Source organism: Trichosurus vulpecula, chromosome 1 (assembly GCF_011100635.1).
Source record: "Trichosurus vulpecula isolate mTriVul1 chromosome 1, mTriVul1.pri, whole genome shotgun sequence".
Classification (NCBI taxonomy): Eukaryota; Metazoa; Chordata; class Mammalia; order Diprotodontia; family Phalangeridae; genus Trichosurus; species Trichosurus vulpecula.
The window spans coordinates 291129887-291274065 of NC_050573.1; the positions used below are offsets into that span (position 1 = coordinate 291129887).

The 144179-nt window shown below is 37.7% G+C and overlaps 1 protein-coding gene across 5 annotated transcripts; it reads right to left on the minus strand.

The window, feature by feature from the left end:
• Positions 1-4228: 4228 nt before the first annotated feature.
• On the minus strand, positions 4229-116578 carry JPH1 (junctophilin 1). Of its 5 annotated transcripts, none has more exons than XM_036741137.1 (6): positions 115851-116578; positions 106786-107542; positions 37925-38043; positions 20501-21147; positions 6856-6951; positions 4229-6678 (listed from the first exon to the last, which is right to left on the minus strand). In XM_036741137.1, exons 1-5 carry the CDS (start codon positions 116227-116229, stop codon positions 6871-6873), a joined length of 1983 nt encoding a protein of 660 aa, XP_036597032.1. In that variant the 5' UTR covers positions 116230-116578; the 3' UTR covers positions 4229-6678; positions 6856-6870. The 5 variants fall into 5 exon arrangements, with proteins under 5 accessions (XP_036597032.1, XP_036597033.1, XP_036597035.1 ...); XM_036741138.1 differs by having other exon boundaries at positions 4229-6372; positions 115851-116563; XM_036741140.1 differs by having other exon boundaries at positions 4229-4907; positions 115851-116561.
• Between the last annotated feature and the right edge of the window lie 27601 nt (positions 116579-144179).

Genomic DNA, 144179 nt, shown 5'->3' on the forward strand with positions numbered 1-144179 from the left:
TCATCTGTTAACCAGAACACTGAACACACTAGCAGCCTACACAGATGGACAGAGGGAGTTCTGTGTAGGCTTGCAAATGTGGGAATTTGAGAACAGCCTGATAAAAATAAGATCATTATTAAAGGGTGCATACTTAAAGAAGAATATGGTCAGACTTGAAAGGAAAGGTCTGTTAGACAAACTCTCTTAAATTAGTGCATAACTTGGGCCCAATAACATCACAGAAAGCATATTGTCTCCCTTCACGTGGCTGTCTCATTGACTCCTGGGAGGTAATGTTCATTTTTTGGCTTACCTAATTCATGGGAGACACAACGGTTCAGTCTCTAACGCTGGGTATATGTTATGGTCTTGATGCTTTCTTGCTGATTTTTTTTCCCCAGACCTGTGATTTCATTGGTGGGGAACTCCAGATGAGGAAGCTCCCTCTATCAAGGTAGCCAGATGATACCTGTTCTGCAACTTACAGTCAGAGAGAGTTGGCCAGGCATTGAAAGGTTAGATTGCTTGGGATCAGTCAGTGTCAGAAGGACTAGACTCTGGGTCTTGCTGATTCCAAGACCAGATCTTTATCCATTACAGAATAGTGCTTCTGTACCAAGTACTTGCTTGATAAGTAGGATATTCTGGTGGGGGTGGGGGGAGAGTGAAGAAAAAGGAACAAGGTTTGGTAAATGCAGGTTTTCTGGTACCTGAATCTCCATGTTTGCTATGGGGAAAGTGGGGGGGGCAGTGTTTTGGGATTCTATGGCTCCTCATTCTCCCTAACTAGCATGACACAGCAGATACAATGCTGAACTTGGATTCAGGAAGACTTAGGTTCAAGTCCTGCCTCAGATAGTTACCAACTTTTTTTTAAAATTTTTTTTGAGGGGGGAAGGCAGGGCAACTGGGGTTAAGTCACTTGCCCAAGGTCACACAGCTAGTAAATGTGTCAAGTATCTGAGGCCGGATTTGAACTCAGGTCCTCCTTACTCCAGGGCTGGTGCTCTACTTACTGTGCCGCCTAGATGCCCCAGTAACCAACTTTTTGACATTTGGCATGTCATTTTTTCCTCCCTCACCCCTAGTTTTCTCCTCTGTAACAGAGGGATAATAACAGCACCTATTTCGTATGGTTGTTGTGAGAAGAGAGAAAAACAATGTACGGAAAATGTTTTGTAAACCTTAAAGCAATACATAAATGTGAGTTATTTTTATAATAACCAAACACCCCTTAAAATAGCTAATGAAATATAGAGTTAAATTTAAAAAGCTTCTTCTGCCTGTTACTTGTTAGGGAAAAGCCCACAAGTTTAGGATGCTGCAGAATTTGTAGAGAACCATTCAGCTGTTCATATGGCACCTCAGGAAATAACCTTATTTCTCAGCATTCCTGCACCAACCACAGACCTTCGAGCCTTCATTAGTGAGACTGTATCCTCAGTTCTTGGAACATCTTTGGACATTGTGCTACCCTGGTGTGCCTTCATTTTCTCATTAGACATGTTTTCATTTATCTAAAGTCAGAGCCATTTATCTGCTTCATAATCCCTCTGATTAAACACAATGGCTGAGTAAGCCTATTAATACGTTTCTCTGTACTAGTGTTTATCTTTCTAGGTTGTACACTTATTGGTAATCCAGTTCTTGTCGCTAAGGGTACAATGTGGCAGACCTTTGTCAGACTCATTTCTCTTATTTCCTAATTGTATCTTTCTATCATGTGTTTTGGTAACAGCCATTAATGCTTATGCTTAGTATATGTAAGGAATGGTCTAGATTCCTGAATATTTCTGAACCAACTATGACAGCTGCACCAGCGAGAACATGTACCTTTTGATATGCTCTAAGGAACTTTGAAAATTCTTTGTGCTTTGCTTAATGTTTTTTTGGGTAAACTACCCTGCATTAAAGCTCTACTAAAATCCAGTGCTTCATCATGACATGGAAGTGTCTCTGGGTTCTTGAAGGCAATAAATTACAGGGAAGTGCAAGTTCTGACAGTTTCTACACTTCTGGGAAAGCTTGTGTGCTTGTCATCTGAGAACCAGCTACTTAGTAGAGATGCTTTTCATCAGAAGTTTGGACAGTTGGAGATTTCATACATATACTCTCTTCTTCTTTCTCTATATACATACTATATTACACTATACATGTATGTATATATATATAGTATACTATAGATAGCGTGTATGTGTATATGTATGTATATATAGTACATACAGAAACTTTTAAAATGATTTAATAAGTCATGAGAAGGGCTGCAACCTGGATCAATTGGAGAGGTCCCACAATGATGACAATGATTTTAAAAATACTTTTTATCGATACCCTTTTTCTTTATATCACATTCTCCCTATTCACTCTGCTCTCCTCTCTTCCAATCTAGTACATTCCTTAGCGTAGAGAAGGAATGATAAGATTAAAAAAAAAAAGGGGATGCTGTGTTGAAACACTTGTACGTATTCCTTCTTATGTAACCATTTGGATGGATTATTGATTCAATTGGATATTATTGAAATATGATTGATTTAAGAGGTTGGGGAGGGAGTACTTTATAGACTGACAGATTGGGACTGTCCAGCAGGCCTTCCACTTCAAGTTCAGAGCGCTTTTCACATATTACACTAGCTGAAAGTTGCAGACAATCATATTACTGGGTCAGGTCAGGATGGAGATGTCAAATTTTGTGATTCCTGGTGAATTGCCACAGTGTTGGAGACTCACTTCATTACAGTAAAAGAAGGCGAGAGAGCTACTTTTCATCATTTTGTTCATGGCATGAGAGGAGAGGTATGGGAGCAGAAGTGGTAATGAGTAGATTTTTAGGATAAGAAAGCCTATGCCAGAAATGCAGTAAGAGTACTGACACAATGGTTCGAGTACTGGACTTGAAGTCAGGTAATAATAGTAAACAACAGTAATTAGTAAATTAGTAAATAATAATAATAATAATATTAAATAACAATAGCTCACATTTATGTAGCACTTTAAATTTTGCAAACCACTTTATAACAACTGTGGGAGGTACAGATGAGGTATCTGAAGTAGGTAGAAGTTAAGCAACTTGCCCAGAGTCACAGAACTGGCAAGTACTTGAACTCAGATCTTCCCAATCCCAGGTCTAGCAATCTATTCAATGCACCACCTAGCTACCTCCTAGGCTCAAATCTTGCCAGGGACACTTAACTAGCTGCGTGACCATGGGCAAGTCAGTAGTCCAACTTGCTTCACACCATCGGAGATGATTTACTAGAAATGCAGTGTGAGGAATCTTCCAGATTCTCCAAAGTCATGCCTGCTAGTATATTCTGGCAGCTGGCTCAGCGGGGGCCAGTTATGACGTGGGATAAAGCCATTCGCCTTATCTTCTGGGTCCGGGCTTCCACAGGTCTTTATGTTGCCCTCAGTTTCTCCAAGTCCCCTCTTCCACAATGGTAATCATGTCTATAAGCAGTTTTCCTTTCCATATTATGAGTCTTTGCCTCCTTCCATGAAAAGTTAAACTTTTTGTTTATTTTTTTAAAAATTAATTAGCCTGCTAAGTACCTAAAGATGATCATCTTCACTTAGCTGTGATAATGACTCAAACATCTTAATAGGGACCTTTAATCCTTTCACCCAAAGGAGTAACTAATAGGGAAATTGTAGGTAGTTATTTTGGAAAAGAAAATGGAGGAGCTATTTGGTGGCAGAGGGAACTTTTAGCTGCTTAGTATGTTTCCATGTCAGGTTAATCTTAACCCAGCAACATTCTGGGCTCAAAAGGGAGCTGAAGGAGACTCAGTAACCTGAGAGTTAATAGGGCTTCCAAAGGTGTCTAAATTGCCACTTATCAGCTTAGGCACTAGGAGACTATGGTAACATACTAATTTATTCTGGGTATTAAGAAAAGGAGCAAAATAGCTGAATCAACTTTAATTAACTGAAAGGTTATTATGTAGGAGAGAAGTTTATACTAACTTAGAGAGTTCTTTAAATGTAAAAGTAAATTCCCTTGATAAGGCAGTAATCCAATTTTTGAAAGTGTTAAATGAAATTTTATATTTAACATTTAAAATGATTGTGTTTTTTTGAAGGGGGAAGGTGGCAGAAATGAAGTAATAAATAATGTGATGGAAACTTGACATTGGCCCTCTTTGATCCATTTTAACTTCTACTGTTAAATTTCCATTGGCAATGTCAACCACGAAAAAGTACATGCTGCACAAGACTAATTTAAACACAAATGAAACCCACCTACAACTTTATTAATAACCAACTTTTTTATTAGAGCAAATACAGTTGTGAAAACTGTACATTATACATTTTGGGGTCAAGGACTATAAATAAAGGAACTCATAGGTAAAGAGTTCTTTCACAGCAAGAAACTTTAAATAAACAAAGTGACATATTAAGTACATTGGCAGACTTCATGTGCTGTCCAAAATGTAGTGTACAGTATAACAACCCATTATAAATAGCCTTTCATGTAAAATACAGCTTGTGCACATTTTAGAAAAATACCAACAATTTCTGTTTGAGCTTTGTTTTTAAAAAAGCTTAGAAATCATACATATATTTATAAATGGAACCACCATGCTTACTTTATAAACATTTTCTGAAGTTATCTGTTACTCATTATTTCCAAAGCATTAAGTACTTTAAATAAACATTTAATAAGAATTAAATATTTCAGTTAAAAAATCAGCTTTCCCAGTAAGGAGACATGGAGTGGGACAGGAAGGAGCAGTGACCTCTAGTACCAAGATCTATATAGAGACAAACATTTTTTACTTTAAAAATGTTGCTTCCTAAATATCAAAGTAAAAGTGTGATTTTTTTTAAAAAAATAAATACACAGGTTGCAATTTTCATTTGCTCTCTTTCTGCTTTCTTCTTGATTCCATACTGGTCACACACAGGATTCTCAACATACTGTACTTCTGCAAAAAACACCACTGGGTTACTACCCTGCAGTTAGCTGGCTCAGGAGACAAAGCATTAAGTCCTCACCTATGTTACTGTAAGTGCTGCCCTGAAAAGACAGCATACAAGTTGGAAATAATTCTTGTTATATCGTGCACGAAATGAAAAGCGTTTACAAAAAGTTTCCCAAACTGCAAACGATGAAATATTTGAAATAAAGAGACAGAAGTCTCTTCCTTCCTCCAATTTATTTTTTAAATAACAAAAATGTTTACTTTGAGGACAAGCATCCTACATACAATTTCTGCAAGTAAATATGCATGCTTTTAATAGTAAAGGATATAGTAATTACAGTTTAACATCACAAAATAAATGCAGGTCATATAATAATAAATACCACAAAAAACAAATACCCCAAATGAAAATTTCTAAGGCTTTTAAACTTGAAACAAAATTACATATGGTCTTTAAAAAAACACAAAAGGCATAAATTTGATAAGCAGTGATTTTAAAAACAAATTTATATGCTCTACCTGAATGTATTCAACACAAAATTAGTCTATCTCTGCTGAATAATAGTTATTATTAGCATCTTAGCTTCATTTTCAGTGGAACTGGCCTCTAACAAGATTATTCACTTATAGGGTACATCAGTGACGAAACTGAATCCTTTGAACACTTTTCACTATTAACACAATGGCATTAAAAAAAAAAGATAAAACAACTCCCCAAACCATGCAAAGCCTTGATTCTATTTCTCAGAATCCTTTTGTAGTCTAGCTACCCATTTAAGAATATCACCCCAAAGAGCCTCCATGTTCCATAAGTAATTCAGTGTGGTACTGACACAAGCATGTTGAGCCTAATGACTACTTAGGAAGGCATCATAGTGCTTCCAGACTGCCCAATCAACATGAAAGGGAAACAGAGTTTTACCAGTTTAGGAAAATGAATGTCATGAAGAGTCCTGCCTTTCTATCAAAATACACATGTATACTAATTTCTGTTTTGCATTTACCTCAAGATGCAACAATTACATTTTCACTAGCCAGGACTTCACACCATTAATTATCATGGCTATACATCAAATTTAAATCAACAGCAAAATGAACAGTCATGCACAAGCAAAAGAAAATGTAATCTCCCAGAACACCACAGGAGAAGTTAAAAGCAGCAGGTAATGGCATAAGACTGGTGAGTGATGCTGCTAACTATTTCTTCTAATGAGAAAGGAGTGAATGTTGGAGTCACTTCCACAGCAACAGTATCCTCTGACCGCATTCCTCTGGCAGTCCTTTCCCCAGCTCCCTACTAAAAACGTCAGATGGTAAAACAGTAAGGCAGCTGTTAGCTTCCATCAACAAAAAGTGCAGCTCCATACATTTCCAGTTTAGTCACACTCTGCTAGGACAGATGGAGTAGCCAATGCACTTCACCGGTTGGGGGCTGCAGCAGCAGATTTGGTGTTTTGTTTGGCTTTTGCTTTTTAAATAAAAAAACATTATTAAGTTTTGCTCTCCAACATAGCTGCTTGCTTCAGCCTTCAGAGGACCCCAAAGCCACAAACCATCCCCAAGGGAACTGAACAGGTCCTCTGGCTGAATTTTCCAAGTCTCAGATATCTCTCTTGCGATCCCATCCTAATTCCATGCCTCCTTCCCTGTGTCTGAGCATGACTGGTGTGTTGCCATTTAAAAGGCTGATGACACTACTGCAGAGAACTGTGGGCTAATTCCACTAGTTGTCATGACTTCACTGAAGGGTCAAAACAGTGATATCAGTAAGTAACTACGTTGAATCACATTCAGGCATAGCCAAAATTAAAATAAAGGACATTACAGAAATATTAAAAAACAAAAACAAAAACAAAACAAAAAACAAAAAAAAATTGTGATTATAAATTTGAATAAGGGAATTGAAACTATTATGTCTTGTGAGTTTACATGAAAATGATACTAGTCTTACCTTTCCTAATTCCAATCAAGTTAGAAAGTGAACAAAAAGAATGGCTAACCCAATATTCAACAGCATGACCAGGACAATCATGACTGAATTAGGACCCTGAAAATAAAACAAAATAAGTATTACTTTATAATGTTAAAAAAAATCCCTCAAGGATAAAGTTAGCCCATTAAGTGAATTACCAATTAACTCAATTCTATAGCTTAAAACACAACCACTCATCAAAGTTGTAAAAAAGAAAAAAAAATTAAAAGTGACAATGATATATCTCAACTGAGTACATTCTAATGTTAGAGATTGTTTATAAGTGATTACACAACTTTATTTAGCTAGCTCCTAACATCTGAGTATCAGTCCTTATAAAGATAGAACCTTTACCTGAGATGGGATCCATCATCCCTGTGGATTTCAGCTACTGGGAATTCAGTTTAGGAAGATTCATTTTATCATGAATGTAATTAGGTTAAGTAAAACCTTTTTTACAACAAAGGTTCTTAACTTTCTTTAAAAAAATACTTGTATAATTATTTCAATATTATTGGTCTTCTTTGCAATCCTATGAAATGTTTTATGCATTTAAAAACACGTTGAGAAGGAGTGTACAGGCTTTGCCAGACTGTTAAAGGGGTCCATGACACAAAAAAAGTTAAGAACCTCTGGTCTATACAGAAATATTTAAATAACAAAATTTAGAGAAAGCTAAAATGAAATTCTTTTTCTCTTACCTTTTTCTGTTTACCTTTTTGGATACCACCCCCTTTTAAAAGTAAATATACATACATACACAAACACATATATATGGGAAATAATACTTTTTACATACATTTTCTCAAGTCCATTTCCCCCAGGCTAGTTTGACAGGCAGTATACTTAAAAAATACATGACAGAAAACTAGAACAACATGGAACATGTTACCTATTAAACTTATGGATAGAAGAAGAATTTATGAATAAACAAGAAATAGAGAGCATTGTGAGATGGAAAATGGATAATTCTGATTACATTTAATTAAAAAGTTTTTGTTCAAATAAAATCAAGGTAGTCAAGATTAGAAAGAAAGCAGAAAATTTGGGGAAAAAATTTTTGTAGAAAGTTTCTCAAATAAAAATTTCATATCTCAAATATATATTTGTCAAATATTTGTCAAATTTGTAAGACTATGAGTCATTCCCCAATTGATAAGTGGTCAAGGGACATGAACAGGCAGTTTTTCAATGATGCAATCAAAGCTGTAGTCATATAAAAATGCTCTAAATCATCACTGATTAGAGAAACGCAAATTAAAACAACTTTGAGATATCATCTTACATCTATCAGATTGCCTAAAATGACAGAAAGGGAAAATGATAAATGCTGGAGGGGGTGTGGAAAAACTGGGACATTAATATATTGTTGGTGGAAGTATGAATTGATCCAACCATTGTGGAGAGCAATCTGGAATTATGCCCAAGGGGATATTAAACTGTGTATACTCTTTGACCCAGCAATACCACTAACAGGTTTGTTTTCCAAGGTATTCTAAAATATTTACAGCAGTTCTTTTTGTGGTAGCAAAGAACTGGAAATTGAGGGGATGCCCATCAGTTGGGGAATGGCTGAACAAGGTGTGGCATATGATTGTGATAGAATACTACTGTGCTGTAAGAAATAATGAGCAAACTGATTTTAGAAAAACATGAAAAGAATTGTATTAAATAATGAATGAAATGAGTAGAACCAAGAGAACATCGTATACAGTAACAGCAATATTGTTCGAAGAATAATTGTGAACAACCGAGTTATTCTAAGTACTACAAATACTCAAATCAAGGGAGCTGCTATCTACTTCCAGAGAAAGAACTGATAAATAGAAGTACACATGCTATAATTTTAGATATATTTATAAATCTGTATTAAATGGTGGCCTGCCTTCTCTAGTGCAGGGTGAGAAGGAAAGGAGGGAGACATTTCAGAACTTAAAATGTAACAAAATAAATAAACTAAATTAAAAAGAATTCCTGACAATTTTGTAATAGTGGATCAGATTTAAATTACTCACCTTTAGAATTAACTTCACAGCAGCAAATTTTCATTTCCTATACTAATATCCAAAACACACCCTAAAACCCAGTATCATCATGCTCAATGATGATTTTTCAAGGCAGGTTCCCCTTTTAACATACACCCACCCTCACCAGCATCTATTCTCACCTAACAAGGCTGTTGACATGGCCTGTCCTAATTACTTTGCCGATTTGATTTTTGTTGTTCTTCAGTCCTGACTCTTCATGACCCCATTTAGGATTTTCTTGGCAAAGATACTGGAGTGGTTTGTCATTTCTTTTTCCAGCTCAATTTGCAGATGTGCAAACTGAGCCAATCAGGGTTAAATGATTTGCCCAGGGTCACAAAGCTAGTAAGTGTCTTAGGCCAGATTTGAACTCATAAAGATGAGTCTTCCTGACTCCAGGCCCTGGCATTCTATTACTGTGCTGCTTATCTGCCCCGCTGATTTGATTACAAGTTCTATTTAATAAAAAGTCTCACATAATCAATCTCTTCACCAGATCTGGTCCAGTTAGGAATCAATCTTTTGTACTGGCTATACTTTCATTCCTATTCCTGTTTCTTCCCACATACTGGTCCTCACATATTGGTCTTGGAAGGCTGGTTGGAATACTCCTTGCTCCTCACTGTTATTTCTAGACTCTCCCACCATTACTCAGCAACCTCTCCTCCTTTACATCAAAGTTTTTCTTTGTATCAAAATTTTCTACCCCCTGCAAATCATGGTATATGTTGTGTACTGGCCCCCAGGTCATTTCCTTCTTCTTTCTTAAAGAAATTATTGCTTGGTTCACTATCTTCCTGTCCTCTACAACTACTCTTATGTTAGAGGCTTCAATATCCATGTTGATGCTCCCTCAAACTTCCTAACCTCCTAATCTTTCAATTTCAAACTCTACAGCCTACTCAACTGCACCTTAGCCATACACACGGATAGTCATATCCTGGATTTATCATTACCCACAAGTGTTCCACTTCTGTAATTAAAAAGTCTGACATTCCCATCATTCCATCGGTCCCACCCAAACCTTTTCCTTGAGCTCACTGTGAATATCAATCCTTCTCCTCTCAGTACTCTCATTTTTCTTTCCTTCCTTCTCAATCTTCACCCTATGGTTAAGCAATTCAATTCTATACACTGTCATCAATTTGAATCCTTTGCTCCCTTGTTCTTGATAAACTCAAGCCTTGGATTACTCCTACCATGCTATCCTCCCTTGCACCTAACCCATGCACTGAACAGAGTTGGGGGAAATCAAAGAACCACGCTGACTGGGTATAAGTTCATTTCTCCCAAATTAATTCCCTGTCTCACTTCTTTCAGAAGCTATTCCCAAGTGTCCCATACCCACCCCCTTTCTCCCACTTTCTCAGTTGAGGAGTTTACTTCTTACTTGATTGAGAAAATCGAGACCATTCAACATGCACTCCCTCTTGTATAGTTCTCAACAATTCAGGGGTGTTAAACTCAGAAACAGAACCCTGGAGACTACGTAGTGGCTTAGAAAACAACAAATCAACATTATGCTATATTGTATTTTTATTTATTTTGTTAAGCATTTCCCAATTACGTTTTAATCTGGTTTGGACCATACTTGATAGTTTTACTACAGCTGTGAGTTTGACACCTTTGCCTATACCTCAAAATCCCTTGACTCATCTTTCCTTTTCTCTTCTTTTCTCACTTTATGTGAGTCTGATAATAAGGTAGCTCTTCTCCTTGCCAAGGCAACCCCCTACACATGTCCTTGATCTCATGCTCTCTTGTCTTCTCCAGCAGATTGTATCCCCTTTTAATCTTCATTTTCTCCCAATCTAGTAAATCTTTTCCTATTGCCTTCAACTATTCCCAAGTCTGCCCCATCCTTAAAAAAAAAACCAATAACTTTACTAGATCCTGTTCCCCTCAAATTGTCATTCAATATCTTGCCTCACTTTCTCAGAACTAGAAAAAGCTATCTAGGCTTGTTGCTACCATTTTTTCCCTTTCCATCAACTCTTTGCAATGTTACTTCCACTCTCACTCAACTGAAACTACTCTCTCTAAATTACCAATGATTTCTTAGTTTCCAGATCACATGTTCTTTTTCCAGTCCTCAACCTAATTGACTTTTCTGCTGCATTTGACGATCTTGACTGTCCTGTCCTTCTGGATACTCCCTCCTCTCTGGGTACTTGTGACGCTACTTTCTCTAGATTCTCCTCTTAACTATCTGACTACTCCCTCTTAGTTTCCTTTCCTGGCTCATTATTGATATCACACCTTCTAACACTGAGTGTTCCCTCAGACTGTCCTGGGTCCTTTTCTCTGGTCATCTAATCAGTTCTTATGAGTTCAATTATCTTCGCTATCCAGATGACTTTCACATCTAAATATCCAGTCCCACTCTCTCCTTCGAGATCCAGTTCCACATCATCAACAGCCAATTAGATATTTCAAACTGGAAAGATAAGACATCTCAAATTCAACATATCACAAAGAGAACTTATTTGGGTCTCCCCAGCCCCCCCCATCCAATAGTCATCATTTCTATAGAAGGCATTACTATTCTTGTAGCTTCTCAGGCTCATCATCTCTGTGTTATCCTCATCTCCTCACTCTGTCTCATCCCACATAGTCAATCACTGTTGCCAAACCTTGCTGATTCTAGGACCACAACTTCTCTTGTAGATGACCCTTTTTCTCTATTCATGCAGCTACCATCTTAATTCAAGACTTCATTATTTTTCACCCAGATAACTGCAAGTTTCCTAATTATGTCCCTACCTCAAGTCTCTTCCCACTACAATCCATTTTCCACCCAGCAGCCAAAGTGATTCTCCTTAACTGAGTCTCCCCAGCTCAATCAATCCCAGTGGCTTTGATTGTTTCTAGAATAAAAGAGAAACTTCTCTGTTTGGCTTCTAATGCTCTTCTCAACCTAGTTCCTACCTTTCCAGCCTCTCTGTACATTAATCCCCCTCTCCTACTCTGCAATCTAGTCAAACTAGCCTTCTCTTTGTTCCTCTCACATAATATTTCATTTTTCATCTCTTTTTCTTTATATTGGCTCTTCTTCATGCATGGAATACCATCCTTTCTTAACTCTGGCTCATAGAATTGTTCTTTTTCTCCAAGACACAGCTCAAACATCATCCTCTACGTATACATATACATATACATACACACACACACACACACACACACACACACACACACACACACACACATTTATATATATATATATATATATTTCAGATTCCTGCCCCACGTCCCCTAACCGCTACTGCCTTCCTTCCCAAATGCCCTTGTCTTTAACTATTTTGTAATTATTCTTCAGATACTTATATATGTACCTAATGCTTACTCATTATAGAATGCAAATTCCTTGTGAATAGGGATTATTCATTCTTTGTATTTCTATTTCTATTGTCTAGCATTGTTCCTGGTCTGTGGTAGGTGCTTAATAAATGTCTGTTGATTAAATGGTTAATAATCATATCTTGTATTTACATGGAGCTTTACATTTAAATTTTGTTTTAAAATTATGTCTCATATCTTCACATCAGTCATTTCCCACCCCTTTCTTAAAGTGAACCCTTTCTTGGGGTTCTTGGGGAGAAATAATTAAGTACAAATATGTGATGCAGAAATCTTGTCTGACCATAGGTATGCCATTTTGGAAGCCCTCCACTTGGGCACTGTGAGGGAGGAGGTGGGTTTCATGACTTCATCTTCATGATCTTTATTGTTTTTTCCATTTCTCAAACTTCAATTTCCTTTTCAGTGTTGGCATCACTGTGTATATTATTCTCTACGTACTGCCAACGATGCTTCTCTATCAGTTCATACAAATTTTTTAATGCTTTTTTTCAAGGATGTTTCATACCCCTTTGTGCTCAATTTGACCCTCACAACAGGATGGAAATAATCTTCCTTCTCTTACAGATGAAGAAACTAGTTGAAGTAGAACAGTATTTGAATAGAATGTAAATTAACACTAACTAAACAACAGATTTTATCAGGAGAATTTTTCCAAGGTGTCCCCACCCCCTAAGGAAGTGTTGATGAAGAGAAATTCTTTCAGGCTAAGGAGAATAGACAATTATAAGATAGAAAATGGGTTTGGCAAAATCAGGAAGAAGAAATGGAAACGGGGCAGGTCCTGAGCTGGCATCTAGTAGAAAGAACAAAGATACTTATAGATGATGATGCTGTAGGGATAGATCTTAATTTACATAAAATTAGACTTCAACAAAGCAATTTTAGTATGCTGCCAAGTTCTTTAAAATCCACACTGTATCTGCATAATGTAGTCTCCTTAGTACCATGGGAAAAATAAGATGTGTTGATAATAACTAATTAACTCTTCTCACATAGAATTTCAAAGGTGGTTTCCAACTAGTACAAAAAGAGGCCTGACTTATATTAATGCTAATTATATGTTCCATGTTATTAATAAATGAACAAATGAAATCTTCAGGTGATCTTAGTTTGGACTCTGCCATCATTCACTATGGAGACTAATTAGATGCTGTATTTCAATTGACTCCAATTAGCAGTCTGTCAGTGAGTATGGGATGTTGCAAGGCATTTCAATCCTTTCAGGACATTGGAATTCATACATTACTTCTGAAGTGAAATACATGACACCTCATCCTATACCAACAGCAGTGGGGAAGGACAACAACCATACCAACAGCAGTGGGTAAAACATACCACATTCCATGCACCACGGTGGCACTAGGGACTATACTAGAGTATGCTAAGTATCCTCTATATAAGAAGAGCTCCCGTTGCTGTAGCCTTTTAAGGCTTGCAAAGCACTTCACATACGATACTTCATTTGATTCTCACAATCACCCCTTGTGAGGGGCTGCAGGTACCACCCCTATTTTATGAGGAAACTGAGGTTGAATGACACGCTTATGATCAAACACCTAGTTACGTGGCAGACGTAGGACTTCAAGCCAGGTCCCTCCTTAGTTAAGTACTCCAGCATGTTTCCCACTATACCATACCGGCTCTATGGTGTCTACACTAAAATCCCAAATCCTTTCTCCTTTCTCTTGTGGAATTACCCAAGAATTTGTCGAAAATGTATTCATTTGAATAGTCTCTAGCGTATAAATTATGCTTACTAGGTAGTGTGAGGCCTCATAGATTACAGGGGGAGATCAAAGGAAATTAGATATAGGAGATCTGGATTCTGATGATGTAATGTTGGATGAATCTTTTAATAACCACTTTTAATAACCATTATCTCCTATCTGTAAAATGGGGATAATAATCACTTATCTTCACTGCTCCACAGGACTGGCCTAAGTTCCAATGATAAAACATATACATAGGCTCTTAAAACCCTAAAATCCTAGAAAAAAAACATGAGGTGTTGTTACTTTTGGGACACACTGTAATGGCATCCCACTGTTCTGGTTTCTAGATTTAGTGAGCAAGTCTGCAAACTGTCTTCTGAATCTTTCCTTAAGTTATGAAATATACCACTGGTTAAGCTACTTTTTGGAATATTCTCTGTAACTCTTTTTAAAGAAGCCTCAGTAAAGTTATGTTGTTAAGCTCAAGTAGCAGCAAGATGAAGAAAAAAGGCTATTTTGTCACTTTTAGCTCTAGGCCACAGTGTTTTATAGACAGGTGCCAGTGGGTGACCCTTTCATTCTTCAAATATCTATGTTATGTGCAGAAATACGACTGTCGTGCCCGGTAGGAGCTTAACATAGCAAAATGAAAAAATCAGTCTCTGCTTTTCAAGACTGATCAGGGCAGGTGCAATGAAAGAAGAGGGAGCAGCATGAAGATTCAGTCTTGATTAGAACCAACATAATATCTTATATAACAAAATGTGCGCCAGTCAAAATATGGAATTAAATTTTAACTTTAAGGAAATATAGTTTTATTCCTGAGTATTGTTGCTCCTATTAGGAAGAATTTTCTTTTGGAAAGAAATTCTGAATCTGACATGATATTAAAGACAAGTGAATCAAAGATAATTAGAAATACATCTGGAGAAAACACATATCCAAATTCCTCTTTGATATTCTAGTGTTAGTTAAGTGAGCCTGGTCATTATCCTTCAAATAAAATGGAATTATTTTGAACCAAAACAAAATGTATAAAACAGTCTCCTTTATTGCCTGAAATAAACCTGAAGCTTCTCTCTAAAAATAATTATTAACAGATTATTCCAAGTTCAAGCCTGATTTGATCTGGGGATTATTTAGGGCTTACTTCAATTCAAAAGAAACTATGTATGACCTGAGGAAGAATTCTATTCAGGTAATGCTCAAAAGTGTTCTGGAAGAAGATCAGAGTAATGGCTGGAAGAAACCAAGAAAAATCATAGGTAATTTTCAAAAATAATTGGTTAGGATCCTCTACTGGAAAACGTCTCAGCTTGTTCTGAGACAGTATCTTAAATCTGTTTCTACTGGCCCATAAACAAAGTCATCATGTTGAAAAATCTCATGAATTTGTGTATCAAATGGAAATGCACACTTATGGAATAAGGTTACACATGTGCAGTCACATATTCATATAATACACAATTCTCATGGGTAATCCCCAATTTCTCCCCGCTTTCCCCAACACATACATTGCCCTAATAAACTGTGCTAATAATCAACCTGTGTTCCAGGTTTTCTGTGTCTAAAATATGACAATTGTCTAGGATATTTAGAGGGGACCTAGGATCACCTTCCATATGGATCAAGTGTTTCTGTAGAACTTAGGTATGGGGCAGCTAGGTGGTGCAATGAGGAGAACACTGGCCCTGGAATCAGGAGGACCTGAGCTCAAATCCAGACTCAGACACTTGACACACTTACTAGCTGTGTGACCTTGGGCAAGTCACTTAACCCCAATTGCCTTGCCTTCTCCCCTCCAAGAAAAAAAAAAAAGAAGTCAGGTATTCCTTAGGATTTTTCTGCAGCACTGGTACACTTACTGAAAATTACTGCCAACTTCCACTTCAGTTTGCTTTAGTCTTTGTGTCTGGAAGTAGTATTTTCAGTAGGCCCACCAAAAACACTAACTTCCTGGTTTATAAGTTTTGGTTTTTATTCTATCCATTTTCCCAGTTTCTGGAGGAAGATGGATTAATGAACTTGTTTGCTATGAATTTGAAATCTTTATGTAGAGAGAACTGTAGCAAAGATACATAGGGTTTTTCTGTCTCAAATTGACGGTGAATATTGTGCTATGCTGTCCAAGTACTCTCTAAATATGCTAGATAATTCTCATATCTCAGACACAGAATATCTGAGAGCAGGTTGATTGTTAGCACAGATTATTAGGGGGACTGTCTAAGTTGGTATTAAAACACACCAAGTAGTAGATACAGGTATTGAATGACTACTAAGGAGCAAAAAATAGTTACTGAGGATGTGACTAGCAGCTCTAATTTTCAAAGAGGACAACATATAGCACTCACAAAAAAATCTTTATAGATAAAATATACCTCATCAATGATTATTGCCAATTGCTATTGGAATCAGGGAGCCTTATGGTGAGGAGAATTCTGTAGCCAAGGGTTTGGCATCAGGAATCCAAAACACAACCCTGAAATCTACGCATTGAGTAATATGATGATTCGGAGCAAGGAATGTGTTATGATATTGAGGGACAATCTTTCAAAGTCAACTAGACCTTTTCTTCATCTAAGATAGGTGTGCCTCCACCTTCTGCAACTAACAAAGTCATTTTACAGAAAGGATACTATGGACAGCAGGAATATAATTTACTCTAAACTCACAGTAAATTATGGTAACAACAGAATTAGAATGCTTTCTCTCCTCACTCATCTGAACTCATCTTCCTGACTCTGAGCCTTAGTCCTCCACTTACTATATTATGTTGACTAAAATATATAGCCCATACTTATTTTTTTTTTGAGAGGGGAAGGCAGGGCAATTGGGGTTAAGTGACTTGCCCAAGGTCACACAGCTAGTAAGTGTCTGAGGCTGGATTTGAATTCAGGCCCTCTTGACTCTAGGGCCAGTGGTCTACTCACCGGGCCACCTAGCTGCCCCTCAGCCCATACTTATAATCATTTATCCTATTCCCCTATTTGATATTATAAATTCCCTCTATAATACTCTCAAAAAATGTTCATCCAACTTCTGCTTGATTTCGGCCACTGATAAGGAGCTCATCATTTAAGGGGCGCAGCCCTACTAACCTATTCCATTTTAAGACAACTATTGTGTTGAAATCTCCCCTCTCTAACCATTACTCTCTTTGATCTTGGTTCTCTGTTAAAACACACAGCTGAATTAAAATCCAATACCATTTTTTAAAGAGAGCTAAGGAATAGGAATGACTTTCACCCATATACATACAAAGAAAAGGTACGTGCACAACACTAGTTCTAATTTTTTTATGTGTACATTATTTATTACTCATTACCCTTGAAGAATAACCTGTATATGGATAATAAATGATGAAAAATAAATGATAGGTAAATTATGTTCAACAAATTCAAAGACATTGTCAATGTATACCATCCTACTGATGCCTCATGAAACACTCAGTGTTCTAGCAAATCATTTACTCTATTGCAGAATGACAGTTTTGGGGATGATACAGTTCATCTGGTTAATTTATTTTTGGTAATTTTAAAAAACACCTAGAGAAAATAAACTAGATTTAAAACAACTGTAACTAATATGTCATAAATATTTGTAATACTCTTGGAACAAATTAGACCCAATGGGATAGACTTCAAATATATTTTAATTTCAACTAATGAACTTCAATTATTTTACCATCGTATCAAGGTCATAGTCAGACTCTCCTTTTTGTCAGTTAAACTATTCCAAATCTGAATTAAAAATGTCATTTTGAAATTGTTAGTCTCTTTCTTTAGCTAAGTCTGAAATTCAGTTATTCCACCCACAAGCATTTGGGCTGCTTTGTAATTGCTGGACAGATTTTGATTAGTCACTAACTGTAGCTGCAGAGTCTATAAGTACTACTGAGTCTGGGAACACACTTTCTTCATTGTCACTGTGTACCAGATATCAAAGACAAGCTCCACAAGTCAGGTAGGAGGATCAGTCACATGTAGATGAGAATTTAGAATTTGCCAGCAACATATTCATAGGGAATAACAACAGACTTTGTGTTGACAAATATTAAGTTAGAAGCAATGATAATAAATAAAATAGAAACAATAGGTAACAAAATCATCCACTGTCTAAGAACATTCTAGTACAACATTTTTCTTGCATGGACAAAGTTCTTTAGTAAAATACTGGAATTTTTTAGTCAGTACTTAGGAAGCTGGTAGTGAGGAAAGGTGTTCTGGTTGCAAAGCTTTACTCAAATTAAATTCAAAGAAGTATACATGAAGGCAACATTATACACAGGATAACACTAGCCGTGTAAAATGTCTTCAGTTAAATGCCTGGTTCTAAAATTCATGTAATATTGAAGTAACCCTTCCACCCCCTCATATTTTGGTTTTGGGGAGTAGGGGTGGGGGATTTGGACTAGTGATTGTATTGGCATGAAGAATTCTTATGGGTTGATGTAGCCCTGATGGAGCCCATCTGTAACTTAGAGACCTGTTTGGAGATACTGAGGTGAATTGCCTATATTCACACAGATAATGTTGCATCTTCCTGACTATACAGATAACCTTCTAGCCAATAGGCTAGGATAGGGGCAGCTAGGTGGCACAGTGAGTACAGCACCAGTCCTGGAGTCAGGAGGACCTGAGTTCAAATCCGGCCTCAGACACGTGACACACTTACTAGCTGTGTGACCTTGGGCAAGTCACCTAACCCCAATTGCCCAGCCTTGACCCCTCAAAAAAAATTAGGCTAGGATAACTCTCATTTTAGAAACGAAGAAACTGAGGACTAAAGAGGTCTTACATGTGTCTATTTGTGTCAGGATGCTGATTAGCTCTAGTACCAAAGGAAGGTCTAGGAGCATTGTCCTGACCTAGATCCATTAATTACCCCTTGGCAATCTGGCTTCTACCCTTGCCATTCTTCTGACAGTGTTCTCTTCAAGGCAATGGCTTCCTTAATGCCAATCTATGGTTCTCCGTGCTCATTATCCTTGACTGATCTAACACATTTGACACTGTTGATCACCCTCCTACTTCTTGACCCTTTTCCTCTTAATTGGTTTTGTGATACAATCATCCCATACATCCCTTCCTACCGTTCTTCAACATGGAGGTGGGGAGGTGGAAGGAGGAGGAGCTTCTGTCATGGGTCCTTTTCTCTTCCTAGCTGAGCTCATTAACTTCCAAAGGTTTAAATGATCACATTTATACTTATGACCCCTAAATATTTGCCTTCACTGGCAAGGTTTCCCCACAGATCAATATTCATCTTTCCATTTGCCTGCTGGATATTTCTCCCTACATGAATTGATGGCACTGCAAACTCAATATGCCCCAAACTGAACTCATTATCTTCTCCCCCAAACCTGCCCTTCTTCCAACTTCTATATTTCTATCAATATCACATCCCACTCATGCATCCTGGTAACCTCATAGTCATCTTTAACTTTTCCTTCTCTCCCTTGGTTTCCACATCCAATCAATTATCGAGTTCTGTTGATTCTATCTCCCCCGTCTCTCTCACAATCATCTCTTTCTTCTTACTACCACTGAAATGATCCTAGTTCAGGCAGGCCTTCATCCCTTTTCCACTGCACCAGTCTCCTAATTGATCTTCACACCACTTACTCCATAATCTTCCTCATCACTGATCATATTAGTTCTCTAGTTGAAAAACAAAAACAAAATTAAAAAAAATCCTTCAGTGGCTCCCCATTGCCCAGAGAATAAAGTATAAACTGATCCTAGAATGTATAGCCTTCTACAGCTGATTTCCAATCTGCCTTTTCAATACTTTCTTCTTGTACTTTCCAGGAAAACCAGCAAAAGCTCAGGGATGATTGCCATCTTGCTTTTTCCCTCCTCAGTCATTTTTTTTTCACTGTCCTTTAGAATGAATCCCTTACAAATCCCCTATCTATCTGTCTGAAGTTCCCTTTTTTTCAAGGCCAAATCTAGACAACATTTTCTTCTTGAAGATTTTCCTGGGAACCCCAGAAGAAAGTCATGTCTCCCTCCTCAAATTTCTCAAAACATACATACTGCTCTTTTGTGCTTACCGGATTCTCTCTAGTATCAGAGTTTTTAGTGCACATGCCTTTTACTCCCAACTAGATTTTAAGCCTCTGGAAAGCAACTTATGTATTATCATCTCTTTTTCCCTCTAGGCCCATCACAGTGTTTTGCTAACAGCAGCTATGGAGCCAGAGCTACAATTCCTTCCTAGCACTTAAAAGTTGCTCCTATTTCTGGAAAACAATAAAGGTTAAAAAAAGCAGGCAGGTGATCATTAGTTTTCTGGGTCATTTTAATGTGATTGGAAAAGAATATTAGAAGATTTCTGAGTTGAAAATCCATGGTTTCAAACTAACATGCTAAACTTTAGAAGCAATTCTGTGCGATATTTATACCTTGGCTCATGTAATTCAATAACCTCTTGGCTAATAATTATCCCACATTGCTAGTAGAAAGGAAAATCCCCTAAGAGTATGTACTAGGAAAGAGGGAGAAGTTTCCTATAAAAACTCACCGAATTATCTTCTTTTCCCAAAGAAGAACATGAATCATTGTTTGCTGGATTCTTTGGTGTGGCAAGTTCAGACTTCTTCATTTTTGGCTCAGATTTGCTTTCTTTGGCAGCTAGTTTTGTCGTGGACTTAGGGGGACTTGACTTCTGATGTGGTTGCTTGGGCACCAGTGCCAAAGAAGACTGGCTCATACCTCCATCTTCCTCCTTGTCTTCTGGTGGTTGCTGTGGTGCATTCAGTTTCACATAATAGCCATGATACTGTGAATGCAACTCCCCATTGCCAGGGTGGAAGGAGGTATTGTGGCGGCCAGAGTACTTGGACTGAGGCAATGCTGTTACCTCCTCCTTTGGGGGTACCTTTGAAAGTAGGGGCTTGTTGACAACTGCTGTTACATGCTCATCGACTAAACCCTTGTTTTCTTGATTGAGTCTTGCCCCTGAGCCGGGGTTTTGCTTTTTCACTGGGGAGGAAGGCTGAGGAGAGTGGCTTGATTTTGGGCTTGGCTCAGGGGACCTAGGGGGAGTTGTGCCTTTCCGATAAAAATGAGGAGATTCCTTTGGTGAAGGTGGCTTTTCCGGGACTTTTTCTTCTGGGTTTTCTTTAGTTTCTATGCCTTCCTGAAATCTCTGTTTGATATAATCAGGACCTGCAAGAGATGACAATGGAAAAATGTGACTAAAATAGGATGTGATGTCTTATTAATTCTGATGACAGTTTCTGCTGGATTAAATTCACTTGTTCTACCTTTAGATGTGAAACAGAGATATATTTAGACAAGCTACACATTTTAATCTGAAGGTGGCTACATATTTGGTGTCCTGGTATAGTAGATAGAAAGTTGGTTTTGGAGTTAGGAAGACCTGGGTTCGAGTCCTGCATCTACTATTTCTGAGTATAAGGAAGGAAGGAAACAACTATCATTAAGCACCTACTATGTGTCAGAAATTGTGCTAAGAGCTTTACAAATATTATCTCATTTGATCCTGTGAGGTACTATTATCTCTATTTTATAGTTTTGGAAATGGAGGCAAAAAGGCGTTAAGTGACTCACCCAGGTCACACAGCTAACAAATGTGAGGCTGGATTTGAACTCAGGTCTTCCTAACTCTAGGCCCAGCATTCTATCCATTGTACCACTAGGTGTCTGGGTACCACTTAGTGCTGCAGGCAACTTTCTAAGATTTTCAGTTACTCACAAGTTGCAGACCTGCATTACTGGAAGAAGTTCCTATACTCACAATTTCAAGTTCTTTGCTTTGATGATGATAGGTCTAGAACCCCTTCTTAATACTTCCCCCACCCTTGTCCTTCATACAAAGGTAAATACAGAAATAAAAAGCTTGAGAAGACTCAGATGACTTCTCATATTCACCAGAGGGACATTGGTAACAAAATTGTTATTAACACCAAATTAATCTATCCAATTATGATCTATATGATCCAAACCATATAAGGTATGGAATTCTTTATTTAAACACGGGACTATGCAAGACACTCATTGTGTGATTTTAAATAATAATGTCAGAGAATCACAAGGCTGAAAGAAACATGACAGATGGTTTTTAAAGATACTGGGACAGGAGAGTCTTAAAATCTCTCTAATTAATCCGTTTCAATATTTACTATCAGAAAAACTTTTACCTAACCAGATGTCCTATGCCAAAATTTACTTCCCCTCCCCCAAATCAACAAAAACAATATGCACGTAATAAGACACAAACAGAGCCTGTTTTTGGACTCACAATCTCATTAAGTTGAATTAGAAAGTTGGTAACACCATAACAAACTACCTGTGGCACACTGTTCTCAGCAGTTGGAGAGTAATTTGGAGTCATATCTCTTTTGTGGGTCTCTCTTAGAGTGGCAAGTTAGGAAATAGGTTGAGCAAAGGGATGAATGTGGGCAATGAAAGTCTGGAGAATTATTCCTGTAGTCTAGAACAGGGGTGAGGAACCTGTGACCTTGAGGCCACACAAGTGGCCTTCCAGGTTCTTGGGTGCAGCCTTTTGATTGAGTCCAAATTTTACAGAACAAATACTTTTATTAAGGGGATTTGTTCTGTGAAGTTTGGTCAAAAGGTTGCACTTGAGGACCTAGAGGGCCGCATGTGGCCTGAAGGCCGCAGGTTCCCTACCCCAGAAGTATGAAATCTCCAGTAATAAGAATGAACACTTATATAGTTAGTGGGTTAAGATTTACAAGGTACTTTACATACATTCTTTCTTTTGATCCTCAAGATAATCCTATGAAGCAGGTGCCACAGGTATAGAAATATTAAGTGACTTACTTATAGTTACATGGTTATTTGTAGTCCACCACTGTTTCCACTATACCACAATGCTTCAAAAGGAAAGTGCTAGTGGTCATTGTAGACCTGTAAGATAACCTTTTTACTCTAAAATCTAACCAAGGGATGTTCATGGCCCCTCTGTGTCTACCACAATCCTGTCTCAGGCGCTTACTACCTCGGTGAGTAATTTAACTTCTTAGACTCAGTTTCCTTATCTGTAAAATGAGGGGGCCTAGGCTCAAAGGTCTCTAAAGCCCCTGCCATCTCTAAATCTATACCAGTATAAGAACTATTTTACATCCTCCCTTCTCACCTGGACATAATTTTCTCCCAGGAGTCGCCCCTTCTCATAGGTGCACATTCCCTCTGGTCACTACAGCTCAATCCAGTAAGAAAGGTCAAACATCTGGGAAGAAGGTGATGTTTGCCTTTCCTGGGCACACAAAGTTAACTGTTTCCATCCAATTTCTTTCTAAGTCACTTTTGTCTCTTTCAGTGATGTGCCCACTGGCACCACTCACCTCTAGATATGTGCACTAAAGGTTCCACACAGAGGCTTTACAGTGATTGTTTTCATTCCACAGAATCATGTGCTTGCCATATGCCATCCCAGTGGTGCTCAAAGGAATGTGGCTCTGGAGCTGGGCACATGTGCAATCCCAGATACAGCCATACAACTCCTGTAGGCCCTATACAGTATAGGATAATATTCTATCTCAGAGATTAGATATCTTTAAAACCTGTCAAAGAACTTTTTCCTTACATTTGTTGAGATAGCATCACTAAGGCTATCCTACTCTCAGTTCTTCGGATTTGGGGACCAGATGGCTCAGCAATTTTCACAACATGCTAGGAACTTATTTTACCATTTAAAATGTATTATGAACTGGAATTATTGTCAAAACTTGATGAGCAATGGTTAAAAAAAACACCCTGGTATTTGTGTCTGAGATCCTTCAGCAGGAATAGGCATAAATATTCATGAGACAAAAGTGGGGGCACATCAGTATGGAAATTTAATGAGGCAGCAGAAATCATAGAAGACATCAAGCATTTCTATTTCTAAATTATTCCCACAGGATTGCATCATATAGAAGTGATTCAAAGCACAGAACAAATAAACATTTAACCTACTAATAGAGATTGTGTTCCCCAATGGGTAGGAGTTGAAGATGGCATTAATATATTAGAGAATACTATTCCTCCATAAACAGCCTTCTAATATAACTTGATTCATGGATGAATCTTATTCTTTATGGTGAAGTATGCTATCATTCTGGATTGAGAGGTCAGTTAATTAATGAGCACTTTTATTCTCACACTTATCAAGCTCTTATTATGTTGAAGGCAGAGTGTGAAGCACTGGGTAGATCAAGTTAAAAATAAAATTGTCCTTGCATTCAAGGAGCTCTTTCTATACCACCAGAAGGTTTACAAAGAACTCTAGAATACATTATCTCATTTAAGCCTCATACTGCAGATGAAGAAACTGAGGCTAAGAAAAACTAGGTGACTTGCCCAAGGTCATGGAGATAACATGGGGCATAGTCAGGAATTAAATCTAGGCCTTGATTCCAAGTCTGGTTAGCTATCAACTGGGCCACATCACCTCTTTTATGTATTTCAACAAAACACAATACTGGGAATGGAGTAGAAGAGTATGGAGGAAAAAACTGCATATTCATAGATGCAGATGCAAATTTATTTGCTCTTACAACCCCCACCCTCCACCCCAACGGCTCAAAACCATTGGCTTTTTAAAAAGCATCCACCTAGATGTGGTATGTAGATGATGTATAAAGAAGACAATCAAATCATATTCTGTGTCCTCAAGGAGCTTATCATCTAGGACAAATAACGCTGTTCTATATGGTTATACGTAAAAAAACAAGAAGGAAACTAAACACCAAACACATACATTATTTGGAGTTTACACTGTGCACAAAGTGTCTAACTTACAAGATACTGCTATGTAAAAATGGCCAATATCTACGTGGGCAAGGAGGCCTTGAGACAACCTGACTTTTAGGTAAAACCTGACTTTAACATTTTAAAATCACACCACCCCCCAAACAGTATAAAAGAGTCATGCTTGACTAAATTTAGCAACTAGATTTTTGACCATCTGAATCATCCTGAAAAGAACCAACTGGAAATGAAAAGCCTCTGAGTAGTGAGGGAAAAGTCTATTACAAAGCCCATGCCCTTTACTTTGCAAGAGACATAGGAAGACCCTCTTAGGCTGTGGTCTGCTTATTGACTAAGACGTGTAGAAAAGTAAAGGTTCTTGATATAACAAGCTTTGCTATTTAAGGGAAGTGAAGATGAGAAACTGGTAGAAGATACTTGAAACAGATCTAGTGATTGCAGCAAGTCAGAGAAGACCCAATTAGGAAACCAGGAAACCCCATCAACTAGAAAAATACAGCAAAAAAAACAAACAACCAAACAAAACAACAGGGAAAAATTGCCTACATACTTGATAACTCTGTCAGTATGTGTCAGAAGATGGGGACAATTAGGCCAAAGGGAGAAGAAAGACAGCTATGCCTTAGAGGCTTCAAGGGGAGGGAGGAAACTGTAATCTTGAGGGCTTACTTAATTAAGAGCATCAGGAAATTACCTTGGGGCTGGTGTTTGGTCAAGTGAATGGATGGAGATAGTCTTGGGAATAAGGAAGGAGTGAGTGTGGCTTTTGACAGAATGATAACGTTTGAGGTGAAAGTTTTGAGCAGTGATCAGAGAGTGTGCAAAGAGGGAGAATGCTGGAAAGTTGATTCAGTGGACATATGGGGGACTATTTGTTACTTGGCAATAAAACATGCATTCATAATGAAAACAACTTAAGTAAAGTTAAATATATGGGGGGGGTGTGTGTGTGTGAATCAGATTGTGACTGCAGGGAATATCTTTGAGGGTGAGAGTGAATGAACTTGCATGTACCAGTGCAAGTGCAGAGCTGAGGTTAATATCATATTTAGCGGTGAAAGGGACTTCAGATTATCTAGTTAAACATCCCTCATTTTGTTCAGTCATTTTTCAGTCATGTCTGACTCTTTGTGACCCCATTTGGGGTTTTCTTGGCAAAGACACTGAAGTGGTTTGCCATTTCCTTCTCCAGTTCATTTTATAGATGAGGAAATGGAGGCAAACGTCATTGAGTGACACGCCCAGGGTCACACAATAAGTAAGTAAATAAGTAAACAGTAAGTTTCTGAGGCCAGATTTGAACACACAAAGACTCATCTTCTTGAGTAAAGGCTGCCCAATCTCTCATTTTATGGATGAGGAAACTCACCTACAGAGATGAAGTGTCTTTGCCAAGGTTAGACAGGGAATCAATAGCAGGGATTAGAATTGAACTCAGTCTGTGCATTAACACGTATACACGTCTACTGGTACAGACAGCAGCAGGGTGTGGAAGGGGGAGGAATGGGATTGTTGGCCCAGAGGATAACCTAAGACACAGTAGCATATAGCAGCAGCAGGACAGCATCATCAGCTAAATAGCACAGTGGCCAGAGTGTAAGACCTGGAGTCAGAAAGACCTGGGTTCAAATACTGCCTCAGACACTAGCTATGTGAGCCTAGGTGAATCACTTAACCTTTGTCTACCTCAGTTTACTGATCTATAAAATGGGAATGATAATAATAGCTAGTATTTAAGGTTTATAAAGCACTTTAAAAATATTATCTCACTTTATCCTCACATTAACTTTACACCTTCCTATACCTAAAGCGTTATGTCAATGCTAGCTATTGTATAGATATATTTTTATAATATGTAGTATATATAGCTATGCTCAAAATGATTACTGAGTCATAAAAATGAGATTATCTTTATAATACCATTAACTAAATAGCAGGAAAGAAATTTAGAAAAGATTTCCATAAAATGATTAAAATAAAAATTTTCAATTTTTTATTTATATTGTATTTATTTTATATTATATTTATTACATAGAATATACATATATATATACACCAGAAGTCTTATACCACATACAGACAATATATAAAATATACAAATAAAATATAAATACATTACATCTATATTATATATTAATATATGTTTATTTTATTTATATTACACTTTAAAATTGCAAAGGGTTTTAGGTATTTTATTTCATTTGGACCTTACAACAAGGTTATAAGGTAGGTACTACAGGTATTATCTCCATTTCAAAGATGAAGAAACTGAGGCACAGCAGAATTAAGCAACTCATTCATGGTCATGTAGCAGTAAAATCAGTCAGGATTTTAGCCCAGGTTTTTTCAATTCCAAGTCTAGGACTCAGTCAACTATATCATGCTCTTTCTCAAAATACTCACTTAAAGAGTACATTCATTATGTGGGAAAGGTACTCATTCAGGAGGCCTCATTTCTCAGCGAAATATTAAAACAATATTTGAACAATCAGAACATTTAAAAACTAATTGCTTTTAAAATAGATTTTCATCCAGCTTGGGAACTATTTGGCAGCCGCTGGTGATATTAGTTTCAAGGTATAACAACAAAACAGAATTATGGAAAGTGTATCTATAAAGATATTTTGGATTCAGTTCATTTTTTTTTTAAAAAACTAGGATTGTATATTTTGACAGCTAAGTAATAGATTTAATGCTACTTAGTAACTTTCAGTAAGCCTGGTGCAATTGGTCCCAAACTCTACTAACTTGTCTTCCCAAAATGCCATTTTGATATCTGGTCTAAAAGTGATAGCAGAAACAAGGGACAGTTTTAAGTTGAAATGTTTTGAGATGGAAAAACAGGAACCTTCTTCAAGTTCATTACAAATCTATGTCCCTGTCCATAAGCTCTTATATTAACCCAATACAATACTTAAACTGTTAGGACAACTCTCAGTTCATTTGTTGTACTGTAACAAAAAACATTTGCACATGCAAAAACATTTGCATGTCCCAAGACAAAAGCAAAACTTGTATGTTCATTTGCAATGAATAATGATTCTTAAATCTTTTTTGCTCCAAAATTTCTATAACTTGTTGAACTGGAATCAAAGTAATTAAAGAATATTCTACTACTGGATTTCAAGTTTGCTGCTGAATATTAAAGCATGCATAAAACATGATGAATAAGACAGTACTTAACAGATGCCTTGAAAAAATCCCTTTTAACAGAGAATAGCAACAATGTGGTACCATGACTTTCATCTGATGGTTTATCATGAAATCATGAAATAGCCTTCAAATGTGGACTAGCTGACTGGGTATTCATACTTAAAAGTTACTTGCTTAAAGGACTATTGATGTCATTAAATACTTCACACACACACACACACACACACACGCACACACGGTAGAGATATTGTTCTGTTTCTTGGAACTTTTCCTGTTTCTTCTGCATTTCAAAGATCAGTCATTACTTTCTTAGCAATGTATGGCACCATTTTGATAGCGAAAGCACTGAGTTAATGACATTAAAGAGAAGCCAGTTAGAAAGACTCTTCAGAACCTTGCCAGAGATGGAAAGAAAGAAATTCTGATAATGATGGTAGCCATCATTTTTATATTTCTTTTTGAAAGACAGCAGCAATATCTATGAATCTGAGGTGATTTTACTTAGTGTTCCAAGACAAAGAAGGACCTAGGTGGATACCACTTGCCTCACCTAACATGTTATCTTTTGGCAAAACAGGTTTGTTAGAAGTCTTACTTAGAGCAGAGCTGGCACAACAATACTGATATGCTGGTTAAAGCTGCCAACTCTATTTGTCCGAAGGGCAAGGTGGACGGCAATTCCTAAAAGCTCTTACAGTAGCAAGCCAAAGTACCTTGGTTTCAGGCATACATAATGTCAAAAAACACCTTAAAGAATAAAAGCCTACTGGTGTGGTATAGACATGAGTACTTGGAAGTAACAGTAGCAGTAAAGATTTTCTTATGAGATTACTGTGATATCCTGAAAAGAAATGGCTCATGATGGGACAAATTTATATATGCACTTAGTATGGAAAGAAACTCTAGTCTTCTGACTTATTATGCTTATAATTATGTAAAAATGTCTTTATTTTTACCTTAGGCCCGAAGGCTATACAATTAGTGAATACAAGTACCTTATCAAAGAAACCCCAAAATTGGGGTAGCCTAAATGCACTAAAACCTGCTTTTCGAGGAATCTAATATAAACTAGTATTTTTTTTTTGCAGGGGGAAGGCAGGGTAGTTGGGGTTAAGTGACTTGCCCAAGGTCACTCAGCTAGTAAATGTGTCAAGTGTCTGAGGCCATATTTGAACTCAGGTCCTCCTGACTCCAGGGCCGGTGCTCTACTCAATGTGCCACCTAGCTGCCCCTAATATAAACTAGTATTAAGAAGAAGGGTTTGCTTTTCTAATTTGACTATATTTTTTATTCCTTCAAAGGTTATTGCTGCTATTGGCCTGGGTGCACCCCTGTAAACTAAGGACCAGGAGAGCTGAACTTGCATATTCTTGTTAGTTTATTTTTAGTGAAAAGGCTTAAAAATTATTCACCTCAGTGATTCAGTCTCTTCAGATCATGAACTTGTATCTGGGGTCTGTATATGTCTGGTGCAAGACTTCTGGCATGGTCTGAAGGATTTGGTGGGATTGACAATGGGGTCCTAGCTTGTCAGGGGGCGGCACAGCAATGGTGAAGGCTGGGTTGCTCCAATCTTGGGTGGCTTGACATTGGTCCCTACTCTTTGGTGGCACAGGAATTAAGGAATTTATTGAAAAGATTCGAAAAGCTCATTGCAGAATTAGTAGAAGTGAAATTAAATGAAGTCAAGTTAGTTTGGGGTATGCAGAAGACAGAGAGCCAAGTGATGGACTTTCTATAGTTCAGATGAAGGCAGTAGAAGTCCTCTTACCTCGGGAAGGTTTGAATGGTTAGGGTGGAGATTGATGTGGATGGCAACTACTCGGAGGCTTTGCAGATCCCAGAACCACAAGAGTTAGAAGGGGCTACAGAGGTCATCCAGTCTAACTTGAGGAAGTGGACATTCCCACTAAGTGGCCATCTAGCCTTTGTCTGCATGTCTTCTACTAGTCCTAAATGCTCTTTGCAATTCCCACTCACAGTGTATAGACTGAAAACAGATCAAGTCTGCTTCCAACTTCATATGATAGCCCTTAAAATTCTTTAACACAAATAGTCTCTGAAGGTTGTTATGGCTAAAAATTTATCACTGGTGATGAGCCCTCAATGATGTGCTTAGTCTGGTCCTTGGAAGGCAAATATGTCAGTCACTAGGCCTTATACTTGAAGTCTGTTTAGTTTGGTAGGAAATATAAGAACTAATGCTCTTCTGGCATATCAGCTGAAGTGTCAGAGAAGGACTTTTGTGGTGTTCCTAAGTCTATAAATATAAATAGTGAAAATTTAACAGGGGCACCCCTCCTCCTTCTGTTCCCCCACCCCCAATTTCCCAATGTAATTCAACAGACGGCTTATTTTTTGATTATTATTTAAAATAAACTTGTGATTTTGTTTATATGGTCAACTTCCAGTGAGGTCACTTCCTCTACCAGTGTCAGCACCTGCTATATAACCATAAGAGTTGCCTGAAGTGCCATGAGGTTAAGTAACTTGAAAAAAAAGCCACCCAGCCAGTTCATGTCAAAGGTGGCTGAGAGACAGTTCTTCCTGGCTTTAAGGTCAGCTGCCTCTTTTCTGTCACATTTGTTATATTGTGAACACAAATGAGAATTTAAAGAAAAGAAACTACTATGCTTAGAAATATTCCATTATGAATCATTTCTCTAATTCACAGAGTGACTTAATGCAATCCCTGATTACAACAAAATATGAAGGAAAGAAAAACAATGACCTAACAACTTCAAACCAAAAAACACGCAATGAAATAGCATTGCTTTACAAAATGCTAAGAGAACCAAAACCCCTTGATAGGGCACGTGAGACTTTCAACATTTAGGAGCTAATGATTTTGTTGGGAAATGGTAATAATGGGCCAAGACACTTTTCCAGTATTGTAATAGACTTGACTGGTTATGATTTCAGAACTTTTCCATATTCAAGTTCTAAAAAAGTTTTGTTTTTCTTTAAAAACTGCATGGGTGTTTCATTCACGAAAAAACAAAAAGGATAAATACTACAGACATGCTTGGAGATGGGAGTAATCTGGACAAATCTTACAGTCAGAGAAAGAGTTTTAGAAGGAGAGTCAAGAAATGTTTGGCAGAGGGGGATGATGGCCATCATTCTAGAAGACATCTTGGGAAATGGCATGTAATGGTTTAGAGGCTGAAAAGAACCAACTATATTGGGTGGAGGTGGGATTAAGGGGAGTGAAAAAATAGGCTTTCTTGGCTAGAACAAAGACTGTGAACTGGATCTATTAGAAATAAAGGTCCTCCCTTAAATAAGGGTTGGTATTAAGTTTAGAATAACTGGATCACAGGATCATGGAAGGAATGTTAGAGACCATATACTCCATTACCTCATTTTGCAGATGAGGAAACTGAGGGCCAGGACAGGAGAAGTGACTTGTGCAAAGTCATGCAGGTAGCAAGTCTCTGAGGCAGAATTTGAACTCAGATCCTCTGATTCTAAAGTTAGTGCTCTTTCCGCTGCACCACATTGGAAAAATAATTTCTTTGATGGTATACTTCATCCCTCTGCTTGCAGACTGCCAATGAGGGGATAATTTACTACTTTTTTTGGGTGGGGGGCAGCTCATTCTTCTTTTTAAATCTGGAATCATTAGGAATTTTTTAAAAACGTTAAGTCTGAATCTGCCAGTTCCTTCCAATGTTTCAACAAGAACAAGTCTGATCCCTCTTCCATGTGACAGCTTTTGATATACTTGACAACAGCTACTGGAGCATTTGAGACTTGGAAGGATTCTTAGCAGCCATCCAGTTCAACTGATACACCAAAGGAAACACCACTAGAACATAACTAAGAAATGGTCATCCAACCTCTGTTTGAAAACCTCCAGGAGGGGAAAATCTACAACGTTTTCAGGCAGCTTATTCCATTTTTGGCTAATTGTCAGGAAATTGTTTTTCTGCTGTCAAACCTAAATAGGTTCCTTTTCAACTTCTACCCCTTGCTCCCAATTCTGGCCTCTGTGACCAAACAGAACAAGCCTCAATTTTCTTCCATGTGGCAGCCATTCAAATACTCGAAGATAATTACTATGACCTCCCTAAGAGTCTTCTTCAGAATAAGCATTCCCAGTTCCTTTAAATGATCCTTATATGACATGAACTTATGGTCCTTCACCATTCTGATAACCACCTGCTAGACACCTTCCAGCTTATCAGTGGATAAGCTATAATGCGCAGAAATGAACACAGTACTTCAAATGATGCAGTTACAGTGGGACTGACCATCATCTGAGTATTCCTGGAAGGTATATCACCCTAAAGGCAGGTTTTTTGGCTGCCACATTACATCACTCACTCATATGCAGCTTGTAAGTTCACTAAAATCCTCAGATCTTTTTCAGAATAAATGCTATTTAACCATGCTTCTCACATCTTACACTTGGCAAGTTGATTTTTTTTTAAATATCCAAAAGACTTTACTAATGAATTAAATCTTATTAGATCAGCCCAGTGTTCTAGCCTGTCAAGATCTAGCATCACCTAGTTATGAATCCTTCTAACTGTATTATGATCTATTCCCCATCTTCTTCAGAATAATAGCATGAGATATTTTACCAAACACTCTGCTAAAACCTAGGTAATAATAACTAGCATTTATGTAGCACTTTTAAGCTTGCAAAGCCATCTACAAATAGTATATCATTTAATTTTTTTTACAGTTAAAGAAACTGAGGTAGAAAGAAGTTAAGTGACTTGCTCAGGATCATATAGTGTCAGAGATAAATCATATCCCAGGATTCCTCTCTACTATTTGTTTAGCATGACTTTTTCTTGATGAAGTCATGCTGGCTCTTTGTAACAGACTCTTCCCTTTCTAGCACTTCTCTAATTATCACCTCAATGATCTTTTATGAAATTTCCTGAGAAATGGAGTCAAGCTTATGGACTTAGAATTTGTAGACTCTGCTCCCTTTAAAAAAAAAGGGATATTTGCCTTTCTATGATTTTGTGGTACCTCTTCCATTTTTCATGATCTTTCAAATATCACTCTCAATGGCTTAGCAATCACATCTCCTCCATGAGGGAGATCAGCCTACACTTGGAATAGTTGTATAGATAACACAGCTGTGGCAGAAGTACAAGCATTACACACTCAATGCCAGTCGCTGCACAGTTTTCCCTCCTCTCTTCATATATCATATAAATGCTGGACTTTTTATTCTGTTTTAAAAATTACTTGTGTTTATAACTCAACTATAAGCATCTAGTTAAAACTTTTACAAAACTCGACTAAGCATCTTTTCCTTAGTCTCCACAATTCCAACCTTTTTTTTATAGCCTTGCACCAACCTTCCATTTTTTTCACCAATTTTTCCCACCTACCAAACAACTCTATCAATTTACCATACTCTACTTGTCTTTCCTTCCTTACCTTACCTTCCCAACTACTTTCTGCTTATCCTTCTTGACTACCTCTTCAGGTTCTGCTCCCTAGTCTCCTTTTATTATCGTTAAATCTCTTATATTCCCTCTTATTGTCCTTCTGTTCGTTTTCAACTTGGAAGTAGAATTTGTACCAGTTTTCAAATTTTCTTCAGCATTTCCCAAATTTCTCCTCAAATTCAACCTCTGCTCTACCTCAACAGTCCAAAATCATCCTTCCACTTTTTATTTACTTATTTATCTTTCCTCTCAGAAGCCAGAATAGAACACCTGATATTTTCATTTCACTTAAGGTATAATATTCCTTTGGAAAAAGAAGGCCGAACCTGGATCACAGTACTCAAATTCAAATCCTAAACTCCACCTCTTATTAATTGGGACACTTTTGGTATGTCACTAAACATCTCTGAGCCATCTATAAAATGAGGGGGTTGGACAATATGAACTCTGAGGTCATTTCCTGCTCTAGGTTCATGATCTCATGTCATGCATTACTCAACTCTACTGACAGTTGGCTCTTGAGGTTTCCTCAGTTTAGCAGCATGAGGATGAAAAATTATAAGGATTTTTCTCATCTGTAATGATACTGCTTTCCATATTTATGGACTTAAGTATGTAACTTAAGATGCTTCTCCTTTTCTTCAGCTGCTGGAAAACTTAAAACAAAATACACTGTATTATTGTTATAACAACAAGTCCAATTCAGGTCCCTGAAAATAAAATTTTATTTCTAATACCCTCTAGACAATCTCTGTTCAGTTTTATTCTTTAAAATGTCATACCTTATGCTATACTTTAACCTATGAGATGCCCCAAGTCTCCTAAGAGGTGGAGAGACTACAAAACATAGTCAATTCATAGTTTATAAAAATCCAACTATAAGTACGCACATTTACATACACCCAGGATACTGTCAAAGAATGTATGACAAAAAGAAGGGCTGGTCACATGGTGAGAGTGAGCAATGGACAACCTGCACACTCCATTGGCATCTTCTAGTAGAATATAAACTCCTTGAGGACACCAATTCTATCATTTCTGCCTTTGTATCATTCATGCCTAGCACACAGTAGGTATTTAATAAATGTTTGCTGAATAAATGTGTGAATCTTTATGATATCAAGAGAAAGAGAGGAGGGCCCTCAGCACATCGATCCCCACTCCCCCCACCATGTTGAAATTATTGGGAAGACATGATGGGCAGAAATGGATAGGCTGTGATTTGTACTGTAGAGAACATCTACACTGAAGAAATGATAACCATTTGAGATAATAGGTTCATTTGAGTATTTGAGTCCTGATTATAGTAAACTTCAAAATTTTCAATGCTGAAACATGCATTCTTTTTTGAGTCATGTTCAGCTTTGGACTCAAGGTCAAAATACATAATTCATAAGCAGACATGACTTGTGATAAGTTTGCCAGTGTGCGTCAACTGTTTGATGGTATGGGTACTAGATGAGTAAAGTGCTATGTGTGTGCCTATGTGTGAGTGTGTGCGTGTACACATAGGCTATATCTTTCCTTGGCTTTTTCTGAAACAGAACAATTCAGTTATTCCTTTTAAACTGCCACCATCACTGAAAATATATTATATAAATGCTGGAAGCCTCTGCAACAAATAGCCAACACATGTAATGTTGTAGGACTGGGTGCGTTTTACGGTGTTCTTAGAGATTATACAACAATTATTCTCCCAGAGCAAAATAAAATCATCCTGTTGTGTACCTAGGTAAAACTAATGTGCTTAGACAAAAGAATATAAAAGAAAATAGTATAAAGAATTTACTTATTCTAATTTTGAAAGCTGTGAAAGATAAAATAAGCTATGAGTGAAGTCCCTCCTTTCCTCTGCCCAGGGTTAACAACTTTTCTATGAAAGATAATAACTTGAAATAACAGAATTTTACATCTGAAATATGTAAATTAGCTCAGCAGTGTAACTTAGAAATAACTATTCAAAGTGCCATTAGAAAATGTCTATCTTGTTTGATCATCCTGTAAATGAAGGGTAGAAAGCATGAGCTATTCCCTCAGGGACATCAATAATGCCTCAGCAAACGAAAAGCCTTCTATATAGTTTGATAGAAGTGTTGGCTGTGGGTCAAATGGGATTGAGGCCTCCACCCTTACTTCTTTCCTTAATAGCCCTGTTGTCATTTCATGCTTCTGTGATGTATTCATTACAAGAAAGACAATTTACTTATATGTGGCTGTTTTAGCTAAGAAAAGGGTGGAATTACATTTTCCCACAATATTTTTTTCCAAACACTTTTTGCACTATAAAGGGCCTTTTAAGAGGCCCTTTAAAAGACTAGTCAGGGAAATTGAGATGACTCTACGTATCATTTACTTCTCAGTAGCACCTAGTAGAAATCTATAGGGACACTATGCACCAACAGACTATAAAAACAGAAATGATAAATTACCATCAAGGGACAACAATAGTAAGTTTGTTTCTTTTCAAATGTGGCACAAACCAAGTGCTGTTTCTCAAAAATACATTGTTTTATGGTTGAAAAGATTCTCTACAGTGACCTGTTCCTCCGGTGAGCCAACCCTGGGAGGAAAGATAGAAGTGTCACTGGGATAAGTAAAACTCCTTCAGAAGATCCAGGTTCTACTTGGTATACTAGGATAGGTAGTGTGACAGTTGAACTCTGGTACTGCAGAAGAATTAATTGGTTGATTTATTTTAAATGTATGAGCATAGCTGCATTAAAAATGGAAATTTCAGGTTTCATAAGCAGACTGATTCACATTTTCCACAAGAAGTGAAAAATAAGGAATACAGGTGAAAAACAACACCTCTTTATCACTGGTTGAATCCTGAAATGGAGACACTAGAAAAAAAAAAGTCATTGTATACTAACAGTATAGCTTTCATATCCAGCCCCTGTGATCCCCACCCTAACCCCTATTTCCGTCAGCAAAGTTTGGTCTTCTCCAGCATAGTCCTTCATTTCCTATTTTCTTTGTGAGCAAACAGAGAACACCCAGAGGTATTCATCTCACATCTTTTTAATCTCTACAATGGCCAACCCTCCCATTTTGGGGCTCGATCCTTCCATTATTTCCACCATGGTTTGTCTTCCTTGTTTCAGCCTCAATGGTTAAGTCTTATGCGTTCTAAGTTTATACTCTCATAGGGATATGAGATATGAGACAAAACAAAAAGACAAAAGAGGGTGATTGAGGAATATTTTAAAAAACTTAAAAAAAACAGAAGGAAGGCAGAAAGAAGTACAAATAAACAGGATAACTTTGAAGGCTACAGTTTGTGCTTATATATTTAAAAAGAAAAGCAACTTATAAGAGACTTAAGAGCTTCACGTACTTCATTTTTTTTTGTTTCTACTATGTATATAGAAGAACTTATTTTATTGGTATCTAAGTTCAGACTAAAAAAAAATCATCATGATCATGAACCATAAACATTTATTAAAGCTGTAATAGATTGAACTGAGTACTTCAGAAGTTGATAATGAATCCTATCAGGCAACTCAAATGCATAACACTCAGACCTATCAATGCAGAAAATCTTTGTGAAGTGTCATTGTTCAAAAGGTTTCTTCGAACTCCCTTTAAATGTTAAAAGTTAGGAGAATCTGATTTAATGTGTCCTCTCAACCTACACACCTGAAAGTTTATGACACTGGACAAAGCAGCTTTATGTAAACAGATGGGAAAAGCTAGGGGGGTTGTTTTATACAACAGAGAAAAAAACTAAAAAGATAACTATGCTATAGAGATGAAAACACATTTCAAGTTCTTTATCAGGAAGAAGCTGTTTATCCTGCTACAGATTTTAATCTATTGCTTTATGACATTTGAAATGCTGTCTATAGACAAACTCATGATACTTTTCCTACAAAGTCAGATAGGCAGTTCAGCCTTACAAATACATTAGTAAATATATCAGGTACAAAATTTTTACTGGCTTTTCCCACAGAGCCAGAGCATTCACAGATACAGAGTGTTGAATTTGGAGTCAGGAAAATTTGAGTTCAAATGTGGCCTCAGACACTTAATAGCTGTGTGACCTAGGGCAAGTAATTTATTTTCACTATCTCAGTTTCCTCATCTGTAAAGTGAATATAATAATAGCAACTATTTCCCAGAGTTGTTGTGAAGATTAAATGATATGCTATTTGTAAAGCACTTTGCAAGCTTTAAAACATTATGCAGATGTTGGCTGCCATTAATATTACTATTACTCACTGATATCATTTTGACGGACATTTACAAGCACCTGAGGAGCATCATCATCTTCTCAATTTTTACTTAAGTTTACTAGCGTTATCATCCTAATTTCTTTTAGGTTCTGGTCTCTTACCAGTTTGAGTCGCTTAGTACTAAAGTGTGATGGTTATTTGTTGCCAAGGCAAAACCAAAAAAACAAAAAACAAAACCCCACAATGGAAAGAAATCTCAAATCCCCAAAGTCAATACTCAGACAATTCTGTTCCTGTTCTCTCTCACTTGTTTTGTGTTATTGCTGGGATTCAAAAGGCAGGAATATTTAGTATAACAAAGAGCACTCTCTATGGAAAGTAAAATGAAATCAAATAAACTGAAAGGCCAATGTCTGTTTCCCACACTTCTTTCATGAAAGGAGAACAAATGGCTTTTACCTGGTTGATAGAAATTTGGTGAAAGCTCTCTTGCGACAGCCCTTGCAATGTCACATTCTTGGCGAGCAGACAGGGCAGCCTGGTCAGCAGCATCCGCTTTAGCTCTTGCATGTGCAGTCCTAAGCAGGGCACAAAAGTCAGGAGTCAGCAAAGGTGCCATCTTATTATTAACTCACTCAGTTTGCACAATCAAATCCTTTATAATCCTATGAAAAGGAACATCTAGCATTATACCAAACACCCACAGAGCCTATCCTTACATTCTACCCACTTTCCTTCTCTAGTCCTGTTAAGGAAGTGAAAGTAAGAATACAACATGCAAAGAGAGAGATTGTGGACCTGCTTTTTAGTCCTTTCTTGTCAAAATTTAAGATTATTTTTGCTGTCAACATTCCTGTGTGAGGGAAGATAGAATATGACCCAAGTGGAAGGGCCTGCCTTCGAAGGTAGTGGGTTACTCCTTACTAGAAGTCATCAAGCTAAGGCTAGGTAACAATTCAGTATTATTCATTGAAGGATAATTTTGTAAGAGCCTACTACATACCGAGTAATGTGCTAGACACTGCAGATATAATTTTTATTCAAAAATGAAATAGCCTCTGCCTCAAGGTACCTACATTCTATTTGGGGGAAACAATACATATACAGCTTAATATGTAGAGCATAAATACAAAGCAAATGCAAAATAATTTCCCATGGCAGGGTTCCTAACAGCTTAAGGCCTTAGGATAGGCCTGATGTGGAAAGTGATATATGAATTAAACCTTGAAGCAAGCTGAAGCTTTTACAAGGGGAAGAATGGAGGGAGGGTGTTCCAAGCATGAAAGACAGCCTGTGTAAAAGGTATGGAGATAAGACAGCAAGTTGGCTTTTTTGGTTAGTATATAAAGAGGGAATTGTGTCAAGAAAGTCAAGAAAGATGGGCTAGCTTTGAAGGGTTTTAAAATTATGAATGGCTTTAAATGCCCAAACAGTATAGTTTGCATATTATCCTAGAATCAGTCAACAAGGATAAGCTTACTATGTGCCAGGCACTGTGTTAAGCGCTAGGTATGAAAAGAAAGGCAACAAAATCCTAAACAAAGAACTCCAATTCCACCTCTCATATTCACAATGTAAAGGGGGAGACAACATGCAAATAGCTACATATAAACAAGATATATACAGGATAAATTGGAGATAATTTTAGGCACTTAGATATTTAACTTAATATTTATATTTAATATTTAATTAATATTTATTTAATTTAAAGCACTTAGAATAAATATGGCCAGGAAAGGCTTCTTGCAGCAGGAGGAAGCCCATGGAGAAATAACATTCTTAGATTTGTGCTTTAGGGAAATCAATGTGACAACTATTTGGAGGATGGGGTGGAGATGAAGACTACTGCACAGTCCATGGGAAAGATGATGAAGGTCTTAACTGTGATGGTGGCTGTGAGGGTATAAACAAGGCGAGAGACTTGAGAACAATTTTATATTGATGTAGAGGTAGGAAAAACAAGACTTGGTAACTGATTGCATGGATAAGATGGAGAAAAAGGAGAGGAAGGAAGACTTTGTGGTTATGAACTTAAATGAGTAGAAGAATAGTGATGCCCTCAACAGAAATACAGAAGTTGGGAAGATGGATGGATTTTGAAGGAGTGGTGGGAAAATGAGTTTTGTTTTAAACATGTTGATTTTGAAATGTCTATGGGGCATCGAGTTGGAAATGCCCAATTTTCAAGTCCAAAATGTCCATCCCAGTTGTTGATGCCTGACAAGAGTTTAGGAGGGAGCCTAGAGATAGATATATAGATCTGGGAGGCATCTGCATCCAGATGATAGCTGAACCCATGAGAGGTGTTAGAATGTTAGTGAAAGAAGAGAAGAAGGCCCAAACCAAAGCCCTGGTGTCCACCCATAAAAGGGTATGATGACCCAGAGCAAAGGAGATTGATGAGAAATGGCCAGTTAGGTAGAAGAATCATTGATTTGGAGCTGGAAAGGACCTTAGAGATTATTTAGTCCAATCCTCTGATTTTGTGGTGAGGAAACTGAGGCTCAGAGAATATAAATAACCTGTACAAAGTCATCTAGGTAGTAAATGAGAACTAGGAGAGAGCAGTGACATGAAAACGAAGTAAATTTACCAGGAGGTAAATAGCATCAGACCAGATAGCTCAATGAGTAAGAATGAGAAAAGTATGATGGGCTAGGGATTCCTGTTTAGATATGGATAAGATAAGAAGTCCACTAAAATACCTTCTAACTCAGAAATTCTCTGATTCTATGATCCAGAAGGAATCTATCCACAGTTTTCATTCCTTATGTGAGAATTTGTATTTATACCAAACCTTACTTGAGGCAATTATCGAGGTATAGATTCTTTTCTGTGTTCCCTCACCCTTCTTTTCAGTGTTTTCCAGTTTCTTTTTGGTGACTTACCCACAGTTAGTGCACTTAAGTTATCCCCTCCCAGAACAGGTTTTGCATTCTGATGCCTCTACCCAGCCTAGACAGAGTGATTTCTTCCTCATCAATATTTATGTCCTTTCCCAGGGACTTCATTACAGTGGGTTTTCTTTGTTGCCTATATAGTTAAACAGGAGAGGAAGGAGAAAAAGATTCAGCTCTTGTATCACTATGACTACCGCTGGTGGCAACTTGACCAGATGTTTAGAAACAAAGATGTCAATAATACACAAACACTCTAATGATCCTAAGATCAGATGCTTAGCCCTTAGGGGCTGGATCTCAGGTTCTGGGGAGCATGTCTTACAAAACTGGGAGGTAAAGAGTTAATGGTAAATCGTAGCAACCTACTAAGTGAGCAAAGAGAATGTAGACAGAATGAAGCAGAGAACAATTGGGGCTGGAAAACAGATCAAGTGTGCTAAAATTTGCATGGACATGGGGAAAGCAGATAAGGTGATGCACAAAACTATGACCTGAACAGTTCACTGTAAAATCATAATGTCGACTGGTGCCCAGAATGTTTGGATTTCTCCTGGGTTGGTTAACCTTATGGTATGTGTAGTTCTTGTGAATTAAGATGAGTTTTCAACTTGGATATGAATGAATTAGCATTATTCTATTCCTATCCATGATCATGTGATAGGATTATAATCAGTCAACTTGCAAATGTTGCTATTGGTAACAATTGGGGCCAACAGAAAAGTAGGATGGATCAATAAAAATCTATCACCACTAGCGGAAAACCTCTTAAAGTTAATGTCCTACTTACTTACAAAATGATGAATCAAATAGACATCTCTGAAGGCCTGTAAGGTCATGCTACAGGGAGCCAGTTTTTCTATATTTAAGAATTCAAATACTTAATGTTTTTCCTAAATTACTGAAATTTTAGAAGGTGTGAGAAAAATCATTTTTGTGGCTGAAATGCTGTCTCACAAGCCAATCACTGAGCCTTCTCATTCCACAGCAAATTGCCTGATGATGTCAGCTACTGTGTATAATGTGTGGTCTTGCATTTCTAGTCTTGTAAACGAATATGGAATGTTCTTGCTAACATTTTAATGAATTTAAGGTGGCATCTAATTAGAGATAAATTCTAATAAAAATTCATTGTAGTTCCATTGTCTCATAGATGTAGGACTAGAAGAGACTTCAGAAATCATTTCTTCATTTAAGGACTTGCCTATAAGATACTGACATAACTGAGAAGGTCCTTTTTCTTCAAGCCTATAACTTTCTCCATTGTTCACACTGACCCGCTGGAGGTTAAGTGCTTCTGTTTTTATTTAATATACCCCCTACAATTCAGTGATACTTCAAATATGCTGTTTCAAACCACCATTTGCATTTCAATACTCTCTTGTTATCTTTTGCATCACTTTAGGTTTTTTTTTTTTTGAGTGTAAAAACAGTCCACTGTGTGTAACATATGTAAAGCTCTTAGAGTACAGGGCCTGATACAGAAGAGGTACTATATAAATGCTTATTCCCTTCCCTGTCTCCAGTGCCCTCACTGAAGATTATAATTTGGCTGATCTAGCTATCAAAACCTAGTTAATTGAGTTTGCCATAAAATCCCTTTCTGTTTCAATCCTAATTCAAATCTTCCTAAAATTTTTAAGTATACTCTTCTAAATAACACAAATAAATCTTTCTCTGATGATTCAGGATCTTGCTGTGACATGGTGCCATCATCTGAACAAACACTGTGATTGTGTGGCATGCTAGATTTATATGCAAAAGCTATAGACAATTCTATTTAAGACAGACACATATACAATGAAGGAATTGAATTAAATGTCTTCTAATATCCCTTCAGGCTCATTCATATATATGTCAAAAAGAAGTGTAGGAAAGAGAGGGCATAGAATGAATCTTTTGACTCCAAATTCATTGTCATTCACACTATTACTTAATTACTTACCTACACTTTAAAAACAATTCTGCTGCAAAATTTACTCATCATTATTCTTTTACTTTCATGTTACATTCATGTTTTTCCTGCCAAGTAAAATTGTCTTTCTTTAATGTCAAAGGTGGTTTTTTTTTTGGGTCTCAAAGTATTACTTTCCTATGCATCTTCCACCTTCACGCACATTTTCTTTTCATGGACTTTTTTTTTCTAACTGCTCTATAATTCCACAGTTTTCATTCCCCTGTTGCTCACATATTTTTACATTAATTTTTGGCTGTATATTGCAGCTTTGAAATGTCACAGAAGATTATTCTTCTTTGAGATGGAAAAAAGAGGTCATTTTTAAGTTGTTTTGAACTCCCATTGATTTGAGCTGACACAGCTCTATCATCTTTAACTGCAAACTTCCAATGATCATTGTTTTTTCATATTTTCTAAATTCACAAAATTGTCGCTGAAAATTTCTAAATTATTTTTCATTTCTGAGATTCTTAACATTCTCTATTTTGATTCTGCCAGGTTCTAGAATATCCTCTAATGAGGTAGGAGAAGTGGAGGCAAAGACACAAACTGGTTTAGCAGTTTGTCCAACAACATCAAGGCAACCAAGGCAGAACTATGAGTATAGGGCATCCCAAAAAAAAACTTCCATGACCTGTTTGACCGATACTTTTCATTATTGTCTAAACTGGTTCCCCATGCAAGAGTACAAATCAAGATTCAGACACTAATTAGCTGTGTGACCCTGGGCAAGTCACTTAAACTTCTGTTTGCCTTACTTAATCAAACGGGATATTTGTAAAGCTTTTGCATAGTGCTTGGCACATAGTAGGTGCATAATAAATGTTGGTTCCCTCAATTCTTCCCCTCCCCATCTTGCCCACTAAATCCAACCTATGGGGGGCTTCTCTGTTATACAGACATTTCCATACTTCAAGAATCTATGGTTTCTTTGGTGTGGGTGTTTCCTCTATCATAAATTTTGCAACTTCTCTATGCCTTCTTAGAGGGCAGTCTTCCTAAGCTGCTTTGACCAAAGAATTCATCAGCCTGTGGCCAATTTACTGATGAACTTCTGTGAACTTGGTTAGGGTGGCCCCTGGGCAAAAGACATGCAGGCCTTCATCGAGCCATATTGTAGGATCTCTAGCCACCCTTCTTCGGCTTAACACACAGGAATAGGAGAATGGGCCTTAGGACATGGTTTCAGATTTACAGTGAACCTAGTACTTACAAATTCAAATGCTACTGAGATAACAACTAGCTTGACCAATAAATGCATAGTAAGTCCAGACTGCTGGACTTAAAAGTCAGAAAAGACATGGGCTCAACTCCTACTTATATAGTTAAAAGGTATATAAGTTTAGGTAATCCACTTAACTTTTCTCAGCTTCAGTTTCCTTACCTTTAAAGGGGAATAACAATGGTACCTATCTCACAGGGTGGCTGTTAGGATGAGTAGGGTGCTTTGCGAATCTTAAACACTATATAAAGTTAGCTGTTATTATTGCTGCTGTTGCAACAATTTATTATTCTTGGAGCTACTAGAGAAAAGTCTTCCTTTGCTGAAATTCAGAGCCCCGTAACTGAGAGGGTAGCATGCATTATCACCTAAGTACTACTACTGTAGAATCTGAAATGGAAAAAGAAGCAACAGTTAGTACTGTGAGACTGCAAACTCGTCTCAAGATTGCATGTTCCTTCACAGCAGAGACTGTTCCTTATTTCATCTTGGTATCTTTAAGCCTCAGCACAATACCTTATACAGAATAAAATCTTAACAAAATGCTTGTTGACTTGAATTAGATTCTACCCCCTTTATCCTCTATTAGTAACATCAGGAAAACATGTTTAGGGGGAAAAAAAATCTAACCTGTCAGAACACCCAGGATGGCCACCTACCTCAATTGATGATATTTCTGCCTCGATTTTAAGAAAACTGTTCATTTAATCATTAAAAACTCTTCTGTACAAGATTTCTTATTGCTGAAGATTTTACTTGCCCTTTCTTTGACATATATCAATCTATGATGATTTTTTCTAAGACCAATCTATGGCTGTATTTGGAGTGTAAACACCATTATTTACCTATGTATTTTCCCTCCCTGTGCCACACCCCTCTTCCAGTCTTCATGATGAAACAAAAAGGTAGTTTTTTTCCCCTTGTAATTTCCACCTGGCCCGCTTCCATGGTGAGTGACTGACAAAAGTAAATCTGAAGTTTCTCTTTTATGTTCTTCTGAGACTAGACCAGAACAGCAGCAGAAAATGGTCTTGCCTGGCAGAGTAAATATCTGAAAATCATGTATTTTATCCTAGAAGTGAGGGGGAAACCATGGAAGTTTCCTATTCATGGGGAGCGGGATTCAATTGTTTATTCAATATACAAGAATCAAAATGGTGTGAGGAAGATTAATATGGGCAATGCAGGTTGATGGAGGCAAAGAGAGAGGAAGCTGTTAAAGTAGTCTATCTAGGCAGGAGGTCAAAGGGCCACAAGTGGGATAGTGACTGTGGAATCAGATAGGAAAAGAACAAAAGTCAGAGGCACCGCCAAGAAAGGATCAAAAAAGCACTGAAAGATATGATGTTAGGTGGAGGCAAACATTTTTTAGCAGAAATCGGGAAGGGAGAATATATTGATATGGTAAATTATGATGGAGACATGCAGATTGTAGGAGCCACTCCTAGATGAGAGGTCAAACAAGGACATTAACACATTACCCCCTATTTGGAAGTTGACTAGATGCCTGCCAAAAGATAGAAAAAAGTGTCCAGTTTTTATTGGTCCTTTGGTTGCCATCTGGGCTTGGTTAATACTGAAGAACTAACACTGGGCCTCCCTGGAAGCACAGATGAGAAGGAAAAGGTAAAGATGAAAGAGACATTTTTTTCTCCATCAATAAATGAACTAGTCAAAAGATCTGGGTGGGAGACTGTACTTTAGGGTACTAACCAAAAGAGAGGGGGGCACGCGTCAATAAAACAAATGAAAGGCATCACGGCGTGATGGAGAGAGCACTGGATTCAAATCTCAGCTCTGCCACTCAGCACTTAGAGGCCCTGAGCAAGTCAAGGCTTCCATGGGCCTGAGTTGGCTCATCTGAGGGTATTGAAGCAGATGACTATGGTGGTCCCTTTCACCTCTAAATCTGTGATTGATTCTAGGATTCCAAGAAATAAGAATATTTTGCAAAAATTCCTACAGAAGACTTTCTTGGGAGTTAGGCTGAAAGAAAAGGCAGTTATATTTTGAGTTGTGGCTAAGTGGAATATGTGCTACCTTTCATAATAATTATCTCTTCTTTCATGGTAGAGTTTTTCCAAGGGGGAAGCAATGGCCAGATGTATTTAATATTTTCTAGTACAGCTTCTTCATAAATTAACTTTTTTTTCCCAATAAAAACAAAGTTCAAATCAAAGTCTAACAAAAGTGAAACTTATACAGTGAAATCATTCCAAATGCCAGGAAACAAATGCAGTAAGGCAATTAATTAATATGATATCACTAAATGAAGTCAAATGAGTTGGCAACAGTGGAGCGATCTGCCACCATCACTGTAAGATTTCATGACACAGCTGCCTGCTGCATTTGAATGTGAAGTGTGTAAACTTGAAATTAAAAACAATTTTTGTGTGGAAGTACCAAAACAGTTATTTCTCATTATTGTTCATTTTGTTAAGTATAGTTTAATGAGCTGGTTTCCAAAAAGCTTTTCTAAAGCTTGGAGGCTACTGCTAAATTTGTGGACAGTCTTTTTCCCTTTATTTCAGCAGACCTCTGGGGAACAGCAAGCTACTTTTTTTTTTTATTTAATATATTTAGTTTTCAGCATTGATTTTCACACGAGTATGAATTACAAATTTTCTCCCCATTTCTACCCTCCCCCCACACTCCAAGATGATGTATATTCTGGTTGCCCTGTTCCCCAGTCAGCCCTCCCATCTGTCACCCCACTCCCCTCCCATCCCCTTTTCCATTCCTTTCTTGTAGGGCAAGATAAATTTCTACACCCCATTGCCTGTGTATAGTATTTTCTAGTTGCATGCAAAACCTTTTGTTTCTTTTTGAACATCTATTTTTAAAACTTGGAGTTCCAAATTCTCTCTCCTCTTCCCTTCCTACCTACTCTCCCTAAGAAGTCAAGCAATTCAACATAGACCACATGCGTATCATTATGTATAACCCTTCCACAAAACTCATGTTGTGAAAGACTAACTATATTTTGCTCCTTCCCAACCCATACCCCTTTATTGAATTTTCTCCCTTGGCCCTGTCCCCTTTTGAAAGTCTTTGTTTTTGATTACCTCCTCCCCCCGTCTGCCCTCCCTTCTATCATCCCCCCCCCCCTTTTTATCTTCTTCCTCCTTTTTTCCTGTGGGTAAAGATACCCAGTTGAGAATGTATGGTATTCCCTCCTCACATCAAATCTGATGAGAGCAAGATTCACTCATTCCCCCTCATCTGACTTGACTTCTCTTCCTACAGAACTTCTTTTTCTTGCCACTTTTATGTGATATAATTTACCCCATTCTATCTCTCCCTATCTCCCTCTCTCAATATATTCCTCTCTCATCCCTTAATTTGATTTTAATTATTTTAGATATCTTACCTTCATCTTCAACTCATCCTGTGCCCTCTCTCTCTCTCTCTCACTTTCTCTATACACATACATACACACTCACATATACATATATACATAAACATATATATGTTATATGTTATATATATATATGCATACTCCCTTCAGCTACCCTAATACTGAGGTCTCATGAATCATACATATCATCTTTCTATGTAGGAATGTAAACAAAACAGTTCAACTTCAGTAAGTCCCTTGCAATTTCTTTTTCTTGTTCTTTTTCTTGATTACCTTTTCATGCTTCTCTTGATTCTTGTGTTTGAAAGTCAGATTTTCTATTCAGCTCTGGTCTTTTCACTGAGAAAGATTGAAAGTCCTCTATTTTATTGAAAATCCATATTTTGCCTTGGAACATGATACTCAGTTTTGCTGGGTAGGTGATTCTTGGTTTTAATCCTAGCTCCATTGACCTCCGGAATATCATATTCCAAGCCCTTCGGTCCCTTAATGTGGAAGCTGCCAGATCCTGTGTTATCCTGATTGTTATCCTGATAGTTTTTCCACAATATTCAAATTGTTTCTTTCTGACTGCTTGCAGTATTTTCTCCTTGATCTGGGAGCTCTGGAATTTGGCGACAATGTTCCTAGGAGTTTTCTTTTTGGGATCTATTTGAGGAGGCGATCTGTGGATTCTTTCAATTTCTATTTTTCCCTCTGGCTCTAGAATATCAGGGCAGTTCTCCTTGATAATTTCTTGAAAGATGATATCTAGGCTCTTTTTTTGATCATGGCTTTCAGGTAGTCCAATAATTTTTAAATTATCTCTCCTGGATCTATTTTCCAGGTCAGTGGTTTTTCCAATGAGATATTTTACATTGTCTTCCATTTTTTCATTCCTTTGGTTCTGTTTTATAATATCCTGATTTCTCATAAAGTCACTAGCTTCCCCTTGCTCCAATCTCATTTTTAAGGTAGTATTTTCTTCAGTGGTCTTTTGGACCTCCTTTTCCATTTGGCTAATTCTGCCTTTCAAGGCATTCTTCTCCTCATTGGCTTTTTGGAGCTCTTTTGCCATTTGAGTTAGTCTATTTTTTAAGGTATTGTTTTCTTCAGTGTATTTTTCAGTATTTTTTTGGGTCTCCTTTAGCAAGTCATTGACTTGTTTTTCATGGTTTTCTCGCATGCTTCTCATTTCTCTTCCCAATTTTTCCTCTACTTCTCTAACTTGCTTTTCCAACTCCTTTTTGAGCTCTTCCATGGCCCAAGACCAGTTCATGTTTTTCTTGGAGGCTTTTGGTGTAGGCTCTTTGACTTTGTTGACTTCTTCTGGCTGTATGTTTTGGTCTTCTTTGTCACCAAAGAAAGATTCCAAAGTCTGAGACTGAATCTGGGTGTGTTTTCGCTGCCTGGCCATGTTCCCAGCCAACTTACTTGACCCTTGAGTTTTTCATCGGGGTATGACTGCTTGTTGAGTTAAGGGAACTATGTTCCAAGCTTGGGGGGATGCGCCAGCTCTGCCACACCAGCACTCCTCCTTCCCCAAGAACCCCCAACCCAGACTGGACTTTAGATCTTCATCAGGCTCTTCACTCCTGCTCTGATCTGCCACTTAATTCCTCCCACCAGGTGGGCCTGGGGCCAAAAGCAACTGCAGCTGTAGTTCTGTAGCTGCCCCACCTCTGCTGCCCCTGGGGCGGTCGCCGAACCTTGAACTCCTTCGACTTCCGCAACTTTTCCCACTAACCTTCTCTGTTGTCTTTGGTGTTTGTGGGTTGAAAAGTCTGGTAACTGCTGCAGCTCACTGATTCAGGGTGCTAGGGCACGCTCCGCCCGACTGCTGGTCTGGTTGGTCCACACTGCCCATGTTGCGCTCTGCTCCCAGCTCCGTGCGGGATAGACCTCACCCAGAGACCATCCAGGTTGTCCTGGGCTGGAGCCCTGCTTCCCTGTGCTGTTTTGTGGGTTCTGTAGTTCTAGAACTGGTTCGGAGCCATTTTTTATAGGTTTTCGGAGGGACTTGGTGGGGAGCTCATGCTAGTCCCTGCTTTCCAGCTGCCATCTTGGCTCCGCCCCACCCCCCTCATTCCAGCAAGCTACTTTTATTTAACACTTCAAAGTCTATTGCTGCAGTATACATTTCCCGTGGCATTTTGAAAGCATGAATGAGGACTGACTAAGGATTGAGAAATTTGTTTTGGAGTCTTATCTTTTATTTTACACAGACATTACCCTAGAACCTAGGTGATAAAGTCCCTTTAGCCATTCAAAAAATGATTGTAGAATACTCATTCTTTGGATTTTAGTCTTAAGGTGAATATTTGTGAGATTTTGTATAAATATTCATATGCTCATAAATTGTAACTGCTATTTGGATTTTGTTATTTCCCAAATCTGACCCATACTGTCTGTGTGACCCCTGCAAGTCATGTTAAAAGATAGCATTTAATAATAGCTAGCATTTATATTGGGGCAGCTGATAGAGTGCTGGGCCTGGAGTCAGGAAAACCTGAGTTCAAATCTGACCTCAGATACTCACTAGCTGTGTGACTCTGGGCAAATCACTTAACCCTGTTTGCCTCAGTTTCCTCATCTATAAAATGAGCTGGAGAAGGAAATGGCAAACCACTCTAGTATCTCTGTCAAGAAAACCCCAGATTGACATCTAGGGGTGGAGCCAAGATGGTGGCTGGAAAGCAGGGACTTGTATGAGCTCCCGACCACATCCCTCCACAAACCTATAAAAAATGGCTCTGAACAAATTCTAGAACTGCAGAACCCACAAAATAGCAGAGGGAAGCAGGGATCCAGCCCAGGACAGCCTGGATGGTCACTGGATGAGGTCTATCGTGCACGGGGTGGAGGGGAGCAGAGCTCAGCGTGGGAGGCAGCAGGACCAGCCAGACCAGGAGCCAGGCAGGACAGGCCCTAGCACCCTGAATCAGTGAGCTGTGGCAGTTACCAGACTTCTCAATCCACAAACACCAAAGACAACAGAGAAGGTTAGTGGGAAAAGCTGCAGGGTACAGAGTTTGCAGTTAAGCCACCGCCCCAGGGGCAGCGGGGGAGGTGCAGCTACAGAACTACAGCTGCAGTTACTTCCGGCCCCAGGCCCACGTGGTGGTAGGAATTAAGTGGCGGATCAGAGCAGGAGTGAAGAGCCTGCTAAAGATTTGCATCAGGTCCAGGTTGGTGATTCTTGAGGAAGAAGGAGTGCTGGTGTGGCAGAGCTGGCTGAATAGAAATAGCTCTGAAATCAACGGTGCATCCCCTCAAGCTTGGAACAAAGTACTCTTTGCTCTACAAGCAGTCATACCCCGATGAAAAACTCAAGGGTCAAGTAAGTTGGCTGGGAACATGGCCAGGCAGCGAAAACACACCCAGATTCAGTCTAAAACATTGGAATCCTTCTTTGGTGACAAAGAAGACCAAAACATATGGCCTGAAGAAGTCAACAAAATGCAAGAGCCTACACCAAAAGCCTCCAAGAAAAACATGAACTGGTCTCGGGCCATGGAAGAGCTCAAAAAGGAGTTGAAGAAGCAAGTTAGAGAAGTAGAGGAAAAATTGGGAAGAGAAATGAGAAGGATGCAAGAAAACCATGAAAAACAAGTCAATGACTTGCTAAAGGAGACCCAAAAAAATACTGAAAAATACACTGAAGAAAACAATACCTTAAAAAATAGACTAACTCAAATGGCAAAAGAGCTCCAAAAAGCCAATGAGGAGAAGAATGCCTTGAAAGGCAGAATTAGCCAAATGGAAAAGGAGGTCCAAAAGACCACTGAAGAAAATACTACCTTAAAAATGAGACTGGAGCAAGGGGAAGCTAGTGACTTTATGAGAAATCAGGATATTATAAAACAGAACCAAAGGAATGAAAAAATGGAAGACAATGTAAAATATCTCATTGGAAAAACTACTGACCTGGAAAATAGATCCAGGAGAGATAATTTAAAAATTATTGGACTACCTGAAAGCCATGATCAAAAAAAGAGCCTAGATATCATCTTTCAAGAAATTATCAAGGAGAACTGCCCTGATATTCTAGAGCCAGAGGGAAAAATAGAAATTGAAAGAATCCACAGATCGCCTCCTCAAATAGATCCCAAAAAGAAAACTCCTAGGAACATTGTCGCCAAATTCCAGAGCTCCCAGATCAAGGAGAAAATACTGCAAGCAGTCAGAAAGAAACAATTTGAATATTGTGGAAAAACTATCAGGATAACAATCAGGATAACACAGGATCTGGCAGCTTCCACATTAAGGGACCGAAGGGCTTGGAATATGATATTCCGGAGGTCAATGGAGCTAGGATTAAAACCAAGAATCACCTACCCAGCAAAACTGAGTATCATGTTCCAAGGCAAAATATGGATTTTCAATAAAATAGAGGACTTTCAATCTTTCTCAGTGAAAAGACCAGAGCTGAATAGAAAATCTGACTTTCAAACACAAGAATCAAGAGAAGCATGAAAAGGTAATCAAGAAAAAGAAACTGCAAGGGACTTACTGAAGTTGAACTGTTTTGTTTACATTCCTACATAGAAAGATGATGTGTATGATTCATGAGACCTCAATATCATAGTAGCTTAAAGGAATATGCATACATATATATATATATGTGTGTGTATACATATATATACATATGTGTGTGTCTATGTATGTAGATGTGTAGATATATGTATATATATGTATATACACACACACACACAGACACACATACAAAGGACAAAGGGTGAGTTGAATATGAAGGGATGATATCTAAAAAAATAAAATCAATTTAAGGGATAAGAGAGGAATATATTGAGAGAGGGAGAAAGAGAGAGATAGAATGGGGTAAATTATCTCACATAAAAGTGGCAAGAAAAAGTGGTTCTGTAGGAAGGGAAGAGGTGAGGAGGAATGAGTAAATCTTGCTCTCATCGGATTTGACCTGAGGAGGGCATACCATACATACTCAGTTGGGTATCTTATCCCACAGGAAGAAAGGAGGGAGAAGATAAAAAAGGGGGGATGATAGAAGGGAGGGCAGACGGGGGGAGGAGGTAATCAAAAACAAACATTTTTGAAAAGGGATAGGGTCAAGGGAGAAAATTCAACAAAGGGGGATAGGTTAGGAAGGAGCAAAACATAGTTAATCTTTCACAACATGAGTATTGTGGAAGGGTTTTACATAATGATACACATGTGGGCTATGTTGAATTGCTTGCCTTCTTAGGGAGGGTGGGTGGGGAGGGAAGAGGGGAGAGAATTTGGAACTCAAAGTTTTAAAAACAGACGTTCAAAAACAATAACAACAACAAAAAGTTTTTTCATGCAACTAGGAAATAAGATACACAGGCAATGGGGCATAGAAATTTGTCTTGCCCTACAAGAGAAGAATGGAAAGGGGGATGGGAAGGGAGTGGGGTGACAGATGGGAGGGCTAATTGGGGAACAGGGCAACCAGAATATATGCCATCTTGGAGTGGGGGGAGGGTAGAAACGGGGAAAAAATTTGTAATTCAAACTTTTGTGAAAATCAGTGCTGAAAACTAAATATATTAAATAAATTCAGACTATGAAAAAAACAAACAAACAAAAAAAACAAAACCCCAAATAGGGTCTTGAAGAGTCAGACACTACAGAAATGACTGGTCAACAGCAAACATTTACATGGAGCTTTAAAGTTTGTAAAGCATCTTACAAATATTATCTCATTTTCATTATCTCATGCTCTTCTTATCCCTATTTTATAGGTAAAGCTGAGGCAGACAGAGGTTGAGTGACTTGCCCAGGGTTGGCCAGTTAGTAAGTGTCTGAATCTGGACTCAGGTCTTCCTTACTTTAGGTTTTAACCTCTCTGTGTCCCAGGAAATTTTCTGAGCCTCTTAAATTGCATAATATTTGTCAATCTACATTGTAAGAAGGCATTTCCTTACTGAGAATTCTCTGAACAGGTGAAACTACAGATTTGGACACTTCTCACACCCTGAAGAAAGAAAATTAGCATTCCTAGATTTCTGAAGTCTTGAAGACTGAATTATTATTCCTTTTTGGTAAAGTGGGATCCTATTGAAGATGATACATACTAGCAGGGCTAGGGAACCTGTGGCCTCGAGGCTGCATTTGGCCCTCTAGGTTCTCAAGTGCTGCCCTTTGACTGAATCCAAACTTCACAGTACAAACCCTCTAACCCTAAATCCTTTTATTAAGCAGATTTGTTCAGTGAAGTTTGGATTCAGTCTAAGGGCTGCACTTGAGGACCTAGAGGGCCACATGTGGCCTCAAGGCTGCAGGTTCTCCACCCCTGTAAACAAACGAAAGGAAAAAACCTTGGTGAAAAAAGTCCTTCAGGAATTAATGGGTTAAGAAGAACTCTAGGCCAAAATCTCAAAGTTTCTTTGGGAAAATTTGTCAATAATCTTGTCTCATTTTAAAAAAGCTCTGTGGTAGAACTACATTATTCTATGAAGCACTTCACCAATTCATGAATTGTTACATTTCTCTCCCATGTCCTTATTAATATATATCAAGATATAATGCCATTGATAGATAATGCTTTTTCCAATACAACAAAGCAGTCTCTAATAAATATGTATTCTTGATTTTTGATGTCAGGATAACATCTGAATGTATTTTAACTCAATTTGCCTTAGTACCTTCACACAGGCTGCACACATACCTGACATTCACTCTCTCTTTTCCTCCCTCTTCCTTCGTTAGAGGCTCAACTCAGGTACTACCTCTTACATGAAACTTTTCCTAATTCTCTTGTTTTCTCTTATTTGTCAAACTGTTTTGCATTTCCTTAGTTGTTCATATTTTTTTAAACTCCCTTCAACAGAATATAAACTCCTTGAAGACTGGGTCTGTTTTTCTTTTCTTTTATTCTTTTGTATCCCTAGAACCCTGCTCAGTGTCTGGCACATAGTAGGTGCTGAATAAATGTTTGTTGAATTTAACTCAAAAATTGAACAATTTATTCAACTTCTGGCTATTAACTCTTGACTAATATTTCCATTCCTCTCTGTCTTGTGCTCTGGGACTTTATGTTGACTTACAGATTTTACTATGTGGCAAGAACCCAGGATGTCCTACCTACTATCATTTTTTTCCAGCCTTTAACATCTACCTCAAAGCTATCTTTTCCCATCTGTTAGCTGTCCTTTGGCAATGAGTCTGTCTCACTGCCATTTGTTGTAACTTCATTCTCGGCTATTTTTATTCTGGGCAAGTTGTGGTAGTAGGCTATATTTAAACCGGACTGCTCTGTGAAGAGAAACATGGCAAATGGAGGTGGCACCTTTTTTACATAATCCAATTGTACTTTGGCCTAAGAGCAAGCTTTGTGTATATTTATACCATATTTACTGGCATAATGATCCTGCTGCCCTTCCCCTCCTTGTACTTATTTTACTGCTAAAATGGGAGAGGTAGGATCACCCTCATGAATTCTCTCCCTCTAGAATCATGTAGTGATTACCACTGCTCTGGCAGTAGTAAGCTGGCAGGGATGAATCTAACTTGCCCCTGTGGACTATTAGCAACAGTCATGTTCTGTCAATATGAGCCTATAAAAGCAGCCAGGGAACCATGAACTATGGGAAAAGAAAACCGCTAAGGCTTCTGTGGTTTCTAACTCTAGGTTCTAGGAACATGTGTAGAGCATCGTAGTTCAATAATACTTGTGGGACAATTCATGTCCTTCAATTTTCCTAACAGCCAACAGCAACTTTATAAGATGTCCCCAAAACATAAAAAAGTCATCTCCATCTTAGACACTGGAAGCAGATGTTTTCAGAAATAGTTTTCTTTCCTCAAGACCACTTTCATCGTGAATGTTTGTACTTCCCTTTTCAACAATTTTCTTTTTCCTGTTTTCAACACTTCCAGTGTTTTTCTGTTTGATAAGAAGCCCAAGTTTTTAGCTGGAGAAGCAATATGGCCGAAGAGAAAGGGGAGGGCAGGGAAGGAAGGTGAGCTAAATCAACAATGTAACTAAATTAATAAAGTTAAAATACTAATTTCCAGATGACATTTCATTAACTCTCAGACCATATCAATTATAAATATTAACACACTATGAAGAAGATTGAATATGTACTAAATTTTGAATTTTAACAAAGTGCTTTAAAAACAAATAGTACTTTTATATAAAGACCTCAAATTGCCTTATAGATAATTATCTCAGTTGATGTTGGTGACAGGCATTAGGCTCCTCATTCTGCCTGTGGGAAGATTAAAGTATGGACATAGTTGCTCAGTCATTTGGGAGGCTGACTTTGGCAACTAGAATTAAACAAAACTGGAATTTCTTGCTTTTTTTGTGACCTGAGTTACCCACTCTTATTATTTATGTTGTCTGAATTCATTACAATGCTGCTTGGTCTCTATTTTATTTTGCTACATAGACTTGACCTCTGAGTATCCAAAAAACATACAATTGTTTGTATTTTCAGAATTAGTAGGGAAAAGTTATATGGAATTTGCTCATGAAAACTTATGAAGATACTGCAACTTTTCTCCTTAACTAATTTGACTTATTAAAAAAATGCTTGAAAAATCTTCTTTTTACAAGGTAAAGAACAGTTTCTTGTTTTTGTTTTTAGTAGAAAGATCCCCTGACAGAGAACTGGTAAAACAGAAAAGAATGTGTGTCTCCTTCAAATCTGATGTTGTTCAGATACTAATTCTAATTTGAATACATGTTATGATGTGTTCAAACTTGAGACATAATGCCAAATTCACTGCTACTGTGCCAGATTTTGCCTCTCGAATTTATTTAGCTCGCCTGGACACAGACGAAGTGAAGAAATAGAGACTAACTTAACTGGCTATAGAAAGTCAATTTCCTATTACTTTTTCATCAACAAGGTGCCAGATTCTTGTCTGAATGAACTATTTGGGATCTTCGCTATTATTCAAAGGATTGCAGAATTTTAGAGTTGGAACGGACCTCAGTGGTCATCTTTTCTAAATCACACACAAAAGGAATCCCTACTATAACATGCCTGATAGATGAGCAGTCATTCAGTCTCTGCTCAAAGATCTTCAAGGAGAGGACACTCACTGTTTCTTTAGAAGCCATTTTTGGACAGCTAACATTAAGCTTAAATTCTACTTCTGGGGCCAAACAGAACAAATCTAATAGTCCAATTTCTTCCCACTCTAATACTTGGAGAAAGCCATCACTCTGCCCCTTAGCCTCCTCCAGATTAAACACCCTTGTTCCTTCAATTGATCCTACAATATGGATGCTAGGCCATTCCACTATTCTCATTGCCCTCCTCTGGACATTTTCCAGAACTTATCAATGTCTTTCTTTAAATGTGGCACCCATAACTGACCACCACACTCTAGAAGAGGTCTAGTGAGGGCAGAGTACAATAGGATTGTCTCTTATATTCTCATTCCTGGGATCGTTGTGCAGCCCAAAATCTTGTTAGCTTTTTAGTTTACTGAAAAATTTACTGTCAGGTAAGAAAATGATTACTGTTCTTAATCCATCTTTAAGATTTATTCAGTCTAATCTGCAAAGTCATTGGGAAATGTCTTCCTCACAATGATAGTTTATCTTTAATAAGAGTTGGTTAAACATTTACAAATATGGGTCAAGAAACTGTCATAAGACTAATGCCAGTGTGAGAATAATATCAGATGGATTGCATAAAGGGGTAAATATGCTAACAGTACTTGGTAAGGATAATCCTGAGTGTTCAGCAAGGAGCTCAAAATATTTTATGAAAATGAATTCTCAAAAAAAAAAAACTTCATTAAAAAAAGACATAATAGCCACTTTTTCCTTCCTCAGGCTGTGCTGGCTATAGCAATTCAATTAACATTTCCTAGGCACCTGTGGCTTTTCTTTAAATTAAGGGGCTAAGAACTGTGGTTTTGCTTCCAAAATTCAACCCACAATAATAGTGCAAAACCAATGGTAGTGCCATGCTATTGTTGCATCCTACCCTCTTTCTAGGCCAGGTGAACCTGTGGCCTTGACACCACATGTAGTCTCTAGTTCCTTGGGTGTGGCCTTTTGACTGAGTCCAAGTTTTATAGAACAAATCCTTTTATTAAAGGGGTATGTTCTGTGAAGTTTGGATTCAGTCAAAGGGCTGCACTTAAGGGCCTAGAGGGCCACATGTGGCCTCGAGGCTGCAGGTTCCCCACCCCGGTCCGGGCTGGGCCTTGAAATGCCACTGAGGTTTCTATGCAATCTGTGGAGATGGATAACAACTCAACAAATTCTGTCTGGTTATGTCTGGACCTTTGAGGATCCCCTTCTGCCTCAGAAGTGGCATATAATCCATAAAGAAGATGCTAGTATTCTTCTGTCTAGTCTCCCCAACTCAAGTCTCTCCCCTCTCCTCTGTGGAGGTGATTTTTCTAAAGCATAAGTCTGACCACATCAACCACCTCACCTCCCTTGTTGCCTTTGCCTTCTCAATGAGGTCCAGTGGCTTCCTATTCCCTCCTAGATGAAATATACACTCCCTTATTTGGCATTTAAAGTACTTCATAGTCTGCTCCCTCCAGATGTTTCTTGCATAAGACATTCACTCTCCCAATGAGACATTTTCACTGGCTGTCCCTTTCCCTCACACCCCCAAAGATGTAGGCAACTCTCAGTAACTGTTTCCTCATTAGCTCTGAATCTACAGAGATCCAATTGAGTCCTAGAATAACTGGTTTTGGGTGTGGACTGTGGGGTGTTATTGCCAGGCAACTTGAATTCCTGGATATGGATGTTTTGGTCATGTAGCATCCCTTTTCTGCAACTATCTCACCTGAATGCTTCTGAGTGAGATGTTTTTAAGTCCCACCCAAGAAGTGCTTGATAAATATTTGTTAAATTGATATGGCTGGTGCCTATATGTAATAGCATCATTGTGCAAATGAGTAAAACAAACAGTCCTTAAACTATTAGTGTTTACAATCTGAACTAGCTCAGAGATAGAGAAACTGGGGCATATGGACAGCATTAAGTAAATTCAATGAGTAAACATTCCAAATGGGAATACATTGAGGTGAACAAGCATATTCATATTTTAAGCCACCCTATTTTTAAAATAATAATAATATATACACACATATACATATACACATATGTATACATATACACACACAAATATATATGTATTCAACTATGAATGGTTAATACCTTTAAAAAATCTTGACATTTCTGAATTAAATATGGCTTAAATGACTTGCCAAGGGGTTCATACTAATGTCCAGAGAAGGTCTGATATTCCCAATACACTAATCTTTAGCCCATGTTTCTTCTGTGTTTTTAACATGTTATGGATTACTAGGCTAGCTATGTTTTCAACTCCAAATAATTAAAATACCTCCAAAATGTGTTTCACATAACTCATTGGAAAAAAAAATATTTTCCTGCTAGGTACTGCTTCAACGTGTTGCTGAGAAGAGAATTTTTCTTTCAACTATCAATTGCAAGTTGTCTTTAAATATTTTTATTTTAAATATATTCAAATAGAGCTTGGGGTGGGGATCAGATGCCAGAAATGGGACTGACTTTCATTATGCCACTTGTGAATAGGTATCAGCAAGGGCCAGTTAGGGGATAAAATGGAGAGAAAGTGAAGGGTTCCAGAAGGGGAGAGAATAGAAGCCACTCTCAGGAGGGAGCCAAATGAGACTCTGGGTTGGCTGGCCAGAAAGGAGCAGGATGGTTTCGTGTGCCACACTCTAGCATGCATACCAAGGGTTGCTAGCCTCCCGATATGGAAATTTTGGTTTCTGCCACCTAGCTAAGTTTTTAATGAAACAGAACAGCGAGCAAAATGTCCATGTACTATGATAGGAGAAACATAGAAAATGATTCCCTTTAAATTCTTCACATCAGAGATGAGTACTTTGATAAGCTCAATGTAACAAATGTAGTCTTTTATGCTAATGTGTTACTACATTTATTCTAAGCTCTCTTGCGTTAAATTCTAAAAGACTACATGTAAAAAAAAAACCCGATAGCTTAAAATGAGAATGTTTATAAGTATCATAAAGAAATAACAAATGTGAATAAAATTCAGACCATTTTTGTCTTAGAGCAATACAACTGGTGGGGAAAACCAGATTATAGTTCATGAGAGGGAGATATCACCATAGCAACAATCTACCATTTAAATCGAAAAGGGAAGGGCATGCCATTCTTCCACCTTTATTATTTACCTATTAAGCAATTCAGTCATAAAGCCACAGTCTTTAGAAATTGACCAGGAAGATAACATCCAAATAGGCTGTCTTCTGTATTTTTTTTACTTTCTAAGAAGCAAAAGTCTAACTGGGGTGTGGTAGACACAATAGGGCAAAGGCTGGGCGAAGACAGAAGCAGAAGTCACTGGAACAAAGAAGCAATGGTGACAAACTGAGTAGAAAGCTTTCAGTCATTGTGACCACTGATTTCTACTCACAAAAACATGACAGTGAATGTAAGGGGTTTACCAGTGCCCTATCTACTTAAGGTTAAGGCAGTATGAAGCTACTAGCATTTTTAAATCCGCACTGAGCATATTTAAAGGTGGAGGGTGGTAACTTCAGGGATAGCTTGGCCATTCTGGAAACTAAAAACAGACCTGGGTGTAGTGAAAGCAGGTTGTGGTTGCAGTTGTGGTTTGTCCTTCATTCTTGAATAGGACCATGATATCAGAGAGATGATGCCATGACTTGCGATTGACTCTGATTTGAAAGAAGGAGGGCTATACAAAGTCGCCTCACTTTCTCCTCCAGAGTGGCCAGATATTCATCAAGATGACTGGAGATGGTCCAGAATGCAATGGGAGACCCTGGCCCTTTTTAGCTAAGGTCTTTTCAGGTTCTCATTTTGAGTGAGGCAACATCCATTCAGTGAATAGGCCCTCATTAAGAAGTGAGTCAAGGGGGCGGAGCCAAGATGGCAGCTGGTAAGCAGGGACTGGAGTGAGCTCTGTACCGAGCCCCTCCAAAAACCTATAAAAAATGGCTCTGAACCAATTCTAGAACGGCAGAACCCACAGAACAGCAGAGGGAAGCAGGGCTCCAGCCCAGGACAGCCTGGATGGTCTCTGGGTGAGGTCTATTCCACACGGAGCTGGGAGCTGGGAACGGAGTGGAGCAGAGCCCAGCCTGAGCGGCGTGGACGATCCAGACCAGAAGCCGGGCGGAGGAGGCCCTAGCGCCCTGAATATGTGAGCTGCGGCAGTTACCAGACCCCTCGACCCACAAACACCAAAGGCTGCGGAGAAGGTTAGTGGGAAAAGCTGCGGGAGTGGAAGGAGTTTGCGGTTCGGCTTCCAACCCCGGGGGCAGCGGAGGTGGGGCAGCTACAGCTGTTGTTACTTCCGGCTCCAGGCCCACCTGGTGGGAGGAATTAAGTGGCGGATCAGAGCAGGGGTGCACAGCCTGCCGAAGATCTAGGCCCAGTTCGGGTTGGGGGTTGGGGAAGGAGCAGTGCTGGTGTGGCAGAGCTGGCACCTCCCCCCCCAAACGTGGAACATAGAACTCTGTAGTCTACAAGCAGTCATACCCCACTGAAAAACTCAAAGGTCAAGTTAGTTGGCTGGGAATATGGCCAGGCAGCGAAAACGCACCCAGAGTCAGTCTCAGACTTTGCATTCCTTCTTTGCTGACAAAGAACACCAAAACATACAGCCTAAAGAAGTCAATAAAGTGCAAGAGCCTACACCAAAAGCCTCCAAGAAAAACATGAACTGGTCCCAGGCCATGGAAGAGCTCAAAAAGGATTTGGAAAAGCAAGTTAGAGAAGTAGAGGAAAAATTGGGAAGAGAAATGAGAAGGATGCAAGAAAACCATGAAAAACAAGTCAATGACTTGCTAAAGGAGATCCAAAAAAATACTGAAAAGTACACTGAAGAAAACAACACCTTAAAAAACAGACTAACTCAAATGGCAAAAGAGCTCCAAAAAGCCAATGAGGAGAAGAATGCCTTGAAAGGCAGAATTAGCCAAATGGAAAAGGAGGTCCAAAAGACCACTAAAGAAAATACTACTTTAAAAATTAGATTGGAGCAAGTGGAAGCTAGTGACTTTATGAGAAATCAAGATATTATAAAACAGAACCAAAGGAATGAAAAAATGGAAGACAATGTGAAATATCATCCTTGGAAAAACCACTGACTTGGAAAATAGATCCAGGAGAGATAATTTAAAAATTATTGGACTACCTGAAAGCCATGATCAAAAAAAGAGCCTAGATACCATCTTTCAAGAAATTATCAAGGAGAATTGCCCTGATATTCTAGAGCCACAGGGCAAAATAGAAATTGAAAGAATCCATCGATCGCCTCCTCAAATAGATCCCAAAAAGAAATCTCCTAGGAATATTGTTGCCAAATTCCAGAGCTCCCAGATCAAGGAGAAAATACTGCAAGCAGCCAGAAAGAAACAATTTGAGTATTGTGGAAACCCAATCAGAATAACCCAAGATCTGGCAGCTTCTACATTAAGAGATCGAAGGGCTTGGAATGCGATATTCCGGAGGTCAATGGAGCTAGGATTAAAACCTAGAATCACCTACCCAGCAAAACTGAGTATCATGTTCCAAGGCAAAATATGGACTTTCAATAAAATAGAGGACTTTCAAGCTTTCTCAGTGAAAAGACCAGAACTGAATAGAAAATTTGACTTTCAAACACAAGAATCAAGAGAAGCATGAAAAGGTAATCAAGAAAAAGAAACTGCAAGGGACTTACTGAAGTTGAACTGTTTTGTTTACATTCCTACATGGAAAGATGATGTGTATGATTCATGAGACCTCAGTATTAGGGTAGTTGAAGGGAATATGCATATATATGTTTATGTGTATATATATAAGTGAATGTGTATGTATGTATATGTATATATATGTGTGTGTGTGTGTGTGTGTATATATATATATATATATATGTATGTAAAAGAGAGAGAGTAGACACAGGGTGAGTTGAAGATGAAGGGAAGATATCTAAAAGAAATAAAATGAAATTAAGGGATGAGAGAGCAACATACTGAGAGAGGGAGATAGGGAAAGATAGAATGGGGTGGATTATCTCGCATAAAGGTGGCAAGAGGAAGCAGTTCTGTGGGAGGAGGGGAGAGGGCAGGTGAGGGGGGAATGAGTGAACCTTGCTCTCATCAGATTTGGCCTGAAGAGGGAATACCATACATACTCAGTTGGGTATCTTACCCCACAGGAAAGAAGAGGGAGGAAGCTAAAAAATAAATAAATAAATAAAGGGGGGGGGGATGATGGAGTGGAGGGCAGATGGGGGTGGAGGTAATCAAAACAAACACTTTGGAAAGGGGACAGGGTCAAGGGAGAAAATTCAATAAAGTGGGATGGGTTGGGAAGGAGCAAAATGTAGTTAGCATTTCACAACATGAGTATTGTGGAAGCGTTATACATAATGATACACGTGTGGCCTAGGTTGAATTGCTCGACTTCTTAAGGAGGGTGGGTGGGAAGGGAAGAGGGGAGAGAATTTGGAACTCAAAGTTTTAAAAACAGATGTTCAAAAAAAAAAAAAAGTTTTTGCATGCAACTAAAAAATAAGATACACAAGCAATGGGGCGTAGAAATTTATCTTGCCCTACAAGAAAGGAAGGGTAAAGGGGATGAGAGGGGAGGGGGGTGATAGAGGGGAGGGCTGACTGGGGAATAGGGCAACCAGAATATATGCCATCTTGGAGTGGGGGGGAGGGTAGAAATGGGGAGAAAATTTGTAATCCAAATTATTGTGAAAATCAATGTTGAAAACCAAATATGTTAAATAAATAAATTTAAATTAAAAAAAAAAGAAGTGAGTCAAGGGATGGCCCCTTTAATTAAAAAAACAAAACAAAGCTGAAAGGGGAAGACTCCCAGCTTTGCTGGCCAAAAGAGAAGCAGGAACTTAGCTTAGGGGAAAGGGCAGGCCTGTGTAGGGGAAGAATGAGAACCGGAGTTGAAATTTCACTTATCTCTTTGAGTTTAGATAAGCCATTTTTACCTCTCCAGGCTTCAGTTTCCTTATCTCTAAAATAAGCTGGAAGAGGCTAAGCTAGATAGCTTCTAAGGCTAGCTCCAGCTCTAGGTCTATATTCTTATAAACCTATGATTTGTATAGGACTTTGGAGGTCACCTAGCTCAATCAATACAGAATTCATTCTACAATATCTCTGGGAGGTTATTATTCAGCCTCTGCTTGAACGCTTTCAATGACGGGGAGCTTGTTACCTCATAAGATACCCTATTCTATTTTTAAGCAGTTCTAATATGAAGAATATTCTAATAAATTGAAACCTGCCTTCCTGTAACTGGTTCCCAGTGCTACGAAGCATGAGTTGTCTTCCTCTTCTACATGGTAAAAATATTTAAAGACAATATTTAATATTAATTAGTAATTATAAATAATAATTAATAATCAATATTAATAAATACAATATTTAAAGACAAATAATATTTAAAGACAACAATAAACCCTTCTAAATCTTTTCTTTCCCAGTCTAAACGCCACGACCCCTTCAACTTGTACGATTTAGTTTTCTGATTGTACATCATCCTAGTCAATCTCCCTTACACATGTACCAGTTAATCAATGTTCCTTTTAAACTGTAACAGCACCAATATGATAACAAAAGATAGAGTCAATGCTGGAGGGACTGCAAGAAGAGAGGCATCCCATTACACCATAAGCAAATTAAGAGAGTGTGGAATAGTTTATCTGCCAGATTTATGGATAAGGGAAGAATTTAGGACCAAAGAAACTATAAAGAAAATTACAAAATGTAAAATTGATAATTTTGATTACATAAAATTAAAGTTTTACACAAACAAAACCAATGCAACTAAAGTTATAAGGAAAGCAGAAAACTGGGAAAAAATATTTTGTAACAAGTATCTCTGATAAAGGCCTCATTTCTGAAATACATAGAGAACTGAGTCAACGTTATAAAAATACAAGCCATTTCCCAATTGATAAATGGTTAAAGAATATGAAGAGGCAGTTTTCAGACAAAGAAATCAAAGGTATCTATAATGATGTGAAAAAATGCTCCAAATCACTATTCATTCAAGAAACGCAAATTAAAACAACTCTGAGGTACCACCTCACACTTATCATATTGGCTAATATGACAAAAATGGAAAATATTGGATGATAGAGGGGATGCGGGAAAACTGGTATATTAATGCACTATAGGTGGAGTTGGGAACTGATCCAACCATTCTGGAGGACAATTTGGAACTATGCCCAAAGGGCTATAAAACTGTGCAGACCCTTTGATCTAGCAATACCACTGCTAGGTGTATATTTCAAAGACATCCAAAAAAGGGAAAAGGACCCTATATAAAAATATTTATAGCGGCTTTTTTTGTGGTGGGTTAAGAATTGGAAAATGAAGGGATGCCCATCAATTGGGGAATGGCTAAACAAGCTGCAATATATGATTGTAATGGAATATTATTGTGCTATAAGAAATGACAAGCAGGATGATTTCAGAAAAACCTGGAAAGACTTACATGACCTGATGCATAGTGAAGTGAACAGAACCAGGAGAACTTTGTACACAGTAAAAGCAAGACTGTTTGATGAACTGTGAATGACTTAGCTATTCTCAGCAACACCATGATCCAAAACAATACTAAAGGACTAATGATGAAGCATACTATCTGCATCCAGATGAAGAACTGACATTGTTTGAATACAGACTAAAGCATGCTATTTTTTGCTTTCTTTCATTTTTTTTGTTCAAGTCTTCTTGTACAAAATTATTAATATGGAAATGTTTTCATAATCGCACATGTAGAACCTATATCTGATTGCTTACCATCTCAGGGAGGGGGGCAGGGGAGAGGAAGGATAAAATTTAGAACTCAAAACTTTAAAACAAAATGTTAAAGAATTGAAAAAAAGAGAGGTACTCCAATAAATTGTTGGTGGAGCTGTCAAATGGTGAAAAGAATCTGGAAATATGCAAGAAATGTCACTGAACTGTTCATAATGTAGTGGAGCCACTACTGGGCGTATACCCTAAGGAGATCAAAGGCAGAAAGACTGCACATATACCACAATATTAACAGGGCACTATTTTGGGTGTGTGGTGAAGAACCTAGAAACATGAATATTTATCAATTATAGAATATCTGAAGAAATTATGATATATGAACATAATAGAATAATGTAAGAAACAATTAATATGAGAAATCCAGAGATATGTGAGCAGACTTCTGTGAATGAATATAGAGCAAGAAAGTAGAACCAAGGAATGATACACAATGACTACAATAATAAAAAAAAATAAAACTTATAACACCTGAATTTAGATTAATTGTAATGACAATTCTTGGTCTTGGGCTATAGGTGATGAGACTTACTTCCCCCTTCTACCTAGAAATTTTGGGGATTTCAGGTGTGGAATGTTGTTCACTATAAGATTTGGCTGCTGGGTCATCTTTGTTTAACTGCTTTTCTTCCTGAAAAAGAAGAATTAATTGTGGTTGTTGTACATATCAGAACGAAATGTGATGTAAAAAGAGGAATTAATAAAATACACACACACAGACATATATATATGTGTGTGTGTGTACATATATATATGTATGTGTGTGTGTGTGTGTATTTATGCATACATACAGAGAGAGGGGGATGAAGAGGAGGAGGAGGAGGAGGGCATATTTAAATGAAAAGGTAATGAATTCAGTTTTGGAAATACTAAGATCCTTGAGGGAGAGTCAGATGGAAACACAGGTCTATAGTTCAAAAAAGATAACAGCTTTGGTGTTTCTTTGCACAAAGATGGTAATTGAAGCCACAGAAATGAATGTGATTTTCAAGGAAAAGAGCAGAAAAAGCATAGCAAGAAAAAGGGTCAAATACAGATCAATGGAGGAAATCTACATCAAGAGGTTAAAAAGAAAATGAAGAGTAAGGAAAACAATATATTATGTATAATGTGTGAATACATCTGTTACTTAGGCTTAACTCTGGCTTATATGAATCTTAACATTTGAGAGAAATTATTTCATGAAAGTAAGAACTATGAGGATTACAAACTAGATAATTCAATAGGTATTTATTAAATGTGTACTATAACTATAGCTGAGTTAGTCATAGGGAATACAGACACAAAAGTAGTAGTGCCTTTGTTCAGGGAGCTTACATCTACTAGGTGAAATACACTATCTCCACAGATAAGTAAATGAAGGGCAAGGACATAAGCACACTTTTTCTCAGGGGAAGATTTCATCTGTATAGAAATGCCCCTTTCCCTAACAAAACAGATCAGCCCTTATTCTGCAATCTAAAACCACAGATTTGCCTGGAACCCTGAGAGGCTGTGCTTGAATGTGATGGAGGTTAAGTGGGTAGGTGAGGAAAGCACTAAGACTGTTTAGTTACACATTTGTTCATGGACCTGACTACTTTTAAATTTTAATGTACTCAATATTTAATAATGTATCTATCATAGAAAACTTTACCCTCAATTAGAACCAACTAACGAACTAATTGTTCACTTTATAATGAACAATCCATTTAAAGATATGTCTACACAAGGCAAATGTTCCTTAATTGTACTTTGTGGTCCAGAATAGTTTTCTCCTCTTCAGTACTCAGGAAAGGTTAAAGACAAGGTTGTGTCATCATTCAACCAACTGTGACTCAATGAGAATATCAGGAAGATCCTTTAGGAAAGGCTTCTCTCAATATAGGAGAAAGTCAAATTGATTAAGATAACAGAAAGTGTAAGAGAGGGATGGAAGGGGAGAGAAGGGGAGTGTGGGAGGGAGATGAAGAGAGAGAGAAGGGAAGAGAAAAAGAAAGAGAGGAGGGAGAGGTATAAGGGAGGGAAGCAAATATCTGGGGGTAACTTGCTGGACTTAGTCTGATGGGACTATACTATTTTATATAAGAGTTTGTAAAAGATGCTAAATGTTTTGCTCACATCTACACTAACCAGATGTGAAAGGGTTGTTTGTGATTTTATCAGTTTAAGTAGTACCTGTAATGATGAAAGCACAGTTGTTTTGAAGTCCTGAAGAAGAGACTAGAGAAAGGGCAGTAGAAATGTCCTCCAATACTCAGCATTAGCCAGAATACATCTGGAGTTCTATGTTCAGTTATCTATATCACATTTTAGAAGAGATAGTGATAAACTGGAGCCCATCCAAGGGAAGACAATTAGGATAGTGAGAGAGACTGGAAGCTATAACACGAGGATAGGTTGAAAGAAATAAAGATATTTCACTTGGAGGGGACAAGATTTAGGGAAGATGGAATACTGTCTTCAAATATCTGAAAGGCTGCAACACAGAAGACAGATTTGTTTCCCCTAGAATCACAGAGAAGAACTTGGACTAAGATGTGCCAGGTTACAAAGAAGCAGATTTCAACTCAACAAAAAGAAACATTACTTAGCAATTATAAGTGTACAAAAATGGAATGGACTGCCTTAGATAAAGAGAGCTCCTTGCCATTGGAAGTCTTTAAATAGGAAGTGGATGAATAAATTCTTGATGCCTGTCACTGAAGAGAAAAGTTGTGCTTTGGGCATGTCTGTATTAGACTAGATGGCCTTTAAATTCCCCCCAATTCTTCAGTTCTGTGAGATCATATTTTTAATAGTTCCAATTTCAATTTTAAAATCTGTTATTTCCACCTTTGTGTCATCCTATCATGTCATCTTTATCTCTCTCCAAATATTTTCTGAATCCTACCCCATTTTTGCCTATGCTATCCTCTAAGCCTTTTTACAAAGTCAATCCACAGTTCTTACTTTTTCCAGTACTAGTTTCTTGAAACCTTTCTACTATGCCCCTGGTTCACGGGAAAAAAATGAAACCAAAACAACAAATACACAGACAAATAAGCCAAAAAACAAAACAACAACAACAAAACCCCTGTAAGCTGATCATTCTAAGGTATGTTTGAATTTTCTCCCTAATTCTAATTTGCCAATTGACCAATCTCACAACTAGTATTTTTCAATTCTATTAGACAAACATATAATAAATTCCTACTATGTAGAAGGCATTGTATTAGACACTAACTATGATTATGAGTGAAACAATTTTTGCTCTCAAGGAGCTTACTTTAACACATAATTCATCTTAGTACTAGGGAGTTGACTGAGACCCAGAGGTTAAGTGACTTGCCCAGAAACACAGAACCAGTAATTGTTAAAGACAGGGTTTGGACCCAGGTCTCCAACTCCAAGCCCAGTACCCTATCTACTATGCTACATTTTTGCTTATAGTAGTATTGTACAGTTTTTGAAACTATCATCTCCTCCTTTTTTTCTAGGAAGAGAATAAGAAGAGAACACTAACAGTAATCCTTCATCAATCTTCTACTTTATCCTGAGCATGTACTAGGCATATGGCACAATATTAAAATGCTCTCTGGGATTGATGGTGTTAAAAAGGAGTTATGGTCTTCCACAAGGACTTAATGGTTTAAATTTTCCTCCCACTGTTGTGTTGGTATCAAAGACATGACATATCATTAGGGGAGAAGTGAGAATTTCATTTTAAAAGGATACACTAAACTTACTGCAGCCATGGCGACTGTTTATTACCAGAGAGCTTGCCCAATAATGTCTCTCTAGCAAGATAAGACATTCTTTATCAGTCATTTCATTTTTCCCTGTTTTTCTATGCCATTAGTCCAGAGGATAAGAGAATCGGGATGGTCTGATGGAAACTATCAACACTATAAATGGCTTGAGCTGTGTTAAGGAAAATAAATTACAAATGGCATTTAAAACTTTATGAAATCTATCAGGAACACATGAGTAAAATCAGTTGCTTTTTAATTAAGTGAATCTTGGTATTTTAAAATCTTTTAAGATTAAGGTGAACAAATTCAAGTTCAGATGAAAGCTTTTTTTTCTGAGATCTCATTTTAATTCTTTGATTTGATCTAATACAAGAAAGTATTAGAGTAGTAAACTAGGAATGAAATTGCCAAGTTTTTTTAAGCTTTAGAGTCTCTTTCTTTAAAAAAAAAAAAGGCCAATTCTAATCTGACTGAAAATGACAGTTGGTGCTATGTTCATTATGAGAGTCAAACTCTTGGATTTCCTTTCTTTTAAACACCTTTCTTTAAAGGATTAAATTGAAGTTCCTAGAAAGTGAAATAATTTTCATACATATGGAACAGCAACAGTGTATGCGTAGAGAGGCCAAGGAACTGGCAGGAAAAAGGGTTATGTATGTGGATCTCTGAGTTCTGAATTCAGCTTTCTCTCTCAACACCCTGCACACAGAACCGAAAGAGAGAACCACTGGAGAGCAGCTCCATCTGTTCATTGCCAGGACTTTGAACCAAAGGCCTCTGGCAGTCAGTTTCTTGATCATTCAATCTGGGGCAGAGCCATTGGTGAATTGGAAAAAGGAAAAGAAGTACTGAGATAGTGGTAGTAGATAAATGCCTAACTTTCTTCTGAAAAGTATATTACTTTAGGAGTGATAAGATAAGCTCTTTATGTCATCCCCATTGAATCTAGCATTATATTTTAATTGGGATTTTACTAATAAATGAGATACACAAATAAAGTAAAAACCTAGAAAGCTAAAATAAATGATAAATATGAAATGATAAACAGATATGTGAGGAAGTTGATGATAATAGAGAAAAGATGGGCTTCTGTGTATCAGCTGTCAGACTATATTCCTGTCAAATGTTGATAAGGACAACTCGTGTGTTGCCTTATTTAGTCAGACTCCTCTGCTGAAACACCAGCCACAGTAACATGTGCATATGCTGTCTTAAGCCTGTCTCCTTTTCTCAGTAGTACACGCACACATTAAATTAAAATTTATCTGTGTCCATTTATATGGCCTTATTGCTTTTATTTTCAAATTCTCTGTGAAGCATTATCTTAAAAAAAATCTGAGCATGGTAATTTAGCAAAAGTGTTACTTACAAGAACAAATAAAGTATGGCAAACTACTTTCTGCAACTTTTTTTTTACTTTGACAATAGATCATAGTTTATATATTTAGAGCTAGAAGGAGTCTCATTTAGTCCAATCCCTTTACTGTACAGATGAGACTAGGACTCAGAGATGAAATAACTTGCCCAAGATCACATAGATAGTAAGTGGGAGAACTGAGATTTGAACCCAGGACATCTGGTCCAGATCCAGTGTCTTTTCCAATGCGCCACCTTGCTTTGAATTTATTAGATCAGTGGTTTATTAATTCAGCTATTCTCAGTATTTTCCATAGGCTAATATTATTTCTGAATATTCCTATCCAGTGAGGATATCTATTGATTTTTAACAAAGGAAGTAAGATCAAATGAAAGAAGATTGATTTAGAAGTCTAGAAATCTGGATTCTAGACTCTGCTCTATCATAAAGGTGCTGAGTTAGTCACAACCTCTTTATGGATTGGACTATTAGAAGTATTAAGGTGAAGTCAAAATATATAATTAACTACTGAGTACCAAGTAAGGCACTGTACTAGAATTCTCTAAAATTCTGCAAAAAATATGGAACAATTCAGTTCCATCACAATGACATATAGGAATATATATGAATCATAGATTCTTTTTGGTTTCCCCCCCCAATGTCTAGTTCTTGGGCCAATCTTATTTGAAAAAGAATGTACTACTTATAGAGCATATGGTACCAGTCAGATCTATTTTAAAAATAGATTTTTTAAAAAAGATGTCTTCAATCTGTAACTTGGTTCATAGCTACTTCCAAAGGAATAACTAAAGAGAGCTAAAAAGAATTGCTATGGTCTATCACTAGAGAATATTTTATCTATATGAATTCTTACTATTTTCTACCAGCATAGACTTCTTACTTCCCTCTTTGTCTTTTGCTTTTAAATGTCTCCTGGTACCTTAATCTTCTCCTTCCTTCTCCAAGACAATTCACCTTCTCTAAACCCTCTTCCATCTTAACCCTTCCTGGGCACCAGCCACCTCCCAATATCACCTTAGAACTGATACACACAGTGTAATCAGGGTCATAAATTTAGCTCTGGAAGGGACTTTAGAACTTAAAGCTGGAAAGAGATATTTATTTACATATTTCTGTTATTGTTTTTAATATAGTAATTTGTATTTGTCGCATTTCCTTCATTTGACTTGAAACTCACTGAGAGCTGGGACAGGGTCTTTTACTTCCTTTGCAGCTCCTCATAGTTCTCTGAGCACTGTGGGTGCATAATAAATGGTGACTGAATGGCATGAGCCTGATGCTGCATTATGAAAGCTATTTCTACGGCAAAGGCCTTATTTTTAAATATTAATGACCTACTTTTTCATTCTCATTGGTAAGAAGCTCAAAGTTTGTGCATTCTATGTACAGAGGGAAAATAGGTCTTTGGAGATATATTCTAGCACTGAAAATTGACAGCAAGAAACATCTATTAAACTCTTATTATATAGAAGGCATGGTGCTAGAGCCTGGGAATATAAAGATAAAAAAGAAACAGCTATACTACTATCAAAAAGCTTATCATCCACTGGAGAAATACAATGAATACATAGAGAAGTAAATATAAGATAAATTGAGGACAGAGAGAGGGTAACAATTGCCTTGTAGTTATTTATACAAGTTAAAGTATATTATGTTTTGTTTGTTACAACTACAACCTTCCTAATGGACTATCCATGTTTTCGAGTCTTTGCCAGTGTCTACACTAGCATACTTCCCACATACAGAATAGATGCTTATCAGTGCAAACCTGTGGATTATTATCATCACATAGGTTGTCATTGTCAACTTGATCAATTTTCTGCCTTTTAAAGGCCACAAAAAGTTACTAAAACAGAAAATTATCTAGATAAGAAAGGATAAAAAAAACTTTGATTTCAGTTATATAGATATGTTAGATGAAAATGAACTTTCTTTTGGAGGAATAATGTAGGGGGGTTAGAATTACAGCATTATTGAACTTTAAGGCTGAAAAGAACTTAATCATATAGTTTAACTTTTTTTATTCTATAGACGAGGAAACTGAGACCCAAGGAGATTCAATGATTTATCCTGTAGCATTAGAACCCAGGTCTCCTGACTACTAAGTTAGCTTTCTCCACATCCAATAAACAAATATTTAACATCTACCATAGGTCACTGTGCTAGGCACTATGGTAGAATAAAATTTAGATAAACATCATCCCTGATCTTATGTATATATTCTAACAGTTATTTCTATACAAAAATTATAATATAAAATAATGCATAAGTGCAAATCAAGTACTAACAGATCTGGGGGGGAAGGTCATAATACCATAATACCTTTGTATAGGAAGCTGAATTTCATTTGGTCTTTAAGGGATTAATAGCAATTAAATATATGGGGAATAGAGTGGTGAAGGGAGAAGGGCATCCTAGGCAGATAGACCAGGATAAGAAAAGGCATGGCAGTAAGAGAGCATCAGTAGAAACTCTGATTCAATTTAGTTGGAACAGAATGTGCTGAGGGGGTGGGTAGCATGAAGCAAATCAAGAAAGGTAGGGTGGAAGGGCTGGAATGTCAACTAAAGAGAAATCTAAATAATAAACAATAGCTAGCATTTATCCAGTGCTTTAAAATTTGCAAAGTGCCATAGGTAAATGGTTTCACTTAATCTTCCCAACAACTCTGTTGTAAGGTAAGTACTATCATTATATTCCATAGGAATGATATGACCTGATCTATGCATAAGACACATCTAAAAGCAGCATGAAGAATGGATGTGAGAATATAGTAGAGGCAAGAATGTCTATTAGAAAGCAGTTGCAAAAAAGAAAAAAGGCAATTTTAATATTAACATTAGTTAATATTAGGCAGTAATGAGGGCCTGAACTAGCCTTGGGTAATGGCCTTGGAAATCCACAGTTAAAACTGATGGGTAGAATTTGGAAACTAATCCGACATGAGAGTTGAGTGAAGAGGAGTGAAAAAAAAAACCCACCATCTAACTGGTCAGTGTAGAAAACTGAATAATGGTATGACAGAATGGTGACAGAAACACTGATGTCAAAAGGAAGAAAGAACAGATTCTTCCAAGAAAGAGAAGCTTGGTTTTAAACATACTGAATTTGAACTATTTATAGGAATTCCAGGTAGAGGTATCCATTAGACAAATGAAACGTGAATGAAAATGTATGACTAGAGGTTATAAGAGAGGTCAAGGTTAGAAATAGAAATTTGGTTATAATTTGGTTGGGGATAAGCTAAATCCATTTCCAATAAGACCAGGGGTGAAACAAGGATGTCGATTATCACTTCTATTATTCAATTTGGTACTAGAAATGTTAGCTTTAGCAATAAGAGAAGAAAAAAAATTGAAGGAATTAGAACAGGCAGAGAAAAAACTAAATTATTACTCTTTGCAGAAGATATGATGATATGATCCTAGAGAATCAAGTAAAAAACTAACTGAAATAATAAAATACTTTAGCAAAGTTGCAGGATATTAAAATAAACTCACATAAATCCTCAGCATTCCTATATATTACTAACAAAGTCCAACAGCAAGAGATAGAAAGAGAAATTCCATTCAAAGTTACTATAGACACTATAAAATATTTGGGAATATACTTGCCAAGACAAACCCAAGGCCTATATGAACATAATTATGAAACACTTTTCACACAAATAAAGTCAGATCTAAATAAATGGAAAAACATCAGTTGCTCATGGTTAGGCCAAGCTAATATAATAGAAATGACAATTTTACGTAAATTAATTTTCTTATTGAGTGCCATACCAATCAAACTACAAAAAATTATTTTACAGAGCTGGACCAAATAATAACAAAATTCATCTGGAAGAACAAGAGGTCCAGAATATCAAGGGAATTAATGAAAAGAAATGCTAGGGAAGGTAGCCTAGCCATACCAGAGATTAAACTATACTATAAAGCAGCAGCCATCAAAACTACCTGGTACTGGCTAAGAAACAGAGTAGTGGATCAGTGGAATAGGTTAGGTACACAAGACCCAGTAGTCAACGACTATAGCAATCTACTCTTTGATAAACCCAAAGAATCCAGCTTCTGGGTTGAGAATTCACTATTTCACAAAAACTGCTGGGAAAATTGGAAAATGGTAGGGCAGAAACTGGGCATAGACCAATATATACACCATATACCAAAATAAAGTCAAAATGGGTTCATGATTTAGGAATAAAGGCTAATACTATAAGCAATTTGGGAGAACAAGGAATAGTTTACCTGTCAGATTTATGGGAAAGGGAAGAATTCATGACACAACAAGAGATACAAAATGCAAAATGGATAATTTTGATTATGTTAAATTGAAAAGTTTTTGTATAAACAAAGCCAATGCAACAAAGATTATGAGGGAAGCAGAAAATTGGGAGAAAATCTTTACAACCAGTGTCTCTGATAAAGGGCACATCTCTAAAATACACAGGGAACTGAGCCAAATTTATAGGAATACAAGTCATTCCCCAACTGAGAAATGATCAAAGAATATGAACAGGCAGTTTTCAGATTAAAGACATCTATAATCATATGAAAAAATGCTCTAAATCACCACTGATTAGAGAAATGCCAAATCCAAACAACTCTTAGGTACCACATCTCTCCTGTCAGATTGGCTAACATTGACAAAACAGGAAAATGATAAATGCTGGAAAGGATGTGGGAAATTTGGAGCACTGTTACATTGTTGGTGGAGTTGTGAATGGATCCAGCCATTCTTGAGAGCAATTTGGAACTATGCCCAAAGGGCTATAAAAATGTGCATACCTTTGACCAAGCAATACCACTTTTAGGGCTGTATCCCAAAGGGATCACACAAGTGGGAAAGGAACTGTATGTACAAAAATATTTGTGGTGGCAAAGAATTGGAAATCAAGGAGATGCCCATCAATTGGGTAATGGCTAAACAAGTTGTGGTATATGAATGTAATTGAATACCATTGTGCTGCAAGAAATGGGGAACATATGGACTTCATAATGACTTGGAAAGCCCTACATGATGTGATGCTGAGTGAGGGGAGCAGAACCAGGAGAACATTGTACTCAAGCACAGACATGTTGCTTCTGTGATGACTAACTTTGATAGACTTGGCTCTTCTCAGCAAGACAACGTTCAAAGACAGCTCCAAAGGACCCATGATGGAAAGAGCTATCTATATCCAGAGAAAGAATTACAGAGTCTGAATACAGAATGAGGCAAACTATTTGCTCTCTCTCTTTTTTCTCTTCTTTTTTGGTTTTGTTTCTTCTTTCTCATGATACATTCTATTTGTCATAATTCTTCTTTACAACTTGACTATTGTATAAATGAGTTTAATGTGAAGGTATATGTATGTTTATAGGATTCCATGCCATCTTGGGAGGGAGAGTTGAGAGGAGGGAGGGGGAGAAAATTTGGAACTCAAAAACTTGTGGAACTGAGTGCTGTAAACTAAAAATAAAAAAATGTATTAAAAAAAAAGAAATAGAAATTTGGGAGTCATCTACATAAAAGTGATTGTTGAAATCATAGGAGTGTTGAGAAAGAAAGCAAAAGGCAGCAAAAAAACAAAAACCAGAAGCACAAAAACCCCAGAGAAACCCCACTCTCTGTTTAGAAGTCAGGAAAAAGAAAAGTCACTAAGGCAGATGGAGATTGTGAAAGAGTAGTCGTTCTCAGAAGAACCAGGAGAGTACAGTGTCTCAGTGTGCCAAGGGAAGACTGAGTGTCCAGAAGAAGGCTTGGGCCCTGAGTTCTCTCTGTTTATAATCTTCCCTCTCCCACCTCCAACTTTTCATATATAGCCTATGGGGGGGAGGGTGGGGGCGGTGGCCTCAGAATATGTGGAAAAATGTAATGAGATTGAACCTGATCGATGACTTCATTATTGCTTCTTTAGATTCATATTGCTTTGTGGGAGGACACGAAGATTTCATATGTAGCCTTTTGAGTCTCCTTGTACATGCAAGGCATTCCTATATGAACACTGGGTCTAGGATTTACTCTTCAAGCTTGGCAGGTCAAATCTCTCACCTTTACTATAGACCTCCTTTATTCACTTTTAGTTTACTTTAGATTCTCCTGATAAACTGTCCTAGGGCATACTGGACCCAAGGATTCATCTTGAAAACTTTCTAAATTGAGGCAGGGTAGAGGTGAGGGAAATAATTAGTAGCTTCTGGGTAGCTTGCTGAGAATAATCTTTAGCCACAGAAATAAAAAAAAAACTACACACAATTTACAATTAGCAATAATTTAAAAAAAATCCTCACAAACATAACCTGCTCTTTCTTAAGGAGGGTATACCATGTAGTAAAAGGCATACAATTGGCATCATTTTCTACTTCTCTAGAACAAACTGCTTCTGGACCCTGGTTGAGTGGCTATTTTCAAGGATGAATCTATATGTGTATGATAAAACAGCATTTGCACCATTCATAAGAGAATACACTAGCTGTACCTTTGAATTCTTAATTCTAAATTCTCTCTTTTAAAGTTTCTGAAAGTGTTCTCATATTCTCCACTGATTATATAACCCAAATGAGATGCAAATGAGTACTTATCCATAAAAAATAGAGATTTAGATACTTCAGTTCTTACTGAAAGCTACAGTTTTACTCATTTCTCTCACTGTAGATATTTTGAATAACAAATTATTTGGAAAATGATTTATAATTTTTTCTTTAAATTAGCTTAGTTTGATAAAAACAAGAATATGAAGCCTTAAGAAATTCCAGTTACAAATCAGCCCTTTTCCTCACAGTCCTGTCCCCAAACCCTTAGGTATGTACTTTTTCCCATTAAAGTTCTATTCCAATGCTGCAGACCATAGCACAAACCTTTGTCAGATCCTATGAGGCTGGAAGGACTTTAAATATACGTGTGTCTATGGGTCATGGGCCAGCTAGCTAGGTTACACACACTTACTTACTTACACACACACACACACACTCACTCATTAAACAATCTATCTTTTGCCCAACATAGACAAAACCAAGGATCCTTAAAAAAAATGAATCATATTTTTGGATATCTCATCAGGCAATTCTATTTCCTGACTTCAGTTTACCAACTTTGTTTAAAAAAAATTGAATGATTCTTTTCCAAAGGTAAACTCAGTAATATACTAAACATGCTGGAGAATATGGTTTATTCAGTCAAAAGAATAAAAAGGAGATAGATATTTTATCCATAAGAGCAAAATTGTACTAGTTATCAAAGTTCTCATTTAGTAGTCAAAGCAGGTTTTTCTTTTACAAGTAGAAATTAAAGTGAGTGATCTAGTTACAATGAGTTAGCTAACTTATACAATGGATAGAACTCAGGGCCTGGAGTCAGGAAGATCTGAGTTCAAATTCTGCATCATATATTTACTAGTTGCGTGACTTTGGACAAGTCACTTAACCTCTACCTTAGTTTCTTCATCTGTAACGTGGGAGTAATAATAGCACCTCCTTCACAGAGTATGGTAAGGATCAAATGAGGTAACATATGAAAAGAATTTTGCAAATGTTAGCTATTATTATAAAAATCATCCCATGTAGCTAAAGGAGCATGGGAAGGGAAGTAAAGAAACAAGGGAGGTAGAGGATGGGCAGAGATAAGGACTGAACTAGAAAGCATAAGGAAGTGAACATTGGGAAAAGTATCACCAACTAAATCACATATCCCTCAACACAACTTTTTCCTCACTCAGATCTACCAGGGGTGGGGACCTGCTGCCTTGAGACCACATGTGGCCTTCTAGGTCCTTGGGTGTGGCCTTTTGGCTGAGTCCAAGTTTTATAGAACAAATTCTTTTATTAAGGGGATTTGTTCTATGAAGTTTGGATTCAGTCAAAGGGCTACACTTAAGGACCTAGAGGGCCTCGGGGCCACAGGTTCCCTACCCCAAGTAGATTTTTTCTTTCATCATCTGCTTCATTTCCCTCTTTGTTGCTTTCTCCTCTACTCAACAAGAAACTTTCTTTTGTTGAAAATCGTAGGTTTGAAAGTTGTTGAACTGGAGCTTAAGACGAAGTTATTGAAGCTTGTGAAGCATCTATGCTAATGGATCTAGTAGTAAGAACAACATTGGCCACCAATCAGTCAACAAGCATTTATTAAGCAGAAACTGTTTGCCACTGTGCTAGGCACTGGGATACAAAAAAAAAAGTCTCTGCTTTTAAGGCACCTGCATTTTATCAGGGAAGGGAACATGTGCATCCTAACAATACTTCATAGTTTTATTTCATAAAAATACTGCTAGTAGAAGATTTTATAATTTGTCAATTTTGTATAGGAAGGCAGTAGATAGATGAATAGAAATGAAGTTGTGTATACATTCTAATAGCTGGTTGAAATGTAAAAAAAATGCAACCAATACAAGACTTTTTAATAAAATCTTAATATACATATATTTAAGCAATATTAAATTATAAGGGAAATGTTTCTCTTTGTGGAAGCATGGCAATAATCCAATTAATACAAGTATTCAGTTCTTTAAAGAAAGAAAATCAAAGGATTGCCGTTGGCTTTAAAGGTTCTTCACAAGTTAGTCAACAGGCATTTGATTAAGTGTTTATTATGAGTCTGTCACTGTGTAAGGCATATCCATTTTATACAGACAGCACTGTGCTATATAATATGGTTCTTTTCAGGGAAGAGAGAACACATCTGATTAGCCAAAAGTTTTAGTCTCCTAACATGTTTAGTAATAAAATAACATCACGCTCTTGTATAGCATTTTACAATTTTAAAAGCACTTTCCATAAGCATCATTTGATTTTCACAACAATTCTCTGAATTAGGCAAGAGAGATAACTTCTCACTTTTCAAATAAGGAATTCAAAGCAAAGAGTTTAGGAACTTGCTCAAGGCTACATGGCTGGTAAGTGGAAACATTGTTTTAGAGCAGAAAAGGACCTTAAAGGCCACATACAGCAGCACCATCATTTTACAGATGAGGAAAATAGAGCCCAAGGAGGGTGACTTGCCTAAGATCACACAGGCAGTATGATTCAGAAGTGGGATTTGAACTGATTCCAAAACCAGTGGGGACTACTAGAATCCTGGCCTTTCCCCCCCACTATACCATGAAGTCTCTTTGTTTCTATTAATTACATTTTTCACTAAAATGAAATTTTAAGTACACATTACAACAAAAACTTTTGAAGGGAATGATTTTATTCTTTCTATTATTATGCTGGTTTTCACACATCTATTATACCAGTAGTTGACTTTTTCTGTAAAAATTGCTATCTATATTTTGGGCCAATAAAATAATGATCCTGCTGCCATCATGCAAGGAGAAATGAAGGAAGGCTTAAAAGATAGATTAAGGTAGCCCAGAAAGCTGTGTGTGGGTAGTGAAACAAACCCTGACATAGAGCATTCATGTATGCTCCATACTCATCAGGTTACGTCCTTTTGTCTTTCCATTGTTATTTGCTAATTTGTTCTTTTTCACAAGAGTATAATGTGAAATTTGGTTTAGTTCCTTCCCTAAGTGAATTTTGGGAGAAAAAAGTAGAAAGAGGATACATAAATACTTCTGAATCACCAAGAAACCTCTCAGTTTTTACACTCATTTGGTTTTCATGACATTGTAAAAGAAAAAAGCAGCAGAACGAGAATTTCCTACTTTTCTATTTATTTTTTTTCCAGTATTTTAAGTGGACTAGCTGTTTCATCAGAACAGGTTAACTGAGGCAAAACAAGGCATAGCAAGCCTGAGAGGCAAAATGAGGTGGGAAACTGCTGAAAAGGGAAGTGTAATCAGGTTCTATTCATCAATTTGAGGACTGCAACAAAGAAACAGATGTTTAAGCATAAAGCTATTTAAACTTCCACAGCAGACCACATATATCATGTTATTGTCACCACCTAAAGGAAGGTAATATGGGTATAAAAATCTGACCAGAAAACTACCCCCAATTTAGTTGTCTTTGTCTATATCCACAGTTTACTAGAATGCTGGAGAAATTTGGGGGAATTATAGGCAGAAGTGTTAATTTATTCACCATAAATTCAGTTTTTTTCCAAGATATGTACTTATCTGAAATCCTGTATCCTATCCCACTTGAAGCATGGGTTGGTATTTCCAGCTATCTCAAGACTCAAGAAATGATTAATTGCTACAGGCACTTCACAGACTCAGAATTTTTGAATTAGAATGGATTCTTTGATGGAATATTACTAACCATATCAATATCATATAACATTAGAAAGCCTTAAATGGCTGAGAGATATGTAATATCAGTTACCAAGAATTTATAAAGCTTGTAACACATGCTACATACCGTGGAAGGTGCTAGGGATAGAAAGATGAAAATTAAATAGTCCATGCCCTCAAGAAATTTATTCTATCAGAAGAGATATATACAAAATAAATAAAAGGTGTTCTTGAAGAGGGTGTTACTAGCAGCTATAGGGATCAGGAAAAGCTTTATGTGGGCTGAAACTTGAAGGAAGCCAGAAATTCTAAGAGGCAGAGGGGAGGGGAGGATATGCTCCCAGAATGGGGGACAACATGTGCAAAGGACCTGGGAAGGAGATGAAGTGTTACATTTGAGGAACAGCAAGAAGGCTGGCCTAAGATAAGATGACTGCAATAAGTCAGTGTGAAGGGGACTAAAAGTTAGAAAGGTAGGTTGGAGGCAGGATGTGAAGGGTTTTAAAGGTCAAATGGACGAGTTTCATTTGAGCCTGGAGTTAATAGGAGCCAATGGCATTTGCTAAGCTGAAGTGACATGGTAAGACCTGTACTTTAGAAATATCACTCTGGAAGCTTTGGGGTTGAACTTGAGATAGGAGGTAGGAAATTAGGATCTTAGTGCTACAGTCTAGGTGAGAGGCAATGACGATTTGATATAGAGTGGTGGCCATATAAATGGATGCCATGCTACCTCTCAAGGTAGTGTGGGTAGACTTACTTTCTTTGTGACTTCACCTTTCTGAACTTCAGATATATCACCCATTAAACAAGGAGGTTGCACTAGATGATCTCTATGGCTCCTTCTAGTTCTAAATCCTATGATCACTGAATGAGATCCAGAGAAATGAACTGCTCAAGATCACCCCGGAAGTCAATGACCAAGATAGGATTAAAACTCTGGAGGCCTGACTCCAAATCCAATACTCTGTCCAAAGCAGATGCTTAATAAATGCTTGCTTCCATACTATTAGGTTTTACTACACAAGTAGATTTTCAATATGTGCAATAGACATATAGCAATTATATTTTATATAGTTGCACTAAATTTTTTTGCACTATATTTTCTATATCACTAAAAAAATAAAAGCCAGAGAACTTTGTCTAAATAAGAAATAATTACTTAACACCTACTCTGTGCTTAACACTGGCTAAATGTGACAAGAAGTGGAAAAAACCCACTTATTGCTCACAAGTGAGCATTTTCTTCTAAAGTGTTGGTCTTTTGAATTCTAGGAATAATTCTAGTTTTTAATCTGTGCTTTCAGTGAATCTCAATCTTTACATAGTTGACAGGTACAGTAATATTAAAAATCAATTTGTGGACCTTGGTATGCAGAAAGTTATATGAATCCTCAATTTGATCTGCAACTAGTTAAACCTAGAATTGCAAAGGCCAGCGTAAAGTGGGAGAAAAGCAAAACAGAAAAATCTGAAGAAAAAAAAAGTTCTCTTCAGATTTTTATGTTTGCTTTCCTTTGGGCCTTCAACTCTGAAATATAACAGACTTGTTAATTCTGTGAGCAAAACAAATTACATAACGCCTTTTTCGGGTTAACAAACTATAGCAAGCTTTAAATCTACAAAGGGTAATGAAAAATAAACACTGTCAGTTTCGTTTAAACCCAAATTTCCAGCTTTCTTTAAAAAAAAAGGTGTTTTCATATGGCTTTGAAATGTCTGGAAGTTTTACTTCTCTAGTTTATACCAAATACATATGTGGACATACATAATTACAAAGAATGATTAATGAAAGCTACAAGATTTTGTAGTGTTGCCAGAATAATTAAGTTTTTGAAGAAAATGTTCCTATATTTTTCATTACATTTGATTTAACATCCAGTGTAATATTTTCTTTAATTTTAAAAATAATAAACACAAAGCTTAAAGATTCACCTACATAAAGAACATACAGGTGTATGTAATATTTTTCCAACAAAAAAGTTGGTGGGTCCAGCATGACACTTCATTCAATGTACTGTCAGAATTAAGTTTATTCACTAGCAGGAAGAGGAGATTTCCAAGGATGATTCATTATTTTCAGATGCTGGAAACACTGAACATCAGGGAAACTCAATTGTTTCTGACATGCAAACAAGGCTTGTCTATGGTTCCTTGGAAAATACAGTTTTGTCAGTTCATACAGATACTCAATTGGAGTAAGAGGGAATCATGAGAAGGTTATTTCAAAGGACTGAATGAACCTGAAAAATGTCAGAACTGAGTGCAGAAAGGAAGACTGTAGAAAGCACTGAAAATAACAATCACAATGAATCACTTTGCCTGGATCCTCCGTTCTTTTTGGTATTTTTTTTCCTTTGAGGAACAAGATACTATGCCCGATGTCTTACACTTTCATTCCTCTCCATTTTGAATATCATATTCACTTTTTTGAAGAGAAAATTGCAGTTCAGAATTTAAGTGCCTTACTTAAACTTTGATACTAAAAAGTTATATGAATCCTCAGTTTGATCTGCAAGCAAGGATTCCTATCTTAGAGGCCAGCTCTCTGAACACTATACCATACTGTCTCAAATGGTACATAGTAAATGCTTGATAAATGCTTTTTCATATAATCTACATATTAGGCTCCTTTAATATCCTCTAAGGAAAACTGGGACATTATCCTGGTACTTATATACTTTAAAATCTGATCTGTGACATTTTTTTCTGAACCAACAATTCATCCTATTTGTGACCAATTTCCTCAAATGGTCTTTTCATCCTGTTTCTCATGATTTTCACATTCTTGATCCTCTTTGATATCTTTCTAACTTTGATTTCAGGATGCTGGAATATTTCCCCTGGTTCTCCTTACACCTTTGGTCATACTTTCCTCTTTTCTTCTCTAACACCCTCTGCCCTCACTTTGTCCATCATTAATTGTTGGGGAGGAGAAGGGAAAGGGAAAATTTCGATAGAAAATAATCTAAAGCTTCTTATCTTTTTTTTTTTATTCCTCTTGGACACACAGATGTGTAAATTCCTTTCTTTAATTACCATCTGAACAAAATTAATTTTGTTTTTTAGCAATATCCTGCTTGGGTCTCAAAATTTCGGCTTAGATGCCTACCCACCTAAAACTGACATATCCAAAATAGTTATCATCATGTCTCTCAAATCTTGTGATCTTAGATTTGCTAGGCTTACAATCCTGAAATTATCATTCCACAAATCCTCTCTCCCCCAATTGACCACTACCTCTTCCTTCTTCATCTTCTTTTTTTGGCTTTACATGTCCACAAGTCAGGCCTTGTAATTTAACACTTTGATTAGTTAGGTAGTCTTCTCAACAACTTCTCAGATTTCATGTTACCCTTTCTCCAATGTACTCTATTGATTGTAACTAACATTTTTTGTAGCACTTTTCTTTCTCTCATTTGACCCACTAGCTTTGTGGGCTATATTATAGGTTGTATTATCCCCATTTTAAAGATGAGGAAACTGAGGATCAGAGAGGTTTAGTGACTTACCTGTGGTTGAACAACTAACAAAGGTTGAAGGTTTAATTCAGACTCAGCCCTCTTCTGATTTCCAAACCCAGTGTTTTCCACTAACACAAACTGCCATGTTAAAAAAAAAGACTGCCCTTAAATTTTTTATCATATTAACTCAGCTTCTCAGAACCTAAAATTATTCTCTTTAATAAAATCATGGATTTTGAGCTGGAGGGATATTTTACATATGAGGAAACCAAGGCCCAGAGAAGTCAAGTCACTTGGCAAATGGTCACCTAGGTATTAAGAGGCAGAATCTGAAACCACCTTGGGACGGATTTTAATTTTGTATCATTCCTTATCAGACCTAGCTCTTTCTCTGAATCAGTTCTTGCTCTATACTATAGAACAAAACATAGCTGTTGACTAAACATTCTAAACGGAAAGGTGTGGATAATGACAGATAATCCCAAAGTCATGTTAATTTGTTTTTAGAATTAATTTTTGTACATTCATTTGAATATGGCTATACATTTTTGAGGTACATGCTAATCAAAGGGATTGCCTGTTTAACTACAGGTTGGTTTAGATTTTACAATTCTGAGTTTTGGTGATTCTATAATTAAGCCATGTTATCTAAAACTGACAGGAACTGTCCAGCTCCTGTAATTATCCTATCTGCCTAACTCTTCCACCTGTATAATATGAATGAGTATCATTTCCTTTCAGCCCAATACAAAACACCACCCCAAGCAGAGACACCACCTCCTTTCACAAATGATGTTGTCCTTTCTGGGGGAAGGAAGGGGAAACATGCATTCTTTTAAAAAGTGTTTTCTAGTTTTTTTTAGTTTGCAAGAATAAGAGTAAACAAGATGATAGTAAAAGAGATGATATTAAGCTGGAAGCAAATCGTGTGTGTGTGTGTGTGTGTGTGTGTGTGTGTGTGTGTGACACACTTTTTCCTCTTTTAGTAACTGTTTCCTTTACTTTTTACTTCCAAGACTACTCAAGCACTTTGCACACAGGATACTAAGTAAACAATGTTAACAGAAAGACTTCAATGTGGACAGCTTCTATACAAAGTTGCAGAGGTTTAGCAAAACCCAGGAAGTAAAATACAACTGAGGATTAAATGAAATAATATACATATAGCACTGTGTAAATCTTAAAGCTTTCTATAAATGCCAGTTATTGTCAATTCTGAAAAGTTATTGAAAGGAATCATAAAAGCCTCGAATATTTCTCCCTCCCCTCCATTAAAAAAAAGGCTAGCAAACATACATTTAAATTTAAAATGACAGCATTTCTCATTTAAATTATAGCAAATTCTCCAATCTGGCCATTTGGGGAAGAAGGGTGCTCTGGATGGATGAGAACTGTGAATTATAGGTATCTTTAAATCTATTTTATTGTATTAGGCTCATAAAGTATCACAAACTAACCATGGGTGGGAACCTGTGGCCTTACGTCCACATAGTGGCCTTCTAGTTCCTTGGGTGTGGCCTTTCAACTGAGTCCAAATTTTACGGAACAAATCCTTTTATTAAGGAGATTTGTTCTGTGAAGTTTGGAGTCAGTCAAAGGGCCACACTTGAGGACCTAGAAGCCCATATGTGCCCTCACATATGGTTCCCCAATCAACAAAGTATAACCAGGATAATTTCAATGTAGAGTTCCTTAGAACTTCTTAACTCATGTAGCCCTTATTCTCTGTGCCATTCATTCTGGCATTTAATCACAACCTGCCTTGCGCTAACTTTTCTTTCAAACTAGATTGTAAGCTTCTAGATGGGAGGGGTAGGCAGGTAGGTGGTGCAGTGGATAGACCACTGGCACTGGACTTAGGGGGACCTGAGTTCAAATTTGGCCTCAGACACTTATTAGCTGTGTGACCCTGGGCAAGTCATTTAACCCTTTTTGCCTCCATTTCCTCATCTGTAAAATGAGCTGGAGGAGGAAATGGCAAACCACTCTAGTAACTTTGCCAAGAAAACCCCAAATGGGGTCACAAAGAGTCAGACATGACTGAAATAGCTCAATGAGAGCAACAGATAGGAGGGGCAATGTTTCCTTTTAATTGCTCTTATTGCCTCAGTGATATTTTATTGTATTTTCTAATAGAATACTTCCTTGAAGAAACACTGGTGATGATTTTCTTTTTTTAAAAAATTTTTTTGAGGGGGGAAGGCAGGGCAATTGGGGTTAAGTGACTTGTTCAAACTCACACAGCTAGTAAGTGTGTCAAGTGTCTGAGGCCGGATTTGAACTCAGGTCTTCCTGACTCCAGGGCCAGTGATTACTCATTGCACCACCTAGATGCCGCTGGTGACGGTTTTCTAAGAATGAGGGTATAAAAGCAGTGAAAGATGGAGGAAGGGTGGGGGTGGGGGTGGGGGAAAGGGTGTGGAATGTGCACATGAAACTACTTTTCATAGAGAAGAGATATTAACATTTTTGCTTTTTATATTCTTACAGCATTATGACACTGAAATTGTCAAGCATACAATAATAGTTCCTACCTCACAAGACCATTGTATAGTTCAAATGAAATTATTTATGTAAAGCATTTTGCCTACCTTAAGAGCTATATAAACAAGAGCTATTGTTATTAAATATTACTACTAAAAACTGCCCCATCTTGCCTTTTGAGAGGGAGTCAGCCTATCTAAATGCCCTAAACATATATGACTAACACAATACAATGCACAAAATGTTCACATTAACACATTATAATTTTACTTTATCACCATTTACACATTGGCTTACACATGGTTTAGTGGGAAGAACTCTTCTGTTTGGCATTTTAAGTTCTTTACAGCCTGGTCCCTTCTCTACTTTTCCAGTCTTCTTTTCATATTACTCCCTTCTCCACACACTCTATACTAGAGCCATATTGACTCTGCTGTTCTTAACATACGCAATGACATGGAGTCTTATCTCTGTCTTTGTTTAGACTGTCCCTCATGCCTGGAAGGTTATGTGTTCTCACTTCTGGCTCTTGGAACCCCTAGCTTCCTTCAAGATTCAGCTCAAGTGCTACTTTCTGCATGTGGCCTCTTCCTGGTCCCTCTAGCTGCTACTGCCTTCCTAGCCAAGATGACCTTGTGTCTATTATGTGAGGGTCTTTCAAATAATCTATAGCAGTGACTGATTCACTTTTGTCTTTGTATGCCTAAGACTAAGCACAGTGCCTAGGCATAGTAAGTCTTTAATAAATGCTTGATGATTGGTTTATTCCAGGTCTACCAAAAAAAATCTATAAAATGAAGATATTGTACCAGCTGATCTTCAGGCTTCTTACTTGCCTGATATCTTATTCACTGATGAAAATTGTAGAGATTTTGGAGAAACATGTGTCAGCTTTGATGACTACAAAGCCAAGTATGCTCATTTTGGTAGCAGTATGTGACAGTTCTTATTACTAACACACAAGTCACACTATATTTTTTTAAATCCTCAAAATTCTAAATTTATATAAATGGATTGTTCCATAATTTTTTGTAGTTTATTTGAAAACTTGTTGAAGATTTTGGACTAATCTTCACTTTAACAGTATAAAAAAATGCCCAATTTTACTTAGGCCTTAAAAATGGAATAAAAAAGTGTTCTGCTAATGCCTATCAAAAAAAAAATAAAGGGTAAGACAAAGACATAAAATAAAAAGAGTTAAATGATGTTCATTTTTAAAGTAAGGGGTATGCTATATAGGTGACACTTTAAAAATGAACAAACCAAATTTGTGGCCATGTGGTATGGGAAGGTGGTCAAAGTGGAAGGTATCACATGTTCTCCAATTAATACTTATTACATGTTTTTCAGTAATTTTAGTTAAGAATTAAGACAGAAAGCAATGAGACCCTTGTTTGATGAACATAAAACATGAAATAAATTTCCTCAACACCGTATTTTATGCTACTTTCTCATTGACTCAGACACATACAAAAATGTTTGGCATATCTCAATATGTTTTCCTGAAATTTTTCCCACTCAAGTCATGAACAATTCTGAAATAAATGATACATAGTCCTCTGTTTAAAAGCTAAAGAGAAAAAACAATACAACTCCTACAATTCAACTAAATGAACATTTATTACAGATCTACTTTGTAATAATGAGCTGTGCTTGGTGTTAAGGAGTACAAAGACAAATATGAAATGGTTCCTGCTTTCAGTAGACAAATCCAGTGTTGTGAGAGATTAGGGGAGGGAGAGATCACCTTCAGCTGGGAGAGCACAGAAAACAACATGAAGAAAGTGACATGGAGTAGGTTTTAACTTAACTTAAATAGCAGCCCAAGTCATTCTAATACAGAAACTAATCTGAAAGATCTGTAGAAAAGTAAGAGCTAGAAGGGAGCCCTATCCTTCAACAATGTAAATGTATAATAAATGATTCTTGCCCAGATTGGGTAATCTAATTAAATTCTTATGTAGAGATGAGGAAACTGAAGTAATGGGGACAGAGTTATTGCTATAGTTATAGCTTACTTAGATTTTTAGCAGTATTTGACAGTCTGACATGATATTCTCTTGGACAAGATGGAGGAAAGAGGGGTAGGCAATAGAAAAGTTAAGTGAAGTATTAGTTGAATGTGCAGACCCAAAGAGTATTAATTAATGGGGAAGGCAGAATGTGATTTCAGCCTTTGAAGGACTGACATGTGGAAGAAGGAATGGAGTTATTCTGTTTGGCTTCAGAAAGTAGAACCAGGAATACTGGATGGATATTGAGGCATGGCAAACTTCCCAACAAGTAGACCTATCCAAAAGTGCAACAGGCTGGTTCTGGAGTTTGTGATTTACTTCTCATTGGAGGACTTTAATTAGGGGCTGGGTGACCAACTGTCAGAAATGTTATAGGGGGCATTCTTTTAAGTGTGGGACAGATTAGAAGGCGAGTTCTCTTTCAGCTATAAAATTCTGTGATTCTGCATAAAGGATGCCTATCAAATTTTCAGATGACAGAAGGCCAGGAGGGAGATCTTACTTACTGACTGACTGAAAAAGGATACCATAAGATCTCAAAAGACTTAAGTACTAGGCACAATTTAATAAAATTGAACAGAGATAACTGTAACATCTTCAAAAAATCAACTTCACGAAATTGGAGAGGCATGGTTAGATAGAAGTTCATATGAAAAATGATCTGAGGGTTTAATAGACTAAGTTCAATAGTATGTGATAGTTCTTATTACTAACACACAAGTCACACTATATATAGGAGTTCACAGATTGATATGGCACACATGCACACACACGCATGGGCATACACAGAGGCTTATTAATGTAATGTTAGGTTACATGAAATGAAACACGTATCCAGGACTGGAGTGGAAGGAGGAAGAATGGGTAATAGTCTTGCAAACTCTGCTAGAATGCATAGGGAGTACTCTGTTCAAGTTTGGGCACATTTTAGGAATGATATTGATAAGCTAGAAAATATGACCAGTATATTTAAAGGAGTCCAGATCATGCCACATGTGGGTCAATTGTAGGAACTGAGAATTAACCTGGAACTTCTGGGTCATGTGAGCAACAAGATGGAGGACTAAGCATTTTCTGTGATCCCCATGACTTCTCAAACCTCTCTGAAACAGAAATTATGTGTCAAAAAGAAGACTTAGGAGTGACAGTCTGGTTTAGACTGATTAGATCTGGTTTAGGGGGCAGAATTATGTGCAACATATGGAATTTATAAAGAGGCAGATTTCAGCTTGCTGTAGAGGAAAACTTCCTCATAATTAGAGCTATTAAAAAATGGAATGGGCTTGCTCTGGAAGTGGTAAAATCTTCCTTTCAAGACATCTTCAAGCTAAAGCTATCAGGTATATTACAGGAGAGGTTATCATTCAAGGGTACGTTGGACTAGATGACTTCTGGGGTTTCTACCAACACTCTGTGATTCATAGTCCCATGCACATTCCATCTTTTCCATAATTATCTCAGCTAGAAACCAAATTCCGTATGTCTTCCCAATAAATCTAAGTTTCTTTTAAGAGCAGGAACTGTTTTGTGTCAGTGTATCCTCAGTACCTATTGCACAATAAGCACTTAAAAAATTCTTGACTGATTAATTGGCAAACCATGGCACCTATGTCATCACTGAACCAAGATAAATTTTAGTGGTTGAGCAGCCAGGTTTGCAGAAAGGTGTGTTCAAGTCATGGGGCAGCTGTAGGTAAATTTGTAAAGGCAAAATCTTTAGTTTCTTCCTACTTCCTTTTCTAGCATCCCTGTTGACAACAGAGATAAACAATGCTGAATAAAAGTAGGGGTGAATGTGCCTTATTCCCAGATATCAGAGGAACAGTCAATATGGAAAGTTTATAATGGAAAGTTTATAAAGGAAATACTGGTCTGTCTCCGTTGTGGTTTTGGGGTAGTGATTAAAGGTAGAAGAAAAAGGCTTGTTTGTCTCATTGGGGATGACAAGTTAGGCTGGTCTTATTTTTCTACAATAGCCAAAATGCTATCTCTTGTTTGAGTTTATGTCACTCTCTGAGGCTTCTTCTAAATGGAACAGAATGACATGCAGTCAATTCTGTCTCTATGAATTCTGAAAAAGTAAAGCTTTTGAGGGAAATTTCATCAGTTTCATTTCTCTGTAGGTTATAAAAGTGAACTGGAAATTGGACCTCGAAAATCTTGTCATAACTAGATCCCTTTGGAAATTGCCTGTCATCTCTGCACCCATGCTTCACTGATGAGCATTTGAATACCTTAATCCTTCACATTCAGGTAATAGTAGTAGGGAGAAGCAGTAGTAGCAGACATCTTTCCTTCAGTTATCTTCTTCCTCTTGTGTCACATACTTTCCTTGCCAAAAGTAAGTGATAACAAAGGTTAGAGGTGACAAAAGATAGATAACCTTTAGAATCACAAGGCTGAGAGTCTACATGACATAGTGCCAAGAGTTCTTGACATGGGGTCCATGAATTTGTTTTTTATTATTTATTTTTATTAGCTTATTTATTTATTATAAATTATAAATACATGTGGATCCTTTCCCCATTTTCATGATCTCTTTGTTTTCAACATTCTTTAGTTTTCAACATTCACTTCCATAAGTTTTAAATTTTTCTCCCCCTCCTTCCCCTCCCTCCCCAAGACGGCCTGCAATCAGATATAGGCTCTATGTATACATTCCTATGAAGCACATTTTCACATTAGTCATGTTGTATAGAAGAATTATAACAAATGGGAGAAACCATGAAAATGAAACAAAACAAAAACAAAAAAGAAAAGAGTCTGCTTTGCTCTGCATTCAGACTCCATAGTTCTTTCTCTGGATGTGGATGGCATTTTCCATCATGAATCTTTTGGAATTGTTTTAGGTCCTTGCACTGCTGAAAATGGCTAAGCCTATCAAAATCAGTTATTGCACACTGTGGCTATTACTGTGTACAATATTCTCCTGGTTCTGCTCCCTTCACTCAGCATCAGTTCATATAAGTCTTTCCAGGTTTTTCTGAAGTCTGCCTGTTCATAATTTCTTATAGCACAATAGTGTTCCATCATATTCATATACGACAACTTGTTCAGCCATTCCCCAATTGATGGGCATCCCCTCAATTTCCAGTTCTTGGCCACCGCAAAGAGAGCTGCTATAAATATTTTTGTACATGTGGGTCCTTTTCCCATTTTCATGATCTCTTTGGGATATAGCCCTAGAAGTGGTATTGCTGAGTCAAAGGGTATGCACATTTTTATAGCCCTTTGGGCATAGTTCCAAATTTGCTCTCCAGAATGGCTGGATCAGCTCACAGCTCCACTAACAATGAATTAGTGTTCCAACTTTCCCTTTCCCACATCTCCTCCAACATTTATCATTTTCCTTCTTTGTCATGTTAGCCAACCTAATAGGTGTGATGTGGTACTTCAGAGTTGTTTTAATTTGTATCTCTCTAGACAATAGTGATTTAGAGCATTTCATATGGCTATAGATAGCTTTAATTTTTTCCTTTGAAAATTACCTGTTCATACCCTTTGACCATTTATCAACTGGGGAATGACTTGTATTCATATAAATTTGACTCAGTTCTCCATATATTTTAGAAATGAGGCCTTTATCAGAGACACTAGTTATAAAAATCTTTCCCAGTTGTCTGCTTCCTTCCTAATCTTGGTTGCATTGGCTTTGTACAAAAACTGTTCAATTTAATGTGATCAAAATTATCCATTGTACATTTCATAATGTTCTCTACCTCTTGTTTGGTCATAACGTCCTCCATTCTCCATAGATCTGGCAGGTAAACTATTGCTTGCTCCCCTAATTTGTTTATAGTATCAGCCTTTATATCTAAAATTGTGTACTCATTTGGAGTTTATTTTGGTATATGGTATCAGATGTTGGTCTATGCTCAGTTTCTGCCATACTATTTTCCAGTTTTCCCAGCAGTTTTCGTCAAATAGTGAGTTCTTATTCCAGAAGCTGAGGTCTTTGGGTTTATCAAATAGTAGATTGCTATAATCATTGACTACTGTGTCTTGTGTACCTAACCTATTCCACTGATCTACCCCTCCATTTCTTAGACAGTACTAAGCAGTTTTGAAGATTGCTGCTTTATAATACAATTTAAGATCTAGTATGGCTAGGCCATACCATTAAAAATATTTTGATAGCTGTATTTCAACATAGTTGGCTTTCAATGCAACCCTATATATTTTATGTTACGTATTTTAAAACATTTTTATGAGAAGGGGCATTTTATTTCACCAGACTACAAAAGGAATCCAAAACAAACAAACAAGCAAAAAGGTTAAGAACCTCAGATATAGATAGTGGAAAGAGCTGAATCTGGAATGAAAGGAAATGACTCACTGGTTGGATTAAACAGTCTCTCATCTCTAAATTGTTCAATCCTGTTGGCCATGTACATGGTAAGGCTGAGTGAGTCTCATCTTCTATTCTTACATTAAGCCTCCTGAACTGATGGTTTTCTCTGGAATATTTTTCCTCTCTATATTAAGTGACACTACTCACTATTGGTCTTCCTCTTCTCTGTCTGACCACTTAGTCTTTTGCTGGATCTTTAATCATATCCCACCCACTAACCAGTAGTGTCCCTCAAGGCTTTGTCCTGAGTCTTTTTCTTATTTTTCCTCTATACTATCTCACTTGATGAGCTTCTCAGTTCCCATAGGTTCAGTTATCATCTTTAAGCAGATTATTCCTAGATCAGGGCTGTGGTTCAGTTTTCATCTTTGTGCAGATTATTCCTAGATCAGAGCTGTCCAACCTTAGATTTTTATTGAAACAATAGACAATATATTTTGATTCGCCATTTTAGTGAGAGTTCTGCAGTAGCTCGGCTTCCTTTACTAAAGCATTTATGTATATTTCTATGCTTGTAGGTGGGCCGCATAAATCACACTGTGGGACGCATTTTGGACAGCCCTGTCCTAGATCAATATATCAAAATTTAATAACCTTCCTGTGTTCCAGTTCCACATCAAAAACTGCCTTTTGGTCATCTGGACCTGGATATCCCTTTGACAATTAGATGGCACAGTGGATAAAAGTGATGGCATTGGACATGGGAAGAGTTGAGTTCAAATCCTGCCTCAGACTTAGTTCTAAGTATCCAACTTCTCTAAGCCTCAGTTTTCTCATGTTGCAAAATGGGGATAATAACATCTACCTTACAAGATTATCATGAGGATTGAATGAGATAGATAATATACGTAAAGCACTTTGCAAACCATAAAGCGATATGGAGATTCTTCCTCTTATTATTATCTCAAACAAAACATGTCCAAAACAGAACTCTACCTTTTCCCACAAGCCCTCCCCTACTCTGAACTTTTCTGTTACTGCCAAGAACACCACCATTCTCCTAGTCACACAAGATCACAAACTTGGTGTCATCCTCCTCATTCTCATCCCATATACTCAACCCATTTCTAAATCTTGCCCTTTTTAATCTTCACAAAATCTCTTATACATGTTGCCTGTTCTCTACTCACATAGCTGCTACCCTGCAAAAGCCTTCTAGTTGGTCTCTCTGCCACAAATTTCTTCTGACTCCAACCATCCTCCACTTTAAATCCTGGCCTTTTCCTACTTTCCCACTTTTCTTAGATTTTACTTTCCTCCATACAATCTATGATCCAATTACATTGCTGCTGTTCAGTTATTTTCAGTCATGTCTGATTTTTCACGACCCCATTTGGGATTTTCTTGGCAAGGACACTGGAGAGGTTTGCCATTTCCTTTACAACTCATTTTACAGATGAGGACACTGAGGCAAACAGGGTTCAATGATTTGCCCAGGGCCACACAGCTACTAAGTATATGAGGCCAGATTTGAAATCAGGGAGGGACATTTTCCTGACTCCACGCCCAGCACTCTAGCTACTGGGCCACCTACTTGCAATTCTTCAAATGTGTCATTCCATTTCCCATTTCTACGTCTTCACACTGATAGTTCCCCATGCCTGGAATGCTTCACCTTGCCTCTACCTCTTGGTTTCCCTGGCTTCCTTCAAGACTGAGCTCAAGCCCCACCTCCTGAAAGAAATCATTCCAGATTCTGTCTCTCCCCCACTCCCCCACACCACCCCCAGCTTCTAATGCCTTCCCCTCTCAGATTCTTTTCTATCTCTGTGTATCTTTATGTAATCTTATTTGTAACTTAGTTACTTGATGTGTCTCCCCATCAAAATGCATCCTTCTTAAAAGTAGGTGCAATTTTTGCCTTTGAATTCTCTTCGCTTATCACAGTGCCTAACGCATAATAAATGCTTAATAAATGCTTGTTGACTGACTAATAGTGCCTCTGCCAACAAGTTCAGGCTCCCCAAACACTTGCTGCACCCCTCCCCTGACACTGTCAGAGAGAAGTGATTAAATTAAGACTTGGCATGCCACTTGAGAAAATTCGCCAACCACTAATGTAGCAGAATAAACAAACAGTTAACTAAGAAAACAAAGTCAGATTGAACAAAGTCTGGCACACGCAAATCGCTAGCAAATCTTGAAAAAAATGTATTTTAATAAGGAAAACTTTCCCATTTAAACTGTTAAACACAACATTTTAAAAGGTAAATATTTACTCATCTCTAGGGTAGTCTGGAGTGTCATAAAAAGGACTAAATTAAAAAATTTAATTGGTTAAATTAGTTTACTTCTTTTATTACACATACAGAAAAGATAAGGGAAATTAATTTCGTTTCAATATTAATTGTGCTCTGTTTAGTACAATTTTTATTCTTTCACAACTAAAAGCCTGAATTAAATACTTATTGTGAATTTAACATATATATAAAACATCACAACAACTAAGATCAAGGAGCAAAATGATTAAAAATCTGGTTTGATTTTATACTTAAGAAGTCTTTGTACTAAAGCTGAACGACTTACATAAATACCTTTGGCATTTGTTGGATCCTATTCCTAAACACAATGTTCATATTTCATCTATAATAAGAAAAGCATCTCAAAGATTTGCAAGGCACTAGTCTTGCAAGTGTCCAGTTTGGTGTCTTGAGTAAAGTGAGATTGGTAGAGTCAGCTTAATCCATAATGGAAAGTTGTGTGCAGAGCACATAATTCAGCATAGTTTGGCTGACCAGCAGCTGCTCTGTTGAAGAGAGTACAAGCTCTGTGAATATGCGCACTAAATTCTCCCACCACAGGGACCACAGTTACTATAGGCCAAAGCTGAATTTTAAATGGATGGCACTAAGCATTTTGATTAAGTATTAGTATCATCACACAAACAACACTACATGTAGATTTTTCACATTACAAATATAGTAAAAAGGCTATATGCAAAAAAACCTCACTGTATGTTTAATTACTTATATTTATAACCCTTGAAATATTTATGATTTAACATCTTTGATGAACACCATTACCAATCACAATTCCAGAGGACTCATGAAATATGCTACATACCTCATAACCAACAGGTAATAGACTTGAGGTACAGATTTAGATATTTTTTTTGCATGCCCAATACAAGTATTTGTTTTGCTTGATTATGTATATGTTATAAGAGTTTTATTGTTCTTTCTTTTTCAATGGGGGAGAGGTGGTAGGTGAAAAAGAGAAAATAGATTTGTCAATTGAAACAAATATAAATTAAAGTAAAACAAATGAAATAACTGCTATAATTCATACCTATAGACACAATGAGATATGCTTTGCTGAAGGATGCATTGTTTGAGCAAACTTGTGTTTCTATGGCTGAATCATTCCAGTGTCTAACAGTTTTACCATCAGGTTCTTTCCTCCAATCTTCTAAAACAGTACTCCTAAATTCAAGACTGCTTTAACTATTGTCTAATTACAGTCTTCGTATTATGTAGGGCATTTTGTTTTTTGCTTTCTGAGAGTGTGTGTGTGTGTGTGTGTGTGTGTGTGTGTGTGTATGGTTTAAATTAAATTTATTTAATTTATTTAAATTTTATTATTATTTATTAAATTTAATTTATTTAATTCTTTAAAGTTAAATTTATCACATAAACTATATATTGTTTAAATGAAGTAAAAGTTTGTGGCTAGATAATTAATATAAATTTATTTTTTAAATGTCCTAACTATGTGGATAACTGCATAAGCCTCTGAGGTACTCTAATCCAAGATTGCCTTTGTATTCTATCAGAATATACTGGTCTTCCCTTCTAATTACTGGGGCAAATGGCCACTTTAGTGCCTACATTTATGAATAATTTGAGAGTTGTATGATTGTCAATAAATTCTGATAGGAATTTCTTCATGGTAGATTTGTGATACATGGCAACAGAAGATGATGCTGATATACAAACACACATACACATACATATACATATATAATATTAAAGTAGGCAATATAATAGTTTTTTGCAAATTTACCAACCTGACTTGGAAAACAGGCTCTAGTAAATTTATGTTGAGGGGATGAGGGTTAGGATAATAGTATCATCCCCTCCCTGTGCTCCTAAACCACATAACTATATACAAACTGTTAGATCACAGCATTATATACAAGAATAATTCCCTTAAAGGGAGAATGGTCAAGGATGAAGCCTTTTTATATGGGACAAAACATAACTACACAGATAGAAAAATTAATTTCTCCTAAAGTGCAATATTGCATTTCAATTGCAAGAGATACTTGAGGGGACCTAGAGTAGTCTTTTTTCCTTCCTTCCTTGGGAAGTGGATGGCCTCTGTTGAGGAGTGGAGAATTAAGTTCAGTAATATTATCTTTATGTGCAAATCTTATAGCACATACAAAAGCTGATATATCGATTTCTAACACAATGTCTGCTGTGTTTAATACAGTATCTCTTCATTACATCATGGGCTCAAGGCTGTTTATCTGCCCATAGTTTGCTTTTAAAGGCTCAAATTAATACATACTTAATATATAATGTCTCCTGTCTAGTTTTTCTTCCCCTCCTCATTTTCTTTTCCCTGTGTCTAGCAAAATATTATTAGGGATTTACTGTGTATATTGAGAAATGACTTCACGTAGACTTGATGGTGGAATGGGGTAGGGCTAAAATCCTACATACTTGAGATATATTCATACCCACAGATAGTTCTTTGGCCCTGTCAGCGAGACTTAACTGCCTCCACTTAAATCATCTCTCATTCTGTTTTCCAATTCCTTTCATTCTTCATTCTCTTCTCTTTTTATCTCCTATTAATCATAATTTCTTGATTTTTCTTCTATACTCGAATCTTGAAGGATGAAGGAAAAGATCATAGAGATGGTAAAGATGCTGCAAAAAACCTGCCACCTCACCACTGCTTGAAGACTTCCAGTGAAGAGGAACCTGCTACATCTTGAAGCAGAACTTTCCATTTGTCTATAGTTCCAATTGTTATGAAGTATTTCTATAACTTTTCCCTCAGTTATTGCTACCAGTTCTGCTCCCTGGGGCCTTTTCCACAAGATGGCTATCATGTTTTCCTTGAATCTTTTCTTGTTTAGGCTAAACATCCTCAGTTACTTTAACCATTTCTCTTATGGCATGACTTGAAATCCTTGACCTGCCTAGTCACCCTCTTTTGAACATCCTCTACCTCATCACTATCTTTCTCCCCAAACCCCACCCCAACCCCCTAAACTGGTTCTTTTAAAATGGATCTGGCTATCTGGTGCAGGCTGGATGTAGAGTAGCCTCTCATCAGCTTGATCTTATTGCTAATCAGAACAAAGTTTTTGTCAAGCTCAGTTAGTGACCTTGGCCTACATCCCTCCCCAGGCAACTCAGTGGTTCCCCCATCCAACTCCTGAGGGCTGGTTCCCCATATTGGAGCCAGACTTAGTGCAAACATGTGATTGGTTTTAGCTCTACTGCAGCTCAAAACTCCTGAGCTGAAGCAATTCACCAGCCCTGACTTCCTCAGCAGGGATTATGGGCATGCCCCACTATGCCTGGGGCTCAATATCCTTCCTAAAATGTGGTACCAGAAATAAACACAATACTTCAGATATGGTCTGACCAGAGCAGAGTTCAGTCAGACTAAACTAATCATCCTCTGATCTCAGACAGAAGCTTCTCTTACCATACCTTACAATGACAACCATATTCACATTGTTACCTCATATTGGGCTCATGGTCCACTGAAGCCTTGGGTCCTTTCAGAGTAACTTCATCTAACAGCAACTTTAAAGAATTATCTTTGTATATGTTCATGAAAGGAGTACTATAATTGCACACATCTTTTCACACTCAATTATACACAGACTCAACTGTCATCAACAGAATGTATTTAAAACACAAGCCCATGTATAAAACCCACTATGAACCTGAGCATCACTAGGAATTTCAAACATTAGAAAGGAACAAATCAATTTTCTCTACTCTCCCTTACCTGAGTTTTCACCTCTCTTATTAGGCACGCAATCTAATCTGTCTGAAGGGCTATCACTGGCACTGTCTTCAACACTACCTCTAGTAATAGGGTCATCTCTGTCCTCTGATACAATCACTTGTAGTTTGCTCAAACTATTCTGGCTCCCTTTCTGGTTGTGATGGGAATGGAAATAGCACAATGTCCAATAGATAATAGTCACTAACATATTTTAAAACACTGCTCCAACAAAATAACTTGGCAAGAAACAGTTAATAATATTATGAAAAGTAGCTCTAAATCAATAATAAAAGAAATACAAATCAAAATTCTAAAATTTCACTTCATACTCAACAAATTAGCAAATATAACAAAAGAAAGAAGTGGTGAATGTTGAAGAACTGCAGGAAGACAGGCACATAAAATCTGCCATTGGTGGAGCTGTGACTTAGCCCAACCATTCTAGAAGGCAATTTAGAATTATGCTACAAAAATAGTGACCAAAATATTCATTCCCTTTGCCCAGAGATTACCCTGACAGGCATATATCCTGAGGTCAAAGACAGAAAGAAAGATACCACATACACCAAGATATTCATTGCAGTACTTTTTATGCTACCTTAGAAAATAACACTGATTGACTGGCAATTGGCTAAAAAATCTGTGGTACAAGAATGTCATGGAATATTATTGAACCCTAAGAAATGAAAAATTAAGCAGAAAATATACACACGATTACTAAACACTGCAAATGGAAAGAACAACAAAACAAAACTGAATTCTGTATAATCAAAATAACCAAATGGCACACTGGACAGAGTGCTGGACCTGGAATCAGGAAGACCCATCAAATCTGGCTTCAGATACTTCCTAGCTGTGTGACCCTGGGCAAGTCACTGAACCCTGTTTGCCTCTGTTTTCTCAAATCCTGAATGATGAATAGTAAATGAAAAATAAATTTAGCATATTAATTTTGCCAGGGATTTCAATTTACCTTTCCAAATTGCCTCCACATGTTAAATTATAATTATCAGCATAGATTTTTTTTAATGAGGGAGTTACAATACTAAATAGCCTTTCAAGAAGACAAAAAAATGATCATTTAGCTTAGATTTTTTTTAAAAGACCATAAGATTTGATCTTTTGTATAAGTACTAGATGGACATATTTTCCTCCAGACTATTCGTTAATATTAAAATGAAATTCTCGGGTAAAAAATGTTGACTGAGCTAAAGTCATCACAACTTGAGTAAGTAATTAAAGGAAAAACATTGATTCCTTTAACTTACAAATATATAAAAGAATCACTCATGTAACTTGTAACCTGTAGGGATTGCATAGCTATTGAAGAAAGCAGATGTTGGCTGCCTAAATCTTGTGCTACAGCTTCCTTAGATGTGTTACCCTTATGAAAATCAATGCTAACAAGGTAGACTTAATTAAGGAAACTTGTACCATTAACATTCATTTCCATCTTTTTCTATTCATGATGAATACCAGATTTCATAGCAAGATGAATTATTACAATCAAGGAATCAGCCTTAAAATAGTGGTTTACATGTCTGATACAACACATATTAGGAGCACCTACCACAAGATTAATCCTCGTGAGAGCACAAGGTCTCTAGCCAAACAAAACACTTTTAATTGGTTTAATTGGTTTTAGTTGTAATTTCCTGTTGGCTACAATATATAATTGTTTATTTAAATTAATTGGAAGGCTATTATCAGTTAAAAGGTGAATTACAGTAAGAAGTTGTGAAATTTCTCTTAAAAGAATTTTTTTAAATCCTCCAGAAAAAAAACATGTTGCCCTATTTACACTTTAGTCTACAATGATTAAAGTTTAATTTATGTGATTAATTCCAAGGAAATCTGTCAGTGGATTGGTATTTTTAAAAGTTTAGCCATAGGATAAACCAGTATGACCAAAAGGCAGTTCATTTTATCCTTACCCTTTACCATTCCTTCCTTCTGCTCTTCAGACACTGTTGCCAACTATAACATGAATAGAGGGGGTGGTGGTGGTGGTGGTGGCAATATGAACTCTTTTGTTATTTTTCTAAATACAGTTGTTGGCACATAACATCAATCCCTCCATCACTGTTACAGATAGGTCAATGTTAACAGCCACTGAAAGAGCCAGCTCAGCTATAATTATTGATAGATTTTAATGCTACATGTGCATTATTCAACTCTACTGACTTTGACTGTTTAGCCTACATCTATAGAGACGCAATGAAATAAAAAGCAATGCCATTTAGACAGGCAGGGTTGCTCAGTTGGGAAAGAAATTCTGAATGTATTGGCTATTTTGACTCTCTTGAATACACTGATTAATCCTGTAGCCTTCCACTTTGCTTCAATTATGTAGAACTAAATGTAGAAACCCAAAAGTCTTTTCTTAGCAACCTCCAAGCTGTACTTATGGTATTACAACATTTCACTAGCCCTCTCCATTTAGCTTTTTATATTTGACTTGTTTTCCTCAATTCTCTTTCCAGATTCTTTACGTTATTGTCTAACTCAGGTATTTTTTTAATGTAGACTATTATGGTTTAACTCACTTTTTCTATGCAATGTCTCTATTTTAGATTTCTGTTGTTTTATTAAGGATTTTTTTTTTAATTTGAAAAGGTAGAAAAAAAGGTCCAGCTAAGGTTTCCGAAGATATTGGCAGAGAGAGAACTCTCTTTGTATATTGTTTTCATTTCAGATTATTACAGCATTTTATAGTCAGAATTACTAGTTAATTCTCTTCATGCCTTTCTAAAGGTTACTAGTTCTAATCATATTCTTGGAGACACAAAAAAACTAACAATTTCCAATGACATAGTGACAGAATCAGAGTTAGAAACTAGGCCCTCCACCAGCCACTACTCTACATTCTACTCCATAGAATGCTTGGACTCCTATAGCCAGCTGGTCCATTATTGCAAGGAAAGAACTACAGCATAGGAAGAAACAAAAGTCATATTTTAATTAATGTACACATGGTTCAAGTAAGACACACTGGACATAATTCTTCCCCTTTCCTCCTTTAAATAACAAGTTTACTGCTAAAAAACATGAGATTCCTCTCTCTTTAACTGGAAAATGCTTTCTACTTCACCAATATGGCCATGTACTTATTTTTCAACATTAGTGTCTCTAGAACAACCAAAACGCTGCAGCCAAAATCAAGAAGCTCTTAAGTTACTTGATGACGATCCCTCTCCCTAAGTCCTTTCATTATATAACCCTCTGTTTCTACCTTGTATGGATTTTTTCACCCAATATTCAGAACTTATAAAGCTCAGATTATACTACTATCATTTCATTAATTTCCCCTTGTTCTTTTTTTTTAACTGGACCTGTAATTTTATCAGTACCAGTTAAGTAAGCAAGATTACCAATGCAGATGTATACCTATTCTCTAACCTATTTCTATGAATTGCTTGGAGGCAATGAGAAATTAAGTTGACTTGGCCAGGGTCACACAGCTATCATGTGTCAGATGGGAGACTTGAATCCAGATATTCCTGTCAGCTCTATCCACAACACCAAGTGAGACAGAGTGAAACGAGAAGGCCAAAGATAGAGTTTAGTGGGACACCTTTGGTTAGTGAGCATGTCATGGACTAAGAACCAAGAGAGAAGACAGAGAAGTTGAACAGATAAGAGCAGAACTAGGTAAGAATATTATCATGAAAATAATGGAGTTGAACTAGGTCCCCTGTAGCTCTAAAATTCTATGATTATCCTTGCTTCCAATCCACATTGACCAATCAAATTATTTCCTAAGGCATCTCAGTTAATAAATCTGGCACATTAGAAGGCAGCAGCGTGGTGACAGTATACCTAACAACACTCCAGGGATGCAAATGAGCTCCTGATTTTCTCTCTAATTTATTAACAGGGAGTAGGAATTGAGAGAATTAAATTCAATATTTTTTATGCAGTCCAAGGATATTTCTTCTCCCTCTTGGACTATATGACCTCTGAAATCCCTTCTAATCAAGATTGTGACCATCTCGAAATTGGTCCTTTTTCAACCAGAGCTGTTAATAGTAAGGTTATGATAACTCCAAAGAGAGAAGGCAGAATACCATGGAAGAAACCGGTTATTTCACTGGGGTCTTATTAATGCTACCTTTTGGATAAACAAAGAAACCTGCAAAACAGGGAAAAGCTACATGGGACTGCTAACTACCTAACTCTTTCGTGATTTTACTTGCAAATAGTTTTTACTTATTAGTTAGCAATTAGTGCTAACTAATAAATGTTAAGTGGGAAGGGAATAAAGGAATCTAACAAGCAACTACTATGTACGGTCACTGTGCTAGGCATTTTTACAAATATTCTCTTTTGATCCTCTCAATGACCCTGTTGAATAGGTAACTATTGTGATCTGTATTTTACAGTTGAGGAAACTGAAGCAGACAGAAGTTAAAAAAAAAAAAGAAGTTAAGTGGCTACTAAGTCAGACTGCTGGTATGTATTTGAAGCAGCATTTGAACTTCCTGACTGCAGGCCTAGTGCTCTAACCACTTAGATACCTCTAAGGATCAGGGAGCATGTTTTCATAAATCCTCAGAGGAAAATTCTCTTTGTGTACAGCACAGAGACAGATTAGCTTTTCATGTTGATTCTCTACTTCAGAATCCACAGGTTGCTTATAGTGTAGGTACCCTACATTCTCAGAATATCCTCTTGATACAATATATCACTCCTATGTACATCTTTAGATAAATATCATTGAGTGATAATTCAGGGAAGAGCAATATTTCCTTAAGAGTCAACCACAGGTTTGACTCTAAGGCAAAATATGAAATGAAGAAATGAAGAGGCTCTTCTCTGAATTTATAAACTATAAAATCCTTGGAGTGCAGGGGAGGTCAAAGCTAAAATATTTTTAGATACAACCACTAGGTGAACTACAAAATATAAATTAATCAATAGCTGCTAATTAATTTTTTCCCCTCTTACTGAGAGAATGACCTAGTGGTTTAGTAAGTGGGAAAGTGGCTACAGAGTTTGGTTTCTAACTTTGATTCTGCCACCATGTCACCTGAAGTCCTTAATCTTTCTGTACCTTCAAGAACAAGATTCAAACTAATAGCCATTAAAGGAACAGGGAAAGAATTAACTAGAAATTCTGACTCTACAAAATGCCATAATAATGCATAATGACAATAATGTACATAGTAATCTTTTCTCCCAAGCAGTATTTCAGAAACTCTTAGCAAGACTTTTTTCCCCCTTTCTCTTGTTGTATTAAGAAAGCCTTACAAAAAACACAGAAATATAAAGGCTGGGACACTACACAGAGAAATTGAATAGAAATCATAATAGCTAACATTAAAAAAATACCATTCCTTCATGCCTATAGTATATACCTATAGTATACAATAAAGGCAAAGAATCTGGGAGGAAATGGAAATGAAGAAAATGAGTCAAATATAACAGGATGAGCAACATTTTTAAATGTTCATATTTAATCTTTAAAAAGTGTGTCAATGAACAGAAGTATAAGATCTTACACCAGCAATATCAAAGAAATAGAAGTGGATTCCTGTGGACTGTGTGGCAACTTAGAATACTACAAATGAACATTATCTATGTTGCACTGTATTTTTATTGAATTTGTCAAACATTTCCCAATTATATTTTAATCTAGTTCAGGCAGCACCAGGGAGTTTTGTGCTTTTAACACTTTCACCTTGTCTGGCATCACAGGTGAACATAAAGTGTGGGCTGAGCGTGTGAACACCAGTGCAAGGGCATTTTTATTGGCTCTTTCCTTTCCCCTCAGGTCAATTATATACTTAGCTTAATCATGAGATGGAAAATGTATGAAACCACGTTTTCCTATTATTATAAAATAATTTTATGTGATAAGAACATCCTAAGTTTTCTTTTTTAGAGGTAGGACCAATGGGAATGCTTCACAAATAGCACTGGCACACTTGGTACACATCTTATGTCTGATACCAAAGATCATCTAATAAATAGTACAAAACACAGTTCTGTGCCCACAACTTCAAAAAGAGCATCACCAAAGGCAGTGCTGCCAAGAGCTCAGGCTGTAATTTCATGATATTTAGGAAAGCTGAAATAAGCATCTAAATACCATGGATTATGGTTCTAATCTGACACAAGCTTTTGTTATTTTATGATCTATTCTCTCATTCAAGTTAATTTCCCCAAATTTAAGTTAATCTTTTGAAGAAAGCAAATAGGATAAGGATATAAAAATCTTTTGGCTAAATTCCTACCCACCTATATCTTTTTCATATGCCCAACACTTGCTGCTTCTAATACTTCATTAGGTTTGTGAGGTGAGAATCAGATGAAAAAATCTCCAGGTGTGAAGTTAAAAGTAAAACAAGATCAGGCTTAAAAAGAGGTGCAGTGTTAACAAAATCAAAAGATTAATGTTGTTTGTAATTGCTAATCATTACTTTAATACCAAAAGCAGTATGATGTAGCAAAACTAGAAGCATCCAAGGGTGAGTCAAGGATGTGAAATTTAACATATGAAACCAATATAAAACCTTATGATTGCAGGAAAATTAAATGACAAGGAAAGATAAAAACAAAAAGATGGGGAATTTGAGAAACTCTGAAGAAATGACCTTGAGATACAGGGAATAGGGAGCAAGCTCACCTCCACTAAGAACTATGACTGCTGCCCTAAAATATTTCATTTCCTCCTGCTGCCAAGAGCTAAATACTAAGAAATCCTGACCATTCCCTCTTTACTCTGACTTGGGATAAGAAAATGTAAACTTACGATAATTACACTGGGAAAATTCCAAATATTCTCTGGATTTGTTCAATTCTTTTATCAACCCTCTCAAAGTAAACTCTTACAGATGACATTCTTATGGACTCATATACACCCTACCTAGTAAGTGTCAGAGGTCTCTCTAGATCACAAGTTTCCAATATTTCACTCTGCCACATTCCTTTGAACTTCCTCATTTTGAATATAACCTGGATGTCTCCTAAGCTATTATACTCTGTTCAACCATTTCCAATGGTGCCCATTTCTTCTTTAACTTCCCCAAACTAACAGTACCTGGAAAAGGGATAGACTCACCCCTTGACTCCCCACTGCTATTTCCAGACCATTCCTCTAGTACAAACTCTCAATAACCTCTTTCCTCTCTTGAGATCCTTGCTGTTATTAGCAATAATTAAATTTATATACAACATTAAAATTTTTAAAGTATTTATATGCATTCTCTTATTTGAATGACTCAGTAATTTTGTGAGGTAAGTATCTGCCTCATTTCACATCAGTGCCAGATTCAGTCTCTCTCCACTCCATCTCTTGCTATGTCTTGTGAGGACTTAGATATTCATGTTGACAACCCCTTAACAATTTGAACACAAAATTCCTCAGTGCTAATGATTTCTATACACACTTCAGTCATAGAAAGGTATAGTGACACCTTAGACCTTATCATTTCCCACTGCCAAAGCTCTAAGATCCAGAACTCTGAAATTCTTTATTCTCACCACAATCTTCCATTCTTTTACCTCTCTCATTCTTTGACTTACACTAAATATATTTTTTCAACATTACATGTATCATCTTTTTTCCTTGGCTCATCCTTATTTTCCCTTTCTATCTTCCTTATACTTCATGTGTCCCTACATTCAGTTGCGCTCCTGGGATCTTCCATTTTAATTCTATTACCCTAGAATCCCCTGCCCCTCTGTCCTATACTTCTGAGGTCTTCTGACCTCATCCTTTCCATCATTGTTTCTGTTCCTTCTTGGGCCTTTAGAATATCACAGAAAGAGAGAAAATCATGAAATGCAGCTGATGTCATCTGCCATAAATTTATGGCACAAAGTCTCAGGTGAACCCCTGCTTGTACTCAACAACAATCCTTCTAACCTCACCAAATGCTATATCTAATTTTCCACAGCCAATGGTCTAAATCTTTTTTCACTTTTCTCCAATTCTACTCTTATGCTTATAACAGATGACTTAGCCTTTCATTTCACCGTGAAGACTGCCAACCTGAGCTTCCATCTTCTACTCTCCAAAACTCAATATCATCAACCATTTTCTTCTCTGCAAATGAAAGAGGAGACATCCTGCCTCTTCTCTACACACGTAATTTTACAGAGCTCTTCCTTGTTCAGGCTCCATCCTTAGGCAGGAAAATGAAAATGGATGTTAGTATTTCGTCTCTTCCTAAATGGATCAATATTGCATTCATGGAACATATAATACTTGCTCCTAGTGTAGTATTTCAAATATTCTGTGTTTGGTAGTGTTCCGAAAGTATAGAAAGTTAACATTTTGGTGGCAGAACATAAAAGTGTAAACTGATTAAATTTTATCACTATATCAATTGGTAATTTGGCAATTTAAAATAAAAGAATTTTTATAATGTATATCTTTGACAATCAAAACCTAATTTGCTAAAAGCGTAAGGGCATAATCTTCCCATTACTTGGAAATATTTATTTTTCTATTTTCTACCTGTACTTAGTATTTATAGAAACTTTTTAAAGATGTCCCTAGCAGAATCACAAATATAGCATATTCTCCTGGCTTATATAACCTGGTAAAATATTTATTTTGCTATTACATACCTTGAAGTTGCTATTTCCACTTTAGTTCTTGCCATGGCAGCTGCCCTTTGTGCACCTTCTATGGCTCGGTCCACCTTCTCCCTAGTTTTTGTGTTTCTTATTGGTATAAGCTGCTTCCTTATTCCACGGACCAGAACATTATTTTTATATTTTCCCTCTTCTTTTGAGCCATCAGGGAATACTGTACATCCATATCCATGCCTCTTGTTATTGAGCCACTCTCCTTCATACTTCATCCCATTTGAGCGCTCACTAATGCCAAAACCATTTCGTTTGTCATTTTTCCATTCTCCCATGTAAGCTTCTGTTGTTGTAGCATCAACATGATCTTCCATTGGGTAATAATCACAATCACCATCTCCAAAACTAATCGTTGAGTTGGCATCACTGGAGCTAATTCTGCTCATAGCTGCATCACTGCGGACAGAACTACGCTTACTTGAGATCGATGACTTGGATTCAGATTTTCTAAGTTTCATACTACCAAGGAGGGATCCTCTTCTAAATAAGCCTCCTTTTTTCTTACTAGTCATTAATTCGGCATCAGTATGGAAATTCAAGACAAATCCACCTCTCGTTCCAGCTGGGCTATCAGAGGTAATGTCGTGGAGTACACTGCCATTGCTCTGCTCACTGCGTAGAGAAGCCAGAGATGTTCGGAGGGGTGAGCGGATCACAGTCGCCATGCCATAGGGTACACTTTGGCGCACACCATATCCATGCCGCATCCCTCCAGTCCACTGTCCCTGATAAGTACCTTTGAAAGACCAAAGCAAACAAAGCACAGAATGAGTTACTCTGGAAAAAGGAAGTGAAAATAAATTATCCATGACCACAATAAATTTTGCTACATTTGGCAGTAAAAAGAGACAATAATATAAATCTGTAATACATACATGGGAGAAAAAAGCAAGTGGGTATAATCAGGCCTAGAAATATTTTTTAAAATTTCATGTTAAACTATAACATCTACTCTACTATCTGGTCTACTTTGTAAAATGTTGTGATTTAAAATTTCAATTTGAGTACTTTAATTTTTGTCTTTATTTTCAAAAACTCAGTAATTGCCTTTTCATATATAATTTTAAACATGGGAGATGGCATAGAACAATGGACCCAAAGTTGGTCTAGTAGTCAGGAACATTTGAGATCAAATTCTTCCTTTAATAAATACCAGCTGTGTGACTACTGGCAAATCACCTAAACTCTCATTACCCCAGACAAATCTCTAATTCTGTAAATTACAGATATAATGGATGAAGTTTCCATACTAGAAGATCTCTACACTGATGACTGCCTTAGGTGTCTTAAAACATTTATAGGGAAATCACCACCTAGAGAACAAAAACTGTTTTCAAATGATAAAAGCCTTAAGTTTGAGAGACCAAAATCCCTCCCCAGAAGCAAGAAGAATGACAAGATAGGACATGTATATTGTCTGTGAATTATTTTGTGTTAATAATTCAATTAGAAAGCAATTCCTTCATTAAGACTAAACATGGATAACCAGATTAGATTTCCCACTAGCTTCAATGCTCTTGGGGCAGTTAGGTGGTACCCTGGGTGGAGTCCTGGGCCCAAGTCAGGAAGACTCATCTTCCTGGGTTCAAATCTAGCCTCAGACACCTACTAGCTGTGTGATCCCCCAGCAAGTCACTTAACCCTGTTTTCCTCAGTTTCCTCATCGGTAAAATGGCAAACCACTCCAGTATCTTTGCCAAGAAAATGCAAAAAGGGGTTGGACAAGTTGGACAAGACTAAACAACACCAAGGTTTTTTTTGTTTGTTTTGCAGGGAGGGAGATGAGTTAAGAAGGCGAAACTTTATATTCATTGTGTTACTGAGGCATAAAGGCCACCTTTCATTTTTGCTACAATATTTATGCAAAATGTATCTGATGAATTGTGGGATTATTTTGCTCCAGTGTGAGATTTAGCCTAGTTTAAATTATTAAAAAAAAAATTCCTCTTCTCTTTAATAGACTCTTTGGTTTGAGTTTCTTAAACATGGTCCTTCTAGATTTCATTCTGATTCTACTACTTTTAGGGTTTCCTTCGCTGACTCTTTTTCCTCTAGTCTATCTTACTCAAAATTTAATACGAGGCTTCTTAAACTTTCCCTTCTTTCAGATATTTCATCTGTTCATTCCCATGGCTTCAAATACACCAGCATATAGCAACTCCCAGAAATATACCTCCCACCCTGACCGCACCCTTTACTATCTATAGAGTATCCCCCTGTGAAAGTTACTAACATAATCTCAAGTGAACAGATTGTCCTCTTCACCTACCTTTGGTATCACTAGACAGAACACTTTTCTCTCCTCATTCAAACATCTACTAAATTATATCATTCTCTTATCCACTTACCCGTCTAACCTTTCTCCCCAACCATATAATGCCTTTATCTTCATGCTGGCTCTTAGAATTCACCTGGACTACTGCAATAGCCTTCTAATTGACCTTCCTCCCTCCGGTATCCCTTCAGTCCAAAGTAATATTCCTAAAGCACAGATATGACCATGTCACTCCCCAGCTAAATAAACTAGATTGGTTCCCTATTCTTCTAGGAGCAAGTACAAATTCTTCTGCCTGGCATTTAAAGTCCTCTGAAATCTAGATCTAGCCTACCTTTCCAGATTTATTGCACATCACTTCCTTTCACACAGCTTACATTCCAGCCAGACAGGCCTTCTGGCTATTCCCTGTACAAGATTCTACATTTCCAATCCCAATGCCTTTAAACAGGCTCAAATCTAGAATATAATCCTTTCCACCTCTGCTTCTTAGCACCTTTCTTCAAAGCTTAGCTCAAGCACCACAAGCCTGTAGATAAGGCCCACTCCCTTGGAAATTACTCTCTCCATATTTTGTATTTAGTTATAATAGTAAATGTTTCCCTCCCTCACAGAAAAGAACTGTTTCATTTTTGCATCTGTCTAGTGAGAACCCAGTAGTTGATGCATAGAAGGTATTTGATAAATATTTGTTGAATGCATGACATTATTCACTAACCTCTTATAGCTTTCTTTGTCATAAGCAGCAATTAGATAAATTTTTCCCTTAAATTATACCCTTATTCAAATCTAGTCAGAACCAACTATTAAATTATCCCACTTCCTAGTTCTCACCTCCAGCCTGTTATTGTCTTTCAGACACGTACACCTGTTTTCTTCCTGTGCCTAAGTGTTTTCTTATTTCCTTTCCCTCTAATTCTGATACAAGTCTATTTAATAACCCACTGCAGAACCATATATCCTATGTCCTTCCAATAGCTATTCCAATTCCATCTCTTTGTGAGGCATTCCCAAATTATCTAAATAACGTCCATTCATGAATTATATGTGTATATTTAAATATGGATTTAGATGTACTCATGCACATGCTAATTAATTTTCACTTGACTTATTCCTTTCCTCTTATCTCCCCATCTTGAGGATAGGGATCACTTCTTTTTAACATAACACAAAATCCCCCAAATTCTTAGTTGGGAGGCATGTTACCTACAGGTACTGAGTAATATGTAATATCTTGTCTTGTAGTTTGCAATCTTCTAAATAAATTTCCTCTGTAGACCAATAGGGAATAGATTATCCAAAATATAATTTACCTTAATTGCCTATAAGAGGCTCAATTCATGATACACATATTCAGCTCAATATTTAGTCACTGAAAATACTCATTTCTACTTTTTTACTTGATTTAAAATTAAAGAAAATCATACACGTACACACTTCCAAACACTTAGATAACATAAAGTAGTGAACCAATTTGTTTAAAGTGAAACCAAAAAAAAATATTTATTAGCACCATTACAAGACACAATACAGGGAGGCATCAAAGAGAGATATTTATGGCTTTAGCAATTTTGAAGCACCTTTGATGTTTTTTTCCCCCACTATTGAGCTGTTATCTGAAATACTTCAAATTCTATGTTGTTAATTTATAACCAAGGTCTTCTATTTATGAAAATCAATAATGGAGATCAAAATTACAACCTAATTGTGACATACATTTTTTCATTCTTAGAAGGAAACAGATACCCATGAGAATGTAAAAACCAGGGCAATTACTCTGTTATCTTTCTGTGTTGATCAGAATCTTTTCTTTTTTTTATGAGGGTGATGAAATCAAAGCCGGCCCTTCTAAATAGGACAGAGAGTGCCTATACATGAAATACACTATCTCTTAAATTCTAGGGCCTCACCCATTCACTCCCAAATAAAAATTAAGGGATATTTTAGCTATTTTTAAAAAGACAATTCCAACTATATTACTCATCATAGCTCATAAGTACATTATGTTTGTAGTTTTATATGAAGAAAGTCCACCTTTCTTTAGCTCTGTAACTATAACATTAGAAATCCTCATTCTTAAATATTTAGACTCTCTTGGAATCCTAAATGTAAAAAAATTTATATTGTCACTGCTCTTGCTAGTCTACACGATTCCAAGATGCCATACATGTTGTCTACTTCAGTGACTGAAATTTTTATCTCTCATACAGTCATATATACACAATAACACTATGAAAACGATGTGCTGAGGTGAGTGAGCATTTGTATTATGAGTTTTTATCATTGGACATAGTAATTTAGAAACCGCTATTTCATGCTAGAATTTTCTTAGAATTCTACCTAGAAATTTTAACTCACCATTTTCCTTTGCTTTTGTATACATTCTAAACATCTAGGATGACAGTAAAACTTGAGCTAGTGATTAAAAATATTTTAAAAATATAACATCCAGTTTGTGGTTCTTGAATAAGATGCACTGGAAACATGTACTTCCTATTCTAACTTATAACATTAAGAAAAGCAAAGGTGATTTTTGCTAGAATAATTTCCAAAATGATGATAGATATAAATAATGAATTTTTAAAACAAATATTCAAAAGACTTTATTTTAGTGTTTTCAAACTCAAGGCCAAAACTACAATATATATGGTTTGCTATTCAACTAAATTGGAATAAATTTACCTTATTAAAAAATTGTTAAATAACCTGGACATACTTCAATAAAGAAGAGAGAGACAACTTAAATGTGGAAATGCCTTGAAACAACAATAGTAATTATAAGAGTTAAGTTGTCCCGAACTACTAGATAACTCTACTAGCACACTTCACATCCTGTGCAGTTATATGTACAGAACAGAGAAAAGCTGATATCTTTAGTGATATTTTGTGATACATTCGATCTTTAGAATAGATTTACACATGGTAAATGAAACTAGGGAAAAGAAAAGGCTTCTCTGTTACTACTTCAGAAACAATTTTACAAGCATGGAAACATTTTCAGAAAAAATAATGATACAACAAATTACGTACACTACTGTTAGTTCAGCTCTTTCACTAAACCCTATTTTCTAGTTTAAAGCATTCCAAACTGTGTTCACTTGATTATGGCAAGTACTTGGCTCAAAGCAACCTGCAATCACAGTGAGATTCTAACCCTTCTCTGTTACACATTTGTATGCTACAAATGAGTAGAAATAGCTTCTTCCAAGTTTTTCTTAACAGTAATGTTTTATGATGGGTAGAAACCCAATGAAAAGACAATATGTGCACAAGAAGCATCAGGCAATTGGGCAGTGTTGCACAGTGGAAGGAGCACTAGCTCTGGAGCAGAGGACTTGGCTTCATGTCCCACCTCTGACCTGACTACCCCTGGGACTTTGGGCAAATCAGTTTCCCCATATGTAAAATGAGTGGGATGGACTACATTAGATGTCCCAGGAGGTCCCTTTCACCTCTTAATTTATGATCTCTGATAGGTCAAACTCAGTAAGAGGACATCTAAGAAAAGGGGTGCTTTAAAATTAAGTAATTGATTAGTGAAGTTTTAATCTATTTTTAATTATCACGTTGAGTTTTTAGAGAACATTTCCTACCTTAGATAAAATGGTGAAGACTCAATAACACTCAAAAATGTTGCTGATTTTTAAGAAAAGTCATGAAATAATTCTTCTTATGGAACTATTATAACATACAGCAAAGTAAAGTGGAAAGAGCCCTAAATTTGGAATCAAAGACCTTCCTTTCAATCCAGGTTCTGCTAGTTACTACCTGAATCACCATAAACAAATCACTTAGCCTCTCTGATTTTCAGTTTCCTAATTTGTAGGAGAAGATGTTGTTGATAATACTTGTACTCTTTTCCACAGTACCATAATGTCCCTTACTTAAAAAAAAAAATCAAAATAACCACAGAACTTAATGGAATTTATTGAGTGCTTACATGGCTGAAGGCACAGATGGAAGCATGTGCAAAGACAAAAGAAAGCAAATATAGATCTACCATCTGATTCTGTTTATAAATCACATTTCAAAGGATGCGAAAGGCTTTGAAAAATATTTTCAAGGCTGATAATATCTTTTATCTTGAGAGAACCTTGTCAATACTCTTTAATTCAGACACACCAGCAGCGCTTGTACACAGCAACAGTGGCTGTGGCAGGTATGTTGTTGCTGATAGATCATCTATCTGTTCTCACCCTCTCTCTGTGTCTGTGTCTGTCTCTCTCTCAAAGGTCTCTTCACTATAGTGAAGTTAATTTTCAAGATATTGTGGTGGCTAAACATAACGATTCCAAAATTAACATTAAAACAATAGAGAGTCCCAATGTGCAAGGGGAGACTTTTAATAAAAAGCTACATTGGATACCTGCTTGGGCTTCAATATTATGTTAAAATTTTCCTTTATTATTTGTACTATGCTTACGAGAAAATGAGACATATTTTGGTATCACAAATGGCCTAAACTTATGAATTACGTAATGCACTTTAGTATCAGCACAAATCCATCAAGAGTAATTCACAACTTATACTGCGAATAAGCCAAGGGAACTACATACTTCCTCCTCCTCCCCCCTCAAATTACTAAACTTTTCCACTGCCTCCTAAGAATTTTAATTATTAGAAAAAAATACAAGAAATAACTCACAGCGAATTTTAACAATGCATGAGATGTTGGAGTAATGAAATTACCTATTACATTTAGCAAATAAATTTCACATTCTATTCCAGGAGCTTTGAATAGAAAACTAACTGGTAATGACTTAAATGGAATTTGACCATCAGAGCTTGCACATCTGTCCTTAAGCCTCTAATAAAGGCAACTAATAATAACAGATAATATTTATATAGCACTTTCTGTGTACAAGACTGTTTTACAATTATCATCTCATTTGATCCTCACAATAACCCTAGAAGTTAGGTGCTACTATTATGCCCATTTTAGAAATGAGAAACTGAAGCAAACAATAGTTAGGTGACTTGCCCAGGGTCACACAGTTTAGGCAGTGTCTGAGTCTGGATTTGAATTCATCCTGACTCTAGGTCCAGTACTCTACTGCACCACCTATACGCCTATAATGCCATTTATAAGAACCACTGCACACTTCTTCCACACATCCTTCTCTTACTCCTCCCTACAATGCACTGAAATAATTTAAAAGTCCTAAATAATCATTGTAACCTAAAATGTAAAGATTGGGCATTTTATGTATGGAAAATGCAAAAAATTTGAAATTCTAGTTTAAGCACTATAGACATTCTCTTAAGTAAGATAAGTGGCAAGTACAAATGATACTGTAATGGGTTTGAGGTGCATTCATTGAAGTATCTGACAACTCTTAAGAGCTCTTAAGTCTTAACATAAACTCAGATCTGACTTGGCCTCAAAACAATAATGGTTTGAAACTAGTAATTTATATTATTATTCAGACTATATTATTTTGTTAAAGTATATGGGAGACATCTTTTAGCTAAACTTTCTAATACAGATGAATTGACTTGTATCTTAATGATTTAAAATTTTCTTAACTCAAATGATAATAAAGGAATAATTTGCCTTATTATCAGTTTTGCCAAGAAAGTTGTTTATATGCACGTTAACATAGGGTAAGTTTCTTCATTGCCTTCTAAGGTTGTTTAGGTTCCAACAGCTAGAAAAAATAATAGTGATTTCACTGTTGGCATTGTGAATGAGTAATCTGAATTCTTTCTAACTCAGTCATGACAATGTAACCCCTCGGCTAGGGACAGCGATATACATTTTTTTCTACTTCTGAAATTTTATGTTTTTCATTAGTTGACAAAGGCTTTTTTTTTTTTAATAAGGAGGTAATTCCTACTTGGAGCTCCACTCCAGCAATAAATTATGCTAGTTTAAGAGACTAATTTGAGAACTAAATTTAAGTGATATCTGGGACCCCTCCCTCCCTTTACTAAGCTGTGCTGGGGTTCATTTCTCCTCCTTGCTGCCTACAATAAGGCACAATGTATTCTAATAAGGCATAATTATCCGAGGCTCCCTTCCCCCATTACCGGGTTGTTTCCCACTTCGAAGAATTAAGCAGGGTTGGAAGTAAAATACTGTGTGAAGCCTGATCAGTCTGGGGAAGACTACAGGTCTCCACAGCAATACGCTGGGCCTAAGAGCCGCCAAGCCCCAGGGCTTTCAAGTGTGCTCGCTCAATCTCTCTCCAGGAGGAGTGGTTGGGAGAGGGGTTTGGGACAGATCGGGAACGTAATGTGACAATCTCAAGTGACAGTCCCCTTCCATATCAGCTCTCTGGGGCCAGAGCTCTGAGCGGGGGTGGAGGCTGGCCCTCCCGCCTTCCCCTTGGCAGTGAGGACCTGACGTTATGTCAGGTACATTCAAGCCACGTAACCCTAAGGAGTGGACACACCGCCTCCTCCCGGACCGAGGGAAGGGCTGAAAGGTATACAGAACATCACCCCAAGTGCACCGGTCCCAAACAAAAGCAACTTTTTCCTCCCTTTTTTCCTAGGAGGATGAGGTAGAGGGTGGTAGGGGATTGTTGAGCAAGGAGCTCCAGGTGTTTTGGGCAGCTTTCCTGACGTGTGTGTGTGTGTGTGTGTGTGTGTGTGTGCGCGCGAATGCGCGCGCGCGCCGAGCCCTCCCCACTTCCAGCCGCCTTAGTTGGCGCCGAGACTAGGAAGGGAAGTGCCAGTTGGGCTTACACCATAGCACCTTTTGGGGACACACACGTACATATGGACACAGACATACACAGCTCGCGCTTGCCCGCGCGCAACTCACCTCCGTCGCCGTAGGTCTCCACTCCATACCCGTCCTGCAGCCCGTTACTCCAAGTGCCCTCGTAGCGGGCGGGGGTGCAAAGGCTCTGCCGGACCCCATAGCGCCCCTTGAAGCCGTGCGACCACTCCCCCCGGTACATCCATTTGCCCTTCGTCTCCACGCCCAGCCCGTGGCGCTTGCCCTGTGCCCAGTAGCCCTGGTACGTGTTGCCACTGGGCCAGGTGTAGCCACCTACCACCTCGAAGCCGTGCGACCAGGAGCCCGAGTACTCGCCCTGCCCCTTGGGCCCCGTGCAGATTCCATGCCCGTGCGCCTTGCCCTCCTCCCAGCCGCCGCAGTAGGTGCCGCCATCGTCGAAGTCGAACCTTCCGCCCGTCATTCAGGGGGCTGCCCGGGCGCGCTCCGCGCTGGGGCACGGACACCGGGGGCACGGGGAGCTGCAGGGTGTACGCAGGGGCCGGGCGAGCGGGCACGAGGGGGAGCCGACAACACCGCCCCGGGCAGCTCGCGCCTCTTCAGTCCCCAGTCCGACGCTGCCCCCGTCTTCCCTGGTCTTCCCTCCTTTCTCCGCCGCCACCTCCTCCTCCTGCCTCCGGCACCGCGGGCTTAGCCACCGCCACAGTCTCCGCCACCGCCACCTCCACTTCTTCCTCCTCCTCCTCCTCCTCCTCCTCCCAAGCCACCTCCTCAGCCAGCACTCAGCCCGAGAGGACAGCCAAGCCTCAAGCACGGACCTTCAGCTGCTCTCCGCCCACGTGAGCCAGGGCACCGCCCCTCGTCCCCTCCCCGAGTTTCCCAGGCCAGGCCCTTCTGCGCCCCCACCCCTCAGTCCGTTTCTTCTCCCAACCCTAACCCCTCCCGCGGCTGTCGCCTCCCTGGCGCGAGTGGTCCAACTGGTTCTTGCTGCAAGCGTTTGCGTTCACCTCCTCTGTAGCCTCACTGGGAACGAGAGTGTATCTAGTGTAGTCACGAGTGAGAATCAGTGTTTGTGCTTGTAGGTGTGCACGTGTGTCTCTATGTGTAGGGGCGGGAGGTGGAGGAAGCTCCTGTGTGTACTGGTTTGGGCGTTTTCGGCCGATTAATCTCTCAAGGAATATTGATTAAACATCTACTGTGTGAAGGGTGCTCTGTTAGGCAGTGGTCTCTGAATGAAAACTCTTTTGTGTAAGCCTTTAGTTACGTCGTTTCGGTGTTCTAGTTCGTTTATGGCTGCGGTTGTTTCAGTTCGCCATCAGTTGCATAGACGGTAATAAATTCATTATTTTGTTCCTTCAACAAATATTTATGACGTGTAACCAAGTAACCAGGACTGCTAGGTGGCTCAGTGGTTAGCGTGGCGGACCTGGCGTTTTGAAGACGCCCTACTGAGTTCAAATCCAGCCTCGCACACTTACTAGCTGTGCGACCCTGTTTGCCTCCATTTCCTCATCTGTAAAATGAACTGGAGAAGGAAATGGCAAACTGCTTCAGTATCTTTGCCAAGAAAACGCCAAATGGGGTCACAAAGAGTCCCACATGACCGAAAAACAACAACCACCAGGTAACCAGGGAAAGATTCAAAGTTGTAATGACAGATTACTTGCCCTCAAGGAATTCGCAGTCTAGCATACATAACTGCCATTAGAAGAGTAACACGTAACTATGCCAGGATTTCAGAGGTCATCAAATCAAACCCTTGGCTGAAATCTCCTTTAGAACTCCTCCTCCTCTCACCCCTACCTTCCACCTGGGGCTGTCCAGCCTGTACTTGATCTGTACCAGGTAGGGAAACTTGATAACTCTTAGGATCTTAGAAAATTATAGATCTAGAGCTGGAAGAGCTCTCAGGGGCCCCTCATTTTTTAGATGATCTAATTAGCCTTGGTGCTCACATTAATACCCTTTGTCCCTCTGATTAAAGAGTGGTCATGAACAGCAAATCCTCTGTTTTAAGGAGAGGTCCCACACCAGCAATCACTTCATTTTTCACCCAGATGCTGCGCTCTTTTGGACTTCTTTGTTGTTCAGTCTTTCAGTCCTGTACCTCTCTTGGTGACCTCATGGACCCTTCTGTCTTCCACTGTTTCCTGAAGTCTGTCCAAGTTCATGTTCATTGTTTCCATGATACTATCTATCCATCTCATCCTCCGCCACCCCCTTTTCCTTTTGCCCTCAATCTTTCCCAACTTCAGAGTCTTTTCCAATAAATCTTGTCTTTTCATTATGTGTCAAAGTATTTAAGCTTCAGTTTCCATATTTGACCTTCCAGTAAATAGCCTGAATTAATTTCTTTAAGTATTGAATGATTTGATTTCCTTGCTGTCCAAGGGACTCTCAAAAGTCATCTCCAGCACCACAACTCGAAAGCATCAATTCTGTGGCCCTCAGGTTTCCTTTGTAGTCCAACTCTCACAGCCATACATTACTACTGGAAAAACCATAGCTTTGACTATATGGACCTTTGTTAGCAAGGTGATGTCTCTGCTTTTTAGTATGCTGTCAAGATTTGCCATAGTTTTCCTTCCAAGGAGCAAACTCTTTTAATTTTATGGCTGCAGTCACTGTCTGCAGTGATTTTTGAGCCCAAGAATATAAAATCTGAAACTGCTTCCATTTCTTCTCCCTCTATTTGCCAGGAGGGAGCCAGCTGCAGTTGTCCTGATATATATCTTGCCTGTGGACCCAGATGGCTCTGGAGGAGAGAGTGAGGCTAGTGACTTTGCACAGCCCTCCCTCATTTAAATCCAATTCATTTGCAAGTCATGGTATCACCTTCCTGATGTCATGATCCTCTTGGAGAAGGAAGGACAAACACCACCGCCACATTTGCTGGGAAGTAAGGGACCAATTGCTAAGATCTTAGTTTTTTTTTTTACTTTAAACTTCAAGCTCTTCTTTTACCCTCATCAAGAGGCTTCTTAATTCCTCTTCAGTTTCATCGAACTTCTTTACTGTTCCCCATTATGCCCCCAGGAACTTCATCACTGGGAAAATCTTATAATCCTGAGAGATCTAAACAGCCTTGATATTTACACTTCATCAGTTGCTCCTTCCCTTGTGAGTGGAGGGTAGAGCCATGAACTCCAAATCCTCCACTTGAGGTGGGGGTGCAGACCAGCCATTTCTTTTCATCTCCCACTCTTCCTTGTGTACTTTTGGACTTCTTTGGAGTTTTCCATTATCCCCCTCCTCATTACTGTTGCAATAATCTGGCTAGCAGCTGTTGTGGGGGTGTAAAACCAACAACAACCAGCTCACAAAATGGTGCAAGCCCAGGTTCTTTTGATCTGCTTTACTAAGGAAAGCAACAAGCTTACTTTAATCCAGCATACAAATACCATTCACTTAGTTCAGGGGAAAGAACCAGCACCCTGAACTTCAGAGCAAATACAAACAAATTACAGACCAAATACAATTCATAGTTACCAAAGAGCATCAACATCTGAGTTCAGCTGGAGGGCTCTTAGTTACAGCTGCCCAGTCTCCACATCAGCACACTGCCAAGAGTGAGAGCCCTAAGCAAATAACTCTGTCTTCCCTTTTTATGCAGTTTCCAATGTCATCAAATGTCATCTGAGCGACCAGAACTTAGGTTCCTTAGATTGGCTCTGGTGTTAGCACCTCCCTTTACTGGCCCCACCTGGAGCCCTACCTTAGTTACCAATTCATACCCACATAGGCTTAGCACCTAGTAAGACTCAATCAAAGACACTTAATTAATCATTTTAAAACAGTAAGAAAGTCCCAACTTAATTGATATTACAATTACCTTTCTCCATACCCTCCCCCTTGCTTTTGTTACTGTGTAGTCTTCCCCACCAGAATGTAAGCTCCTTAAGGATAAGAGCTTTCTTTTTCTTAGTTGTATCCCCAGTGCTTGTCACAAGTACGGTGTCTGGAACATTTTAGTTGTGTCCAATATTTCATGACCCCATTTTTGTTTTTCTTGGTAAAGATACTGGAGTAGTTTGTCATTTCCTTCTCCAGCTCATTTTACAGATGAGGAAACTGAGGAAACATGGTAAAGTGACTTGCCCAGAGACACACTGCTAGGCTGGATTTGAACTCGAGAAGATGAGTCTTACTGACTTTAGGCACCACCTAGCTGCCCTATATGCCTGGCACATAGGCACTAAATAAATGTTTATTGAATGAGATGAGGAAAGAGAAGCTCAGGAAAATCAAGTAACTTGTCCAAAGTAACAAAGGTAATAAGCATCAGAGATGAAATATTTGGCCCTAGGTCTTTAAACTCCGGAGTCAGTTCTCTTTCCACTTCATCAACTTGAAGAAGTCCATCCAGATTAGCTGTTAGAAAGTTTTTACATAAATCTGGCTCTACAACTCCCACACGTTGCTCCTAGTTCTATCTTTTACATTTACCTATTTCAAAACATGTATGGCTGAACATATTTATTGGTGCATTAGACAAAAAATGAGCACAGAAAAATTCTGTGGACTTAATTTTTTAGTAATAGTAATAACAGTGCTTTTCATGAGTGTAGACTTTTTACTTTTCAAAGGCTGTTAACATCTGTTAAACTGTGTACATCTTTACAAACTTTTTTTAAAGCTTGAATGTATCAAAAGAACTGCCAGAGTCAAATAACTAAATTTTATATATTACATAACTATAGAATTTTTATTTGTTACTTTTCCACATGGGTTTATGGTTGGAGAAATAAAATAGAAGCTTCTAAAGTGGAAGAAAATGCTCATGTTGACTTAATAAAGAAGAGCTGTAATTTTCAAAACTTGGCTTTAATATTTGGGTCCTATTTACAAGCAGCCTATTGCTTTATTGAATAGACTTTGTACAGGTCACTTAGTTACTTCAAATCTTTATTTCCCTGCCTCTAAAATGGAGAAAATTATGCTTACTTCCTAATAGTAGCTGGCTAACAATTATGTAGAACTGGTTTGAAAAGTTTATTATAAAGAGTCAACATGGCTTTATCAAGAACAGGTCATCCTGGACTAAATTCAAAGTTTAAACTTCATTTCCATTTTTGACAGGGTTAAAGAAACTACCAGGATAAAAGAGGGATTCCTTGTGGATAGTAAGGTCTACCAGATGCCTTTACTTGAGGAAGATATTGTAATGAATGCATCAAGCCCCAGAACATTTCAGAGTCTTCTGGAAAAGAACTGTAATCACTCAAAGGAACTTGGCCCAAAGAAAAGACTAAGTGCGTGAAGAATGTCTGTTACCCAAATTTCTACATATGTTTGAAGGAAATGCCTATAGTGGTTGAACTTCAGAATGCAAGACATTACAGAAGAAGAATGAGATGGGTTTAGAGGTGAACAGCATGAGGAAGGTTGGATGTGTTTGATAATGTCTTTGAGAAACTGTGAAGTTCCTGTACGGATCTCAAGCTTCCCATGAAAACAAAAGTCCAACTTTTTAATCTAAATATCCTACTATTGTTGTTATATGGCAATGAGACACGGATTACAACTGCCTGCAAAGAAATAAAAATAAGTTATTACTTTGAACATGATGGACTGGCACATGGTGGATATGAACAGTGTGTAACATATAACCAAAGAAGGACATTAAATAAGAACAGGAATAAAAGATATCATCAAAGAATTATATGATAGAAAGAGAAGATAGCTTGCTTTCACAGCAAGAATGATGATGGACAGAGAACCAGAAGGACCTTTTGATTCCCTGGATGGGACTCTGAGCTCTGAGCAGTCCAGAAGCTCTGAACAAATGGCTACTCAGATGTATCTGTGCCCTCCCAATCCAGTGGTATATGTAGGTGGCTGTATTACCTTGATTAGACAGCTGGAGCCCTGTCTGTTGGTCTCTGTGTCAATTTCTCTGCTTGTATTTTCTCCACATTCAGGGTGCTGACCTTTTCCCTGAACTAGTGAATGTAATTAAAGTAAGATTGCTGACCCTTTTAAAAGTTGCTTTCCTTTAAGAAAAGCAGATCAAAGGACCTATGCTGGCAGGCCATCCTGGATGTGCCAGGGTGCTTGCTGTTATACCCCCCAATAATGAGTTCCCTCATCTGAGCTGCCCAAGGCCTTGAGAGACTCTACTTTCAGGTCAGACACCCTAAGGATGTTGCTTACCTATCTGAACTTATTCTTTAATGTTTAACAAACTCCCACTAAGTTTTACCCTCCCCTTTCCAGTGATTCTGAACTCCTATAGGTCATCATCCAAATCCCATTTTTTGTCCTCCATTATTCCCATTCCCCTCAACACAACACCTCCACCTCCCAAGTTTCACTCAAAGTCCACCCATCCTTTCCACTGTTCTCTCTGAGACAATTCTTCTATAGGCAACAAACCTACTTTCATCTTAAATCTTTTTCTTTGCCACTCCTATTTTTCTGGCTCTCACTGAGGCCTGGCTGCCTCCTGATGATGTGGTTTTCCTGGACACAACGTCCCTACTGGATACACTTTCACTCAAACCCATGTACTCACTAGTCGAGGTGAGAGAGTTGGAATACTCCTTGCAGCTCCTCATTGCCACTTCTAGGCTCTCCCTTTATCAGCAGCATAACCTCTCCTTTGTGGTTCATTCCATCCATCTCTACTACCTAATCAAAATTCCTGTGGTTGTTTTTCTAGGATTATCTCCTCTCCCTTCTTTCCTTAATGAGTTTGGGGCCTAACTAATAGTCTTTCTCTCCTCTCCAACCCCCATTTTCATAGCAGGGGACTTCAACATATGTATTGATACTCAGATACCTTGGTTTCCTAGTTCTTCCACTTAGTTATATCACATGACCTAGTTCTCTACCCCACTTCAGCTGGTATCATCCACAAATGCATCACTTCTATATTGATGAACTTTGCAATACCTTTCTCTGATCATAATCTACTGTCATTCCCCCTCCTTTTCTGCCTTGCAATTCCAAACCCTGTTCTTTATCCTCACAGGGACCTCCAATCTCTTGATCTCTCAGTTTTCTTCCAGGACATTACTCCCATACTAATTATACTTTCTTTACTTCCTCATCTCGACCTCTCAGTGAACCAATTCAGCTCTACATTTACTTCTTCCTTCCTCTCTAGTCCCTTCCCTCTTTATCTTATCAAAGATCTTGTTTGGTCTACCAAGTCTCGTCTTTGTATTCCCACGATCTGCTCTCTTCACTGCTACTCAGGTATTACTGAATGATCCTGGAGAAAATTATGAAACCGTGATGACTGGGCCTACTACAAATTTATGTTACATAACCTTTAACACCTGCATGATCACCTCACTCAGGTAGTTAGGTAGTACAGTGGATAGGGTGCAGGCTCTCAAGAGGAATAAGGTCAAATCCAGCCTCAGTTACTTACTAGCTGTGTGACCCTGGGAAAGTCATTTGATCCTATTTGCCTCAGTTTCCTTATCTGTAAAATGAGCTGGAGAAGGAAATGGCAAACCACTCTAGTATCTTTGCTAAGAAAACCCCAAATGGGGTCACAGAATCAGACATGACTGAACAACAAAAATTACTTCACTATCTCACTTGCCATAATGGCATTTCTAAATCTTTTCATTCCTCTTCAAATCTCCCACAGCTACCCCTCCCACTCATTCACATTTGACTGAAAAAAATTGAAGGAATTCAGAGAGTTCCCTCTTTCCCCCTCCTCCTCATCTTTTTTCACCCAGATGCCTTCTGGAACTATCTCCTTTTCCTTTTTCTCACATGAAGAGGTTACTCTTCTCCTTTTCAGGGCTAATCCCTATTCATGCACAGGTGATCCCATTCCACCTCATCTTTTTTTAAAGCAGATTTCCTCTTCTGTCATCCTTCTTCTCTCACTTATTATTAATTTCTCCCAGTCTACCAGCTGCTTCCCTACAGCTTACAAACATGCCCATGTCTCCCCTAACCTAAAAAAATAAAACAACAAAATCCCTCACTTCATCCATCCATCCTCACTAGCTATCATCCAATTTCTCCCTTGTCTGTTGCTAAACTCCTCCAATAATTCCACAAAGATTTATTAAGTGTCTACTATGTGTCAGGCACTATATTAAGATACAAATAAGAAAAAAATGAAGACATTCCCTGCCCCCAAGGACCTTACAATCTAATGGGGAAAGATAGTACATAAAAATAAGTTTGGAAAGGGGAGGAGGTTCAGGGAGTACCCAAGCAGGAGTGGAAGCATGGAATTGAAGCCAAACAAAGTTCCAGTTAATGGAGTGGGCTGAAAATTTAATTTCTGTCCCCTATAAAGGAAAGCTTTGGGAGGAGTTAAGTTTTCCATCTTCCAAACTTCAAGTCAAAGGGAGAGGAGGCTGAGGAGATATCTAGAGTTTTTCGAGGGTTGAGTTAGCAACATGAAATGGGATTAGAAGGGATGAGCTTATCCTGGAAGGGGCATCTTGTTATGTGGACTTGAAATCAAGCTGAGCTGAAGATGGAGAATGGAGTGACAGTTATCTACAATACTGCCTCTACTAATATTCTTTTCAATCTCTTTTTAACCTTTTGCAGCATGGCTTTTGAACTCATCATTCCACCAAACCAACTTTCTCCAAAAGTTACCAATGATCTCTAAATTGCCAGATCTAGTGGCCTCTTTTCAACCTTCATCTTTCTTGATCTCTCTGCAGCCTTTGACATAGGTCAATCACTCTGTTTTCCTTAATACTTTTTTCTCTCTACGTTTTGGGGACACAACTCTGATCCTTTGTTAAGTTTTTGTGTAGGTCACACATGGTAAATATGAGTGTCCCCCAGGGCTCTATCCTGGAACCTCCCTCCCCACTCCATGGTATTTCACTTGGTGTTCTCAACAGCTTCTATGGATTTAGTTATCATCTCTATGTTGATGATTCACAGATGTACTTACCCAGCCTTAACCTTACATCTCCAGGTGCCTAGTAGATATCTCAAATTGGGTGTCCCTCAGAAGTCTTTAACTCTAATATGTCCAAATCTGAATTAGTTATCTTTCCCCCTAAGCCCTCTCTCCTTTCCAAATTTCCTATTACTATCAAGGACCCCGACATTCTCCCAGACACTCAGAATGGTAACCAAGATACCATCTTCAGCTCTTTACTCTCTCTGCCCCTCTCCTTTATCCTCAATTGCCAAGTCCTTGTTATTTCTACCTTTATAATATTTCTCATGATGGGTATGCTGGAGCCAATTCATACAGACTCAAGACAGCTGATTGTTAAATTTTCTTGGAAATCAGCAAATGCTTCAAATTAGGGCTTGATTTATTGTTTTGTTGATTGTCTAGACTTAAGAAAGTGATGGAAAAATATTAATAATTCAGAAGAAATTAAAGTTTTATCCTGAATCCTTTTCCCCCCCTGGAGGGCTGTTAAACATTTATACAGCACATTCCTGTTCATATACCTCTGAGCCCTTCTCTCCTCTGATAACTGCAACCACCCTGGTACAGATCCTTATCACCTCATATCTGGACTACTGTAGAAGCCTGCTGGTTGGTCTCTGTTCCTCAAGTCTTTCTCTACTCCAGTCTGTCCTATACTTAGTTATCAAATTAATCTTCTTGTAGGTCTGACAATGGTCCCCTTCTGCACCCACTCAATAAACCCCAGGGACTTCTTATCACCTCTAGAATAAAATATTCTCTCATTTAAGCACTGAAAAACTGCCCCTCTCCTATCTTTCCAGTATTCTTACACCTTGCTTCTTTCCCTGCCCGGCAATCCCATAACACTGGCCTGTTTGTTGTTCCTAGCACAAGACACTCCTTTTCCAGAATACTGGCATTTTCACTGGCTATTCCCCCATGTCTAGAGCCTTCCTTCATGTCCAAACTGCAATCTCCAATTTATCCTCATAATAGCTTGTTTGTCTATAACTGTTTTCATATTGTATCTTTCTTTAGACTATTTGCTCCTTGGGAGCAGGGACTGTGGTCCTTTCTTCATGTCTCTAGAGGGTAGCACAATACCTGGTATATATTAGGCATTTGGTAAATGTTTGCTGACTGATGGCAGGCATGGAGAGTTATGATGTACATGGCTGAAGTAAATTTCGGAATTGATGCAATCACAGAGCTATTTGAATATTCAAGTACTATTAAAAAAACAGTTTCCAGACTGATGGGAGAGAGAAATTATACATGTGTATGTATATACATATAAACACATACATGTTTATAAATATAAAAATTTTATTCACCCGTCATATGTATGTGTGTGTATATGTATATATATATCCTAGATTTAAGCAAAGCATTTGACAAAGTCTCTCATGCTAGTCTTGTGGACAAGAAGGAGAAATTTGTGTTAGCCCATTGTGCAGTTAATTGAATTCGAAATTCAGAGTTGTCATTAATGCTTCCATGTCAACTTGGAAGGTTTCTACTGGAGTATACCAGAGAGTTGTACTTGACCCTTTTGTTAATATTTTTATTACTGATTCAGAATAAGGCATATATTGAATCCAAAAAGATCTCAACAGGCTAGGATATTGGGCCAAATGTGGTAAGATGAAGTTTAATAGAAATAAATGCAAATTCCTACACAATTAAAAAAATCATTTTGTGAATTGTTTCCATATTAAAGGTGGAGTTCTGTTTAGACAGGACCATCTAAAAACATCATGGGATTTGATGGAAAAATGACCCAGAATGGTAATTCAACCTAGGTTGTGTTAAGAAAGGCATAGCGTCTAGGGCCATGCTACTGATAGTTGTGCTATATTCTTCCCTTGTCTGACTATATTTAGAGTACTGTATTCAGTTCTGGGCTCTACATTTTAGAAAGGATATTGATTAGCTGGAAGGGCATCCAAAATGATGAGAGGATGGCAGGGTAGCTCACTCCAATTATGTGTTGGCATTAAGCCTTGAGGATTTATTTTGATTGGTTCTATTGTGCCCAACTAGGAACAATATTTGGAATTTCAGAGAGGTGATTTTAGGCTTGACATAAGGAGAAAGTTACTTATGTGGTTTCCTAAGTCTGCAATGCCCCAGCCCCCTTCTTTAACCAATATCCCATTTTAACCACTGGAAATTCTACTCATCCTTCAAGGTGTTCAATGCCCTTCCATGACACTTTCCTGTTTCCAATCCTCCCATGATAAAAGGGATGATCTACTTATTGTTCCTCTCATATGCATTTATATTTTCATTGTATTTATTTGTGAGCTTGACCCTTGCTAGGTGCTTGATAAATATTTGTTGAATGAATGATGCAATGTAGAGCCAAAAATCCATTATTACTTTGAAGGTCTGTAAACAGTTAATCTGTACTATGAGTAGGTTATCAGGTGTGAAAAGATGTTATCCTGATCCTCACTGCCAAAGAACAGCAGGATCCTAATTCTTAAGATGTAGTAATAAGCACTAGAATATCTGATATGAATCTCTGAGTTATGCAAGAAAAGTGCATAGGAAGAGGTTGATGTGTCACATTGGGCTTAAGGAGGCAGACTTTCAAGGACACTGCATTGCAGGGTATTCATGTTATTCCTTCAGCTCTGTGGCCTTTGGATGACTGGATGAACATTAATGCTGCCAAGTGTTCCCTCACCAGACATTTGATAATCAGATAAAAATATAAGGGCAGGTGTCAGCGAAGGCAGCAGGGAAGAAGTAGACTAAACCTACCAGAAAAGGAACTGGAAATTGGCCCTGGTAAACTTCAGCTCAGCTAGCTAGCTATTTCTGTTTGATTTGCTGAAATACTGAAAGAAAACCTTAATGTGCAAAGAAGCAAACAACCAAGGAGACTGTGTAACTTTCATCAGAACACAACCTACAGGGGTTAAAAAACAACTGTGGATTCACTAATTTTGGTAGTAATAATAGTATTCCTGTGGACTAAATCAGTTAATGCATCCCTACTAAGCATCCTGAACAGAGCTAGAGATTGGTTTAGGCCTAGGGAAAATAGAACTTAATAATTTGAAGTGAAGCCATAATTTTGTTTCTATTGGTGTGGGATGGACTAGAAACCAGATCTAGATCAGAGACATTCCTATCTATTTTGGTGTTCTGTTTGATCTGAGAAGCAGTACAGCAAGGAGAATGCAGAAGCCAACTTTTCCCTCTTCTTTTGAAACTGGCTTCCTCCCTAAATAGAGCAGTTCTTGCCCCCTTTAATATTTTTTGGTCCTCATTAGTCTTAGAACTGTTTTGCCATTTATAGCTTAATATTTATTTGCAACAGAGGAATTAGAAATACACTTTTAAAAGAGCAATAGCAAAGCATTTATTTCCATTTACAGAACTGACAAAGAATACTTTGGTTAAAATTTTTTTTCTTCTTTTGTGCTGTGATCTGTATGACAGCCAAAAAGAATTGCCTGTATTTGGACCTGATCTGTGTATTTTCAATCTAGTTGTTTTCTAAAATCATCATATTTTCTTGGTATTTTTTTTTGTTTTATATCACATCTCTTTCCAAATGTATCCTTTCCTCAAATTTCCATTTAAAAATCATTTTGGCTTGTTTATTTTTAAAGTTATCTTAATTACATCTTGAAAATCAGCAATGAATTTAATGTGATATAAAGCAGAGAGCAGGTTGCTGTCAGCTAACAGAATTATATTTTATTACATTATATGTTATTTAGCACATATAAAACACTTGGTGAGGAAGTAGAGAATCTGAGAGATTTCAAGTTACTCTATTGACCCTTTTAGTCATTGTAAATACCTGCTTTATCCTTGATAATAATATTGATAGGAGGGTAATCAACAAGTATTTATTGAATACCTACTATTTACGAAATTTAAAAAAAATCTAATTCCTGGCACTGCCATTAAAGGGCTCCATGGTTTGTTTGTTGTATTGGACAAAATCTTAGTTTGCCAGAATAACTGTATTCCAACAGTAACCAGTCATTGTTTCTTTTACCTTTAGCTATCACAGTTGATTGTTTCAGTGATGGAAACGACTCCTATATATTAGCTACTTTCAATGCCCATGGTTCATACTTTCATTCAGAAAACATTTATAGATTTCTTATTAAGGTATCCCCTTCTTCTACCCTATCAGCTTGTCCCATTCAAGAAGCTGCTGCTCTTAAAACATCTAGGTAAGTTCTCGAGAAGGCAAGCTGCTGAGGGTCATTACTCAACCCATCTATTCCAACATCCTATTTCCTGGCCCCCCCCCTGCCCCACCCCAGGTTGCTACTCTTCATCTCATCAGACCCAGGTCAACTACTGGAGAGGAAAATTTGCAGGAGCCCGTATTAGCTGAAATTATATGTAATGAGGGCTGTCCTCAGTATGTAACATGTCATTGGGTAGCTTAGAGAGAGACAGAATAGTAGCCTCTCCTCCCTCCCCCCCCACCCCATCCCATTCTCCAAGGAAGAATTTAATTCCTGCCAGGAGGTGAAGCAGAAAGTTGGGGCTGGAGGCCACTGCTTTGCTCTCCTCAAGGAGAAGGGGTGCTGGGCTAGAGTCATATCTGCCCCCTTTCATATCGTTAGTATGGGGCATGTAATTTTCAGGGTCAAGATAATTTCTGGTCATGTTAGCTCTATATCCAAGACTTGACCCCCATTCTTCTATATACCAGTTTCACAATGAATGCACATAGCAATTATCAAAGAAAATCCATTTATCCAATTCAGTAGCAGAACAGAAATCAGAGAAAGTATACCTTGAGGATATATATAAGACAATAGAGTAAAAGAGCTCTCCTGTTGGGAGCAAGGCAAACTCAGTGAGAAAGAGAGAGAGAGAGACAGACAGACAGACAGACAGACACACACACACACACACACACACAGCCCTAGATCCCATTCAAAGGGAAATTCCTTAAAGTTTAGTGTAGCAAGCTGGGGATAGGGGCGTGATGGAGACTGCCAGCTCCTCTCATGTCTTCTTCTCAGTCTTATCCTTCAGCATCTTGAATTGGGGTAGGCCTTGTCCATTTTTCCTCTTGATGCTGGAAGCCTAAAGTACTTGAAGTCTGAAGAGATGCAGCAACTTGAAGAAAGCTTGAAGCTTGAAAGCTTTGAAGAAAACTGAAGAGTTGAAAGAGACTGGAGTTCTCTCATTCTCCACAATTTCACCCCACCCATGACACAGAAGTGGGACATTGATCATCACCATCAAAGAGAAAGTCCCATACCAGTGTACTTCGGAACTTGGCTTACAGATAATTTCATTAGGAATGTCAGGAGGTTATTCTGCAAGCTCTTTCAATATAATCATATTGGTTCAATTTATCCAGCAACTCTACCCCTAACACTCTCTTTCCTGATCAATTCTTCATCTACATTCAAACACCTTCTCTCTTTCACCTCTTTCATCTGAAATTCCCACCCCTCCCACCCTCATATTCCTATCCAGCTCAAAGCCATCCCCAGGCTCTCTCCACCTCTCTACTGCTATGGAGTCCTTACTACTGAATCTTTTGGAAGACATGTTAAATTGTTAACAAGTTTTCCTACATCATCTTCTTTAATGCAACCATGTGCCTTTCACTCCTTTCCTTAATTGGTTTGTTTCTGAAGAAATAGTTTCCTTCTAAAGTCTTTTTTCCAAAGCTGTTCCTTCTCCTAATTGTTATTCCACCATTTGCTAACAATGCCTTCTTATTTGAAATCTTCATAGTCTTCTCACTGAACTTTGGGTTTAAAGGACTTGGGTTTGAATCCCAACTCTGTCCTAATTAATTTTGTAAAGTGGGTTGGACAAATCAGGATCTCAGGATTTATAATTGTAAGGGACTTTAGAGATAATCTAGTTCATCGATTACTCAATTTTACAGGTGGGGAAACTGAGGCCCAGAGACACTAAGTGACAAGGTTACAAAGGTAGTAAGCAACAGATATTAATCTAGGTACTCCTGACTCTAAGACAAGTGTGTTTTCAGAAAGTATATAGTAATAAATACTATGCTGTCACTTTACCTGAATCTTAGTTTACTCATCTGTAAAATGGGGATAATGCAGGGTTGTTAAACTTGTAAAGCTTAAAGTGGTATATGAATGTCAGTTATTCTTATTTCCATTATCCTTGTTTTATCTATTTCACTAATCTGTTCTTCTATTATTTATCTACCTATTGATATCCAGGATCTGGCACGGTAGTTTATTAGTTTTTCAACACAGCTAATTCTTTCTACAACAAGAGTTTGTATTCATTTTACATTTGTGGTCATCTCAAAGTCTGATGGCATCAATGCAAATATTAATATCAAGCACCATAATGCACAAAAATAGGTTTTTCACCTTGTACAGAGAAGTAGGAAGTCCATTAAATTTTACCTCAACTAAAGCGGGGGGAAGCAAACCAACAGATATAATCAGACCACCTCCAACTGAAAGCCACACATAGAGACCCAATATATATGTATATATAATATGTATGGATATTTATAGATATCTCATCTTAAAGAACACACCAAAAAACCCAAGAAAAATTGCAGGACTACCTACAGGAAAAAGGATTATTTCTACCAGCTTTTCAAACATTCACATTTAATGTTCAAAGGAAGCACATGGGAGAAGAGAGGGGGAAACAAAATAGCATACTTGCAATTTCTAGGATGGTTATGAAGATGGCTTAACATTATTTAAATCAAATTGTGTGTAAAATGGAACTGGGTTTGTGCTTTCTAATGCACACATGCACACAAACCTTGGCTCTCCTAAAACAATGGGAGACGCCAGTGGAAAGAGCACTAACTGAGATTTAGACATAGAATACTACCACTTGAATCCTCACTCCCACACTAACTGTGTGACCCGAGGGAAGTGATGTTACCTTTCAAGCCTCAATAATAATATAATATAATATGATATGATATGATATGATATAATATAATATAATATTATATAATATGATATGATATGATATGATATAATATGATATAATATAATATAATATAATATAATATAATATAATATAATATAATATAATATAATATAATATAATATAATATAGATTATAATAATAGCTAAAGTAGACGTTTCCCTTAACTCTTTTGTCACTCCATTTTCCTTGAACCTTTTTACTACCAAGCCTGTGGAAAGGAAAGTCCATATTGCTTCCTTTTCTTTAACACCTACCTACTACTTAAATCCCTTAATGTATCTCTATACATAGGATCATAGAGTTGTTAGAGACCATCAACTCCTTTATTTTAGAGGTGAAGAAAATGAAGGGGAAAAGAAGCTAAAAAACTAGTTAAGAAGCTAGTAAATGACTAAGGCAGGATTGAAACCCAGGTCTTCCTGACTCTAATGCCAGTACCCTATCATCTTGATCACCTAGCTGCCATACTGTTCCACTTAAACAATTGTCTCAAAGGTCATCAAATGATCTAATTGTTAAATGCAATGGTATTTTCTGAGACCTTGTCTGCTTTAACCACTTACCTACATTTGGATCTGTTGATTACACCTTCCTTCTTGAAATATTCCTCCTCCTTTGCTGTGACACTGAACTCAACTGGTTCTCCTCTTATCTCCTGAACTGTCACTTCTCTGTTTTCTTCACTGGCTCCTCTTCCTACTTCTTAATATTCACGTTCCTTGGGATTTTGTACTTTAGCATTTAGGATTTTGTACTTGTATACGTTCCTTTTTCCTCTTCTTGTAGTCTTTTCTTTGACAATTGTATCTAATTTTGTGGCTTTAAGTATAACTGAATACTTAACTTAATAATGAGATTACAAGGCATTAACTATGGTTTGGGGGCAGAATCATTGGCAATTCCTAATGATTAGCTGATAGGATCAGTCTTCTTTACTATTGACTTAAAAAATCATACTCTCTAGAGGTCTCTTGAGTGTCTAACTCCTTATTCTTTTTCTTACACCTTCTTCCGGAGTGCAACGGGGAGGGGATTTTTTTTTTCCACCTTTTTCTTCCCCCAAGGGAAGCAATAATGGTGACATAGTAGCAGTCCATAGCTATGGGAGACATGCTTATAGACACAGCCTAAGAAAGGAGTTTAAGGATATTCCTAATGAATCCCAAACTCCTCTGAGTGTGTGTGTGTGTGTAGGGGGGAGGGGAGGAGTGGATTTTGAATTCACTAGGCACTGTGAACTTGGAGTATAGTCTCCTAGAAGAGGAGAGTGATTTCCTGGCCAGTACTAGTCATGGGAAGGCAACTAGGTGGTGCAGTGGATAGAATGCTGGGCTTGTAGTCAGAAAGACTTATCTTCTTATGAGTTCAAATCTGGCCTCAGACACTTACTTGAGTGATCCTGGGCAAGTTACTTAACCCTGTTTGTCTCAGTTTTCTCATCTGTAAAATGAGCTGGAGAAGGAAATGGCAAACCACTCCAGTATCTTTGCCAAGAAACCCCAAATGGGGTCATGAAGAGTTGAACACAACTGAACTAGCCTTGGGAATTACCTTGAGGATAATTCCAAGTTCAAGAAGTGGGTCTTTCAGAGAGCAATTTCCTAGTGAAGTATACTACTGAGAGGAAGAAAAGGATGGTCCATATGGTTCTTACATAACATTCTATTTGGAGAGCAAAGGCAGTGGGTGAAATAGACAGAACAGGTCTGATGAGAAGAGGTTTGCTTATTCTGTAATCTCCAAAGCATATTTACCTTTTAAGAGACTCCATAGGAAGGGGCTATGAGTCTTAGGGAGACTATAAGTACACTCTGCGACAGAGGAAATTAGCAGAAGGACAGAAGGCTAATGTGCCACCCCAAATTCAATTCCCTTTGGGTCTGAATAAATGGGTGGGGGAAACTGAGAGGCTTTTTGATTGTTTCATGTTTATGTATTTCCTTAAAATTGCTGTTAGCATCTTATACATTTTCTCTGGAGTGAAATGAAAGATGTATACCCAAAGACTACATTGAACATTGAATGCCACTGTAGGGTCTGGAGACCCTGCCATTCACCTTTGGGAAACCTTAGACACAGGCTATACTTAAAATGTGTGGTTTTTATTTTCTGTTTTTTAAATTTTGAAGCTTTTTCTGGATTAATCTGGATTAATTGGGGGAACAAGTTAAAAAAGAAGATAAGTAGATCCTATGGGGTCCATCTCCTAGGATTGTACCTCTTTCTTGCTAGCCAAGAATCCTTATAGTGGGTGGATTGGGTCTCAAAACCTAGGTTACAAATTACATATAATTTCCTTTATTAGACTATTAAACTTGATGTAAACTGGAACTGTGTCCTTTTCTTTGTATCTTCTATTATGTCTAAGTAGCCATTTAATGAATATTTTTTGAATGGATGAAGAGGGGGAAGAAAAAAAGAGAAAGAAATTGTGAAGTCAGCAATATGGCAACCGTGAGGCAGTGGAAACAATGTTGCAAATTCAGAGTCATAGTTAGTGTTCTCACTCCTTCCCTGCATAATAACTGATTTTACCTCAAAGGAGAGATTAGTAAGAAGAGGTGTTGCTTTCACTAGTGAGAAGCAGTAGACTGGGAAACACAAGGGGTAATTATTGTTCTCTCCTGTTCATTTTTTTTCTTTTCTCCTTAATTTTGATCTTATAATAGCTGCTACAAAGAAATCTCCATTCTAGTAAATGGACTAGTATTTTAATATTTACTGCCTGTTGGGCCATGATTGAGTGGATGTGTGCTAACCTTTTATTTTTGTTTTAATCTTTCTTCTTGAAATGTTATAAAAATATTTTCATTTCATTTAGGCATTAGAATGAGATTGGTATCACTATATAAAGCTCCCCCTGGATGGTGGACCACTAGGTGATAAATTATTTTTGGTCACAGCAATTCAGTGAAAACTGACTACTAAGGCCAGTATCAAATGAGATATGGAGAGCGATGGCAACAACTTTTACTCAAGAGGGAAATAATTGTTGCCGTAAAGTTGTTTCTATTCTCTTGTTTTGTGTGAATACAAGTAAGTCCAGTTTGAATCAAGGAAAAAATAATGTTGACTATGAAAAACATACTTTTAAACCCACAAAGGATTTAGAATCTTATGATTCAGGGTGGTGAAGTTTAAATATCACTTTAAAATGGAAATGGGATTGTTTTTCAAGAGTGGTTACCAGTCTTTGTATATGAAAGAAACATAATTGGGGCTGTTTAAGACATTCCATTTTTATTATCTTGCTTTGTGTAAGTACAACTAAGTTTAGTTTGAATCAACTGCAAAATATAAGACAACAGAGAGCATATCTTTTATAAGTAGATTTGGTAAATTATTTGGTAACTCATAGTTTGAGCTAAAGAAGTGTCACATTGCAAAACCAGAACAGCTGTTGAAAATCGTATATTTTATGAGATCACAGCTTTTGAAAGGAAGGGTGTAATAGTCTTTAAATATAGAAAATTGTGATAGAGCACAGATTTGGTCTTTAATTTTACATTTAAAAAATTAGCTATATGCTAGTATTGTCCTGTGTAGTTGCCTGCCACTTCTTAGCTTATCATATATAATTATTAAGTGATCCTACCCGAGGGCCTAACAGTCTCATTTAGAAATGATTCAGACAAAAACACCAGCTGTGTCACTTTGGGTTTCCCTTTTATTATACTACATGCTTTCTTCTCCTTACTCTAATGGGAAAAGCTCCCGGTAAACAGAGTATATTCAGGTTTATAGGGCAATATAAACACATTTTCAGAATAGTAATGGAAATGGGTGGGGTAGGAGGAATGACTGACAGATTAAAGGGAATGCTATGAAGAGTTAGGGAGAAAGCTGGAAAAAACAAAGGTGGATAGATGCAGGGCTTTTCTGCAAACCCAGAGACAAGGGATACTATAAACACTTTTCACAATCAGCCAACAAACATTTACTGCACACTGTTTCCAAGTTATTGTCGCCCACACTGGAATACAGAATCACAGAATCTCAGAATTGGAAGGGATCTCAGAGACCATAGAGTTTAACCCAAACCTAAACAAGAATCACCATGCTATCATCCCCAGAATTCCATTTAACACCTTTAGTGAGGGCAATCCCGATACTTTTAAAAGCAGCCCATTCCACTTTTGAATAGTGCTAGTTGTTAGGAAGTTAGTTTCCTCAATACTGAAGCCAAATCTCTACCTGAAACTTTTACCCCTTGTATTTGTCCCCATAAACAAAACAGGTCTAATTCTTCTACATGACATTGTTCAAATGCTTGAATGCAATAACTGAAGTCAGCATTCAAATACAGAGAAATATATAAATAACACGCTGTCTCCATCTCCATAACTTTACAATGGCTGTCCCCCTACCTGGAATGCTCTCTCGCCTTACTTCTACCTCTTGGATTCCCTGGCTTCCTAAGACTAAGCTAAAGTTCTTTAGCTCATCTTTCCTGGTTCCTTCAGCTTGCTGGTACCTTCCCATCCAAGTTATCTTGTCTCTGCATATACTTATATGTGTACATGTTATCTTCCCCAATAGAATGCAAACTCCTTGAAGGCAAGAAGCAGGGCCTGTTTCATTTTTTTTTTGTTTTCATATGCCTATTATTGTTTATTCATTCAGTCATGTTCAACTCTTCATGACCCTGTGGACCACATACCAATAGTGTCCATGGGGTTTTCTGGGCAAAGATACTTGAGTAATTTGTCATTTCCTTCTCCAGTGGATTGAGGCAAACAGAGGTTAAGCGACTTGCCCAGGGTCACAAGCTAGTAAATGTCTGAGGCTGGATTTGGACTCAGGTCTTCATGACTTTAGGCCCGGTGCTCTATTCACTGATCCACCAGCTGCCTCTTTTATATCTCTAGTGCCTAGCTTATAGTAGACACTTGAGAAATACTTGCTGATTATTATAAGACACAGTCCCTTCTCTTATAGACCTATATGCTAGTTGGGTAGTCAATATATAGAGGTAATAGTACGGTAGAGAGGAAAGACTGTTGGCTCTAGAGTAATGGGATATGGATCAAAGTCCCACCTCTGATGATATTACCTGTGAGATCTTGGCTAAGTCATATATCTTCCCTAGGCCTCAGTGTCCTTATCTGCAAAATGAGAGTTGGATTAGATGGCTTTTGAAGTCCTTTCTAGCTCTAGATCTGTAATCCTATAAGATAACTAAGAATACAAGATAGAATATGATAAATGTCAAATGAATGATACAGATAATGACAATTATAGGAGTTCAGAGAAAGATGGGATCCTGTAGTGGGAAGCAGTGAGGAAATACTTTATAGAAGAGATACGTCTTGGATGATGGAGCCAGGGTAGTGGAGAAAAGCAAGCAAGTTGCCTGCATTCTCCTCAATTTTCCTTGGAAACAATGTTAAATCAAACTTCTAAATGGATTCTGGAGCAACAAAACCTACATAAAGGTGGAGCGAAACAATTTTCCAATTTAAGATAACTTATAAGGAATTCAGGAAAGGTCTGTTTCACCTGGGAAAATGGGGAGTGCAGCCTAGCATAGGTAGTATCTGGGTAAGCCAGTGGGAGGTTCTTAGCCACAACAAAGATCAGCAACCAAGGCCTTGTGGTCCTGACTCAGCAGGCCAGTGGCACAGCAGGCCAGCTGTAGGACCTCCTGTCCCAGAGCAGAAGGCAAACTGCCAGCCCTGGAACCCCTGGCAAAACAGGTGTGACAAGTGGGGGACACTGTAGTGCAGTAGGGAAGCCAGCAGCACCTGAGGCCTCAGTGCAGAAAGCCAGGGACAAGGCCCCTGGCTCCCAGCACAAGAAACTTGAGAAAGTACCTCCTGTACCCCAGGAGCAGAGCTCAACTCTAACAGTCACAAAATAGGCTAAAAATGGGCAAACAACAGAAAAGAGCCCTGAGCATAGAAAGCTATGATGACAAGAGGGATGATCAAAACACCAACTCAGAAGAGGACAACAATGTCAAAATGCTTACAGGTGAAGGCTCAAAGGGGGATTTGAATTGTTCGCATGACCAAGAAGTCTTCTTGGAAGAGCTCAGAAAGGATTTTAAAAACCAAATAAAAGAGGTAGAAGAAAAAATGGGAAAAGAAATGAGAGTTATGCAAGAGAGAAACAACGGCTTGGAAAAGGAAGGATAAAAATTGCTTAAAAAATACAATTGGCCAAGTGGAAAAAAAAATCTACTGAAGAAAACAACTCCTTAAAAGGAGAATTTGGGCAAGTGAAAGCTAATGACTCTATGAGACATCAAGAATCAGTGAAACAAAATCAAAAGAATGAAGAAATAGCAGGAAATGTAAAATACCTCATTGGCAAAACAACTGACCTAAAAAATAGATCCAGGAGAGACAGTTTAAGAATCACTGGCCTACCTGAAAGCCATGATTTAAAAAAAAAAGAGCTTGAACAGCATCTTTCAAGAAATTATCAAGGAAAACTGTTCTTCTATCCTAGAATCAGAGGGTAAAATAGTAATTGAAAGACTCCACCAATCACCTCCTGAAAGAGATCCTAAAATGAAAACTCCAAAGAATATTGTAGCCAAATCCCAGAATTATCAGGTCAAGGAGAAAATACTGTAAGCAGCCAGAAAGAAAAAAACTCAAATATTAAGGAGCCTCAGCCAGGATTACACGGAACTTAACAGCTTCTACATTAAAGAATCAGAGGGTTTGGAATATGGTATTCTAGAAGGCAAAGGAGCTTGTATTACAATCAAGAATCAACTACTCAGCAAAATTAAGCATAATTTTTCCGGGGGAAAGATGGATATGCAATGAAATAGGGGACTTTCAAACTTTCCTGATGAAAAGACCAGAGCTGAACAGAAAATTTGGTCTTCAAATATAAGACTCAAGAGAGGCAGAAAAGGTAAAGCATGAAAGAAAAAAATGTTATTCAATAAGGTTAAGTTGTTTACATCCCTACACAGGAAGATGATACTTATAATTCTTGAGAACTGTATCTCTATTAGGGCAGTTAGAAGGAAGATACATAAACAGAGGGGGTGGGTATAAGTTGAGTTTGATGTGATGATATGAAAAAAATAAGGGATTAAAAAAAAAGATTGTACTGAGAGAAGAAAGGGGAAGGCAGAATTGGGTAAATTATATCACGTGAAGAGGCACAAAAGATCTATTGCAGTAGAGGGAAAGAAGGGATTGGGTGAGCATTGTTTGAACCTTACTCTCATCAGATTTGGCTCAAAGAGGGAATAACATACACAATCAGTTGGTTGTAGAAATTTAACTTACCCTATAAGGAAGTAGGAGGGAAAAGGGGAAAGAAAAGAGATGAGGGGAGGTGCTGATAGAAGGGAAGGCAGAAGTAGAAGGGGAAAGGGAAAAGAAAAGGGAAGGTGGCTGATAGAAGGGAGGACAGATTGAGGGAGGTGGTGGTCATCAGCAAAACACTAGTGAGGAGGGACAGGGTGAAAGGAGAGAGAAAAGTATAAAAGGGGGGAAATAGGATGAAAGGGAAGACATAGTAATCATAACTGTGAATGTGAATGTGATGAACTATCCCATAAAATGGAAGTAGATAGCAGAATGGAATGAAAACCAGAATCCTAGAATATGGTGCTCAGAAGAAACACATTTGAAACAGAAAGATATACACAGAGTGAAAGTAAAAGGCTGGAGCAGAATATATTATGTTTCAGCTGAAATAAAAAAAAAAAAGCAGAGGTAGCAATCCTGATCTCAGACAAAGCAAAAGCAAAAGTAGATCTAATAAAAAGAGACAACAAAGGAAACTACATTTTGCTAAAAGGTGTCATAGATAATGAAGTAATATCAATACTAAACATTTATGCACCAAGTGATATAGCATCCAGAGTCTTAGAGAAGTTAAATGAGTTATAGGAAGAAATAGAGAGTAAAACTATACTAGTAGGAGACCTCAACCCCCCCCCCCCCTCTCTAAACTACATAAATCTAACCACAAAATAAACAAGAAAGAAGTTAAGCTGATTCAACCATTCTGGAGAGCAATTTAGAACTATGCCCAAAAGGCAACCAAACTGATCCAGCAATACCAGTACTAGGTCTGTGTCCCAAAGAGATTATAAAAAAGAGAAAAGGACCTACATGAGTGAAAATATTTATAGCAGCCCTTTTCGTGGCAGCAAAATATTGGAAATTGAGGGCATGCACATCAATTGGGGAATGGCTGAACAAGCTGTGATATATGAATATAGTAGAATACTATTGCATAATAAGAAATAACAATAAGGCAGATTTCAGAAAAGCATAGAAAGACTTATACAGACTGATGGAGAGTGAAATAAGCAGAATCAGGAAAACATTATAAACAGTATCAGCAACATTGTGTGATAATGAACTGTGAATGACTCTGCTTTTCTCAGTAACACAATGATCTAAGACAAGTACAAAAGACTCATGCAAGAAACTGCTATCCACATCCAGATTAAAGAACTGATGGACTCGGAATGCAGATTGAAGCATACTTTATTCATTACTTTATTCTTTTTTGTGTTTTTTCTTTTGATCTCTTTCTTCTTTCACAACTGTGACTAATATGGAAATATATTTTCCATGATAGCACATATATAACCTAGGTCAAATTGCCTACCATTTTAGGAAGAGGAGAGGGGAGGGAGAGAGAAAAATTTCAAACTCAAAATCTTATAAAAATGAATTCTAAAAGTTGTCTTGATATGTCACTGGGGAAAAAATAAAATGCTATTAAAAATAAAAAGAAAGAAGTTAAAGAGATGAATAGAATTTTAGAAAAGTTAGATATGATAGACTTCTGGAGAAAATTGAATGGGGATAAAAAGGAATATACCTTTGTCTCAGTGGTACATGGCACCTATACAAAAGTTGACCATGTATTAGGATATAAAACCCTCACAATCAAATGCAATAAGATAGAAATATTAAATGCATCCTTTTCAGATCATGATGCAATAAAATTATGTGTAATAAAGGGCCATGGAAATTGAATAATCTAATTCTAAAGAATTAGTGGATCAAAAAAAAATCATTAAAAACAATCAATAATTTCTTCAAAGAGAATGCCAATAATGAGACAACATTCAAACATTTATGGAATGCAGCCAAAGCAGTACTTATGGGAAATTTTATATCTCATAGACCAACATCTCATACTGTATACCTATATATAAGGTAAAGTTAAATGATCTGTCCAGGTTCACACACTTAGTAAGTGTCTGAGGCAAGATTTAAACTCAGGAAGAGTTCCTGACTCCAGGTCTGGTACTCTATCCACTGTACCACCTAGCTTGCCTGTGTCGTCATTTAATCTTTTTGACTTTAATTTCCTTATCTGTAAAATTAGAGGGTTAGACTAGATGGCTTCTAAGTTCTCTTCAAGTTCTACATCTAAGATCCTATGAAGAGCTGAGAGGCAGAAATTCACACTTCTACAGGCGAAAAATGAGTAGGTGGGTTTGGCTAGGACATAGGACTTGTAGTGGAGTAATGGTTGAAGAGGTAAATAGGGGCTAGATCATGGTGAGTTAGAATTTGTACTTTGTCCTTCAGGCAATGAGAAGCCATTGAAGGTTTTTAAGAAGGGAGGGGATTATCTACCAAAAACAATGTTTTAGGGAAATTGTTCTAACAGCTGTGTACAGGCCCAAATTTATTTGGTGTTACTTAGATTGGGGGTGGCTGCAGGAAAACAAGTATAGGGTCATGCAGAGTAGGGTGATGCCAGTGAGAATGGAATGGAAGGAAAGGAAACAAAAACATTATAAATTAAGAATTGACAGAACCCAAGTGGAGTGCATTTCTGCCACCCTAGTGATGACTAGGTCAACCTGAGGGAGGTTTGAGATGTTCTGAGGTGTATTTATGGAGGGGGAGATACTTAGAACAAAGGCTTTGCTTCCAATCCTAAGTGGACCCCATCCTCCTCAGAAGAATACAATTAGCCTGGACCAGGAATAGGATGAGATGACTGGTAGAGAGATACAATCCTGGAAGCATAAGCAAAGCCTGATTATGGTTTAAATATTGTTTATTTTCCCCCTCTGCTGTTTCTGCTCTGAGCAGATGGTTTTTATCACATTATTTTCAATGCTATTGAGGTATTCACTTCCTTTATCAAAATCTCTTCAAAGCAAATGATAAAATGTTTGTTTTGTTTTCTTTTTTAGGGTTAGTATACTTAATTGCCTATTCCTTGAACAGAGTGAGAGGGAACTAACACTCTGTTGACCTCCGGAAGGGATTCTAATTGGGCTACAATGGTTTTTAAGTGACTGAAAACTGAAGGAGAGGAGGCAAGGCCCTTGGTTGAGTTTTTGAATCACCCTATGTAATATCAATTAAGTTGCGTGTCTTTGATTGAGTCTTATTAGGTGCTAAGCTCCAGGCCCAAACCCCCATGTACTAGGTGCTAAGCCTATGTGGGCGTGAAGCCCTCAGAGTCCTAAGGGGAGTTGCTAAGACCAGAGCCAATAGTAAGAGCTTAAGTTCTGGTCGCTCAGATGAGGTTTGATGATGGCTAAAGATTGCATAAAAAGAGAAGACAGAGCTATTTGCTTAGGGCTCTTACTCTTGGTGGTGTGCTGATGTGGAGACTCTGGGCAGCTGTAGTTAAGAGCCCTCCAGCTTGTAAACCTGGATGTTTGGACTTTGCTAAACTCTGCTAACTATGCATTGGGATGTGAATAGGACGAGGTCTGTCTGTTGATGTTTGTAATTTGTTTGTATTTGCTCTGAAGTTCAGGCTGCTGGATTTTTCCCCTGAACTAAGTCAATGATATTTGTATGCTGGATTAAAGTAAGATTGTTAACCCTTTAACGTTGCTCTCCTTAGTAAAGCAGATCTAAAGAACCTGGGCTTGCAGTGTTCTGTGTGCTGGTTGTGGGTGGGTCTTACACCCCTTCAGCAGCCACTAGCAGATTGTTGCAACACCCTAGTACATTTTTTATATTTAACCACCAGGTAGCAATGATAACCACTCATCCAAAGTCAAAAAGATAGCATAGGGGTCCTGAGGTGTCCCATGCTCACTCTGGTTGTTTGAAATGTACTTTAGGGCAGAAGTGCTGTGTTAGTGTTGTGCTCTCTATGGCTCTCAGAGTCAGCAACCTTCTATCTCTTGCCTCTTCTCCCTCTCTGGGGCAGCAACAAGTCATTGCAAAGGGACGTGTAGATTTGTGACCTTGGCTTAATGGGGTCATCTCTTTACAAAATCAAACAAACACCCTTGAATTCTTCATACATTTGTTTTTATCCAGCATTGAATCAATAAGAAGATAAATAGCACATTTAGTTTGTATGCAATGCATAACAAAACAATAGAATATCTAATAAGCTTTCGGCATGATCAGCTATCCCAAATCTCAAAAGTTCCCTCAGACAGCTGTTTCAACCCAGGAGTTCTAGGAAATGCACAGTTGTTTAGTTCATCATTGCTGTACCTTAGTGAGTGGGGAATGGATTTCCCACTTGAGCTTCACTCATGCATCTATTAGAGCTAGTCTTTAAATGTTGCCAAGAAACTCTGGACCTGGAATTCACAGAATGGAGGTGAGGATGGGTGGATTCAGAATGCATTGAGTAGGAATACATAAGGGCTGGTGCTCTCTCCAGTCCTTGCTATCCTTTCTCCCAACTCAGGTAACAAATGACCAAAGATTTGCAGAGATTTTGCAGCCACTGTTAACTCCAAAGACACCAAAGGGATCACACAAGTTAAAAGCAAAAAGCTTTTTTTATTCTTTTGGGGGAGAGAAATTAGACACATGTGTCGAGGAGTTCTTTAGTAGGAAACCTGAGGCAGTGGGGCTAAACCTTGATTTATATGTTTGTGGCTAGCTAAAGAATCAAACAGTGTAGTGAAGCAACAGTAGTGAGGCATGACAGCAACAATGAAGCAAGATTGTCTAGTGACAAAAAGTCCATTCATAGCAGGGCTTCATGTCTGGGCCTGTTGGTGCTTGCTCAAGCTCAGAGACCATCAGTTCTGTGATTTAGTTGCAGTATTGTTCATCCAGAGGGTGAGTGCAAAGGATTATTGTTATGCCAAGCTCAGGGCACAGCTTGTTTGCTGGGTCTTAGCTCTGGAAAACAGGGTGTCTCCTAAGAGTAAAAACAGAGGAATAAAATGAGAGGGGTGGTCTTGGATCCTGACATATCCCTTGTAGGGATCTTCAATTATCTCTGGCCATAACTAATTCATCACTTATAAAGTCATGTGGTTGAACCCCATAACCAGTCTTGGAAAGAAGAAGTTGGGCCATAATGCAATTTCACATTTTTCTCTCTCTTTTTCTATCTTTTTTCTAATCCCTCTCTACTACTGCCTCCTGTCACTTCCTGTTTCACACTCCTAGCCTAAAGCCACTGCTTTTCTGAATGGCAATGGAAAGGGGGCAGCTTTAGAGTGGGGAACATTTCACATATGATAAAAGGTGGGTTTTAATGTTTGGAGTGAATGATAACATTAAAAGAGGACCTCTGTTTGAATCCTGACTATTTACTACCTGTCTAGTCTTGAGCAATTCACCTTCTCTCTCTGTTTCCTCAGCTGTAAAATGAAGGTGTTGACTTGACTTTCCTCACCCACAACTCTCATCCAGTTTAGTTCCATTTCACTTAGCCTATAC

Excerpts from the sequence above, each read along its gene's own strand:
- JPH1 (XM_036741137.1), bottom strand. The coding sequence starts at position 116,229 with ATGACGGGCGGAAGGTTCGACTTCGACGATGGCGGCACCTACTGCGGC. Across the intron at positions 21,148-37,924 it reads ACCAAATTTCTATCAACCAG|GTCCTGATTATATCAAACAG; the intron begins GTAAAAGCCATT and ends CATCTCTTGCAG. Across the intron at positions 6,952-20,500 it reads TGGGAAAAGAAGATAATTCG|GGTCCTAATTCAGTCATGAT; the intron begins GTGAGTTTTTAT and ends TTTTATTTTCAG.